This window comes from Salvelinus namaycush, chromosome 3 (assembly GCF_016432855.1).
Source record: "Salvelinus namaycush isolate Seneca chromosome 3, SaNama_1.0, whole genome shotgun sequence".
Lineage (NCBI taxonomy): Eukaryota > Metazoa > Chordata > Actinopteri > Salmoniformes > Salmonidae > Salvelinus > Salvelinus namaycush.
The window spans coordinates 57,074,475-57,218,653 of record NC_052309.1 but is presented as its reverse complement, the minus strand read 5'-3'; the positions used below and the strand labels follow the sequence as shown (position 1 = coordinate 57,218,653).

At 42.7% G+C, this 144,179-nt stretch overlaps 3 protein-coding genes and 2 long non-coding RNA genes across 5 annotated transcripts; 2 read left to right on the top strand and 3 right to left on the bottom strand.

The window, feature by feature from the left end:
* Positions 1–38,106: 38,106 nt before the first annotated feature.
* LOC120033376 lies at positions 38,107–38,522 on the bottom strand. The gene is made up of 3 exons (XR_005473953.1): positions 38,502–38,522; positions 38,310–38,408; positions 38,107–38,187 (listed from the first exon to the last, which is right to left on the bottom strand). It is a non-coding gene; the product is annotated as an uncharacterized LOC120033376 (long non-coding RNA).
* Positions 38,523–67,396: 28,874 nt separating this feature from the next.
* On the top strand, positions 67,397–81,375 carry LOC120043936 (axin interactor, dorsalization-associated protein-like). Its single transcript, XM_038988536.1, has 8 exons — positions 67,397–67,417; positions 78,268–78,322; positions 78,432–78,495; positions 78,739–78,842; positions 79,876–79,998; positions 80,206–80,326; positions 80,482–80,601; positions 80,808–81,375. Exons 1-8 carry the CDS (start codon positions 67,397–67,399, stop codon positions 80,902–80,904), a joined length of 705 nt encoding a protein of 234 aa, XP_038844464.1. The 3' UTR covers positions 80,905–81,375.
* A 2,358-nt stretch (positions 81,376–83,733) lies between these two features.
* LOC120043935 (transport and Golgi organization protein 1 homolog) lies at positions 83,734–101,626 on the bottom strand. Its single transcript, XM_038988535.1, has 23 exons — positions 101,610–101,626; positions 100,046–101,358; positions 99,699–99,764; positions 99,475–99,608; positions 94,413–94,538; positions 94,263–94,284; positions 94,049–94,125; positions 93,866–93,943; positions 93,627–93,737; positions 93,100–93,171; positions 92,879–92,983; positions 92,639–92,761; positions 92,381–92,462; positions 91,256–91,308; positions 91,042–91,132; positions 90,826–90,964; positions 90,453–90,645; positions 90,197–90,264; positions 89,795–89,883; positions 86,059–86,133; positions 85,907–85,953; positions 84,539–84,887; positions 83,734–84,382 (listed from the first exon to the last, which is right to left on the bottom strand). Exons 1-23 carry the CDS (start codon positions 101,624–101,626, stop codon positions 84,123–84,125), a joined length of 3,690 nt encoding a protein of 1,229 aa, XP_038844463.1. The 3' UTR covers positions 83,734–84,122.
* A 337-nt stretch (positions 101,627–101,963) lies between these two features.
* On the bottom strand, positions 101,964–104,088 carry LOC120033369. Its single transcript, XR_005473951.1, has 3 exons — positions 103,960–104,088; positions 102,352–102,408; positions 101,964–102,218 (listed from the first exon to the last, which is right to left on the bottom strand). It is a non-coding gene; the product is annotated as an uncharacterized LOC120033369 (long non-coding RNA).
* Positions 104,089–110,503: 6,415 nt separating this feature from the next.
* Positions 110,504–111,487, top strand: LOC120033334 (eukaryotic translation initiation factor 2 subunit 1-like). The gene is made up of 2 exons (XM_038979635.1): positions 110,504–110,641; positions 110,898–111,487. Exons 1-2 carry the CDS (start codon positions 110,528–110,530, stop codon positions 111,021–111,023), a joined length of 240 nt encoding a protein of 79 aa, XP_038835563.1. The 5' UTR covers positions 110,504–110,527; the 3' UTR covers positions 111,024–111,487.
* The last annotated feature ends 32,692 nt before the right edge of the window (positions 111,488–144,179 follow it).

Sequence of the window (144,179 nt, the reverse complement as noted above, 5' to 3'; positions counted from 1 at the left end):
AATGGAGGTTAGACGGGCCAGGAAACACAGATAAAAAAATATATATATCACTTCCGGGTTACTTTTTCTCAGGTTTTTGCTTGCAGTATAAGTATTATTTTTCTCATAGACAATATTTTGACAGTTTTGGAAACTTTGGAGTGTTTTCTATCCTAATCTGTAAATTATATGCATATTCTACGATCTGGGCCAGAGAAATTGTCCGTTTACTCTGGGCATGTTATTTAAAAAATAAAAATCTGACCCCTAGCGCAAAGAAGTTAACTGACCCTCTCTGCCCATTCATCGCCATTTTACCTGTTGTTGTTGTCTTAGCTGATTAGCTGTTGTTGTCTTAGCTAGCTCTCCCAATCAACACCTGTGATTGCTTTATGCCTCGCTTTAAGTCTCTCTCAAATGTCAATATGCCTTGTATACTGTTGTTTAGGATCGTTATCATTGTTTTAGTTTACTGCGGAGCCCCTAGTCCCACTCAAAATGCCTCAGATACCTCCTTTGTCCCACCTCCCACACATGCGGTGACCTCACCCAGCATAACTAGTACGTCCAGAGATGCAACCTCTCTTATCGTCACAAAATCCCTGGTTTTACCTCCACTGTACCCGCACCCCACCAAACCCCTGTCTGTACATTATGCCCTGAATCTATTCTACCACGCCCAGAAATCTGCTCCTTTTATTCTCTGTCCCCAGCGCATTAGACGACCAGTTTTGATAGCCTTTAGCCGTACCCTCATCCTACTCCTCCTCTGTTCCTCGGCTGATGTGGAGGTTAACCCAGGCCCTGCGTGTCCCCAGGCACTCTCATTTGTTGACTTCTGTAACCGAAAAGCCTTGGTTTCATGCATGTTAACATCAGAAGCCTCCTCCCTAAGTTTGTTTTACTCACTGCTTTAGCACACTCTGCCAACCCTGATGTCCTTGCCGTGTCTGAATCCTGGTTTAGGAAGGCCACCAAAAATTCTGAGATTTCCATCCCGAACTACAACATTTTCCGTCAAGATAGAACTGCCAAAGGGGGAGGAGTTGCAGTCTACTGCAGAGATAGCTTGCAAAGTTCTGTCATACTTTCCTGGTCCATGCCCAAACAGTTCGAGCTTCTAATTTTAAAAATGTATCTCTCCAGACATAAGCCTCTCACTGTTGCTGCCTGTTATAGACCCCCCTCAGCTCCCAGCTGTGCCCTGGACACCATATGTGAATTGATTGCCCCTCATCTATCTTCAGAGTTTGTTCTGTTAGGGGACCTAAACTGGGATATGCTTAACACCCCGGTAGTCCTACAATCTAAGCTAGATGCCCTCAATCTCACACAAATTATCAAGGAACCCACCAGGTACAACCGAAAATCTGTAAACATGGGCACCCTCATAGATATTATCCTGACCAACTTGCCCTCCAAATACACCTCTGCTCACAAAAACATTCTGTGGCGGACTGCAATGGCATCGAATAGTCCCCGAGTTTTGCAACTGTTCAGGGAAGTCAGGAACCAATACACGCAGTCAGTCAGGAAAGCAAAGGCTAGCTTTTCAAACAAAAATTTGCATCCTGTAGCTCAAACTCCAAAAAGTTTTGGGACACTGTAAAGTCCATGGAGAACAAGAGCATCTCCTGTCAGCTGCCAGCTGCACTGAGGCTAGGTAACACTGTCACCACCAATAATTCCATGATAATCGAGAATTTCAATAAGCATTTCTCTACGGCTGGCCGTGCTTTCCTCCTGGCTACCTCAACCCCGGTCAACAGCCGCGCACCCCCCGCAGCTACTTTCCCAAGCCTCCGCAGCTACTCCTTCACCCAAATCCAGATAGCAGATGTTCTGAAAGAGCTGCAAAACCTGGACCCGTACAAATCAGCTGGGCTAGATAATCTGGACCCTCTCTTTCTAAAATGATCTGCCGCCATTGTTGCAACCACTATTAACCGCCTGTTCAGCCTCTCTTTCGTATCATCCGAGATCCCTAAAGATTGGAAAGATGCTGCGGTCATCCCCCTCTTCAAAGGGGGTGACACTCTAGACCCAAACTGTTATAGACCTATATCCATCCTGCCCTGCCTTTCTAAAGTCTTCGAAAGCCAAGTTAATAAACAGATCACTGACCATTTCTAATCCCACCGTACCTTCTCCGCTGTGTAATCCGGGTGGTCACGGGTATCATAACCGCCATCGATAAAAGATTGTACTGTGCAGCCGTCTTCATCGACCTGGCCAAGGCTTTCGACTCTGTCAATCACCGTATTCTTATCGGCAGACTCAACAGCCTTGGAATCTCAAATGACTGCCTCACCTGGTTCACCTACTACTTCTCAGAGTTCAGTGTGTCAAATCGGAGGGCCTGTTGTCCGGACCTCTGGCAGTCTCTATGGGGGTGCCACAGGGTTAAATTCTCGGGCCGACTCTTTTCTCTGGATATATCAACGATGTCGCTCTTGCTGCGGGTTATTCCCTGATCCACCTCTACGCAGACGACACCATTCTGTATACATCTGGCCCTTTTTTGGACACTGTGTTAACTAACCTCCAAACGAGATCAATGTCATACAACACTCCTTCCGTGGCCTCCAACTGCTCTTAAACGCTAGTAAAACCAAATGCATGCTTTTCAACCGTTCGTGCGCCCGCACCCGCCCCCCGGACTATTATCACTACTCTGGACGGTTCTGACTTAGAATATGTGGACAACTACAAATACCTAGGTGTCTGGCTAGACTGTAAACTCACCTTCCAGACTCATATTAAACATCTCCAATCCAAAATTAAATTGGCTTTCTATTCTGCAACAAAGCCTCCTTCACTAATGCCGCCAAACATTCCCTAGTAAAACTGACTATCCTACCGATCCTCGACTTTGTCGATGTCATTTACAAAATAGCCTCCAACACTCTACTCAGCAAACTGGATGCAGTCTATCACAGTGCCATCCGTTTTGTCACCTAAGCTCCATATTCCACCCACCACTGCAACCTGTATGCTCTAATCGGCTGGCCCTCGCTACATATTCGTCGCCAGACCCACTGGCTCCAGGTCATCTATAAGTGTTTGCTAGGTAAAGTTCCGCCTTATACTTCCAGGGCCGACAGAGATGGCCGCCTCGCTTCGCGTTCCTAGGAAACTATGCAGTATTTCGTTTTTTTACGTGTTATTTTTTACATTGGTACCCCAGGTAATCTTAGGTTTCATTACATACAGTCGGGAGGAACTACTGAATATAAGAGCAACGTCAACTCACCATCATTACGACCAGGAATATGACTCTCCCGATGCGGATCCTGTGTTTTGCCTTCCACCCAGGACAATGGATCGGATCCCAGCCGGCGACCCTAAACAACGACGCCGTAAAAGGGGCAAACGAAGCGGTCTTCTGGTCAGGCTCCGGAGACGGGCACATCGCGCACCACTCCCTAGCATACTACTCGCCAATGTCCAGTCTCTTGACAACAAGGTTGATGAAATCCGAGCAAGGGTAGCATTCCAGAGAGACATCAGAGACTGTAACGTTCTTTGCTTCACGGAAACATGGCTCACTCGAGAGACGCTAACGGAGTCGGTGCAGCCAGCTGGTTTCTTCACGCATCACGCCGACAGAAACAAGCATCTTTCTGGTAAGAAGAGGGGCGGGGGGGTATGCCTTATGATTAACGAGACGTGGTGTGATCATAACAACATACAGGAACTTAAGTCCTTCTGTTCACCTGACTTCCTGAATTCCTCACAATCAAATGTCGACCGCATTATCTACCAAGGGAATTCTCTTCGATTATAATCACAGCCGTATATATTCCCCCCCACGCAGACACATCGATGGCCCTGAACAAACTTTGTTTAACTCTATGTAAACTGGAAACCACATATCCTGAGGCTGCATTCATTGTAGCTGGGGATTTTAACAAGGCTAATCTGAAAACAAGACTCCCTAAATTCTATCAGCATATCGATTGTGCTACCAGGGCTGGTAAAACCCTGGATCATTGTTATTCTAACTTCCGCAACGCATATAAGGCCCTCCCCCGCCCTCCTTTCGGAAAAGCTGACCACGACTCCATTTTGTTGCTTCCAGCCTACAGACAGAAACTAAAACAAGAAGCTCCCACGCTCAGGTCTGTTCAACGCTGGTCCGACCAATCTGATTCCACGCTTCAAGACTGCTTCGATCACATGGATTGGGATATATTCCGCATTGCGTCCAACAACAACAAGGACGAATACGCTGATTCGGTGAGCGAGTTCATTAGAAAGTGCATCGGCGACGTTACACCCACAGCAACGATTAAAACATTCCCAAACCAGAAACCGTGGATTGATGGCAGCATTCGCGCGAAACTGAAAGCGCGAACCACTGCTTTTAACCAGGGCAAGGTGACCAGAAACATGACCGAATACAAACAGTGTAGCTATTCCCTCCGCAAGGCAATCAAACAAGCTAAGTGTCAGTATAGAGACAAAGTAGAGTCACAATTCAACGGCTCAGACACAAGAGGTTTGTGGCAGGGTCTACAGTCAATCATGGATTACAAAAAGAAAACCAGCCCCGTCGCGGACCAGGATGTCTTGCTCCCAGACAGACTAAATAACTTTTTTGCTCGCTTTGAGGACAATGCAGTGCCACTGACACGGCCCGCTACCAAAACCTGCAGGCTCTCCTTCAATGCAGCCGAGGTGAGTAAAACATTTAAACGTGTTAACCCTCGCAAGGCTGCAGGCCCAGACGGCATTCCCAGCCGCGTCCTCAGAGCATGCGCAGACCAGATGGCTGGTGTGTTTACGGACATATTCAATCAATCCTTATCCCAGTCTGCTGTTCCCACATGCTTCAAGAGGGCCACCATTGTTCCTGTTCCCAAGAAAGCTAAGGTAACTGAGCTAAACGACTACCGCCCCGTAGCACTCACTTCCGTCATCATGAAGTGGTTTGAGAGACTAGTCAAGGACCATATCAGCTCCACCCTACCTGACACCCTAGACCCACTCCAATTTGCTTACCGCCCCAATAGGTCCACAGACGACGCAATCGCAACCACACTGCACATTGCCTTAACCCATCTGGACAAGAGGAATACCTATGTGAGAATGCTGTTCATCTACTACAGCTCAGCATTTAACACCATAGTACCCTCCAAACTCGTCATCAAGCTCGAGACCCTGGGTCTCGACCCCGCCCTGTGCAACTGGATACTGGACTTCCTGACGGGCCGCTCCCAGGTGGTGAGGGTAGGTAACAACAGTACTGGACAGTACTGGAGAGGGTAGTAAGTTTTAAGTTCCTCTGCGTACACATCACGGACAAACTGAAATGGTCCACCCACACAGACAGCGTTGTGAAGAAGGCGCAGCAGCGCTACCTCAGGAGGCTGAAGAAATTCGGCTTGTCACCAAAAGCACTCACAAACTTCTACAGATGCACAATCGAGAGCATCCTGTCAGGCTGTATCACCGCCTGGTACGGCAACTGCTCCGCCCACAACCGGAAGGCTCTCCAGAGGGTAGTGAGGTCTGCACAACGCATCACCGGGGGCAAACTACCTGCCCTCCAGGACCCCTACACCACCCGATGTCACAGGAAGGCCATAAAGATCATCAAGGACAACAACCACCCGAGACACTGCCTGTTCACCCCGCTATCATCCAGAAGGCGAGGTCAGTACAGGTGCATCAAAGCAGGGACCGAGAGACTGAAAAACAGTTTCTATCTCAAGGCCGTCAGACTGTTAAACAGCCACCACTAACATTGAGTGGCTGCTGCCAACATACTGACTCAACTCCAGCCACTTTAATAATGGAAATAATAATGGAAAATATACTGTACTCTATATCATCTACTGCATCTTGCCATCTTTATGTAATACATGTATCACTAGCCACTTTAAACTATGCCGCTTTATGTTTATATACCCTACATTACTCATCTCATATGTATATACTGTACTCTATACCATCTACTGCATCTTGCCCATGCCGTTCTGTACCATCACTCATTCATATATCTTTATGTACATATTCTTTATCCCTTTACACTTGTGTGTATAAGGTAGTAGTTGTGGAATTGTTAGGTTAGATTACTCGTTGGTTATTACTGCATTGTCGGAACTAGACGCACAAGCATTGCTAACCATGTGTATGTGACAAATAAAATTTGATTTGATTTATATTGGAGCTGATAGTGCATGGTGAGCTGCATAAAGTGGTCTTCCTACTATTGCACACCACCTCAGGGCTAACAGTGTAACTGTGGTTTATAGGCTTGTGATTACTGCATACAATAGCTGTATGATAAACATATGTATTAAGTGCAATTAGGGTACATAAATTAAATAACTTACATTGTGTTTACCAATGCCTCTACGATCATGTACATTTGATGCATCATTATGACGACTCATTGTCACAATGGTAGGGATTAACTGAGCTGGTCTTGGATCATTTACCAGTCATTGTTTCAACGCAGCCTTGAAATGCATGGACAGGAGCCAAGAGGATTTGGATGGACTCCGTCATTCCTGTAGAGTATCTTCTATTTCCAGAAGGTGTAAAAAGTTATCAATAAAAGTGACTCCAGCAGAGCTACAGTAGTATTTTATCCAGATGTGTAATGCCAGCAGTCTGCTGAATCTTTCACACCCATGGCCGAACGATGATACTGGACCTGAAATTGCCATTTTTTGGAGTCTTTTAATGCTAAAATCAGTTTTTTAAAATCCATTTTCAAATGTTCTGAGCTAGCCCTCCTGATTTTGTTTGACTCCACATGGATTACGACAGTGTCAGCTCCTGGGATCTGTGGTAGAACAGTCAGAAGCAGCCTTGCTATGACCTGTACTCGTGCTCCTGGGTAGCACAGGGTTTTTGCCTTGGGGACCGAGATGTTTCTCACTATAGAGCTGCCTATGATGACAGCTGGTGATGTTGAATGGGCCGGTCTCTCAGGCAGCCTCACGGTCTGGTGAGGCTGGGAGCTCCGAGGATCTGAACCCGAGGTAGAAGCCACCGGAGAGGGAGACAGAGCCGAGGATGAAGACGCAGGTACCTCCGAATCTGATCTTGATTGGGAAGCCACCAAGGACGAAGGCGCCGGAACCTCTGGATCCAGGGCGGCAAAGCTGTTTCTTGTCAGTGTCAGTTTCGGCCTCAACATCTCCATGGAGACCCCCATTGCCAGACGGCGCCTTCTTCAACTTCCAGTGTGACGTACCTCCATGTGACGTACTTCCATGGCTGGTTGGTTGGGTCGAGATCAGCTCTGTTCTCCAGGGAAGGGGGAGACCCCTTCGGGGATGGAACCCTGCCTAGCACCGGCCAGTTGGCTGTGGAGAGCCGACACGGCGGGGAAACTTCCACCAGACCAGAGCGGCGTCCGGCTACTGGGGTGGAAGGAAAATAAAAAGTAGGTAGGCGTGGGTTCCCCAGTAGCTTATGTAGGTTTGCTACTTTCTTGCTAAGAGTAGCTACTTCGCTCCTGTAGTCCTCCGCAAGCATGCAGTTGCTACATTGAAAGTCAGCGCGGTCCACATTGTTCCGGAACAAAGCAAAGTAAATACAGCTCCTGCAACGCTGGAAACGTTCAATAGCGGCTTCCATTTGAGACCACCGTGCCAGCTAGGCTAGCTGGGCTTTCGCGTCTCTCCCCCTATATGGAATCTGGCAGGATCCCGGGACAGATAGCAGCGCTCACAGCAAGTTAGCACAACAGAGCCGCAGGATTCAAAATAAAATGTATATTGATCCTCGGCTCTCAGCGTCTGGGCATCAGAGATATAATACAAATTAAGATTAAGTTTCTTTAAGGATGAGAATGATATAGATAGCATTTTACTTTCTTTTGAATACATTCAAACATTTCCATCCTGTCAGCTCAGTGGATACTGTACAACACAATAACAACCCAGCAGGCAAAATTTGGCACATGATGTCTGAATGTAATTTTCTGGTTGTAAACGTTTTTTTGTGGTTGAGTAGATTACAATTAGATTACAACTGCTCTCTGTTATTACCAGGTAAATGCATTTTTCATGAAGAGATCAGGACGTCATGGGAAAGACATCATATTTGGCTTATCTGGTCAGTTAGCCAAATTACAACAAGATAAAGTCTTTAAAGCTACAGTCTGCAATTGGTACATACAGTTGAAGTCAGAAGTTTACATACACCTAAGCAAAATAGATTTCAACTCAGCTTTTCACAATTCCTGACATTTAATCCTAGTAAAAATTCCCTCTCTTAGGTCAGTTAGGATCACCACTTTATTTTAAGAATGTGAAATATCAGAATAATAGTTGAGAGAATGATTTATTTAATATTTATTTCTGGGTCAGAAGTTTACAGACACTCAATTAGTATTTGGTAGCATTGCCTTTAAATTGTTTAACTTGGGTCAAACGTTTCGGGTAGCCTTCCACTAGCTTCCCACAATTTTGGCCTATTTCTTCTGACAGAGCTGGTGTAACTGAGTCAGGTTTGTAGGCCTCCTTGCTCGCACACGCTTTTTCACACGCTTTTTCAGTTCTGCCCACAAATGTTCTATAGGATTGAGGTCAGGGCTTCGTAATTGCCGCTCCAATACCTTGACTTTGTTGTCCTTAAGCCATTTTGCCACAACTTTGGAAGTCCGCTTGTCCAATTGGAAGACCCATTTGCGACCAAGCTTTAATATGGATCCCTTCATGCGCCAATCCCTTTAGCGGGATCGATTTGACAACATCCAGTGAAATGGCAGCGCGCCAAATTCAAACTACAGGAATATCAATATTCAACATTCATGAAAATATATTTGTAATACATCAAAATAAAGCTTAACTTCTTGTTAATCCAGCCGCTGTGTCAGATTTCAAAAAGGCTTTACGGCGAAAGCAGACCATGCAATTATCTGAGGACAGCGCCCCGCATACAAACACATGAAAATAATTTTTCAACCAGGCAGGTGCGACACAAAAGTCAGAAATAGCCATATAATAAATGCCTTACCTTTGAAGATCTTCTTTTTGCAATTCCAAATGTCTCATTGACACAATGAATGGTCGTTTTGTTCGATAAATTCCTTATTTATATCCCCAAAATGTCCATTTATTTGGCGCGTTTGATTCAGAAATGGACCGGTTCCAACTCGCCCAATATGACTACAAAGTATCGAATAAGTTACCTGTAAACTTGGTCCAAACATTTCAAACAACGTTCCTAATCCAACCTCAGGTGTCCTAAAATGTAAATAATCAATCAAATTTAAGACGGAATAAACTGTTTCTAATACCAGATAAAAACAATGTGAAGCACGTTCCTGTTCACGCGCACCAAAATAGTAAGGACCTTCAGAGTGACACATGGAACGAATAGCCCTACTTCTTCATTTCTCAAAAGAAAAACATCGAACAATTTCTAAAGACTGTTGACGTCTAGTGGAAGCCGTAGGAACTGCAACCAGGTTCCTCATAAATAGGGCTTCCCATAGAAACCTATTGGGAAATCCTATGACCTCAATTTTTCCCCCCCTGGATTTTTATTTATTATTAAACCTTTATTTAACCAGGAAGGGCTCATTGAGATTTAAAATCTCTTTGTCAAGAGCGTCCTGGCCAAGATAGGCAGCATCAAGTAATTACAAAAATTACAGACAAACAACATGAAAAACTACAAGTAATCTAGTAAATACCATAGAATTCACAAGAGTATAACAAAATCAAAAACAGCAAATTAAAAACATTGACAGGTCAGGGTATCAGTCTCAAGATCAGTCATCAGTGATTTAAAAATACCAATTGGGACAAGTTCTTCCAGTTTAAAAGTATTTTGTAAGGCGTTCCAAGACGATGGCGCAGAGTACATACGTATTTACCAAATTCAGTTCGGACATTTGAAACAGTTAGCAGAATAAAGTCCATGGTTTGTCCTCGGGGTTTTGCCTCCCAAATCAGTTCTGTTATACTCACAGACATTATTTATTATTTTCTATCCAAATCTACCAATCATATGCATATCCTAGCTTCTGGGCCTGAGTAACAGGCAGTTTACTTTGGGCACGCTTTTCATCCAGACGTCAAAATACTGCCCCCTAGCCTTAAGAAGTTTTAACTTCCTGACTGATGTCTTGAGATGTTGCTTCAATATATCCACATAATTTTCCTTCCTCATACAGCCATTTATTTTGTGAAGTGCACCAGTCCCTCCTGCAGCAAAGCACCCCCACAACATGATGCTGCCACCCCCGTGCTTTATGTTTGGAATGGTGTTCTTCAGCTTGCAAGCACCCCCTTTCCTCCAAACATATCGATGGTCATTATGGCCAAACAGTTCTATTTTTATTTCATCAGACCAGAGGACATTTCTCCAAAAGGTACAATGTTTGTCCCCATGTGCAGTTGCAAAACGTAGTCTTGCTTTTTGGGGGAGGTTTTGGAGCAGTGGCTTCTTCCTTGCTGAGCGGCCTTTCAGGTTATGTCAATATAGGACTTGTTTTACTGTGGATATAGATACTTTTGTATCTGTTTCCTCCAGCATCTTCACAAGGTCCTTTGCTGTTGTTCCGGGATTGATTTGCACTTTTCGCACCAAAGTACGTTCATCTCTAGGAGACAGAATGCATCTCCTTCCTGAGCGGTATGACGGCTGCATAGTCCCATGGTGTTTATACTTGCGGATTATTGTTTGTACAGATGAACGTGGTATTTTCAGGCCTTTGGAAATTGCTCTCAAGGATGAACCAGACTTGTGGAGGTCTACAATTGTTTTCTGAGGTCTTGGCTGATTTATTTTGATTTTCCCATGATCTCAGGCAAAAGAATCACTGAATTTGAAAGTAGGCCTTGAAGTACATCCACAGGTACACCTCCAATTGACTCAAATTATGTCAATTAGCCTATCAGAAGATTCTAAAGCCATGACATCATTTTATGGAATTTTCCAAGCTGGTTAAAGGCACAGTCAACTTAGTGTTTGTAAACTTCTGACCCACTGGAATTGTGATACAGTGATTTATAAGTGAAATAATCTGTCTGTAAACAATTGTTGGAAAAATGCACAAAGTAGATGTCCTAACCAACTTGCCAAAACTAGTTTGTTGACAAGAAATTTGTGGAGTGGTTGAAAAACGAGTTTTAACGACTCCAACCTAAGTGTATGTAAACTTCCAACTTCAACTGTACATAGACGGACTCACAGGTCACTTTAATAATGTTTACATACTGTTTTACTAATTTCATATGTAAATAGTGTATTCTATTGTATTATATTCAATGCCACTCCGACATTGCTCGTCCTAATATATATTTCTCAATTCCATTCTTTTACTTTTAGATTTGTGTGTATTTTTGTGGATTGTTAGATATGAATGCACTGTTGGAGCTAGGAACACAAGTGTTTGCCTACACCTGCAATAACATCTGCTAAATATGTGTATGAGACCAATAAAATATGTTATTTGATTTGAATATATCATAGAATTATGTAGATATTAAATGGATCTCTACCAGTAGAGTCTGATAGCAGAATGTAGGAAATAGTTGGAATGGCTTTGTCCTAGCAGGTGGAACTTGGAACCTGTGAACTGTCAGTGCTCTCTGAGTGGAGAGAGGTCGTGAAGGGGGTGCAATGGATCTCTCATGTCTTTGAGGAGTAAAAGTGTGGCTTCCTATCTACATTCTGTTAAAGTCACCAACCATGGCCAAAAAGTTGAGGGTAGAGCTGGGGAGCAAGGGAGCAAAATATAGCCACCTGCATTGTACTCGGTCAAGCTCCTTCTCTAAATCTTTGGTACAACTGACAAGCTGGACCTTACCATACTCCAGCACAACTTGAATACAGGAGCCCTTGTAATATTGTTATAATCCATATTCTGTATATCAACACCATGTTTCCAGGTCAAATTCCTGGTATATGTAAATGTTCTTGGTGAATAAAGTTTGTTGTGATTTTGCGGCCCACTGTTACAAAGTTATTTACAAAGAGAAGCAAAATCACAATGTCAATAGCAACACAACACTGTAGCATTACCAAGTTTATTCTGAAACATGACTTATTGCATCATACCTACGGCTGGATGTGAATAATGTGAACTCAGTATCATCGATGGGACAGTAGTGGAGAAGGTGGTCAATTTTAAGTTCCTTAGCGTACACATCAGGGACAAACTGAAATGGTCCACCCACACAGACAGTGTGGTGAAGAAGGCACAACTGCTCTCACTAATGGTCAAGGGTGAGCTTTGCTATATATGGCCATCCATCGCTTGTTATTGTTTTTTTCTGGGAAAATGTGTCTGCTGATTATGAAATGATGGAGCAATTTTTGTATTTTAGAATATCTGTTTGCAGCTGGGGGTGGTGCTGGGCTTGAGCTGTAACAGGGCCTGTAGTTGGTGCTGGGCCTGGGCCTTTAACTGGAGGTTGGCCTGAGACTGGAGCTGGTTGGGTTGAGGATAGAGCTGGAGGTTAGGCTGAGGTTAGAGCTGGAGGTTGGGCTGAGGCTGGAGGTTGGACTGAGGCTGGAGGTTGGGCTGAAAAACAACAAAACGAACCGTGAAGCCAACGTAGTGCTCACAGGCAACTAAACAAGGACAACTACCCACAAAACCAACTTGGAAAACGGCAACCTAAATAGGCTCGCCAATCAGAGACAACGATAAACAGCTGTCTCTGATTGGGAACCCATCCAGGCCACCATCAACCTAATTACCCCTAGACAATACAAAATCCCCATAGATAACAAAAACCCTAGACAAGACAAAAACCCATAGACAATACAAAAACTAAACAAACCACCCTTGTCACACCCTGAACTAACCAAATAATAAAGAAACCAAATATAACTAAAGTCAGGGCGTGACAATTGTAAATAAGAATTTGATCTTAACGGACTTGCCTAGTTAAATAAAGGGGAAAAAACACAAAAATCCACTTCAATCAGTGTAGATGAAGGGGAGGAGACAGGTTAAAGAAGGATTTTTAAGCCTTGAGATGATTGAGACATGGATTGTGTATGTGTGCCATTCAGAGGGTGAATAGGCAAGACAAAAGATTTAAGTGCCTTTGAATGGGGCATGATAGTAGGTGCCAGGCGCACCGGTTTGTGTCAAGAACTTCAACGCTGCTGGGTTTTTCACACTCAACAGTTTCCTGTGTGTATCAAGAATGGTCCACCACCCAAAGGACATCAAGCCAACTTGGCACAACTGGGAAGCATTGGAGTCATCATGGGCCAGCATCCCTGTGCAACGCTTTCGACACCTTGTAGAGTCCATGCCCTGATGAACTGAGGCTGTTCTGAGGGCAAAAGGGTGGGTGTTCTTAATTTTTTTTTTACTCAGTGTATTTGTATGTTATGTAGCAACAGTATGTATGTTTTGTATGATATGAATGATGCTTGGCTTAGTTCAATACTCAATTCCAGACAAACAACAGTGCACTGCATCTTACTTTGCACATTGTAATTGTAGTAATTGTAGTCAATGACCAGAATCTTTGCTGGTGTAGAAAGAGTCAGTTCAGAATAAGACATATGGTAAATGTGTGTAAACTCCAATGTGTGTAAACTAATTTACCACACTACATAATAGATGAGTTGTTTCAGTGCAGACACTATACTATATTGGATCTTATTTTTTCAAAGTGTACTATGAATGTAGCCATCAAGTCAACCTGTATTTTGTCTTGGATTATGAGGAACATACTTTATTACCTTACAATTTATAACTTTGTAATTGTGTGTCTGTATTTTTTTCTTCCAGTTATACACAGACATCCTTGCAGATGCAATGAACTCCATTATTACTTAGCCACAATGAATTGATTTTTAACAAAAAATGTACTGAACATTATGTTGGTTGTAATTACATTAACAGATCTAGTGAACATTGGATAAGCAACACTGAGCTGCTGTCACGCTCGCTATCCTCAAACTCCCTGTCATAAAACAACCAAGGCACAGCGTTCATGTCGTTCCACATCGTTTAATCGGAGTGAAAAACTTAACCAACAAAACAAACAGGTAAACAGCAAAGAACGTGACGCAACCGCGGTGCACACAAACACACACAGAAAAATAATAATTACCCACACATTAGGTGGGAAAAAAGGCTGCCTAAGTATGATTCTCAATCAGAGACAACGATAGACAGCTGTCCCTGATTGAGAACCATACCCGGCCCAAACATAGAAATACAGAAACCTAGAAAACAAAACATAGAATGCCCACCCCACATCACACCCTGACCTAACCAAATAGAGAAATAAAACGTCTCTCTAAGGTCAGGGCGTGACAGCTGCATTGGTTTGGGTGTGACGGATTGAAGTAGTCACTACAAGCCCTCCATTAAAGTTGCCTGAAGCTGAATGGAAAGTGCTATGCCCTGACCCGTTATTCAGAAAAAATGATTGTGTCTAATTTACATAAGGTTGGTTAAGTTACCGGCCTGGACCAAAAACAAACACATTCTACACATTTATAAACTATCTTTCATTGCAACCATGGTGTTATTTTTTACTGAAGTGTAAACAGTATATCAAATAATGTGACAATGATCCACATTGTTGGGTTCTAGCTTGAAATATACTTATTCATGTTACCATACTAGAACTTATTGATTACTTTACATGTATAATGAATGTATATGTTGTGGTCAATGGAGGGTGGATAGGAACTAGGTGTATGGAAAGTTACTGAGTGAGGAAGAGGGAGTGCAAGAAAGTTTACATTCTGTCAAAACATGGTATTGTCAACTCTCATGTATCCTATGGAGAGAGGCAAAGGGCAACAGTCTGGTTTCAGTCACTGATAAGATAGGACAGTCAGAGATTAGGGAGGAACAGTGGCGACCCGTCATTCAAGCAGGTGGGGCTTAGAACCCTACACTTTTAGCAGGGCTCTCCTGCTTTGCATGTTATTTTGGCATTAGTACGTGACACATATCAGTTTATTTATCAGAAAATATATCATTGAGTTATAATGCCGCATACAAACATGGTCTCTTTTTTTGTTTTCTTGACTAAGGCAGCTCCAGAATGCAAACGGTGTTTCAGCCTAAGTGCTTTCTGTGGTGGTGGGGCAAGCCAGCAGAAAATACGGAGCGTTGCGCCGTGATTGGCTCAGTGTTCTGGGACTCATGGGGACACTACGTGACCGCCAAGTCTAAGGGCAGAGCTAGAAAATTCAAGCCCCTTGGGTGCTACCATAGAGTTACATTAGAAGTGCCCATCCAAGAAGGCTCAAGGTCATTGGCACAGATAAAATGATGTCAAATCACATTATATCTACAGTAGCTTTGATTGGACTGTTGGAAATCGCAAATTCCACATGAGTGGTTTGGAAGGAATCAGTGGCTAACTGCAAGCATTGCAAAGCTATCATTAGCCTGCTATTCAGTGGAGTGGCTGTGTGGTCCCAAAGTCTAAGATTAAGGGTCTCTTTTCCTAGTTTAAAATTATAAACATTAAACATTGGCCATGCTGTCAATGAAGCATGATTTGTCCCGCGCTCAAAACAAATGTTAACTCGGGAACTGCAAAATCTGACTTTAGTGAGTTCATGACAACTGGGAACTCGGGAAAAACGAGCTACGACACGGAAAATACGTTTTGAACTTTCATCCAACTCGGAATTGTAAATTTGGAACTCGGGCCTCTTTCTAGAGCTACGATCTGAAGATCACTGACGTCATCATGATTCAAATTTTTTCTTTGAGTTCCCAGTTGTCTTGAAAGCACCATAAATCCAGAGAATGTCAGACTTTGATGACAAAGTTTGATGACAAAATTTGCCCACGAAAGACCGCCGTGCCACCTTCCTTTTCAAGTGAACACAGCACAACAAGGTGAGTCCAAAAATGTATTGTATGCTGTTACATGAATTATATAATATGCCAGGGAGATATGTAAACTGTAGCTAAGAAAGTAATACTAAGTGTATGTTGTGTAGTTAGCTGTTAGTAGCCCACGTGCCTCACCTTAATAATTTGATCTATTTTCACCTCTTTCGCTTACTCCTTCTGACTTGGTGGTGCACATGTAGCCTATAACCTGTTTTTGAGAAATGTATCGAATATAGTAAGAGCTTTCATGTAACGATGTGCGCTGAGAGTCGGGAAGCAAGTACAGGGAGTGAATATTGAATAAAAAAGTTAACATAATACAAAACAAGAAACACTAACAGCACACATACAGAAACAACAACGCCTGGGGAAGGAACCAAAGGGAGTGACATATATAGGGAAGGTAATCAGGGAGGTGATGGAGTCCAGGTGAGTCTGATGACGCGCTAGTGTGTGTAACAATGGTAACAGGTGTGCGCCATCATGAGCAGCCTGGTGACCTAGAGCGCCGGAGAGGGAGTGTACGTGACAGTACCCTCTCCATGACATGCCGCTCCAGCCGCAGTACGCCGACCAAAGGGACGATCCAGAGCGGACTGGTCGCCTCTGCTGAGGCACGGAAACGTGACAAACCGGCCGAGGCGTAGGAGCCCTACGAACCGGCTGAGGCGTGTCCGGTGTACGCTGTCAGATCCCTACTGGACTCCCGACGTCATAGGGGCCGGCTCCAGTATCTGGTGGACTGGGAGGGGTATGGCCCATCCGCTCCTCGTCCTTGGGGTCGTCCTGTGGCTGGGAGGGAGGGGGGGGAGGGGGGGGGGGGCGTACGACATTGCCAGAATACTAACCACCGGTCCTGGGATTCATAATTATGCACACCTGGCACTCATCATTACGTGCACCTGTTAGTCATTATGATTCACACCTGGATGCACTCATTACGATGGCCATCCGCCTGGATAACCTTCTCTAGGAGTGTCGGCCTTCTCAGCGCTTCTCTCCCTCCTTCGGCAAGTACTCGGGGTCAGAGCCTGAACCCATGGAGGTAGGGGTCACACGCCTTTCCGCGGCAGAACGACGCAGACGGATACAGCTGGGGCTATGTCTGTATTGTGGGCAAGGAGGGCACCAGCTCCAGCGGTGTCCGGTACTTCAGAATCCAGGATCCACTAGAGCAGAGGGATGGTCACGTGAAGTTCCATCCCTTGGACCAGGACTGAGTATTCCAGATTCAGATTTTCTTGCTAGACTCTTTGGATGTACTGTGTCTACAGCTTTAGTGGATTCCGGCGCCGTGGGAAACTTTATAGATTAGACAGCAGGGGAATCAGACGGCTGCTGAGTATGCTACAGCAGGGGAATCAGACGGCTGCTGAGTATGCGCTCACCTTCCGGACAGGAGCAGCCTGGTGACCTAGAGTGCCAGAGAGGGAGTATACTTGACATTTCATTGTCTGCTTATAAGCCCCATTTATTTATCCTACGGTTCTGACTTGGTGTACAGGGAGAACACTGTAAGAACGACCCATGTTCTGAATTCTATCGCTATACATTTCAAAAGTGCTGAACAAATAGTTGACCACGTCCGTCCTAGCTTGCTCATAAATGTCTTAAACGGAATTACATATTGCCTCTTATCCGCTTGTCATCCTCTTATGCCATAGTTTGTGCATCTCAATTGTCAGTAACAACCACCACATTTGTTTAAGCAAGTCAGCCGTATCAGCCATATATATTTTTAAAAGGCAGTAAATGAGGAACTGTTTCGCTGCCAGATGAGGCTCCGCCAGGTGTAGCAGTGATAAGGTGTTAGAACTGCTGTTGGGGCAGCTTTATGTAGACCCTAACAGTTTGTGGGCACCGGTTGTCACCGTTATAGTGCAATTAATGTATTGTTTAGTGTTGTGTTGTGTAGTGGCTTTGCTGGCATGCATCCCAAATATTGTTTTGGCCCCACCAAGATTTACTTGCTAAAATCACCACTGGGGAGGTGCGAGGAATTCGGCCGAGGTCAGGTCAGATGAAGTGGGAAGGAACAGTCCTATCCCACACATATATACTTCCATAACCACAAAGGTTCTAGCATGTATGACCCAGTGGGTGAATAAACTTGTTTTCAATGTTTTACTTTGTTTGTTCAGAACCTAACGGTTGGCTTTGTCGGCAGGATTCACAACGATTTATAGTCGAACTGGAGAATCTGAATCAGTGGAACAGGAGCCGGCACATAAAAACAAGGTAGGCAAAGTTCTTACACCTGTTACTACTCATTCTGACATCTTGGGGAGACTAGAGTCGTAAAGTGAATACAAATTAAAGGATAGGGGGGTTTAGCCACCTGAAAGTTAGACTAGGCTCCTGCAGGCACTGCGTGCCTAGGAAGGTTTAGCCCCCTAACAGGTTAAACTGTGGCACTGCGGGCACTGTGTGCCTACAGTGGTTCCTCCTTTAAAAGTTGCAAGATTGCACTGCGTGACTTGGAGGTACCTAGCGTCATGGCTTCATTGCTCCAGACCAGCACAAGTGGGAGTTAGAGCACTCATTATGCATTTGGGTCACAAGGTTTTTATATGACCAATCATATCGAGTGGTTCCAATGACGGATTTTGACGCTAGCCACCCTTGCCTTGTGGCGTTCTTCAACAAAGATGGCTGACAAAACATTACAGTAGAACCAGGTGTAAGTTGTTATAACGTCATAACGAGTCAAGCAAAACATTTACAATTGAGAGGAATGTAGAGACAAATGTTTGTGCATATTTTTTTGTCATAAAGTTAATTTACAAAAATCGCTATTTAGCAAGTTATCTGACTAGCTAACATTAGCCAGCTAGCTAGTGTTAGGAGAATGAATTTGTAATTTATGTTGTTTAATGTTTTAGGGTCTCATGAGAAAACAAGCAAACCAGGCTGTCATCTTGTGAAACAGTGGATGTAAAGAATCAGGCTAGCTGAAGTATTTACTGCAAATTGAATGTACAAATGTGTAAGCTTGCCTTACAATGCAGCTGAAGTAACATAGCTAGCTAACTATTGACTTGCTTATTGTGTAGTGGAGGATAAAAATAACTGTATGCCTATGGATGTGTAGCTAGCTACAGTATGTAGCCGATCTGTGTATGGACCCTAAAACGTTAGCTTCTGAACTAATATTCATACCAATCTATGAACCTCAGCTATCATAGTTGTTGTATCTACTTCAAGTCTGAATGGCATTAATGAAGCCTTTGGATAGAGTAGAATATAATAACTTTATGCAAGTCCTATATACACATGTACTGTAGTTATTACCATGCATGAGATTCCCACATTGTAGCCTGTACATTGAATATATGTCATGTTCTGACCTTTATTTCCTTTGTTTTGTCTTTATTTAGTATGGTCAGGGTGTGAGTTGGGGTGGGCAGTCTATGTTTGTATTTCTATGTTTTGCTATTTCTGTGTTTGGCCTGATATGGTTCTCAATCAGAGGCAGCTGTCAATCGTTGTCCCTGATTGGGAACCATATTTAGGTAGCCTGTTTTGTGTTGGGTTTTGTGGGTGGTTGTCTTCAGTCTTCGTGTGTCTGCACCAGATAGAACTGTTTCGGTTTCGTTTATGTTCACCTTTATTGTTTTGTATTTCTTAGTGTTCAGTTTATGTTTGATAATAAACGTGATGGACACTTACCACGCTGCGCATTGGTCCTCTGATCCTTCTAACTTCTCCTCCTCAGACGAGGAGGAAGACGACAGCCGTTACAATATATTCACTGATCATGTACTCTTCCTTGGCAAATAAAGGTGTGGTTCAGGTATGACTCTCTAAGACATTCTTTTTCAGTCATATCAAACTCCATTATTTGAATGATTCTGTGTCTGCATGTATGTATTACAATGATACACTTCAACAGTGTTTACCAGTCCTGGTCCTGGGACATCAATGATTACACATTTTAACTATGCAATAGATTAGAAACATGATTGATTTGTAATTCATATACGGGTGATTATGCAACTTCGGGCACTTTGGCCGTGCAAACTTTCAGAAATTAAAACGTATTCAAACACCATTTTACCAGTATTGTACTTGTCTTTGATTTGTCTAGAAACTATATCTGATAATGGCTGCGATCGTACTATTCAGGAATTTATATATTTTTGTAAATTTTCCCAGACAGCCATACACAAATGTCATTTCCATCACGTCATTAAACATACATTTATGTTGAAAATGAAATATCATACAATTGATTTATAACGGATTTCTTATACATTTGTACATGAACTTGTATTGAATATTATTTAAAGTGATTTTTAAGGTTTTCCTAATATTAATAATTCAACAAGACGCCTGAATGTAATAACTTGCCTTGGTGAAAGCTGAAAACATTTATTTATCATTAAAAATTTCCATCCAACCTTTTTATGAGATTATGATAACAACCATATGATTTCCATATCTAAAACAAATAAATGTATGTAAATTATACATAATATACTAATTTACCTCAAAATATGGGTTGTGATGGAAGGTGTGGTGGAAATGACATCTATGTAAAAAAAAACGTATGAAAACAATATTTTATTGCAAACATTTTGAACAACAACTATTGTTAAACATTTCAGACCTATCCTGGGTTGTAGGCCCATCACTCACAAAGTGTACAGCAGTAGCCGATGGGCAGAGCTCAAGGAAGTAGGCCAGTGTTTTTGAGAGATGGGCCCATAGAAGAGCTCAGTGAGCAAAGTGAAACTGTATCATTTGTGGTATATCCAACACAGGTGTGGAGGGTCACCTGCTTGTGAGAATCACCAAAGTGAACTGCCTGGATTTCACAGGTAGTTCTCTGCAAAGTCAATATGCACAATGATCTCCTCTTTCCCCAGATTCTCTTAATTCTCTCAGTTGAGCATTGGTGTCGAACATGTTGTACACGTGGTTCCCCAACTTTTCTTTCAATCCTTTGGAGAAGTCCTCCAATAGAATTTGCAATGTGCCACATAACCTTTCTTTTACTGTCAAATGTACAGTGAATTTCTCCATGTTTTCCTCTTTGTTTTCCTTCTCTCTCTCTTCAGCTTTGTTTTTCCACTCAAACCACCATGTCTGCTCACCAGCATCAAAGTCAGATGTTTTAAGCTCTTTTGCTTGACAAAGGGAGCACTCTCTATACATGCACTCTTTCTTCAGGTTCTCACAGCACAAAGACTCAAAAACGTTCTCATTGTTGCTGCAGCTGATCACTTTGTGATACTGTAGTTTGTCCGCCACGAACTGGAGGTTGGCGTGGGTTTTGCAGAGACATGTGTCCCTATCCTGAACTGTTGGCTTGACAACCCAAAAAGGACATATTTTGCAGAATTCACAGTAGGAAATTTTAATTTCTGAATATTCCCTCTTAAACTTCTGATAAAGGTTCTGAATTGTGCCATTCAAGAAGTGCTTCTGCTTTTTCTTCTTGTTCCTCGTTAGTGTGTCCTTTTTCCCTGTTGTTGCTCTGCTGTTGTCATCACGTTCATAGAATCTAGTAATTTTCTCTTCTGTGGCAGTGCTAATTCTGTTACACTGATTTTTCCTGGAGTATTGAAGACTTGCGGGCCTGTTTTCATTTGCCCTCATTGCTGTTGCTGAAAATCCAAATTCTCTGTTTGCGGCTTTAACCAGGCCATACTTTCTCAGGATGTTGCCTCTGAGAATTTTTGAAGCCACTTGTTTGTCTTTGGCACTGCACATTTTTTTATACTTTTATTTTAACTGATGGCATTTTGAAACAATAAAATCCTTCTCAAGTTCTTCGGAGTTCCCTTCATTTAGTGTTCTGTCTTTGTCTTTGGGGAATCTTGTCTCTTCATTTTGTTCATCGGTCGATCATACCTTTTTTTGTATTTTTCAGCTTTCCGTAAAGCATTTCCAAGTTTGACATTGGTCATACTAGGATCTCTGTATGCTTTTGAGCGACCTCTTCCAACCTTTTTCCTTCCAGCAAGTATTCGACCTCTCATTCATGTTGCAGACGATGAGGAAGGGGTACCAGGGTGTGCATCAGGGGTAGGTAAGTTAGGGGCAGGTATGTTAGCCTCATGTTCTGGCTGCAAGTCATCTGGTGACTGAGGTGGTGTGTTGGCTGATAGGTAGGTCTCCATTGCAACTGTTCTCTTTAACTTCTCTAGGGTAGGTGAGACGCTAACGTCCCACCAGGCCAACATCCGGTGAAACTGCAGAGCGCTAACATTTTAAATACACCATTCGTTATATTAAACATTCTTGTAAATACATGTATCTTACATCATTTAAAAGATGAACGTCTTATTAATCCAGCCGTTGTGTCAGATTTCAAAAAGGTTTACTGCAAAATGCGATTTTCTGAGGACGGCGCCCCACACACACAAGTATTACTAGCATTTTCCAACCAAGCATTAGCGTCACGAAAGTCAGAAATAACGATAAAATGAATCGCTTACCATTGAAGATCTTCCTCTGGTGGCAATGCCAAGTGTCCTAACTACACAGTGAATGTTTTTTGGTTTGTTGATAAAATCCATTTTTATAGCCTAACACGAAACATTTGTAAACTGTTTGCTTCGTGATTTCCGTCTCATTCAACTTTGGACGAAGCGTTCGTGGTAATTACACACACTAAACAAACGTTTATCCAGTCATGGTTGGTTTCATTGCAATCCTCTGGTTGTTACTAACACAACCATACATGATGGCTCTTTTCCCGGGACGTATTGACCGAAACAAACCGATTGGAAGACACCAATCAATGACCTCATTGCGCACCAATGGTAGGACCGGTCTTTCGTTGATTGACTGTATTTTGGCCCAATGACCACTGATCATCTTGAAATCTAGCTTGGAAGATAGCCAATGAGCTGAGGTAAACGGCAATATGTAATGGTTATACGTTTGAAGACCAACCTTTGTCGTAAACTCTGGCGTAAAAGAGGTTCATTCGCCATTGCAAATCCTACTTGACGGAGCCACGAGTGTAACGCATAGCAGTACATATTCAATAGCATTTTCAACAAGTTTATATATTTAAATTATGGCGAATAAATCAGGAAAAGCTAAAACAAAGTCTAGAGTCTGTGAACACCACAACCAGTGGTGTTCACCTGCCCAGATTCATCTCTGCAGGCATGAATGTGCCTCAGGGCAAAAAGGGCACAGTAGGGAGACGTCGTTGTGCGCTTTGTCACAGGAAATGCCCCATCACCTGCACCACCTGTTCAGTAAGCCTCTGCTTCACAGCAGAAAAAGACTGCTATGGGCTATGGCACCAGCAGCACAATATTGTGTAGAGGACTGAGGGTCTTCACAATATTGTAAATAGAAAATGTGTAAATACAACCAAAGGAGACTTAAGGGATTAAAAACATCTCAAACACACATATATACTGTATATGCATTTGATCATAATCTGTAACTGGAGCATTGTTAGAAAACCCTTGTTATTTGTTTGTTTATTATTATTTATTTTTTTTAATTATTTTTTTCATATATATATATTTTTTTGGGGGGTGTGTTAAAATAGCATTTATGTATTTTGTTTATAGTTCTTTCCTTCAAAATGTATCACTGTACCAATTCAGCCACTTTGGTACATTTGGGTACATTTGTGTGGGACACCTGGGTGACTTCATGCTCAATGTCATGTAGCTTGCTCATTTTTGAAGTTATCTGTCTAAAACTTTGCTCAGCTATTGTTGCCATCTTATGTTCTTCATTCAAATCATCCACAGCATCCTATCTGTATGTTTGGCTGTTCTTGGTCATTTGAAAGATGATGCAGCAACAATAAAAAACAGAAAACGTATGTTTAATTCCTTGTATTTTCTTCTACCAGATCTATTGTGTTATATTCTCCTACATTCAATTCACATTTCCACAAAATTCAGTGTTTTCTTTCAAATGATACCAAGAATATGCATATCCTTGCTTCTGAGCCTGAGCTACAGGCAGTTAGATTAGGGTATGTCTTTAGGCGGAAATTGAGAAGAAGGGGGGGGTTCCCCCAAAGAAGTTAAAGCCTGTCTTCTATTCCGTTGGTTACATTTTCATTGCATTCTCTTGTTTCTCTGTTCTCGCTTTGTAAGCTCAGAGATAGATTTCACTTCTCCCTTCTCTTTTTTTCTTCCAGTATCTCTCCCTGTCTTTTTGCAGATGTTCCTGGTATCGTATGGGATTTTTAAAATGTTGTTTCTATATGTCTGTGACCTCTGTGCTGTTTTATGTGGCATCTTCTAAAAATAAAGACAAATACTACTTAGTTTTTAACTTGGAGCATTTTCTAGATTCAATTAATTTAAAACATGATTAAATAAGCCTAAAGTTTTACAAAAAGTTAAGTAAAAACGAATAAGATAATGGATTTGTGTCATTTCCACCACTTTGTCATTTCCACTACACTTAAGTTTGTGATGGAAATGACTGTGATGGAAATGACATTTCTACAGTTTCTGGAGAAAATTTACAGACAGCTTAGCATGCTTTGATTAGTATTACAGCTAGTATATCGTTTACCTTAAATACATAACATATTTTTAAAAATCAAAAGTTCTACTCCAAATTAAAGAAATTATAGTTTGGAAATGACTGACAATTAAAATATTCTCTACACAAGCAATACAGTATTTACCTCGACTTTTCTTAAACTTCTGCACATCACATCTGGAACAATTGTCCACTGCAGCCATGTACATAACATTAATGTACATAACATTATATAATGCGTAATTATTAATGTTTTCTCAAAGACAAACATAGTAGAAGCTTAAAAGTCTGGGTCAGGGACAAGGGCAAAATTGTGAAATTGAGGTATAAAAGGCATCTAAAAAGTAGCTAAAATACTTGATAGAGAGGTGTTTAAAAACGTATGGGGTGATTCCAGTGTGAACTTAACATACAAATATTTGTATTTGTTTTATTTTGGATAAAATCCCCAAAATTGACCCGAGGACATGGAAGTGCCCGTAGCTGCATAATCACCCCTATACAGAAAAAAAACGATGCATATCTAACTTCTTTCATCTGCATTAATCTGAGGACACAGGATAGTATTTCAATGAGATACTTAATTTCAACCAGTGGAATGTGAAACGCTTTATTGAAAGAAGTTAATTATCCAAGTGTTATAAATACATAAATGCATTATAATTAAGATAATTGTAATATTATAAATACAAGTTCAATCTCTACTTCAATGCACATATGGTGTGCATTATAAAACGAGGAAGAAAGACCAAGTGGAGAGAGGTGTAGAAGACAGAAAGGGAAAGAGGTAAGAACAGCGGCAGACAGCATATGATTCATGAATTACAGTGCTACCCTAATATTCTCTCAATTCATCACAATTGCGGTGTCTCCTAATCAGCCTTGGACCCCCAGTTGGCAGGCGAGAGCGGGTGAGGTGGCGATGACGGGACTGGCTTCCTCTGACATCAAAACATACCTGCAGACGAGTGACAGATGGATAGAGAGAGAGCATGATTAAGCCTTGTTTTTTTTATTCTAACACGGTCAGTCATCTTAAATCAGGAGGTGAAATGCAAAACTGACCTTGGATCATTAACTATGGGACTACTACATCTCTGTCTGTATTTCAATGTAAAGCATCTCTGTAATAATACTTCCTGTTGACCCGACCAAGTGACCTCTCACCTATGCTCATGCTGTGCCCTCTGTGTCAGCCAGTTCAGATGCGGGAGGGGTTCACCAATACAGCTGATAAATCCTAGAGGATTTAGGGAGAAGGGGGAGAGGGATGAAGTGAAGAAGAGAGACTTATTGTGTGTGTGTGGTCTCACCTGCTATCCACACTAAGTGGCTACAGAATACTTTATGCTGAAAAACAGACACATGAGGACAAACAATAGAAGATAGTGTCAATAGAAGATACTGTATGTGACGCAGACACCTATCGGAGTGTACCTGAAACATTTAAATATAGAGGGCTATGTGTCTCACCACTTGGTTATTGCAAGGCTAACCCCCAGGGAAATCATGACTTGGCAACAGGTAGCATAAGATAGTGCAGTGAAAATGACTGTGTTGATGTGGTGTAAATCTGAAAATTAGCAGCTGACATCTTAAGTTTTTTTTAATTAATGCATGTGAGACAGGTTCCATGTACAAGACAGGCAGAGATGGAGCAAAAGAATACAGAACAGTTTAATTACCTCTGGTTATGGACACTTTTACAAGCAATAAAGCTTCCATGGCCTGTTCCTCACACAGTGAACATCTGGCAATATCTATTTATAAAGTTAGTGAGGGAAATGTAAGTCTCCAGTTTCAGCGATTTTTGCAATTAGTTTCAGTCACTGGTAACAGAGAACTGGAAGGAAAGGCGGCCAAAGGGGGTGTTGGCTTTGGGGATGACCAGTGAGATATACCTGCTGGAGCGCGTGCTACGGGTGGGTGTTGTTATCGTGACCAGTGGGCTGAGATAGGGCGGAGCTTTACCTAGCATAGACTTATAGATGACCTGGAGTCAGTGGGTCTGGCGACGAATATGTAGCGAGGGCCAGCCAACTAGAGCATACAGGTCGCAGTGGTGGGTGGTAAAAGGGGCTTTGGTAACAAAACGGATGGAACTGTGATAGACTGCATCCAGTTTGCTGAGTAGAGTATTGGAAGCGATTTTGTAGATGACATCGCCGGAGTCGAGGATCGGTAGGATAGTCAGTTTTACTAGGGTAAGTTTGGCAGCGTTAGTGATGGAGGCTTTGTTGTGAAATAGAAAGCCGATTCTAGATTTGATTTTGGATTTGAAACGTTTGATATGAGTCTGGAAGGAGAGTTTACAGTCTAGCCAGACACCTAGGTATTTGTAGTTGTCCACGTATTCTATGGTCAGAACCATCTAGAGTAGTGATGCTAGTCAAGTGATGCTAGTCAGGCTGGCGGGTGCGGGCAGTGAATGGTTGAAAAGCATGCATTTGGTTTTACTAGCGTTTAAGAGCAGTTGGAGGCCACGGAAGGAGTGATGTATGGCATTGAAGCTCATTTGGAGGTTAGTTAACACAGTGTCCAAAGAAGGGCCAGATGTATATAGAATGTTGTCGTCTGCGTAGAGGTGGATCAGGGAATCCCCCGCAGCAAGAGCGACATCGTTGATATATACAGAGAAAAGAGTCGGCCCGAGAATTGAACCCTGTGGTACCCCCATAGAGACTGCCAGAGGTCCGGACAACAGGCCCTCCGATTTGACACACTGAACTCTGTCTGCGAAGTAGTTGGTGAACCAGGCGAGGCAGTCATTTGAGAAACCAAGGCTATTGAGTCTGCCGATAAGAATACGGTGATTGACAGAGTCGAAAGCCTTGGCCAGGTCGATGAAGGCGGCTGCACAGTACTGTCTTTTATCGATGGCGGTTATGATATCGTTTAGTACCTTGAGAGTGGCTGAGGTGCACCCATGACCAGCTCGGAAACCGGATTGCACAGAGGAGAAGGTACGGTGGGATTCGAAATGGTCAGCGATCTGTTTATTAACTTGGCTTTCAAAGACTTTAGAAAGGCAGGGCAGGATGGATATAGGTCTATAACAGTTTGGGTCTAGAGTGTCACTCCCTTTGAAAAGGGGGATGACCGCGGCAGCGATCCAATCTTTAGGGATCTCGGACGATACGAAAGAGAGGTTGAACAGACTGGTAATAGGGATTGCAACAATGGAGGCGGATAATTTTAGAAAGAGAGGGTCCAGGTTGTGTAGCCCAGCTGATTTGTACAGGTCCAGGTTTTGCAGCTCTTTCAGAACATCGGCTATCTGGATTTGGGTGAAGGAGAAACTGGGGAGGCTCGGGCAAGTAGCTGCGGGGGGTGCAGAGCTGTTGGCCAGGGTTGGGATAGCCAGGAGGAAAGCATGGCCAGCCACGGCCATCCGTAGAGAAATGCTAATTTAAATTTTTGATTATCATGGATTTATCGGTGGTGACAGTGTTGCCTTGCCTCAGTGCAGTGGGCAGCTGGGAGGAGGTGCTCTTGTTCTCCATGGACTTTACAGTGTCCCAAAACTTTTTGGAGTTTGAGCTACAGGATGCAAAGTTCTGTTTGAAAAAGCTAGCCTTAGCTTTCCTGACTGACTGTGTGTATTGGTTCCTGACTTCCCTGAACAATTGCAAAACGCAGGGACTATTCGATGCCATTGCAGTCCGCCACAGGATGTTTTTTGCTGGCCAAGGGCAGTCAGGCCTGGAGTGAACCAGGGGCTATATCTGTTCTTAGTTCTAAATTATTTGAAAGGGGCATGCTTATTTAAGATGGTGAGGAAATGACTTTTAAAGAACGACCAGGCATCCTCGACTGACGGGATGAGGTCAACATCCTTCCAGGATACCCGGGTTAGATCGATTAGAAAGGCCTGCTCGCAGAAGTGTTTTAGGAAGCGTTTGACAGTGATGAGGGGTGGTCGTTTGACCGCAGACCCATTACGGATGCAGGCAATGTGGCAGTGATCGCTGAGATCTTGGTTGAAGACAGCAGAGGTGTATTTGGAGGGCAAGTTTGTTAGGATGATATCTATGAGGGTGCCCGTGTTTACGGATTTGGGGTTGTACCTGGTAGCTTCATTGATCATTTGTGTGAGATTGAGGGCATCAAGCTTAGATTGTAGGATGGCCGGGGTGTTAAGCATGTCCCAGTTTAGGTCACCTAGCAGCACTAGCTCTGAAGATAGCTGGGGGGGCGATCAATTCATATATGGTGTCCAGGGCACAGCTGGGGGCAGAGGGTGGTCTATAGCAAGTGGCAACAGTGAGAGACTTGTTTCTGGAAAGGTGGATTTTTTAAAGTAGAATTGTTTGGGTACAGACCTAGATAGTAAGACAGAACTCTGCAGGCTATCTCTGCAGTAGATTGCAACTCCGCCCCTTTTGGCAGTTCTATCTTGTCCGAAAGTGTTATACTGTAGTTAGGGATGGAAATTTCAGGGTTTTTGGTGGTCTTCCTAAGCCAGGATTCAGACATGGCTAGGACATCCGGGTTGGCAGAGTGTGCTAAAGCAGTGAATAAAACAAACTTAGGGAGGAGGCTTCTAATGTTAACATACATGAAACCTAAATCTGTAAATCCTCACCTCGGATGTATCCCTCCGCTGCGGAGTGATACCATTATATTGGAGTGATCCATATAGTGAAGCATAACCTAGTTTAGTTTTAACCTTAGCCCTAGGTATAACCTATTTTAGCCCTAACCCCTAACAATAGGTATAATCTATTTTAGCCGTAACCCTAAATCCTAACCCTAATTCTAGGGTAGGGTAGCCTAGAACACTTTTGGAAGCAATTTTAGTAATAATATCATGTTAGTATATACCATTATAGTACTAGAAGGTAAATAGTACTAAACAAGAGTAAATAGTACTAAATAGTACAAAAAATGTATTTAAATTTTTTACATCAAAATTACACCTATGTAAGCATTTTTGTTATTCGTTTTTTTATTATATTTATTATTGCCAAATGTTATGTTTTATTTTTCAAATGGGGTTTAAACTGGGTGTGACCTAGTAACCTCCATGTGAAAGTCTAGCAATTGGTGTGGAATAGGTGTGGTAGGTTTGAGACTGATCTGAGGAATTAATAAGAGAAATACACTTTATTTCTCAGATGCCTCACCAATGTCTTTATGTGAATTAAAAACGTTTAATTGCTAAATATTTCCAATAGATGGCAGCATGGTTGATGAATTAGACAATGAATGTACTAGGAAAATACGTTTACTGACCAGAGGTGACTGAATTAATGTTCAGGCTTATTGATCTTCGTTATTGAAATAGTATTCAAGTATAATTGTAAAACATGAGCATGAAAATATGTAATAATAAACATGAATCATCATTATAGTAATTCACAGTTATCTGTTAAAAATTATGTGTTGGTCCTTCCTCTTGCGTTAACAGTGTGGAAAGGGACAGAAAAAAGTGCACTCAGGAGTTTTTCTGTGAGGGGGAGGGGGAGAGAGTGGTATCCAGAGTGAAAACGGATCTTCTGAGATTTCATTCATGGTCTTAGGCTGTCATCTATTGGAATTATTTAGCAATTGCAATACATTTTTTTGAATCCATGTGTTGAACTGACCATCAGTTTCTATACCTAAGGTCACTGAATAAAGTGTATATCCTTACTGAAGTAGTAATTACTCCGAATTGCAAAATATACAATATTTGTTAGTTCATTTTGTCGCAACCATTAAAAATCAATTGACAGCATAACAATGAACAATGCAACAATTGTCCATATACCTTAAACACCATACATTTTGTTAATTATAAAAATTCACTTTCGTATGATGGGTAGCAATATCTTCCAAAGTAACAACCCCTTAATGAGGCGTTGAAACAATAACATAGTGCTCTCCCGACACTGTTTTGGTAAAAATCTGTCATGGGGCTGGAGAAATGTAACCACTAAAATGTTTAGACAGAGTTACAGATGCAAGGACTGACCGTCCATGGTACAACAATTATAGTTTTAACCATGTTTTGAGCATTTACAGTCTTTTAAAAACAATAATTACAAACATTGGAGTTAAACAAGCTTGTATTTTGGGTTCTGAAAGAGAATGACAGTTGAACTAAGTTCATGAGGCATTTATAAATTATATAATTTTCTGAATCAGTGGGTAGATATCATTCATTTCTAAGTTCAAAAATTAATGTGGATCCAAAAATGCACCTTTAACATAAACACAGACACTAGACACAGACACTGGAAATTAGATGTATATACAGTACCAGTCAGACATTTCCACCGGTCTAATGTGCAATACTCATTTCTTGGCCCAAGTAAGTCGCTTCTTCTTATTTGTAACGTTCGTCTTTCGGGGAGAGAGTGGACCAAGACGCAGCGGGTGATAAATACATGATGATTTAATTAGACAAGACGAACACTGACACGAAAGACACTTGATAATTTACAAAACAACAAACGACGTTAAACAGACCTGAACTTGTGAACTACATATAACGAAGAACGCACGAACAGGAAAAAACGAAACAGTACCGTGTGGTGTAACAAACACAGACACAGCAACAATCACCCACAAACAAACAGTGAGAACAGCCTACCTTAATATGGTTCTCAATCAGAGGAAACGTCAAACACCTGCCTCTAATTGAGAACCATATCAGGCAACACATTTGACCCAACATAGAAACACATAACATAGAATGCCCACCCCAACTCACGCCCTGACCAACTAAACACATACAAAAACAACAGAAAACAGGTCAGGAACGTGACAGAACCCCCCCCTCAAGGTGCGAACTCCGGGCGCACCCCTAAAACTCAAGGGGAGGGTCTGGGTGGGCATCTGTCCGCGGTGGCGGCTCCGGCGGTGGATGAGGACACCACTCCACCACTGTCTTTGTCCCCCTCCTTAGCGTCCTTTGAGTGGCGACCCTCGCCCACAACCTTGGCCTAAGAATCCTCCCCAAGGCCCCCACATGATTTAGGAGGTAGCTCAGGACAGAGAGGTAGCTCAGGACAGAGAGGTAGCTCAGGACAGAGAGGTAGCTCAGGACAGAGAGGTAGCTCAGGACAGAGGGGCAACTCCAGACAGAGAGGCAGCTCTGGACTAATGGCAGCTCCGGACTGAATGGCAGCTCCGGACTGAATGGCAGCTCCGGACTGAATGGCAGCTCCGGACTGAGTGGCAGCTCCGGACTGAGTGGCAGCTCATGACTGTAGGGCAGCTCATGACTGTAGGGCGGCTCATGACTGGAGGGCGGCTCATGACTGGAGGGCGGCTCATGACTGGAGGGCGGCTCATGACTGGAGGGCGGCTCATGACTGGCGGGCGGCTCTGGCAGCTCCTGAATGGCTGGCGGCTCTGGCAGCTCCTGACTGGCTGGCGGCTCTGGCAGCTCCTGACTGGCTGGCGGCTCTGGCAGCTCCTGACTGGCTGGCGGCTCTGGCAGCTCCAGACTGACGGACGGCTCTGGCAGCTCCAGACTGACGGACGGCTCTAGCGGCTCGGGACAGACGGGCGGCTCTGAAGGCTCGTGGCAGACGGATGGCTCAGATGGCGCTGGGCAGACGGATGGCTCAGATGGCGCTGGGCAGACGGATGGCTCAGATGGCGCTGGGCAGACGGATGGCTCAGATGGCGCTGGGCAGACGGATGGCTCAGATGGCGCTGGGCAGACAGATGGCTCAGATGGCGCTGGGCAGACGGATGGCTCTGACCTGCTGAGGCGCACAGTAGGCCTGGTGCGTGGTGCCGGAACTGGTGGTACCGGACTGGAGACACGCACCTCAAGGCTAGTGCGGGGAGCAGGAACAGGGCACACTGGACTCTCAAAGCGCACTATAGGCCTTGTGCGTGGTACCGGCACTGGTGGTACCGGGCTGAGGGCACGCACCTCAGGGCGAGTACGGGGAGAAGGAACAGTGCGTACAGGGCTCTGGAGACGCACAGGAGGCTTGGTGCGTGGTGCCGGAACTAGAGGTACTGGGCTGGAGACACGCACCACAGGGAGAGTGCGTGGAGGAGGAACAGGGCTCTGGAGACGCACTGGAAGCCTGGTGCGTGGTGTAGGCACTGGTGGTACTGGGCTGGGGCGGGAAGGTGGCGCCGGATATACCGGACCGTGCAGGCGTACTGGCTCCCTTGAGCACTGAGCCTGCCCAACCATACCTGGTTGAATGCTCCCCATAGCCCGTCCAGTGCGGGGAGGTGGAATAACCCGCACTGGGCTGTGTTGGCGAACCGGGGACACCATTCGTAAGGCTGGTGCCATGTACACCGGCCCGAGGAGACATACTGGAGGCCAGATATGTTGAGCCGGCTTCATGGCACTTGGCTCAATGCTCACTCTAGCCCGGCTAGTGCGGGGAGGTGGAATAACCCGCACCGGGCTAAGCACACGTACAGGAGACTCCGTGCGCTCTTCCGCACAACACGGTGTCTGCCCGTACTCTCGCTCTCCACGGTAAGCCCGGGAAGTTGGCGCAGGTCTCCTACCTGACTTCGCCACACTCCCCTTTAGCCCCCCCCCCCCCCCCCCCCCCCCAAGACATTTTTGGGTGAGCCTCTCGGGCTTCCAGCCGCTCTGCCTTGCTAGCGCCTCATAATGCCGCCTCTCCGCTTTTGATGCCTCCAGCTCCGCTTTGGGGCGGCGACACTCCTCTGGCTCTGCCCAGGGTCCTTCTCCGTCTAGAATCTCCTCCCATGTCCATTCCTCCTTGTACCACTGCTGCTGTCGCTGCTGCCCGTCTCCACGCTGCTTGGTCCGGGTTTGGTGGGTGATTCTGTAACGTTCGTCTTTCGGGGAGAGAGTGGACCAAGACGCAGCGGGTGATAAATACATGATGATTTAATTAGACAAGACGAACACTGACACGAAAGACACTTGATAATTTACAAAACAACAAACGACGTTAAACAGACCTGAACTTGTGAACTACATATAACGAAGAACGCACGAACAGGAAAAAACGAAACAGTACCGTGTGGTGTAACAAACACAGACACAGCAACAATCACCCACAAACAAACAGTGAGAACAGCCTACCTTAATATGGTTCTCAATCAGAGGAAACGTCAAACACCTGCCTCTAATTGAGAACCATATCAGGCAACACATTTGACCCAACATAGAAACACATAACATAGAATGCCCACCCCAACTCACGCCCTGACCAACTAAACACATACAAAAACAACAGAAAACAGGTCAGGAACGTGACATTATTGGTGTCCTTTAGTAGTGGTTTCTTTGCAACAAGTTGACCATGAAGGCCTGATTAACGCAGTCTCCTCTGAACAGTTGATGATGAGATGTGTCTGTTACTTGAACTATGTGAAGCATTTATTTAGGCTGCAATCTGAGGCTGGTACTGTAACTCTAATGACGTTAGAGGTTCTTCCTTTCCTGTGGCGGTCCTCATGACAGCCAGTTTCATCATAGCGCTTGATGGTTTTTGCGACTGCACTTGAAGAAACTTGACATTTTCCGTATTGACTGACCTTCATGTCTTAAAGTAATGTTGGACTGTCATTTCTCTTTGCATATTTGAACTGTTCTTGCCATAATATGGACTTGGTATTTTACCAAATAGGGCTATCTTCTGTATACCACTCCTACCTTGTCACAAAACAACTGATTGGCTCAAACGCATTAAGAAGGAAAGAAATGCCACAAATTAACTTTTAGCAAGGCACACCGGTTCATTTAAATGAAGCTGGTTGAGAGAATGCCAAGTGTGTGCAAAGCTGTCATCAAGGCAAAGGGTGGCTCCTTTGAAGAATCTCACATATAAAATATATTTGGATTTTTTTTAACCCTTTTGGATTACAACATGTTTCCATTTGTGTTATTACATAGTTTTGATGTCTTCACTATCATTCTACAATGTAGAAAATAGTACAAATAAAGAAAAACACTGGAATGGTTAGGTGTGACCAAACTTTTGACTGGTACTGTATATATTTACAAAAATATATATGGGGATTGGAAACAATTACATTAATGGAAGATACAGATTATGACCTTGTGATAGCTATTATTGAATCTGATGCAGTGGAGAAGAAACTAAACACTAGTTTAGTTTAGTGTAGTTATTGCTATTGCAAACCACAAATGTAGAACACAAAGAAGACAAACGGTAGCAGATAAATAGTAAGCTGGTTAAATAAAAGACTGCGCTTTTTAGACATCCCTATTTCCCCAACATAATGGCAATGTCTGTATTTCACCAAATAGCTCAAAATGTATATATTTTTATGTTTTAAGTTCTACACCATTTCAATAAGGATAATATATTATATCTAATGATGTAATAGTATGCTGTGATCAATTGCTGGTAGTTAAAATAAAAGTATTTTTTATTAAAAGCCAACTGACATTTACTCCTGAGGTGCTGACTTGCTACACCCTCGATAACTTCTGTGATTATTATTATTTGACCATGCTGGTCATTTATGAACATTTGAACATCTTGGCCATGTTCTGTTATAATCTCCACCCGGCACAGCCAGAAGAGAACTGGCCACCCCTCATAGCCTGGTTCCTCTCTAGGTTTCTTCCTAGGTTTTGGCCTTTCTAGGGAGTTTTTCCTAGCCACCGTGCTTCTACACCTGCATTGCTTGCTGTTTGGGGTTTTAGGCTGGGTTTCTGTACAGCGCTTCGAGATATTAGCTGATGTACGAAGGGCTATATAAAATAAATTTGATTTGATTTGATTTGATTATGGAACTCTTGAGGTCGTCCCATTGTTTCCTATAGGGGAAATAGGGGTATGACTGTCTTCTTCACCAAATATCTCACAATGTCACATCCTGACCTTAGTTCCGTTTTTGTGTCTCTATTTCAGTTTGGTCAGGGCGTGAGTTAGGGTGGGCAGTCTATGTTCTTTTTTCTAGGTTGTTGTTTTTCTATGTGTTTGGCCTGGTGTGGTTCCCAATCAGAGGCAGCTGTTTATCGTTGTCTCTGATTGGGAGCCAAATTTAGGTAGCCTGTTTTCCATTGTGTGTGGTGGGTGATTGTTTTCCGTTTTAGTGTTTTCACCATTCGGGACTGTTTCGGTTTTCATTTTTGTCACGACTTCGACCGAGGCAGGCTCTCCTTCCCGTTCGGGTGGCGCTCGGCGGTCGTCGTCACCGGCCTATTAGCTGCCACTGATTCTTTTCTCCCCCTCCTTATGTGTTTATTGGTTACACCTGTTTGGTGTTTGTTCTAATTAGTTGGGCTTTATTAGTCAGCCGGCCCGCCCGTTTCTTTGTGCGGGATTGTTTATTGTAAGCTTGATGTTTGTTCAGACGTTACGTGTTTGTTCGAGTTTAATACTGGACTGTTTTCGTTCCCCGTGTCTGGGGCAGTTTATGTTGAGCACCCAGTGTCGAGTGGGGTGGCCGAGGTTCTCCGTGTTGCATTAAATTAACATTATTATTGAATCCTCTGTTTTCCTGTGCCTGACTTCGCACTCCGACACCCAGTCCTTACAATTTTGATTTGCTTGTTCTTTTTTGTATTTTGTATTCATTCTCATTAAAAGTTATTATGGATACGTACCACGCTGCACATTGGTCCGATATTTCCTACTCCTCCTCAGACGAAGAGGACGAAAGCTGTTACACACAATGTGTATATTTTTATTTTTTCAAGCTCGACACCATTTTAACTTGGCATTATTGAGTAGCTTGGATGAATAAGGTACCCAGAGGTGCCCAGAGTAAACTGCCTGCTACTCAGTCCCAGATGCTAATATATGCATAGTATTAGTATATTTGGATAGAAAACACTCTGAAGTTTCTAAAACTGTTTGAATGATGTATATGAGTATGAGTATAACAGAACTCATATGGCAGGCAAAAAAACGGAGAAAAAATCCAACCAGGAAGTGGGAAATCTGAGGTTGATCGTTTTTCAACTCATTCAATATTGAAGATACAGTGGGATATTGGTCATGTTGCTCTTCCTACGGCTTCCACTGGATGTCAACAGTCTATAGAACCTTGTTTGATGCTTCTACTGTGAAGTGGGGCCGAATGAGAGGCGATTAAGTAAGGTCTGCCATGAGCTCAACATGAGCTGACCATGCGCGTTCACGTGAGAGTGAGCTCTGTTCCATTGCATTTCTGAAGACAAAGGAATTCTCCGGTTGGAACATTATTGACGATTTATGTTCAAAACATCCTAAAGATTGATTGTATAGTTCGTTTGACATGTTTCTATGAACTGTAATATAACTTTTCATCTGAACTTTTGCCTGGACCTGCCCAAACTGGGATTTGCCTGGACCTGTGGAACTGGGATTCCTGGGAGTGCATTCTGATGAAGATCATTAAAGGTAAGTGAATGTTTATAATGTTATTTCTGACTTCTGTTGACTGCACAATATGGCGGATATCTTTTTGTCTTGTTTGGGCTCTGAGCGCCGTACTCAGATTATTGCATGGTTTGCTTTTTCCGTAAAGCTTTTCTGAAGTCTGACACAGCGGTTGCATTAAGGAGAAGTGTATCTAAAGTTCCATGCATAACACTTGTATTTTCATCAACATTTATAATGAGTATTTCTGTAAATTGATGTGGCTCTCTGCAAAATCACCGGATGTTTTTGGAACTACTGAACATAACGCGCCAATGTATACTGAGATTTTTTGATATAAATATGAACTTTATCGAACAAAACATACATGTATTGTGTAACATGAAGTCCTATGAGTGTCATCTGATGAAGATCATCAAAGGTTAGTGATTTATTCTATCTCTATTTCTGCTTTTTGTGACTCCTCTCTTTGGCTGGAAAAATGGCTGTGTTTTTCTGTGACTTGGCTCTGACCTAACATAATTGTTTGTGGTGCTTTCGCCGAAAAGCCTATTTGAAATCGCACACTGTGGTGGGATTAACAAGAAGTGTATCTTTAAAATGGTGTGAAATGCTTGTATGCTTGAGGAATTGTAATTATGAGATTTCTGTTGTTTGAATTTGGCGCCCTGCACTTTCACTGGCTGTTGGCATATCGATCCCGTTAGCGGGATCTCAGCCATAAGAAGTCAGGAGAATCTCCTCTTTGTAGTGATGTACGGTTGGGCGTCAAGCTCGGTTGTCATCAAACACCAGCCTTTCAAATGACAGAAATGACACATTACTGTTGGAACTCTGAGGATTCCCCATTGTTTCCCTATGTGGAAATTCTACGTGGATATGTCTATCTATTTCTCCAAATATCTCACAATATGTATATTTCAATTATTTTTTAAGTCGGACAGCATTTTAATCTAGAGAATCTCCTATTTGTAATTATGTAAGTATGGGCAACGAGCTCTGCTGTTATCGATCACTAGACCAGAAATGTACTATTTACACAGATGCAAGCACAGTTAACACCATCGAGGTGCAGCTGTTTACTTTCTACATGAGTTGTTCTTTTTCCGTTTTGTCCTAAGAACAAACTGTAATGGTAAAATAAAAAGGGATACATTTTTTGTGCCATTTAGGGGAACGTTCTAAGCATCACTCCAGTCAAAAGAGGCTCTGCAAAGGTTAGTTTCAGTTCATTTGCTATGGCCTCGCACTAGTGTTCCAGCTCAGCCAACGTTCTTTGGCCATTTTTCAACCTTGGGTGAAATTTGACTCGTTCTATTGTCCAGCCTAATACCGGTACATACTGCTGTAATGCTATGCGGTATCTGTCAGCCTCTGGCTCCATGTTGGCAGCAGTGGGTAGGAAGGAGTACAGGAGAGCGTACAGATGCTCCACAAACCCACCTGCGTGCTAAAGGAAACAAAGGAGGAGAAAAGAGGAGAGAATAGAAGAGAAGAGGAATTTAAGTGAAACTGCTAATAGAGAGATATCAAAACATGTACCAGTGAGATGCTATTTACCACCATCAGGGACTTCTGAGCTGTCATCATCCCAAACAGCACCAGCTCAAAGAGGACATCTATCATGTTCACATGATGGATCTAGGACAAGAAAACACGTTTGGAGAAAATAGGAATGATTTCATATAGATCAGCTACTGTGATGTATAAAAGACATGCATGTGGAAGAACTCAGTGAGACTTGAAAGAGTTAATGAACTCACCTTTGCCTCAGCCAGCTCCCTCTCAATGTCATTCCGCTTGGAGGGGTCACTCAGGTAGTCCACAAAGTCGTTATAAGTACGGATGAACTTGGCCTCGTCCTATGACAAAGAAAAGAGCATCTTAGTGAACAGAACACATTTCCCCTCAGGGACGCTCTCTTCCCCTTGAAAGAGAATCAGTTAGTGAGTTACCATGTGGTTGGCCTGAACCAGGAGGACCTTTCCCGCCACAATCAGATGGTTCCTGCTCAGGGTGGAACCAAGCAGGGTCTAGGGGAGAGGGAAGAGTTAGGGTGAGACATCTTCCTCTAGGAGAGAACAAGAAGTCACAGAGAGAAAAAGAAAAGTGGGTCCACTCACAGTGAAGGCCTGGCGCAGGGAGACAAGCCTCAGGGCGATGTCCTCCACTCTCTTGGTGGTAAGGTAGAGGCTGTGAAAGGGAGGGAATGGAGCATGTCAACCATTAGAGTCAATGGGGGATAACAGCATTATGACCACTATCCTTCAGCATCTGACAAGCCCAGACTACACAGACATTTAAAGGAACTCACTTTACCAGAGGAACCTCCCTCTCCTCAGGCAGCATGTCCTCCTCCCAACCCTACGACAACAAAACAAGCATTCAAAATCAGTGACCAATGAGCATACATTTAGTTTTACTTGTATTTAAGAGCAATTGAAGGCCACGGAAGGAGAGTTGTATGCCATTGAAGCTCGTCTGGAGGGTAGTTAACACAGTGTCCAAAGAAGGGCCAGAAGTATACAGAATGGTGTCATCTGCGTAGAGGTGGATCAGAGACTCACCAGCAGCAAGAGCGACATCATTGATGTATACAGAGAAGAGTCGGCCCAAGAATTGAACCCTATGGCACCCCCATAGAGACTGCCAGAGGCCCGGGCTACAGGAAGCCGATTTTACACACTGAACTCTATCGGAGAAGTAGTTAATGAACCAGGCGAGGCAATCATTTGAGAAACCAAGGCTGTTGAGTCTGTTGGTAAGGATGTGGTGATTGACAGAGTCAAAAACCTTGGCCAGGTCAATGAATACGGCTGCACAGTATTGTTTTTTATCGATGGCGGTTAAGATATCGTTTAGGACCTTGAGCGTGGCTGAGGTGCACCCATGACCATAATAGAGCATGACGCTTGCAACGCCAGGGTAGTGGGTTCGATTCCCGTCACCACCCATACATAAACGACAGCAGGTTTTATTGTAAGTCGCTTTGGATAAAAGTGTCTGATGAATGACATATATTATTTTTATATATTCACTTACTTGCTATACAATGTAGAGAGAAAAAGGGTCAATTCAAGAGGGAGCTACGAAATTCATGTCCAAACATCGTTTTCTTTGCCTGATGTCATTAGAAATTACATATAATTAATCATTAGCTTGTTCTCAACAATATTATAACATTAATATACTTGTACTTGACAGTGTTGATGAAATAATAATGATCATTTGCTGTGACCATTACTAGTTTAGACTGCACCGCACTTGGTTGTATGTGTTCCATATTTGGTGTTGTGAGGTTAAATCTCAGAGTAAATCGTCGGTAACTTTTCAACCACATTTGATAGAGACATTGGGTTTAGATTATTATTTTCTGACAATGTTCTATTGATAACCTTGAATTAATTACTAATTTTATGTTTTTGGCTGTTTTGCTACCAGATGCTTTCCTATATCGTTGGTATAATATAACATACAAATACCAAATATTGTGTTTTATAAAGTCACTAGCTAGATTGGAAGAATGAGACAAACAAGGTGATTGTTTTTATTGTGTTGTTTAACTCCTGAAAGTATAGTCTTTGCCACAGTGGGCTATAAAGTCTTTTGGAGGACATATTGACCAAATTCAGACAAGGGGGGGCCACAGCCCACGGGAAAAAAGCACTGAAGGCTCTACACTACCGGTCAAAAGTTTTAGAACACCTACTCATTCAAGGGTTTTTCTTTATTTTTACTATTTTCTACATTGAAGAAAAATTGTGAAGACATCAAAACAATGAAATAACACATATGGAATCATGTAGTAACCAAAAAAGTGTTAAACAAAACCAAATATATTTTAGATTCTTCAAAGTAGCCACCCTTTGCCTTGATGACAGCTTTGCACACTCTTGGCATTCTCTCAACCAGCTTCATGAGAAAGTCACCTGGAATGCATTTCAATTAACAGGTCAGGTGTGCCTTCTTAAAAGTGGAATTTCTTTCCTTTTTAATGCGTTTGACACAATCAATTGTGTTGTGACAAGGTGGGGGGGTATACAGAAGATAGCCCTATTTGGTAAAATACCAAGTCCATATTATGGCAAGAACAGCTCAAATAAGCAAAGAGAAATCATTACTTTATGACATGAAGGTCAGTCAATACGGAATATTTCAAGTGTAGTTGTAAAAAACTAAAAACAAATTGCAACTGCAGTCTAAAACTATAAACTTTGTGAGAAAACCCCAAAATTGTTCCTCAGCTAGAAATGTTACACCCTCTCATGTCCCAATCTTTACCATATCACTGATTTCATGGAGCTCTCCTGCTCATCATTTACTTCACAAAATCCCGCAAACGTGAAAGCGCCAGAAAAAAACATTGCGAGATTGTACATATGTGTGAGTCAGAGATTTGAAAACAGACGCTTTCATCCAAAACGATGTACAGTAATCCGTACATACATTTTACGTTTGGTTGGCCCAGGGAAATTAGAGTTTTTCGAGCTTTTTTTCTTTCTTTCTTTGTAGTACTGTATGTATTCAATCATTTCGAATTGATCACTTCCCACTGGGTACATACATCAATTCAATGTTTATTCCACGTTGGTTCAACGTAATTTAATTGGAATTACATTGATATTGTGTCACAGTGAATTTTATAATCTGCAGTTAATTTAATTATGTTTTCATGTGCCATGATTCTGACATTTTACATATGATCCTCATAGGATTAGGCTACATAATTACAGTGGTGCAGTAAATGTAATCTCAATTCAATACGATGTGCATATACTGTACATATAGCCAATATAGCTATTAAACCCATGTTCAGTGACTGTAATCTGTGACGCAAGTGGCCTAATATGTTTGTGACGTTCCATGGAAACCACGGTATTGTTTAAAACTCGATTCTGATTGGCTTGCAGGTCATTCTACAGTGTAAATTATAAATGAAAACGTGCTTTTATAGCAGTGTTACAGATTCACAATACCGAGCGTGTCTCAACCCGTACCGCGCTTTTATCTACCTAAAGGTATCTTCACGCACAACTGGATAGGCCTTTTGGATACGCTTGTCCAAGGTAAGGATATGCGTCAAGCTATAGCCTACTTTTAATGTTTTAGTTCCGAACTTAAGTTACTCCAGTCAAGTGATTCATCGTAAAAGTTTGTTGTTTTGACTGAGCAGTCCAATGGCCAATAACATACATAGATTATGCATTAGGCAATGCACAAATCAGTGTTTAGGTCAGAATATAAAGTTGCTACTTCCGTCAACTCAAGTTACTCAATTCAAGTGATTAATCGTAAAATTTAGTTGTTTTGACTGTCAAAACAAATAACTTTGATGGAATATTCAAAATTATAATGGAAATTATGAATCACAAATTCACAACATTACTTGCATTTCAATGATTCATCCAGGCCCAAGACATAAAGTTGCCTGAAAGCTGTGTAACAATCATTCCATTGCTGACCCATAGGATGGTAATCACGTACATGATTGGCTTAATCTAGAATCATGGATACCTTTCATGTGAGTACACACACCATATTTCTTTTTACATATCTCAGAAGGAAGATACCTCAATATCTGGAAGCACTGTCTCATGTACAATTGTTAATGCTATCTCTGAAATGTCTAACAAAATGTTGACTTGATCATTTCATCAAGACCCTCTCATCACAAGTTGGAACTAGTGGTCAACATTGGGACAATGCAGCCATAAATAACATGGACCAATATTTTAATGGAGGTGAGCACTACACTTCTGATGGGTTTAAAGATTGTATTACATTATCTAAAAGTGAGAAAGTAAACCCCAGCTGTTATTCTTTTCACAGGGAAGGACAATCCCCATTATGCCATGAATGTTTCATTGCTGAACAACCATAGATATGTTTCCTCTAATTTGGCTCCCGTTCCTCCAACAGTGAGCAAGACCTGCCAGCAGAGCTCACTGGAGCAGGGAGACATCCCGTCAACCTTTTGGCACCTGACAAAGTACACTTTTTTTCTTCTAAATAACACTATAGTAACATCTTCTTCACAAAGTTACATTCCTAATAAGATTGGTGTTAAGTGAGAAAGAATCCTAAAGATGGTCCAATGGGCATGGTCTGAAGCCTCTCGTCATCTCAGTATGTTGAACCACGTGATTTCTTGCAGGCTTGAGATTCAGATCCTGCTGAACGATGTTAAGCATTCGATTAACCACATGCAGGGGACGCTGAACACCATGCAGGGGCAGTGTATTGAGTTGCAGACTGCCTTGTCTAAGGTAGTGTCAGATGAGTCTCAGATACAGAAGAATAAGTCTATGATGGTATGGTGATAATGATTGAGATGGTGATTATAATAATGATGACTAGCGGTACCCCACCCTACGGGCAGTAAATCATTGGATCTGATTAATTCAATTCAATGCAATTCAATCTTTGAGGACTGCAACCATAGAAATACAATTTATTTACACTAATAATAAGCTATTGTCAACTTCCCGTCTATGCTTATCTTGCTCATTGCTCACTGTCAATTGCTCACTGTTACCCTATGTGTGCAACTATTATTGATTTCTCACAGAAAAATAATTTGGTTTCAAATGTACCTGGGGCCATGTAAATAATTGTTAGGCTACTCATTTTGAATCCACCGGTGGCAACTTGTGTGACCATAAAAGTCTGTGTGCGATTGGGCACAGTAAAATTATTTGGTTACTGACCGGCCCTACATTATAGAAGGCCCTTCAAGTCGGAACTAGGAAATTCTGACATTTCTGACTCGCAAACTCGTTATGGAATGATGATTTCAAGTTTCCCACTTGTGAAGTATCAGAATCAACCAGTAGGAAGCTTTACACTGACAACTTACATTCATTTTAACTCTGAGGTTCCAAGTTTCCGATGGCATGTTAATGCATCAATAATTGCAATGGTAATTTTGAATGTCCAGTCAGTGAGCATTATGGGTAATTATCCTACATACTTACATCAAATACTTTATGATAGCATCATCTCCTGTAGTAACAGTGCCATTCCAAACACAATAAATGTGAAATATAACAAAGATACAAAATATTGCTAAATTGAAGAAAATCAGCTCAAAAATGTAGGAGGAAATGCCCCTGCAGCAGGGAGACTTACGGTATTATAATATATTGTAGATAACATTAATATAATTTGTGTATTTACAGTATCGTACACATACAAATGAAAGTATATGCTAGGGATTGATCTACACTGAGTGAACAAAACATTAAGAACACCTTCCTATTGAGTTGCCCTCCCCCTTGGTGGTGGACCATTGTTGATACTCAGGGAAAACTGTTGAGCGGGAAAAACCCAACAGCATGGCAGTTCTTGACACAAACCGGTGCGCCTGGCACCTACTACCATACTCTGTTCAAAGGGACTTAAATCTTTGGTCTTGCCCATTCACCCTCTGAATGATACACAATCCATGTCTCAATTGTCTAAAAATCAATCTTTAACCTGCCTCCCCCCCTTCATCTACACTGAGAAGAAGATTTAACAATTAACATCAATAAGGGATTATAGCTTTCACCTGATTAGTCTATGTCACGGAAAGAGAAGGTGTTCTTAATGTTTAATACACTCAGTGTATGTGTCAATGATGTTATAGATTCCAAGTGGTTGATTTTTTAGGGAATGACTATATTCTCTATATTATACCTGCAGATCATCACAGCAGCCGAAGTTGCTGTGCAGAGGGAGGAGATCCCACGAGCATCAGGCCTCATCCCGTCACAGAGGGACGGTATCCTCCAAACAGCCAGTGTCCCTGCACAGACGGAGGGTATCCTCCAAACAGCCAGTGTCCCTGCACAGAGGGAGGGGATCCTCCAAACAGCCAGTGTCCCTGTACAGAGGGAGGGGATTCTCTCAGCAGCTAGCATCACTGCACAGAGGGAGGAGATCCTCCGAGCATCAGGTCTCATCCCGTCACAGAGGGAGGGTATCCTCCAAACAACCAGTGTCCCTGCACAGAGGGAGGGGATTGTCCCAATGGTCAGCGTCCCTGCGCACAGGGAGGGGATTGTCCCAAAGGCTAGTGTCTCTGCTGAGAGGAATGGGATCCTCCAAACAGCCAGTGTACCTGCACAGAGGGAGGGGGTTCTCCCAGCAGCTAGCATCACTGTGCAGAGGGAGGAGATCCTCCGAGCATCAGGCCTCATCCCTGCACAGAGGGAGAGGATCCTCCAAAAATCAAGTGTCCCTGCACAGAGGGAGGGGATCCTCCAAACAGCCAGTGTCCCTGTACAGAGGGAGGGGATTCTCTCAGCAGCTAGCATCACTGCGCAGAGGGAGGAGATCCTCCGAGCATCAGGCCTCATCCCTGCACAGAGGGAGTTGATCCTCCTGAAGGCCAGCGTCCCTGCACACAGGGAGTGGATTGTCCCAAAGGCTAGTGTCCCTGCAGAGAGGGAGGAGATCTTCCTCGCAACCAGTTTCCCTGTGAAGAATGGACACAATCATCCACAACCACCTCCCATCATCCCCATGGTGGCACCACTGTGGAAATGGGATGGTGGAGCGTGTACTCCACCTGTGGATTTCTATTCCAAGAGAAGAGGTCACTTAAACTTACCTAATTAGTAAAGAATTTACCATTGTGATAGCGTGAGAATTAGCGGTGATAGGTTAAATGTATGGCTCATGTGAGTATATATCTGTAATACTTTCATGCATTTTCTACATAAAACAGGTTTAGCTCCATTTTACTTTGACATTTTAGTCATTTAGCAGACTCTCTTATCCAGAGCGACTTACAGTAGTGAGTGTATACATTTTCATACTCCAGTGAATCTCTCCAGGATTTCGCATGGATTTTTTTTATATTTGCGGATAAATATGCTAGATTTTGCAGCAACAATTATGACATTTTGCATAGCAATATGCAATTGTTTTGTCCAATTTGTTGCAAAAATGCGCTGACAAGGGAAAAAACTGTGTTGATGTGTGGCTTGATTGAACCATATTATGCAGTAAATGTGCGGTGATTGGTTGAAATTGCGAGCCCTCTTTTTGTACTGTGGTAATGGGTCAGTTCTATGCGATAATATTGTGATGATGTGACTATTTTATGCAGAAATAGTTTGGCGATTGGTCAAATTTGTAAGCCCTCTCATAATATGCAGGGAATTGTTGATTTTGCAACCAAAACAATGCGATCGCAGAGTCCTGGAGTAACCTCCCTGCGTGTAGGTTAAGATTGGGTTGTAACAGAGTATCAGAGCCAGACGTTTCTACCTGTCAGCTAGTAATTGTTCTGTATGGTGACATGAGCAGAGTGGCCTGACTTCTCCCACTTATTACAGATGTCCAACTTAGATATGTTGAGCATCCTGCTATGATGTCCATCACCAAGCCGGAACACTCCGAGGCCAACCCTCAGTGCCAGACTGGCAGCCGGCCGGTGGCTGAGCCCGAGACCCCTGCTGTTCACAATAACAGTGGAGGCTGGCTCAGCTGGGTTTTGGGAGTGGAAGAGTTAATAAGAAGGAGGTTCATCTACCTGAGGACAAAGACAGATCTGTAAGGAACTGGTTCTTAACATTATATTCTATGTAGAGACAATTGAGTGGATTTTGTTTTATTTTTTTTGTGGCTTGCTTCACATTGCTAACATCTTCTTCCTCAGATTGTCTGGGATCCAACTCTGCACAGATGGGTTAACAAAACTGAGCCCAAGGCTGAGGTACATACTTAAATTCAATGAAATTAAAAACAGTGAACAACCATTGTATTTCAACTGTGATAATATTACTAACAATTTGGAAAATGTGTTGATGTGTTTTACAGAACCAGTGTGTACCACCACCTCCACCGATGGGGACATATGGATATCAGGGGAACACTGGCAGTGTCCCCAAAGGAGTGAATCCTTACTCTATGAAAGCAGGTGAATATTGCTTTAGAATACATGTGGTTTAACCAAGACTGTGTTTGCCAATCATAGATGTCCCTGGTGGTCTCCTGCTAACAGCTTTCCCACTACCAGCAGGTCTATGGGGCAGCAGATACCCTACAATGAATTACAATGATGGGACCAACTCAAAGCCTCCAAGCCATGGGCCTGGACTGCTTCCTAGACAGCTCTCTGGCTTGCTCCCTCCTTCACACTTTGACCTCATGGCACCAGTGGTTGTGGCACCTGACACTCTACCCTACTGAGGTATGACTCTGAAAAATCCTTCCAAATTTTATCCATTCATCATTAACTGAGATTTTACTTTAACATAGCAAATGGCTGAAGTAGCAAGAATGTTAACTATTTTTTATTTTTGACCAACAGGCCATTTGCCCAGAGTGGATTTGCCATACATAGATTTTTTCAGCATTAAAAATATATTAAAAGATGATCTTTTAATTAAATCTCTCCTTTGTGTCCTCATGTTCACATTAATTTGATGTGTTCTATCATCGTTTACAATGCTTATTGCTTCTGCATTGCTTTACTTTACTGACAAGTATATGTTATACACATATATTTTATTTTAGACATTACAAAAAAATATGTTTGTGCATTTTGGATTTCCTGCATTTACTTACTGTACAGACAAGTATATTTTATACACATATTTAAGATTTAAAAAAAATTACATGTTTTTTTTATGTATTCCATAGACAGAACAAAATATATTTAGGTGCATTTTGAATTCCTAAATGTCAATATTTTTATTTTCTATGTCATGTGTTTATTCCCATTTATGTACATCCTGTTTACACCTCACACACATGGTCAATGGCTTAAATAAGAAGACAACAGTAACATGTCAGATGTAGTTTAAATGTATTCATTGTTGAGTTTGCACCCCAATATGACACTTTAAATATTTCACAGAAGACTGAAATGTAACAAAACACCTATTGTGTTTATTGAGATGTACACTGAGATGCTCAGTTGGTCAATATTCCCCTCCAGTGATTCCCCAACATCTTGTCAACATGGGCCTCAATGATCTCAAATATATTGTCCATGTAAAAAAACATGTCTGATTATAATGAATAATGTCCGACAATACCTTTTAATTCTATGCGCTATACATTTTGCTAGCATTTTTGCATCACAACACTGAAGTGTAAGGGGCCTCCAGTTTTTTTATAGACTGGATCTTTATATTTACCACTTTGAATCCTGTTTCAGTAATAATGAAGGAGTGGTTAAAACATGCTAATAACGGTCCTCTGAGTATATCAAAAAAGGTTTATCAGAGTTATTGACCTCACAAGAAGTCAGATTCGAGTAACTTACATTGTGATGCTGAAACTTGAAGCAGCAGCCACGGCACAATCAATCGGAAATGGACAGCTCATGGTGCTGAAAGTATGCAAATTTGAGTAAACATTATTCATTTTAAACGTCTTCATTTTAATTAGGGATATGTGTTGCAGCCTATTTCTTCCTATTTAAGAAATAAGAGGTAGGTCTACCTGTTTGACAGATGAAAAGAGGCTATAGGCTGCTATATCCATAGATATGTTAGTCAATTCCTCCACCCGCCATGCACTCTTTAAATAGCCCACCTCTGTATCTGTTAAGACTTACAGCTATTATGAATGAGAGGGTATACCATAGGCCTACCTTTTCTTAAAGAAAAGGGCAAAAAGTACACTGTTAGTTTAAGATTTTGAAGAAAATGAAACGGATGTGATTATATACAGTTATCTATAACAGCGCTTTGGTCCGCGATACTTAATGCTAGAAACAAGCTGTAAAATAGGAATACCCGGGAAAGTATTGATGATGCATATTGGGATTGTTGTTTAATTTGGAAATAATCTAATTCTGTCACTATCAATTGATTAAGCTATTCACGTTCTGAACAATAAAATAAATTTAAACCCAGACAGCTTTTTGGAAAACACTTTTGACCTCTCGTTGGGTTAAGCCAAGGAAGAAGATTAGCCAGCAGTTGAAGCTTACATTTTTCTGCGTCAGTAGGCCTACTCGGTCTGGGGTGGAAAAGTAGGCCTAATTTGAAAGTACCATGCTCAGATCCCTATTGACGTCTCAGAGTTAATTATTTGCAAACGGGTTCAGTTTCGTTGCAAATAATACACTTGACATTGTAGAAATATAATAATATGAACACATAGGACTATCTGTCTATACTGTAATTTCAGTCATTTGTGATTTATAAAAAAAGTTTCTACTAATACTGTATGGTAACTCTATTGAAGTCCACTCTTGTACAGCACACTAAAGGTGAATCTCTTTCTCTACAATTTAGGAGATTTTAAGATATTTTGTTGTTTGTGATGGTACTCTAGGTGCGAGGGCCATCCTGTGCCACCAGTCAATTGATGGTGGATGACCTTCTGACCCCGTGCTCGCCAGGTGACCCGGCTGCCATAGAATTGACCTGGATGGATGTGCCTAGCGACAAGCTGCTGTAGCCCATCTGCATGGTAAGAAACACACATTCACAGCACAGACATACTCACATTCACTGTTCACAAACATACTGGAACATGCTGTTTCAACATACACATCCAGGCATTGCAAACTGACTCTCACATTTGTGTAATTGCTGAACCATGCTCATGATTTTGTTTGTCTTCTGTGTGTGTCCCTCTGCCCTCCAGTCCGACATGCTGCCCTCACTATATACCACGCAACCCACAGTCAACATGGAGGTCTTGTTCAAGGTCAGGAAGTTCACAGAGGACTTAGAACAGGAGGGTTGAGAGCTCCTGGTTGGCAGGGGCTTTACTACTTCTTACTCAGTCTCTCCTATCAAGACCCAACTCCAGTCAAAGAGTAGCTACAGTATTACAACACTACGAACCTGCATTGGCAAGAATGATGGAGCATTTTAATTTACACACAATTGTGCAATGGTAAAAAAAAAAATTGCATATCCCAACTCCCCCTGAGACACCCACAAGTGCCTTGCTCAAGGGCACAGCGACATCATTATTTATTTTCCCACTTTGTCGGCTACGGAATTTGAGCCAGCAACCTTTCGGTAACTGGCCCAATGATCTAACCTTGAGGCTACGTGCCGCCCCTTAGAATGTAGGGTGACTCCCCTAGTGGGTCCTGAACCCAGGTCAGCAGCACTACATTGCTGTGTGTCTGTATAGTTCAGGGTATATTGGTTTAGTAATACTCATTCCAGTTCTGGTCCCAGAGGGGATCTCAATACTGTTACACGTAGCCATGATCACCAAGCTACCCTTACTTAATAAAACCTGAATTCAAAAAGAACAAGATGTGCTTGTCATTATTTTAACTTGTATTATAGTATACCCACATTTCTGTCCACAACTTTTGAATCAGGTACCATTTAAATGTAAGGTGCTTAATACAGTTCCATGGGAAATAAATAAATATAGTTTAAGTGAATTGGGAAGAGTAAGAATGAAAACTAAAGAAAGACTGTAAACGGTTGTTACCTGTGCTGACATGATAAAAAGTGGAGTAAACCGTACTTTTCGCGTTGTAGTTTATATGATACGCTCATTGGAAGGGTAACAAATTTGGAGGCACCGCTGAGATGTATTTTCATGTGAGCACCGGCCCATATTCCTGGAACGGACAACGAGTGAGAGACATTGGGAGAGTAGCTAGCTAGCTAACGTTAGCAGGCTAACCACCTAACGGAGTGTAGCTATCTTGCCATTGCCTGCATTGTCGTTGTTGCCACGTGAGTAGGACAATATGAGTCGAGAGAGGGAAACGTTGGATGAAATCGAACAGAGTTTATGGACTTTAACTGAGGACAATTTACGGCACCTGTGTGTAGTTGTGGAATAGGAGGTGTAGATGACTGAAGTAAAAGGAAAGAGACATCGCGCTTTGCGGCGCAAATTGATGGAAGATTACTGTGAGAAGGAAGATTTAATGGAATCAGAGGATGAGGGAATGTCTTGCCTGCTTCAACTGAAAGACGAAATCAAAGGAATATCGGACTCTGAGGATACTGTGAAAGTCTGCCTTACAAATCCCAACCAGTCGGCGCCACGAGGCAAGTGGACAGCAATATGGAACGCCGTTTGAGTCTTTGCGTGTCAAAAAGATACACGTCAAATAACACTATTTGACACGTCAAATAAGCTTCTTTAGCAATCAGGACCTGAATATGACTCCAGGTCACACAATAATTTAACACGTTCATTAATTTTGTACGTAGTTATTGCACATTGATTACATTCTCACTCGTATTTCATATGCCACAAAGATTCACCGATACATATGCTATGAGTCAAAGATTTTGTCACTGATGATCACATTTGCTTAAAGGTCGTTTGGACTCCGCCCAGGTCTCAGGTACTGATGAAAGACTTTCACTCAACTTCTGTTCTTCCGAGGTAAAATTAGCTAGCTAGTTAACAATAGCAGCCCAATTTCTTGAAAATTGTAAATCTACCATCTCTGATTGCACACCAGACTGCTGCTCACGGACAGAAGAGATGGACTTCAACCATCAATAGCCAGGTAACGGTAACTTAATGTTAGCTAACGTTAGCTATCTAACGTAGGTGTTGAGAGTGAGTGGTGTAACGGCTGCAAAAAAAGTAACTACATAATATAACACTAACGTTACCTAACTACCAACCGCGTTAGCTAGCTAACGTTAAATACGTTAAATCTGCCTGCCATTGATATTTAACTGTACTCAAGATAGATTATGAACAATTAACTTTATCTAACTAACGTTAATTATGGAATTGTCACGCCCTGGCCTTAGTTATCTTTGTTTTCTTTATTATTTTAGTTAGGTCAGGGTGTGACATGGGGGATGTTTGTGTGTTTTTGTCTAGTCTAGGGTGTTTGTATTGTCTAGGGGGTTTTGTAGAGTTCATGGGGTTGTGTTCAGTGTAGGTGTTTATGTAAGTCTATGGTTGCCTGGATTGGTTCTCAATTAGAGACAGCTGTCTGTTGTTGTCTCTGATTGAGAGCCATATTTAGGCAGCCATAGGCATTAGGTAGGTTGTGGGTAATTGTCTATGTTTTGACGTTAGTTGCTTGTGTCTGCACTTTCGTTTGATAGCTTCACGGTCGTTTGTTGTTTTGTCTAGTTTGTATTAGTGTTTGTTTCTTCTTCTATTAAAAAGATGTATTTATATCACGCTGCGCCTTGGTCCTCTCTTTCATCTAAAGACGAGCGTGACAGGAATCTATAAAACGTTAACTAGTTACTGCTGTACAGTAACGTCAGCTAGCTAGCGATGTTGAATGAAGATACTTTTTTTAGCTAGTTTGTAGCTAAAGTACGTTAGTTAAAACTGCATCGCCTGTCAATGCACGGTTGTCTTCATAGGTCGGAGGCTCAGAGTTGGCACAGTTTAGACAAGAGAACACTTTAGGGGAACTACATACAGATAAAATGTCACTGGACCCGTCGGGTCTGCGGTCTATTTTTCAGGCTAGAGACCATATTGCGGAGCCTTCGGTGGGCAAGTGGTCATTTGATTGATGAAGAGATGGCCAGCAATCTAATTGCTGTTGCAGAGGAGTTCCTACAAGAAGCAAATGACATCCAACAACGGGAACCTTACGAAAATGCCAAGTTATATTTATATCATTTTTTTTGTACGGCATGTGTGGCAAAGGCTGAGATTGTATCATTTTACTTGTCAAATCAAGTTTATTTTATATAGCCCTTCGTACATCAGCTAATATCTCGAAGTGCTGTACAGAAACTCAGCCTAAAACCCCAAACAGCAAGCAATGCAGGTGTAGAAGCACCTGTCCTGTGTTAAGTCTCCTGTGTCAAGTCAATCAATGAAAAAACATTTGGTTGGCCTATAATGTTGTTCCTATATTCTATATGGTGATCTTATAGTCTTTTAACCTAAAGTTTTTAGGAGTGTATTTTGTAATTATCTATTGTATTTTTTATTTCAGTGTCCTGTCAAGCGCCTTTGGAGGGGAGGCGGTATCACATCACCAAGGAGCAGCTTGAGTTCCTCATAGATTGTCATATGACCATCAGACAAATGGCAGATGTTCTCAATGTGTCGCACTCTGTGGTCAAGTTGCGCATGAGGTAAATTACTGTAATCTAATAAAGCAATTGTAACACAAGAGGGAGATCTCTACATCCCCTCTAGATTTGATCACATTCCTGATTGATGTATCTTTTTGTGTTATTTTTGTATTTAGTCATTTTCAGCTTTTCAGGTCCTACTCACTGTTGTCAGATGCTCAGCTGGATGAGAGGATCAAAGAGCTGATATCAATAAAAACAGAAAGACAAAAAATGGTTTTGTAAAACAAATGCATCTTGTTTTTTAGGTGTAGCATTGTTATCCATGGTGCTGTGGATGGTAACAGCAGACTTGTTGTGTTTCTGAAGGCCTCTGACAACAACAGGACCGCCACAGTCATGGAGTCATTCAAAGCAGCCATCACCAGCTACGGAGTACCATCCCAGGTGAGATGTGACCGGGTGGTGAAAACAACCGCATCTGTGCCTTCATGGAGCAGTTCAGGTGTGCTGAGAGGGGAAGTGCCCTCAGAGGAAGGAGCACTCACAACCAGAGGATAGAGCGGCTGTGGGGGGACGTCTGGCATGGAGTCTCCGACGTTTACCATGACCTGTTCACCTTCTTGGAGACGGAGCAGATCATTGACATCAACAATGAGGTCACCCGTGGGCACGGCACTTTGTGTTCCTGCCACGGGTGAACAGAGATCTTGCTGTGTTTGCCAGTCAGTGGAACCACCATGGGCTGAGGACTGAACAACGGCAGTTGTTCGTCTCGGGTTCCCTGGCAATGCAGAGGGCCAATCTGACAGCAGTAAGGGATTTCTTCGCCCCAAATTCAACCACCATCAGCTCTCAAGCCACCACCTCAGCTCCTCCAACCAGCACCTCAGCTCCTCCAACCACCACCTCAGCTCCTCCAACCACCACCTCAGCTCCCCCAACCACTGGTGCCACAGCTCTTTATTGGTCGTAATGGGTGCCACAAATCCAGTTCACCATCATCACACACAGATGGAACTGTTGCGGACAATAATTCCATTGGAAGGCCCCAGAGGCAGCCTGGGAGTTGGCAGTTGGCAGTTATATCTTCAGCGCCACTCGTTCCTACTTCAACCTGACTTACTACATACACCCCTGATACTCCCCTACTGGGATGGGGGATTGGACGCTATATATTCAGCACCGCTCATTCCTTTTAATCAGTTCATTTTTATAATACTATTATACATTTTATAATACTAACATTCCCCCTCTTTCACACACTGTATGATTTGGTCTGTAGAAACGTACGATAGACATCTTCAACTCTAAACGGATGGGGACCAGAGTTTAGACACAGGTGGCCTTAACAAAAGTTAAGTACTTCCCCATTCCAGTACGATTCTGTTTGGTTATATTTGGAGAGAGTCAGGTACTGTTAAGATATACGGCCGATGGTTATTGTATTTTGCTCTATTGCGCTTTAGCACAGCATTCCATCTGCTGACACATTATTTGTCTTCCACTCAGTACAACACGACCCAGGAGAGGCCTACTGCAAGCACTGGTTTGGAACCTTCAGAGCGTGCCTGCTGTGGGAGGACAGCAGAACATTCCGAATGGACATTATTAAAACAGAACTTACATTTTTGTAATGCCCAATCGGGACTTTTATAACTTGTTAAAATAAATAATTGTGTGGAGAACGCCCTATAGTTAAAAAAATTAACTATGAAGATAGTGGTTTGAACTCGTTACATTTTATATAATATTACAGTTAGTAACATAACATTGTTGACACATTGTGACAGCTCAAATGATGTGGTTGAAGATGGACTAGTGCAGGGCTCCTAACCTTGTTCCTGGAGAGCTACTGTCTTGTTGGTTCACTTCGACCCTAATCTAGTGCACCTGATTTGAATAATTACCTGCTTAATAAGTTAATGAGGTTAGTTAAAACTGAGGTTGGATTGAAAACCTACAGGAGGGTAGCTCTCCAGGAACAGGTTTGGAGAGCCTTGGACTAATGAATCTAGTTCTTAGATCAATGCATTTGAAATTCGATAAGTCACTACGAAGGTGCAGTTCCCAGAAGTGGAGATGTCACTTAATGCAGTGGATGGGAAGCCTTATTTCATGTAGTTCTAATTAAATGATAATGGTTGAACTTCATTTGTTCTTAATGTAGGACATCAAATTATCAGATTTGTATGAGTTGGCTGCAATATGGCAGCAGTACTTCAGTCAATATCAGTAAAGGATATTGGTTATTAGTGAAGTGTCAGTAAAGTGTTTCTAAAAGAACGAAACCTTAAAAACACCAAAACCAACAATATGGAGTGTATAATTTAATATTAATGATCATTAAGTTAACAATAACATCTAATATGGAGTGTATAATTGTCACGAACGTCGTAAGAAGCGGACCAAAGCGCAGCGTGGTTTGAATACATTCTTCTATATTTAATGAAGAACGCTTAAACAAAAAAACAACAAAACGAATAAGACAAACGTGACCGCTATATAAACACTGTGCTAACATGCAACATAACATAGACAATAACCCACAACCCACAATACAAAACAGGCTACCTAAATATGGTTCCCAATCAGAGACAACGCAAAACACCTGTCTGATTGAGAACCATATCAGGCCAAACACATAGAAATAGACAAACCAGACATACAACATAGAATGCCCGGACTGAGGGGCAGCTCAGTACTGAGGGGTAGCTCAGGACTGAAAAGAAGCTCCGGACTGAAGGGCAGCTCAGGACTGAGGGGTAGCTCAGGACTGAAAAGCAGCTCATGACTGAAGGGAAGCTCATGACTGAAGCGCAGCTCATGACTGACGGGCGGCTCTGGCGGCTCCTGACTGGCGGGCGGCTCTGGCGGCTCCTGACTGGTGGGCGGCTCTGGTGTTTACTGACTGGCGGGCGGCTCTGGCGGCTCCTGACTGGCGGGCGGCTCCTGACTGGCGGGCGGCTCCTGACTGGCGAGCGGCTCCTGACTGGCGGGCGGCTCTGGCGGCTCCTGACTGACGGGCGGCTCTAGCGGCTCAGGACAGACGGGCGGCTCTGACGGCTCAGGACAGACGGGCGGCTCTGACGGCGCTGGACAGACGGGCGGCTCAGGCGGCGCTGGACAGACGGGCAGCTCAGGCGGCGCTGGACAGACGGGCAGCTCAGGCGGCGCTGGACAGACGGGCAGCTCAGGCTTGCCGAGGCGCACTGTAGGCCTGGTGCGTGGTGCCGGAACTGGTGGTACCGGGCTGGGGACACGCACCTCAAGGCTAATGCGGGGAGCAGGAACAGGGCATACTGGACCCTGGAGCCGCACAGTAGGCCTGGTGCGTGGTGCCGGAACTGGTGGTACCGGGCTGGGGACACGCACCTCAAGGCTAGTGCGGGGAGCAAGAACAGGGCATACTGGACCCTAGATGCGCACAGTAGGCCTGGTGCGTGGTGTTGGCACTGGTGGTACTGGATAGACCGGACCGTGAAGACGCACTGGAGGTCTCGAGCTAATGGCCTGCACAACCCGTCCTGGCTGGATGGTAACTCTAGCTCGGCACGTGCGGGGGCGCAGGCACAGGACGCACTGGGCTGTGCAGACATACAGGAGACACAGTGCGCAACGCCGGCGCAGGATATCCTGGCCCGAGGAGACCCACTGGCTGTCTGGAGAGCAGGGCTGGCACCATCTTCCCTGGCTGGATCCTCACCCTAGCTCGGCAGATGCGGGGAGCTGGGATGTAGCGCACCGGGCTAAGCACGCGTACTGGAGACACCGTGCGTTCTACCGCATAACACGGTGCCTGACCAGTACGACGCTCTCTCTCTCCATAGTAAGCACGGGGAGTTGGCGCAGGTCTCTTACCTGGCTTCGCCACACTCCCCGTGTTCCACCCCCCAAGACATTTTTGGGGCTGCCTCTCGGGCTTCCTACCGCGCCGCCGTGCTCGTTTCACCAACTCCATTCTCCTGTAACCCTCCTCACACTGCTCCAGAGAATCCCAGGCGGGCTCCTGCACTCTCCCTGGGTCGACCGCCCACCTGTCTATCTCTTCCCAAGTTGTATAGTCCAGATTCTGCTCCCATGTCCAGAAATCCTGACATCGCTGCCTCTCCTGCTCCTGCCCGTTACCACGCTGCTTGGTCCTGTTTTGGTGGGTTATTCTGTCACGAACGTCGTAAGAAGCGGACCAAAGCGCAGGGTGGTTTGAATACATTCTTCTATATTTAATGAAGAACACTTAAACAAAAAAACAACAAAACGAATAAGACAAACGTGACCGCTATATAAACACTGTGCTAACATGCAACATAACATAGACAATAACCCACAACCCACAATACAAAACAGGCTACCTAAATATGGTTCCCAATCAGAGACAACGCAAAACACCTGTCTCTGATTGAGAACCATATCAGGCCAAACACATAGAAATAGACAAACCAGACATACAACATAGAATGCCCACTCAGATCACACCCTGACTAACCAAAACATAAAACATACAAAACAAACTATGGTCAGGGCGTGACAATAATGTAATATTAATGATCATTAAGTGAACAATAACAGCCAATATGGAGTGTATAATTTAATATTCATTAAGTTAACAATAACATCTAATATGGACTGTATAATGTAATATTAATGATCATTAAGTTAACAATAACATCCAATATGGACTGTATAATGTAATATTAATGATCATTTAGTTAACAATAACATCCCATATGGAGTGTATAATTTAATATTCATTAAGTTAACAATAACATCCAATATGGACTGTATAATGTAATATTAATGATCATTTAGTTAACAATAACATCCCATATGGACTGTATAATGTAATATTAATGATCATTAAGTTAATGACCAGCTCTGACACCAGATTGCATAGCGGAGAAGGTATGGTGGGATTCGAAATGGTCGGTAATCTGTTTGTTGACTTGGCTTTCGAAGACCTTAGAAAGGCAGGGTAGGATAGATATAGGTCTGTAGCAGTTTGGGTCAAGAGTGTCCCCCCCTTTGAAGAGGGGGATGATCGCAGCTGCTTTCCAATCTTTGGGAATCTCAGACGACACGAAAGAGAGGTTGAACAGGCTAGTAATAGGGGTGGCAACAATTTCAGCAGATAATTTTAGAAAGAAAGGGTCCAGATTATCTAGCCCGGCTGATTTGTAGGGGTCCAGATTTTGCAGCTCTTTCAGAACATCAGCTGACTGGATTTGGGAGAAGGTGAAATGGGGAAGGCTTGGGCGAGTAGCTGTGGGGGGTGCAGTGCTGTTGACCGGGGTAGGGGTAGCCAGGTGGAAAGCATGGCCAGCCGTAGAAAAATGCTTATTGAAATTCTCAATTATAGTGGATTTATCGGTGGTGACAGTGTTTCCTATCTTCAGTGCAGTGGGCAGCTGGGAGGAGGTGTTCTTATTCTCCATGGACTTTACAGTGTCCCAGAACTTTTTTGAGTTTGTGTTGCAGGAAGCAAATTTCTGCTTGAAAAAGCTAGCCTTGGCTTTTCTAACTGCCTGTGTATATTGGTTTCTAGCTTCCCTGAAAAGTTGCATATCACGGGGGCTGTTCGATGCTAATGCAGAACGCCATAGGATGTTTTTGTGTTGGTTAAGGGCAGTCAGGTCTGGAGAGAACCAAGGGCTATATCTGTTCCTGGTTCTACATTTCTTGAATGGGGCATGCTTATTTAAGATGGTGAGGACGGAATTTAAAAAAATAAATAACCAGGCATCCTCTACTGACGGGATGAGATCAATATCCTTCCAGGATACACCGGCCAGGTCGATTAGAAAGGCCTGCTCGCTGAAGTGTTTCAGGGAGCGTTTGACAGTGATGAGTGGAGGTCGTTTGACCGCTGACCCATTACGGATGCAGGCAATGAGGCAGTGATCGCTGAGATCTTGGTTGAAAACAGCAGAGGTGTATTTAGAGGGCAAGTTGGTTAGGATGATATCTATGAGGGTGCCCGTGTTTACGGCTTTGGGGTTGTACCTGGTAGGTTCATTGATAATTTGTGTGAGTTTGAGGGCATCAAGCTTAGATTGTAGGATGGCCGAGGTGTTAAGTATGTTCCAGTTTAGGTCGCCTAGCAGCACGAGCTCTGAAGATAGATGGGGGGCAATCAGTTCACATATGGTGTCCAGAGCACAGCTGGGGGCAGAGAGTGGTCTATAGCAGGCGGCAACGGTGAGAGACTTGTTTTTAGAGAGGTGGATTTTTAAAAGTAGAAGTTCAAATTGTTTGGGTACAGACCTGGATAGTAGGACAGAACTCTGCAGGCTGTCTTTACAGTAGATTGCAACACCGCCCCCTTTGGCCGTTCTATCTTGTCTGAAAATGTTGTAGTTAGGGATGAAAATGTCAGAATGTTTGGTGGTCTTCCTAAGCCAGGATTCAGACACGGCTAGAACATCCGGGTTGGCAGAGTGTGCTAAAGCAGTGAATATAACAAACTTAGGGAGGAGGCTTCTAATGTTAACATGCATGAAACCAAGGCTATTACGGTTACAGAAGTCATCAAAAGAGAGCGCCTGGGGAATAGGAGTGGAGCTAGGCACTGCAGGGCCTGGATTCACCTCTACATCACCAGAGGAACAGAGGAGGAGTAGGATAAGGGTACGGCTAAAAGCTATGAGAATTGGTCGTCTAGAACGTCTGGAACAGAGAGTAAAAGGAGGTTTCTGGGGGCGATAAAATAGATTCAAGGTATAATGTAAAGACAAAGGTATGGTAGGATGTGAATAAAGTGGAGGTAAACCTAGGTATTGAGTGATGAGAGAGATATTGTCTCTAGAAACATCATTGAAACCAGGTGATGTCATCGCATGCGTGGGTGGTGGAACTGAAAGGTTGGATAAGGTATAGTGAGCAGGGCTGGAGGCTCTACAGTGAAATAAGCCAATAAACACTAACTAGAACAGCAATGGACAAGGCATATTGACATTAAGGAGAGGCATGCTTAGTCGAGTGATCATAAGGGTCCAGTGAGTAGAGGTTGGTTGGGGTCACGGCGATTCAGACAGCTAGCCGGGCCATCGATAGCAAGCTAGCATAGGATGGAGGTCTGTTTTTAGCCACCTCGTGCGTTTCCGTCGGTAGATTTGTGGGGTTCCGTGTGGTAGAGGGGATCAATCCAATTGGCAAAATAGATATAGTTATAGTGACCCAAGAAAAATTGTCCGATAGACTTATTCAGATAGCAACCGATAAGACAGCTAACGATTAGCGGGCCGTAGATGGGCGTTCAGGTAATGTCGTGACGGAGGGGCCAGTTGGATAACTCCCTCGGGCAGATAACGTCGGTAGTCCAGTCGTGATGGCCCGGTGGGGCTCCGCATTGGCAGTAAAATGGGTCCGGATAGGGGATTGTAGCCCAAGAGTGGCTGATGGAAATCTTCAGCTGGCTAGCTCCGGAATAATTTATGTTTGCTCCGGGATCGACGTAAGCCAATAGTCACACGGATAGCAGCTAGCTAGCAGCAAAATCCAGGTGTAAATGTCCAGAGCTGAAATCCGGGGATATTGAAATCCGGGGATATGGAGAGAAAAATAGATCCGGTATGTTCTGGTCTGAGTTGCGTTGTACAAAACTGGTGATAGATTTTCGAGCTAAAGGAATAGCTGATGACCACCAACCGTGGTTGCTGAATACTAACGTTAGCCAGTAAACTGGCTAGCTTCTGGTTAGCTTCTGGCTAGCTTCTATTGTGGATTTCAGATTTGAGGTAAATAATACTTTTTTTTTTTTTAATTGGTGAGGCGGGTTGCAGGAGAGTGTTTTGAAGTTGAGTTTTTGGAAAATAATATATATAAAAGATATGCGGAGAAAGGTGTAAATATATATATATATATACGGGACACGACAAGACGAGGACAAAGGACCTCTGACTGCTATGCCATCTTGGGACAAGATGTATACAGTAAAGATGCTTAGAAATGCACTTAAGCTAGGACAGGGAAAGGCAAAGACTCTACTCAATCTGCTTCAGCACTCAGAGTACACGGAGGAATGCTTGCTTACAGCAGGCAGACATGACGTTGTCATTCCAGGTGGACAAACAAAATGGATTCATCCCTGTATCCCAAGAGGGGCTCCCTTCAATGATGAAATGGTGTTATTTGAACCGGGCGTGAGAGTGATCTGGGGCCTGGACCTAGAAAGTCAGGTCGTGAAAACATCAAAACGGCCATCTCGAAAAGTTGACATTGCAGTAGTGAATACTACCAAACATGACATTACCTTACCAAGACAAACAGTGATAGGGACATTACAGAGATTAGTAGCGTGTCACCCGGTTCCTGTGCCCAGTGGAGAAAAGGTTACTGTAGCACAGGTTCAGGACAGATCCCCACCGGAGCCTGGCCCTGACAACGGTCAAATAGAGTGGTGGGACCCACCTGTAGAGGTTCAGCACTTGAGCCAAGAACAACAAGAATTAGTCAAACGGATGCTCAGAGAGGAATCAGCTGTTTTCGCAAAAGATGTCATGGACATAGGGTGTATTGAAAATCTCAGAATGGAGATAACATTGACTGATAACATACCAGTGTCAAAGAGATACAACGGTGTGCAACGCCCCTTTGTATGCTGAGGTGAAAAGCCACCTTCAGAGGCTCCTGAACAAAAACCGCACCCTGACTCAAGCAGAGAGAAACTATCACCTTCGCTCAGGGAAACTGGAATTCTTGGCCCTCAAATGGGCAGTGACTGAACGGTTCCGAGATGACCTATTTTATGCTCCCTCTGTGACAGTGTACAGTGATAATAACCCCTTGACAGATGTACTAACTACAGCAAGACTGAATGCCACCAGTCATCGCTGGGTGGCAGAGCTGTCTGACTTTAATCTCACACTGAAGTATCGTCCTGGAAAGGTAAACACTGACGCAGACTTTCTGTCTCGCTCTCCTTTGCATGCTGAACATTACATGGAAGAATGCACAGAGAAACACTCACTTGAAATGGTAAAAGCAACACTCAATAATGTTCAGACACAACAGAATGACTGTGTAATGTGGATATCCACGGTCACACTAAGGCCATCAGTGCAAGATGAGCTGTCATGGTGGGGTGGAACAGTTACAGACCGACTGTCTCCACACGATATCATGCAGGCTCAGTTAAAGGATGCGGCTGTATCGAGAATCTTGGAACTGAAAAGTCAAAGGACTAAGCCTAAACCAACAGAATGTCAACAAGAGTCATACAAAGTCAAACAGTTACTGCAAGAGTGGAACAGGCTCCATGTTTCACCAGATGGATTATTACAAAGGAAAACAGCAAAAAGGACACAAGTTGTGGTACCAAGTCAGTATAGAACACTGATTAACAAGTACTTACACACTGAAATGGCCCATCTAGGAACAGAAAGAGTGTTGAACTTAGCACGAGAACGCTTTTATTGGCCGCGCATGCAACATGACATTGAACACTTTATCACCAAAGTGTGTAAGTGTATCAAACAAAATAAACCCTGTGTAATAACTTGGGCCCCAATGCAACATGTACGAGCTACAGCTCCTTTCCAGATGATTTCAATTGACTATGTGCATTTGTAGAAAAGCAGAGGGGGCTACGAGTACATTTGAGTTATTTTAGATAACTTTACAAAATTTGCATAAACCTTCCCCACCAGAAATAAGTCAGGGAAAACTGCAGCAAAAAAGCTTTTCGATGATTTTTCCCCAAAGTTTGGCTTTGTGTCAAAAATCCATCATGATCAGGGAAGAGAGTTTGAAAATCAGTTATTCAGAGCCTTGCAGAACTGTACGGGAATAGCCAATTCCAGAACCTCTCCATATCATCCACAGGGGAATCCGGTGGAGAGATTTAACCGTACACTGTTGTCAATGTTGCGCACACTAGATGAAGAGAAAAAGGCCAACTGGGGTGATTATCTGAACAAGGTCATTCATGCATATAATTGTACCAGCAGTGATGCTACTGGGTTCTCACCGTATTTCCTGCTATTTGGAAGGGCTCCACTGCTACCTGTTGACCTTATCTTTGGGTTACAGATAAAGGAACAGGAGAAATCATACCAGGATTATGCTAAGAAGTGGAAGCAACAGATGGCTGAAGCCTATGACATCGCCAGTAGAAACATGGAGAAATCAACAGCAAAGGGAAAAGTCTACTACGATCGGAAGAAAATTAGTTTGGTTCTGGTCTCAGGGGATCGTATACTGGTGAGGAACATGTCAGAACGTGGGGGGACGGGAAAGATAAGATCACACTGGGAGGACCAAATACATGTGGTGGCAACTGTATGAAACACACACTCAAATACAAACTACAACACAGAAACTGGGGAACGTAACAGTAACCAGGAAAGGTGATGACAGCCCTGTCTATGAGGTCAAACCCGAGAGCGGTACAGGCAGGGCCCGGGTTCTGCATCGCAATATGCTCATGTCATGTAATTCCCTACCATTTGAGGAACCTATTGAAACTCCCAGTAGAGGTCTGTGGAGAAGGGATCCACCCCAGCAAAATCAGCAAAATGGGGAGTGCGCTGAGTCTGAGAGCTCAGATGAGGATTCTTATCCAGTATTCATCAATAGGTCACGTAGGGATAAAGAGAGCAGACAGAGTAGCACACAACTAGTATCAGATAATAGTGAGGAACGGGGTCAGACTGATAGAAACTTCACTGTGAAGGAGTGCCAGCCAGTCCTCAGAGAGAGACCGGAAGGACGGGTAAATATGGAAACAGCTGAGGGCTCAGAGACTCAATCATCTCATGATGAAGTGGACACTGATTCATTGGGGTCACCCATGATCTTTCCCCGCCGTTCAGCCCGGCAGAGGAGGCCCAGAGACATTCGAACCTATAACACTTTAGGGCTGCCAAGCTCTTATCAGGATACCAACTAGAGATGTTCTGATGTGTATATATTTTCTTGTTTACCTTTACTAATCACAGTGTGATAATATTTAGTGGGGGTTCCGTCTGCCCATAAAGGCAGACTGGACATGTCTAGATAGTTATATGGCTGTTAGGCCAGTTTTTTCTGTTGTTCTCATGACCAGTACTTACATCTTCTGTTTGTTTTGAGGCTGGTGAAATGTTTGGGACAACATTTCGTTTTTGCAGGGGGGTGTTGTAAGGGGTCTTAGTACAGTTGTATTCCAGCCACTAGGGGGTACTCTGGTGAAGCCCATGGGAAATAAAGAAATATAGTTTAAGTGAATTGGGAAGAGTAAGAATGAAAAACTAAAGAAAGTCTGTAAACGGCTGTTACCTGTGCTGACATGATTAAAAGTGAAGTAAACTGTACTTTTCGCGTTGTAGTTTATATGATAAGCTCATTGGAAGGGTAACATAAACAGATACATGTGCTGCCTTTCCAACTGATGTGAAGTTCCAACACAAATATTCATTTGAAAAAGCAATAGACTTTCACATTGTAGGTCTGTTGTATAAATAATATAATCATAATATATGCCATTTAGCAGATGCTTTCATCCAAAGCGACTTACAGTCATTTGCACATAAATTTTACGCATGGGTTGCACTGGGAATCGAACCCACAACCCTGGTGGTGGGATCGGCATTCTCTACACAGGATCATCATTTATAATGTAATATGTGTTTATAACAGTGAATGACATTGATAATAAAAGTCTATAGCAGTGTAATAAGTGTTTATAACAATGTACAGCACATCTACCAACGCACCGATGCGTTTCAAGAGCCTAAACTATTTCAGAACCCTCAGACCCCTGACAGGGAGTAGCATAGGGGATAGTGCCATCTAGTGGAATGGAAATTAAACTATTATTCCAGATATTATTTCATAAAGAATATTGAAAACCTAAATTACTTTTCAGAGATCAGAGAAACGAAACAGAACGCATCTTGAAACAGGGAAATATACTACAATTTGTGATGTGTTCAAGTAAACGATGGACTTATAATTTGAAGCTTTTTGCTCGATTTGGACCCGTTAATGTCACTGATTTCATGTAGCTCTAATGCGCATCATCTACTAAACAAAATCCCGCAAACGTAAAAGCGCCAGAATTAAACATTGCGAGATTGTAAATATGTGTGAGAGTCAGAGATTTGAAAGCAGACGCTTTCATCCAAAACGATTTACAGTAATGCGTACATACATTTTACGTATGGGTGGCCCAGGGAAATTAGACTTTTTCGAAGCAATTTTTTTACCTCTTTCTTTGTAATACTGTATGTATTCAATCATTTCGAATTGATCACTTCCCAATGGGCACATACATCAATTCAATTTTTATTCCATGTTAGTTCACATGGAAACAACATTGATGCAAAGTGGGTTTATTGTGTCACAGTGAATTTTATAATCTGCAGTCAATTTAATTATGTTTTCATGTGCCATGATTCTGACATTTTACATATGATCCTCATAGGATTAGGCTAAATAGTTTCTGTGGTGCAGTAAATGTAATCTCAATTCAATACGATGTGCATATGTAACAGTAGTCTGCTTGCGTTGTGTACAATCAATCATCGACACGAACTCCAACGTGTAGCACCAGTCATGGAGATTTATTCTGATAGGAACAGCACAAAATTGCACGTCATGCAATGCACGGCTCACCATCCAACTGCACTCACGCACGCTGGTTTGGTGCTTGTTCACTGGGGATGTAGTTACCAAAATAATACAATTACAATATACAATATAATATCTTTAACAATGTACCTGATAGGAACAGCACAAAATTGCACGTCATGCAATGCACGGCTCACCATCCAACTCTGCACTCACGCACTGTACAAAATATATGAACCCCCCCACCAGACACAGTAAGTTGCTAGCTAGTACTGGCGGGAATTCTTTACAACAAAATGCACAACCAATATTCTCAAAAAAAACACTGCATCTTGTGTGATGTTCGAATAACATTTACAAACAAATTGATATCAATTGTACATTTAAATCATCACTTGGTAGTATAAAAATCACTTTTGACGTACAGTGCTTTGCAACCAACAACTTACCGTTGGTTTGGTGCTTGTTCACTGGGACGATTCTAACTGAAACATCCCCCCTCGTAAGCAAGCTACGCAAACCAGCCAATAAGATGCCATGTTGAGTAGGTGAAGGCAAGACAAAACTAAAACCAAAAACCCATTGGCTTAACAATAAAGTGGCAAGGGGAATCACCAATATAACCCTGTTACACTCCCCCCTACTGAATTCCACTTGCAAAGAAAAATAATAAAAATTAATAAGAGAAAGAAAATTATAGATATATTTTTATACTACCTAATAGAGAAAACTAAAAGGTAAAGCTGTGTATATCAAGGATGCAGACCCTGCTTTAAATCAGTCACTAAATATTCCAGTCATTAGACTCTTCTCCTCGAGAATTAGAGTGAAAAGCGGTTGATCAATCCCCTTAGCCCTCATAGGTAAACATGCCTGTTACATGTTAAGTACACTCAGCGACTTTAAAACATCCAAGTAATAAAATAAACTACCATAAGAGAGTTGATCATATCTGTCACATTACCATCCTGCAACCTCTAATCATGGTCACACTGATGTAAAAACAAAACAAATAAAAGATGTCAATACCATTGACCCTCTATTCACATATTTAACCTTCAAGAGCTAACTTTCTGCTGATTCATAATCTCAATCAGTCTTGACACTGGTTTAAATAGTCTTCCTGCCCTTGACCTAATACGACCCCGACTACCTTCAACTGCATAAGGGGTAACAGTGTTGTGTACTGTTGCAATAGTGGGTCTGTCAACACAGTCCGTCCGTAACTGATCAGGTAAGGAATAGTCCGAGTTTGGTAGGTCAGTACGGATATCGTAAGTAGACTGGTCAATTAGCTCACTCACTACACTGTTACGGTCTCGGTCAGATTCTTGAAGACTCTCTGATCGAGGCAGACCTTCTAGCTGCAGTATATCTTCCACAGAATCCAAAGGTGGAATATCCTGAGCATCCAAGGATCACACATCACCCTCCAGGCTTGTGTCACCTGTTCCTTCAGAAGGCAATTCTGACACCCACACTCTTGTTCTGTACTCAGCATCATCATCCACTGCAGTGTCCATGGCAGCTGAGACCACAAGGCTGTCATTCATGCCCTCAGACTCTGTTAATCCAGACATGTCTGTTCCCTCATCAACGGCAGCATGGGGAAGAGGAAGAAAGTTGACTGGCATTTTTAGGTTGCGATGTACCGTCTTCTCCCGTCCAGTGGAGCTGTTCTGAATCTTAAAAGTGTGACTGTCAGCATTCAACCCAGTGACAAGGTAGACAGTATCCTCCCAACGGTCAGCGAGCTTCCGCTTTCCCCGCTCCCCCTTGTTAGCCAGCAATACTCGATCCCCAATCTCCACTGGTGCTCCTCTGACTCTTCTGTCATAAAGGTCAGCGTGCCTCTTCAACTGCTTCGCTGCAGATGCCTGTGCTGCATTCATGGCTTCTTTCAGATCTCTCCTCAAAGACTGAACAAACTGGTCATAGTCGACAACTTCTGGGTTCTCTACGACAGAGCCAAAGACTATGTCAACAGGCAGTCTTGGCGTCCTCCCAAACATTAGCAGGAAAGGGGCAAAGCCTGTGGTCTCGTGGATTGTACAATTGTACGCAAACGTGAGGGACTTCAGCGCCTGAGGCCATCTGTGCTTTGCTCTCGTTGGCAGGGCCCGGATCATGTTTCCCAACGTCCTATTCATCCTTTCGCAGGACCCGTTCCCCATTGGATGGTACGGCGTGGTGTGAGACTTCTGAACACCTGCAACACTCAACAGTTCGGCTATTAAAGCACTCTCAAAGTTGGCTCCCTGGTCTGAGTGTATACGGCGAGGCATCCCGTAGACACAGAAATAGTTGTTCCACAACTGATGAGCTACTGACTTAGCAGACTGGTTCGGACACAAGAAGGCATGAGCCAATTTGGTAAAGTGGTCAGTAACAACGAGCACATCCAAGGACTTGTTTGAAGAATCTTCTGCAGACCAGAAGTCTATGCACACTAGTTCAAGAGGCTCAGTTGTTATTATGCTCTCAAGAGGAGCTCTTTTCCGGATCAGGAGTCTTGCTCACAACGCATCTCCTGCAGCACTTCACATATGCTTTTACCTCTCTCTCCAGGCCATGCCAGAAGAACCTCTGTCTTGTCAGGTAGACTGTTCTCTGTTGGCCCTGGTGACCAGCTTCATCATGGACACCCTTCAACACCATTGCTTTCATGGAGGCTGGAACCAAATACAAATACGTTTTCCTCTTTGTAACCACATTCTTTGAAACACGATACAGTACACCCATCTTCATGGTCAACTTGTCCCAACTTCTGAGAAGACACAAAACCTCAACACTCTCATGGGCACGCTCTCTCCGGGATGGTCTTCTCCCCCTCTCCACAAAGATCACTCTGCTGAACACGTTGTCATCACGCTGCTTACTCATCAGTAGGTCGTGTGGCAGAACATCGACATCGGTCTGCTCTGATGGCATAACAGCCTGTGGAAGCTGTGGCAACAGCAGTGCATGTGAGCCCACTTCACCCCCCCAGCACCTGTGTGAATGAAGAACAGCTGCAACTTCATGTCTTGATAAAGCACCAGATGGGGGGTCAACAGTAGCCTGACAGCTAATGACCACTTCGTTGGAGTCAGAGGCTTTGTCAAAGGGGTGGCTGGACCAGCGAAACACATCTTGCACTCTGTCTGTACGCACAGCATCGGCTTCAGCTAGTAAGGTCTCGTACGGGACCCTTGTCAAGCGATGGAGTGCACTGGGTCGTACGAAGGGCTCTCTGCTCAAAGCATCTGCAACAACATTTATTTTTCCAGGGATGTACTTGATGTCAAACTCGTACGGTGCCAGCTTGGCGACCCATCTCTGTTCACAAGCATCAAGCTTTGCTTTGGTCAGAATGTATGTCAAGGGATTATTATCCGTCCATACCGTGAACTGCTGTCCCCGTAGCCAGTGGTGGAACTTGTCACAGATAGCCCACTTCATGGCAAAGAACTCGAGCCTGTGCGCAGGATACCTCGACTGCGCATAACTGAGGGACTTGCTCGCGAAGGCTATAGGTCTCGCTGTAGCTCCCTGTTCCTGCACCTGGGACAGCACAGCACCTAAGCCATTGCTGGACGCATCCACCGAGAGTAGGAAGTTTTTTCGAATTTGGGGTGGGCCAACAAAACCTGGTCCAGTAAGGCTTGCTTTAGCTGGAATAAGGCCTGTCTGCATTCTGCTGTCCAGTCGGCAGCCGTCAACTTCCTGACAGGTGAGCGTCGCTTCTTTTTCCAGCGTGGAGCCTTGTGTCCAGTAGTCAATCCAAAGAGAGGCTTTGCAATGGTCGAGCAACCTTCAATGAACTGTTGATAATACACCACCATCCCAAGGAATGACCTCAATTTCTTCTGAGATGGAATGTCAGTGCCATCTTCCATCAGATCAGCTTCTGTTACTCCTGTAATGGCCTTCACCTTCTCAGGGTCTGTAGCGACACCATCCGCACTAATGATATGCCGCAGAAACTTCACAGACCTCTGCAGAAAGTTACACTTTTTTGGTGCCAACTTTAGGTTGTGAGCCTTGAGACGCTCAAAAACCATTTCCAGGCGCTGTATAGCCAGATCTTCAGTGGGCGCATAGACCAAGACATCGTCAAGGTAACACAGCAGGCTAAGAAAGTTCTGATCGCCAAAGATGTTTAGCATCATCCTCATAAAGGTTGCAGGACTATTACATAACCCCTGTGGCATACGATTGTATTCGTACAATCCAAATGGCGACGCAAAAGCTGTGAATCTCCGGTCATCCTCATGCACTTCCACATTGTAGTAGCCAGAGGTAAGGTCCATTGTCGAGAAGAAGGCATTTCCACCTAAAGCAGCCAGCGCGTCAGCCTGGTGAGGGAGTGGGTGGGCGTCTTTGATGGTGCGAGCATTGAGCAAACGAAAATCAGTACAGAGTCTCAGGTCTCCAGACTTCTTCCATACAAAGACAAGGAGAGAGGCGAACTCACTACTAGACTTCCTTATGATTTCACGTTCTTCCATCTCATTCAATGTTTGTTTGAGCTTCTCATAATGATTTGGTGAAAGGCGTCGGTAGGGCATCCGAAAGGGTTTCTCATCACTCAGTTGAATGCGGTGAAGACATCCGGAAGCTTTTCCACAATCCAACTTGTGCCTGGAAAAAATAGACTGGTACTCAGCTACGAGCTGAATGAGTTTCTTCTTACCAGCAGGAGACGCTTGACAGGAGTCGACATCAATATCAGTCAAACCTAAGTCACGTAAGACCTCAGGATCGCTTGAACTGTCAGGTCCGTCAGTATCGTGAAGTTGGCTGGAACCGTCATAGGTCAGTGTCAAGTCATCTTGGCAGTCAGTGAGTATATCAGCCGTTCTCTGCACTTGCTGCTGATGAATCATCATTCACACACGAACAGTCAAAGTCCTCTAGAGCCATGCAAGGAAAGACATCGGCTAGAGTGATGACCTCATCTTGGGCAGCAATCTCCTAAAGCACTTGATTCGCCACCTGAAGACGGATGGAGATCTCTGGAAGAGGGTTTATACTCCTGTGTGTGACGGGGGTGAGAAGAGCAAGCTAATCAATATGATGGCTAATGTGGAGAGATGGAGAGACAGTGAAGTACCTGACAAAGTTGGAACTGTAACAGTACTCTGCTTGCGTTGTGTACAATCAATCCTCGACACGAACTCCAACGTGTAGCACCAGTCATGGAGATTTATTCTGATAGGAACAGCACAAAATTGCACGTCATGCAATGCACGGCTCACCATCCAACTCTGCACTCACGCTGGTTTGGTGCTTGTTCACTGGGGCATGTAGTTACCAAAATAATACAATTACAATATACAATATAATATCTTTAACAATGTACCTGATAGGAACAGCACAAAATTGCACGTCATGCAATGCACGGCTCACCATCCAACTCTGCACTCACGCACTGTACAAAATATATGAACCCCCCCACCAGACACAGTAAGTTGCTAGCTAGTACTGGCGGGAATTCTTTACAACAAAATGCACTACCAATATTCTCCAAAAAACACGGCATCTTGTGTGATGTTCGAATAACATTTACAAACAAATTGATATAAATTGTACATTTAAATCATCACTTGGGAGTATAAAAATCACTTTTGACGTACAGTGCTTTGCAACCAACAACTTACCGTTGGTTTGGTGCTTGTTCACTGGGACGATTCTAACTGAAACATCCCCCCTCGTAAGCAAGCTACGCAAACCAGCCAATAAGATGCCATGTTGAGTAGGTGAAGGCAAGACAAAACTAAAACCAAAAACCCATTGGCTTAACAATAAAGTGGCAAGGGGAATCACCAATATAACCCTGTTACATGTAGTCAGTAATCAGTAGTGTGAGTGTTTGTGTGCATAAATGTGATAATGAGGGGCGTTGAAAGGTGCCAAAGCAACCAAACGGCTACAAAAATGCCACAACCAAAAATCTATAAGTGTGTCTGCATGGAGAGAGTCTCCCCAATGAATGGGGAATTGGTGCATTTATCCGGGGACACACCCGGGCCCAGGTGTGTCCCTGTCACGATCGTCTTCGGGTGAAAGAGAGGAACAAGGCGCAGCGTGGTATAAATACATCTTCTTTTTAATAGAAGAAGAAACGAACACGAACACTAATACTAATACTAATACAAACTAGACAAAACAACAAACGACCGTGAAGCTACAAAACGAAAGTGCAGACACAAGCAACTAACGTCAAGACATAGACAATTACCCACAACCTACCTAATGCCTATGGCTGCCTAAATATGGCTCTCAATCAGAGACAACGATAGACAGCTGTCTCTAATTGAGAACCAATCCAGGCAACCATAGACTTACATAAACACCTACACTGAACACAACCCCATGAACTCTACAAAAAAAAACTAGACAATACACACACCCTAGACTAGACAAAAAACACACAAACATCCCCCATGTCACACCCTGACCTAACTAAAATAATAAAGAAAACAAAGATAACTAAGGCCAGGGCGTGACAGTCCCATGTCGCTGACGACCCTCCCAGCCCTGCCCGCCAACATCCTAATAAGGAAAACAAGAGCAAAGCGAAAGAATACGGCAGACAGAGCAGGAGGGTCGTCACAATATGTATAAACTGCACTCCACACTATTCTACGGTATCGTAGTCACTTTAATTGTGTTTACATACTGCATCACCCATCTCATATGTATATACTGTATTCTATACTATGCCACTGTATCTTCGTCCAATGCCGCTCTGACATACACTGCCGTTCAAAAGTTTGGGGTCACTTAGTAATGTCTTTGTTTTTGAAAGTAAAGCACATTTTTTGTCCATCAAAATAACATAAAAATGATCAGAAATACAGTGTAGAAATTGTTAATGTTGTAAATGACCATTGTAGCTGGAAACGGCAGATTTTTTTTTAACCATCATTTTCAGCAACCATCATAATACCCGAACAGGGAAATGGTTCTAATCGTTTTCCCACCATTTTTTCCCCACCCCTTAAGGAATTTTAGAAACACTTAAGGGCTGTGTTTTGTATAGGCTTACCCTGGCATTACGTTTTGATAACCATTTAAATCACTCTTGGACAAGGTGACTTTCATCAATATATTCGGGTCTATTTACTCTCAGATTCTTAAATGCTAATTAGCGTCAAAGTAGACATGCAAGACTACAAATCCCTGCAAGCTCCTGCACGTCATCTCTAGCTGACCTTTGCAAACAGGTATATTGTGTCAATTTAAAACTTGCACAAAACAGTTCACAGAATTGTCAATTTAAAGAAATGTATTCATTACTACATTTTGCTAACATTAGATATAGTTAATCAAGAGATTCTTACCTTTGTCTCGATTCGACAGTCTCATCCAGATCATTCATGGCATTTTTAGTTCTTTATGATAGCCACATTAGCAGCTAATTAGCATTTAATTTTTAGGGGTAAATACAAGCGAATATATTGATAAGTCAGCTTGTCCTGGACCTAGAGAGATTTACACAGTTATCAAAACGTCACTCAAAGGTAAGCCTACACAAAACACAGACCTTATTTTAAGTGTTTCTATAATCCAGTAAGGGAAAAACGATTGGAACAATTTATATTATGCGTATTATGACTCATACTGTGGTACTCTATAGTGTATTGTACTGGGGGCTATGGACTGGGTGGAGTAGAAAGTGTTGCCATAGACCTCAGTCCCCCATAAAATAACATCATATATAGATTCTACAGACCCTAGTGAGTAATCCCAACACCAGTAATCCCAACACCACCACCCAACACCACCGTACATACCTACACGTACGCTACGGTCACAAGACGCAGGCCTCCTAATTGTCCCTAGAATTTCTAAGCAAACAGCTGGAGGCAGGGCTTTCTCCTATAGATCTCCATTTTTATGGAATGGTCTGCCTACCCATGTGAGAGACGCAGACTCGGTCTCAACCTTTAAGTCTTTACTGAAGACTTATCTCTTCAGTAGGTCATATGATTGAGTGTAGTCTGGCCCAGGGGTGTGAAGGTGAACGGAAAGGCTCTGGAGCAACGAACCGCCCTTGCTGTCTCTGCCTGGCCGGTTCCCCTCTCTCCACTGGGATTCTCTGCCTCTAACCCTATTACACGGGCTGAGTCACTGGCTTACTGGTGCTCTTTCATGCCGTCCCTAGGAGGGGTGCGTCACTTGAGTGGGTTGAGTTACTGACGTGATCTTCCTGTCTGGGTTGGTGCCCCCCCTTGGTTTGTGCTGTGGTGGAGATCTTTGTGGGCTATACTCAGCCGTGTCTCAGGATTGTAAATTGGTGGTTGAAGATATCCCTCTAGTGGTGCGGGGGCTGTGCTTTGGCAAAGTGGGTGGGGTTATATCCTTCCTGTTTGGCCCTGTCCGGGGGTATCACCGGATGGGGCCACAGTGTCTCCTGACCCCTCCTGTCTCAGCCTCCAGTATTTATGCTGCAGTAGTTTATGTGTCGGGGGGCTGGGGTCAGTTGGTTATATCTGGAGTACTTCTCCTGTCTTATCCAGTGTCCTGTGTGAATTTAAGTATGCTCTCTCTAATTCTCTCCTTCTCTCTTTCTTTCTCTCTCTCTCTCTCTCGGAGGACCTGAGCCCTAGGACCATGCGTCAGGACTACCGGGCATGATGACTCCTTGCTGTCCCCAGTCCACCTGGCCTTGCTGCTGGTCCAGTTTCAACTGTTCTGCCTATGGAACCCTGACCTGTCCACCGGACGTGCTACCTGTCCCAGACCTGCTGTTTTCAACTCTCTAGAGACCGCAGGAGCGGTATAGATACTCTTAATGATCGGCTATGAAAAGCCAACTGACATTTACTCCTGATTATTATTTGACCATGCTGGTCATTTATGAACATTTGAACATCTTGGCCATGTTCTGTTATAATCTCCACCCGGCACAGCCAGAAGAGGACTGGCCACCCCTCATAGCCTGGTTCCTCTCTAGGTTTCTTCCTAGGTTTTGGCCTTTCTAGGGAGTTTTTCCTAGCCACCGTGCTTCTACACCTGCATTGCTTGCTGTTTGGCGTTTTAGGCTGGGTTTCTGTACAGCACTTCGAGATATTAGCTGATGTACGAAGGGCTATCTAAAATAAACTTGATTTGATTTGATGATTTTACTTTGGCACCTAGAATAGTTTTCTCCCTATAAACCAATATGTATTTCATATACAGTGTATTGCATTGGAGGCATTTATTTGACCTTGGAACATGTGTTGAACCCCAAATTGAATGCAAATATTACTTAAATATGAAGAAATTTTAATCATTGTTAATTTTAAGACAATTATTTTTGTCATGAATAATTAATGCCACTTTCTACTATTACGTGGGCGAAAGTACTTTTTTTGTGTTGCTGATAAGACGCTGGTATCGTGCATGGTGTTTGGCGCAAATTCACACTTTTTGCTAAACAACCTACATCAAATATATGTGTGGCCTTTCACGTGATCGTTAATGAAAATAGGTCGAACTTTGAACGGTGAGTCATGGATGATCTGGAGTCAGAACTGAGGGCGCCTGGAGAAGAACAGTGAGTCTTCAGATGACGATGAATCAATCAACAGAAAACGAATCAAGAAGCCAAACCTTCCCCTGGAGCCTCCTTTATTTAAAGGTCATTTATAAAATGGAGTGTGTAGAAGAATATGTGAACCCTTGAGTAAGCTAAACCAGCTAGTTAGCTAGCTGCTGTTTACTGACAAGTACTACATACACCACATATGTCAGAGTCAAGGCCCGCGGGCCACATCCGGCCCGCGAGAAGGTTTTTTACGGCCCCTGGGATGATCTTGATTTATTATTAGAACCGGCCCGCAGACCGCAGCAAGCCGGCAGCCCGCAGATCTTTTACACGCACCAATACTACATTTCCCACAATGCAACGGTGACGCACCGAGCAGTAGGCTGCTTCATTTCAATATTTATTGGCACAGCAGTCGTCAGCATCACAGTAAAATTAACTTTCAGATACCCATCAAAAATGGCAAAACGGAAGGTGGACACTGAGAACCGGGGGTTTCAAACAAGGTGGGAGTCGGAGTATATGTTCACGGAGGTAGCTGGAAAACCTGTGTGTCTTCTGTGTGGAGAAAGTGTGGCGGTACTGAAAGAGTATAATCTGAGACGACATTATGAAACGAAACACGCGGACAAAAACAAGAATATGGACATGGAACAAAGGCTACAAAAGGCTAGATTTTTGCACTTTATTTTATTGTATTTCAATCCAATTATATTTTAAAAATATTTCAGTTGAGTGGATGATAGAAAATTGCTATTATTGTTTTTTTCTTTGAAGTAAATTTAGCCCACTTTTGCTAAAATAGAAAATATAGGCTACTGATGGTGCCTTGAATACCGGTTTCTTTCATTTAATGTTCATGTTATGGGGATTTTTATATAAAGGAAATTTGTCTTTTGTGTCTGTTGAAAATTAAAGATTACTGACAGAGCCATAAGAAAATATTGCTTTATTTATCTGATCATATTGGAATATATTTGTTAGGTTTTCAGTAGGTTCAATTAGGTTCACTAGACTATATGCGTCATTTAAAAATTTTTCAATGAACATTCGAACAGTCCGGCCCTCGGCTTGTAGCTAAATTTTTTATTTGGCCCTCCGTCCATTTGACTTTGACACCCCTGACATACACTATATTTACACAAAAGTATGTTGACACACCTTCAAATTAGGAGATTCGGCTATTTCAGCCACACCTGTTGATGACAGGTGTATAAAATCGAGTACACAGCCATGCAATCTCCATAGACAACCATTGGCAGTAGAATGGCCTTACTGAAGAGCTCAGTGACTTTCAACGTGGCACCACCATAGGATGCCACCTTTCCAACAAGTCAGTTTGTCAAGTTTCTGCCCTGCTAGAGCTGCCAACTGTAAGTGCTGTTATTGTGAAGTGGAAACATATTGGAGCAACAACGGCTCAGCTGCGAAGTGGTAGCCCACAAGCTCACAGACAACTGCCGAGTGCTGAAGCGCATAGCTCGTAGAAATCATCCTCAGTTGCAACACTCACTACCGAGTTCCAAATGGCCTCTGAAAGCAACTTCAGCACAAGAACTGTTCGTCGGAAGCTTCATGAAATGGGTTTCCATGGCTGAGCAGCCACACACAAGCCTAAGATCTCCGAGCGGGGTTCCAAGCGTCGGCTGGAGTAGTGTAAAGCTCGCTGTCATTGAGCTCTGGAGCAGTGGAAATGCATTCTCGGGAGTGATGAATCACGCTTTAACCATCTAACAGTCCGACGAACTAATCTGGGTTTGGCGAATGCCAGGAGAACACTACCTGCCCGAATGCATAGTGTCAACTGTAAAGTGGAGGCGGAATAATGGTCTGGGGCTGTTTTTCATGGTTGGAGGTAGGCCCCTTTGTTCCAGTGAAGAGATCTTAGCGCTACAGCATACAATCATGTTCTAGACAATTCTGTGCTTGCAACTTTGTGGCAACAGTTCTGGGGGAAGGCTCTTTTCTGTTTCAGCATGTCAATGCCCCTGTGCACAAAGTCCATACAGAAATGGTTTGTTGAGATCGATGTGGACGAACTTGACTGGCTAGCACAGAGCCCTGACCTCGACTCCATCGGGATGAATTGGACCGCCGACTGCCAGCCAGGCCTAATCGCCCAACATCAGTGCCCGACCTCACGAATGCTCTTGTGGCTGAATGGAAGCAAGTCCCGCAGCAATGTTTCAACATCAAGTGGAAAGCCTTCCCAGAAGAGTGGAGGCTGTTATGTCAGCAAAGGGGTGTACAACTCCATATTAATGCCCATGATTTTGGAATGAGATGTTTGACGAGCAGGTGTCCACATACCTTTGGTCATGTAGTGTATGTTAATGCCCGATTTATTGTTTTCATCTATACATGAGATGCTCTTATTAAGCAGTAGCAATGTCTGTTGTTTCATTAGAGACACCCCGTGAGACTGGCTTTCACAAGACCACAAGGAACTGGACTCCTGATCCATCCCTGTAGTACAATTGATAACTATTGCTATAAATGCTAAAAATCCAATCTTACTGAAACTTATATCACTTTTTGGCCTATCCCTCTGTACTGGTATGTCTCTACTACTTTCACCACTCCTCCCCTTAACCCATCTTCCTCTACTTTCTTCACTGCCTCAGCATATGACAATATCTGCACTACCCTGGAAACCTCAACCTACCTATCCTGCATGGGACAATTCTGATCCCCAGCTCCATGGGCACCCGCACAATTAACACATTCCACTACTTTCCCCAATACTCCACATTCCTTCGTCTAATGCCCTTCTGCACGTCCCACTCAGGTAACATACACATAAACATTTATAATATTTTATATGGACATCTCTCAACTTTTTTTTCTCCCTACCTCTCTCTCGCTCTTCCTCTGTGTCTGTGAATATCTCCCTCTCTGTGTCTGTCTGGTTGGTCTCTGGGGAGGAGGCTTTCAAGTTTGTACGTCTGGACGGCTCTATAAGAAAGAAGAGAAAGGTACCCCAGAATGACCCACCCGTCAGCCTGTTGAACAAGCAGCTTTCATTAAAAACTGGAGGGAAGCTTGGCCTTACGCAACTTTGTGGCAACTTACGCACTACCCTCTGTAGTGCCTTGCGGTCGGAGGCCGAGCTGTAAGGCAGTGATGCAACCAGTCAGGATGCTCTCGATGGTGCAGCTGTCAAAACTTTTCAGGATCTGAGGACCCATGCCAAATCTTTTCAGTCTCCTGAGGGGGAATAGGTTTTGTCGTGCCCTCTTCGCGACTATCTTGGTGTGCTTGGACCATGTTAGTTTGTTGGTGATGTGAACACCAAGGAGCTTGAAGCTCTCAACCTGCACCACTACAGCCCCGTCGATGAGAATGGGGGTGTGTTCGGTCCTCCTTTTCCTGTAGTCCACATTCATCTCCTTTGTCTTGAGTATTCATCTAATTAAGTGTGTATGTGAACATGTTCCTGCTCGCCAGCCAATTATCATATTGATGAAAATCCAGTGTCTGTGTTATGACTAACGTATGATGTTACACTCATTCTGTTTTTTTATGATTTCTAATTCTTAACCTTCTATGATATGCATTTAACTCTGTAACACAACCGTGTCAGTGAATCACAGGAAGATTTTGTCAGAGTTGTCAGATGTTCCAAGGCTGTGACAATTGGCTCAAATCTATTCATGTCTTCAGCAAATTCTTGAACATTTCAATATTTTCCATCTTCTTTTGATCCTTTAGTGCACACAATCTCAGGAGGAGTTCAAGTTGGAAGATCTGAAGAAACTGGAAATCAGTATGTATACTAGGAAGAATATGATTTCGTCAACATCTGAATGCTTTATTCATCAGTAGTTGAATGTTTTTGGCAATGTAATGTGTTAATTGTGCTTTTCTCTCAACAGTTATCAAGAGTATTTTGACATATAACAAAGATTTTGCTTTTGATGTGCAGCCAGTGCCCTTGAGGTAAATGAAGATCGATGAACCATCACAATGCAGGCCACTTATTGTCGTACCCAATGTGAATACAGAGTTTTTTGTTTAAGTACACAATAATCAGAACAAATCAGAGCAAATTATGGAGTAAAGCAAACGGTATTACTAAAAATTCAACAATGGCTTCCCCATCTGAATGACCTAATCTCCTAACATCATGCTGAGCCTGTAAATATTCAACAAGTAATCTAATGAATGAAATCTTACATTCAGGAGAATCCTTGCCCCAGGGGAGGAGGAGAACTTGGAGGTGGAAGAAGAGGAGGATGCTGCTACAGGAGCAGGCTCCCCAGAGTCCTTTCCCAACAGAGTACCAGGTAAGAACTCAACAAGTACTGTGTTTTATTTGTAATCTATGGTGTATATAGAGCATTCATAATCATTGGTCTTTATTCTGAATCTGACTGTGTAATTTTGCCATGGTTATTTTTTTTGGCTTTGTGGCCCTGTTTTGAGTGCCTTTGTGATTGCTGTCTCCTCTGCTCCCTGTCTCTCTGCATGGCTTCGTCACTCTGTCCTCACTGCCTGCTCCATTCACAGTTTTGCAAGGTATGGTTTGGTTGAGAAGTAAGGGGCTGGCATGGGTTTGAATGGGTCTGTCTTTTTATAGTTTTGTCGTAGCATGAATATGATTGCCTACTAATGGACAGTTTGTTATTATCAAAAACCCTATCCTACTACTACTAGATAGCTTTAGTTGTTGAATCTACTTTACAATGTATTTTTTTATAAGCATTCACCAAAACGTGTATGTCATCTTAGCCTTATCTGTTAGTCAGTCTACAACTTCTTCTGCTGCCTATTATTGTATAAGTAAAATACTGCTGACAGTAATGACTTGAACAAGGATCAGTAAGTATAAACACTGGTTACGTCCCAAATGACACCCGATTCCCTATGCAGTGCAATATGGGCCCTGGTCAAAGTAGTGCACTATAGTAGTGAACTTGTCCCCCTTGCCCATTTTAAACATGTATTGAAGAATTTTTATTTTTGTATTGCTTGTAACTGCTTCGGGTAATGCAAGTTCTTGTGCTGTTAGGGGAATAACCTATGTGTAAATGTAACAATCTGCTGCTGTATTTTTTTGTGTGATCGTTTTGTGTAGTTTCTTAATCATTGTACATAAACTGTATGTGTAAACATGTATACGCAGGGCCCAGCTGTAAAAGAGACCTTGGTCTCAGTCTGTGTTCCTTGTTGAAATCAAGGTATAATAATATAGGGAGTAGGGTTCCATTTGGGACGGTACCATTATCTTGATTTCAGCTGCATTAGTTCTGGGAACGTGGGAATGTTTTCTGCAATTATTGTATCTTTAGAAAGTTACAGTTTTCATGTCTCCAACAGGTACATTGTTGCCACGGTTACCCTCAGAGCCCAGGATGTCGCTGCTCACAATAAAGATTGACAAGATTGGGCTGAAAGACGCTGGGCAATGCATTGATCCCTACATGACAGTTAGTGTGAAAGGTACTAAATGTAGGCTACATTGTTTACATTGCTGAGATGAGTTGCTTACCTTCACATCTGAAATGGTAAGGTCTGAAACAGTGATAATCTAGAAAAATGTTAAAATAATTATCTCTGTTGAGTTGACACTTGACAGTACATTTTTATAAATATCATTTATTCCTGCAGAATAGCCCAAGTGAATCTGAACGTTTTGTTTCCCAACAGATTTGAGTGGCATTGATTTGAACCCAGTGCAAGACACACCTGTGGCAACCCGAAAGGAGGACACATACATTCACTTCAGCGTAGACATTGAGATCCAGAGACATATCGAGAGACTACCAAAAGGTAGTCAAACGTTCTATTTCTACTGAATTAGTAGTGGGGCCTCTATTTAGCCAGTATCATGTAATATTAAGCTAATACAGGGTCAGTTTATGTTCAAATCCTTGCAGAGGGATTGGGCAGACAATCGTTAATCCTGAATTTTGTTCATGTTCCGGGGGCAGCTATTTTCTTTGAGTTCAAGCACTATAAACCCAAGAAGGGGTTTACAAGCACAAAATGTTTTGCCTTCATGGAAATGGATGAGATCAAACCTGGTCCCATTGTGATCGAGTTGTGAGTGACACATTTTGTGTTTTCCAGATTAACTTTCTTTAAATGTACTCACTATTTTATTTTAAGATGAAAATAAATTAAATTTGATAACTATTTATTTTGAGAATCTCAGATTTTAGCTATTTTTCTGGGGGGGGGTTCTGGTTCAGTCTGCCCTTTGAATATACCGTTTGAATTAATCACTTATTTATGCTATCGGATGTCAGGTACAAGAAGCCTATTGACTTCAAGAGGAAGAAGCTCCAGCTCCTGACCAAGAAGCCACTCTATCTCCACCTCCACCAGACGTTGCACAAAGATTAATAACCGAGGTCACAGAGTAGAGCACATCAAGAAAGCAGAAGCGCCACAGAATTCCACTGTAGTCATCAGACATCCAGCAAAGTTTGGTGTACCGACTCCCTATCCGCCTCCACTCACATCAGCAATACTAAACCCAGCAGGCCCAAATGCCACAACCTCAACTCTGTGATAGGACGGCCCTGGATGACACATATTAACTACAGCGGTGACAACACACTACTGTATAATGCTGCTTCGTAACCAAGTGGGAGGTGGGAATTTACCAGTTGTGAAGTCGTAAATACCAGTTGGATGCATTCACGTGATTTGAACTTGTTGAGAAAAGATCATTTGGCTAATGGCCAACAAGCTGCCTAAACCTTAAACTAAAAGCTATCATGCTGGTAAACAAATGAGTGTTAAAAAACATATTAATAGATTGCTTTTTATAAATAATGTTTTGTTGCATTTAATTGCAGAAAAATGCTGTTATCCAGGTCTTTTCCTAAATAGGTGACATCAGAGGTTAGCATGTGGGAGAAGTGGGAGCTCAGGATGATGTATGAGTTTCCCACTAGTAATTACCAGTTGGAGGGCCTTTCAAATGGTAAATTCCCACTTGGTTACAAAACGCAGCATTTGACCCCTCTGGTGCCAATTAGCGATCACTTTTTTTCTCCTCTCTGCATGACGCTCAATGGAAAAGTTGAGTTAGCAATTGGTACTGTATGTCAAACAACCAGCCTCGTCTTTAGTCTTCCTCTGCCTTTCCCTTTGGGGATGAAAGAGGATCAACATGGTCATAGGTGCTCAAGCGGTCTATTGATGATGTCATATCCTGGTGCTGACACTGCCACAGTGAAAATATATAACTGCCCTGTTCATTTACTTACATCCTTATCACTGATCTGGCATTATTTAATAGGTAAAAGTAATATATTGGGATATTTGCTTTAATCTATCACATTAGATGTGTGATTACTTCAAGGATGGGAGGAAGGATGCATTTTTTTAGCATTCAAAAAGGATTCTGAGATGCTATGATGTCATCCTGTTATAAAGGGAGTTGAAAAGGATGCTGCATGTAACTGAAGTTGACTTTTACCTTTGTTTTGAATGCTGTTCCCATCAAGGCCACACTGGCTAACCACTATTAAAACATTGTCTCCATTTTATTAATATTTTTTTTTGTAATGGCACTAACTGAATACACTTATGGTGCTTTCAAGACAACTGGGAACTCTGAAAAAATTTTGGTCAAATCATGACGTCAGTGATCATCGGGTCGAAAAGTCAGAGCTCTAGAAAGGTGCCAGAGTTCCCGACTTGGAATTCCGAGTTGGATGACTTAAAAGATTTCTCCCAGTCGGAGCTTGTTTTTTTCAGAGTTCCCGGTTGTCTTGAACACACTGAAGTCGGAGATTTCTGAGTTCCCAGTTGTTTTGAACACGGCATTAAGAGACACTAATCAGTGACAATTTACACTGCTTTCATTTTTAATAAACAAAATGCTGTTTGAATAGTGGTCCTTCTTTACACTTAATAAAGGAGCGAAACCTAACATGTCAAATTTTCACTGGGCTTGTTTGACATTGCAGGTGACTGCTGACTGATATACAACGACTCATTATTCGTAGATCAGTTAGTCATAATGAATCACATATTTGATTCTCACTAACATAGCCACTGCCACGTAAGACTAGTGAAGGCTTTGCAGGAGTGCCCATAGTAATTACCAGAATTACCCACTTAAATCAGGAATAAACAGATGGGTATTACTGTAGCAGTTATTGTTAGCATGTACAAAGAGAGCAAATTCAAGTGTTGGGTGTCGACAGAAAATCCACTTAGTCGTCATGATTAACCTTCAGTAACTCCATTTATGGTGTCACATACTGTAGAAATGTACAATGTCAATTCAGACCTGGAACAATGTGAAAAACGTGATGACAAACCCTGTTCCTTCTACCTGCACTGTTACTGTAGACTAGAGCAGGGTTTCGCAAACTCGCCCCCCCCCCCCGGTGCACATTTTGGTTTTTGCCCTAGCACAACACAGCTGATTCAAATAATCTAAACTTGATGAGTTGATTAATAGAATCAACTGTAGTGCTAGGGCAAAAGGACGGAGTTTGGGAAATCCTGGACTATAGCATAAGACTCATCAATCCCTTGTATGCCCTTACTTTTCCCTGTGTCATTCACTCAGCACCACTTTCAGTGTACAGTATGTTGGTGACAGGCAGAGCAGAGCCCCACTACACAGTCATTTGACAGCCTCGATAACAGTGTACATCATAACATTACAGATATGCCAATAATCACTCAAGTGTTTTGGTAGCGCTAAATATTGTCGGTGGCTACAAAGAAACGTTCTGGGACCTACAGAGAGTAAAACATTTCTAACCAAAGCATGCAATGATATACATTTAATGCAAATAGTCTTTAGTCACGTGCAATTTTTTGTTGTTATTTTCTTTTTATTGAAAATAAATAGAAAAATGTGATGCATCCCTGATGTAACATAAGAACAAAAAAAGAAACAAATGTGAAGGTCATATGACAGGTGTTCAGTTAGTGGGTGATTACCTGCTTTTCACATGTAATACAGCTACCCATACAAAACAAAATGCACTGTCAGACATTTCCTTTCAAACTAAAATGGATCACAAAAGTTGTCATATGCTTCATATGAACAATAGATAACTGCAGTACCTTTTACCAGTTTTATTAATAAAATATCCTTAGAACAGCAAATACATCTTTGACTTTCAACTTACACAACTTTCCTTTTCAGTTCATTCTGAAGAGAGTTTGGGGAAGAGTTAAGATAATATGGTACTTCTGAAATGATCGATCAAGCAACCCAAAAGCTTGGGGTCCATTTATTTTGAATAATTTCCACAGGAAACCATGATAACATTGTGAAATTAATACAAAATCAACATAATACCCTTTCAAAAACGTAAAATCCTCAGTCATTCAATAGAAATGTTATTGCACAATAGGACTTGCAGAGTAACAAGCCTCAGTTCTACTCCTCTTCAAGTCATTACACGAAACATAAGACATTGATTTTCTGATGCTTTAACAGGAACACTAACTTTTTAGATACTTCTGTTGTTTCCAAGTATATCATATGATATTTATTTTCAGCCAATTAAAAACAAAAAGGAAAAAATAAAGAGATGAATCGTGGTTGATTAAATGTAGCCAGGTCGTTAACGGTTGGTAGGTGTCTAAGGCTCTGCCATGGCAGAGCTGACTGAGTCCTGGGGGGCAGCTGTTGCCTGCTGGGAGCTGTAGTCTTGCCCCTGGCCCTGGGGGCCAGCGCCGGGCTGGGGGCCCACTGAAGAGTCATGGCCATGTGGGACCTGTGGCTGCACAGGGAAGTCTTTGGGGCCGACATGAGGAGGGAATGGGGCCACCCCAGGGGGCAGGTGTCGGAGTGGGATGGAGTGATCAAGTGGTCCATAGTGCACGTAGGTATGTGGGGGTCCTATGGGTCGGGCCATAGGAGGGTAGAAGGAAAAATGAACATACAAATATAACACTGTAGTACCAACATAACAATAGCATTGCTAATCACAACTGAAATACTAATAGCAAAGACTCAACTTGAGATAAAAGCTGGCGGCCAGAATTCACCACCTACCGAATGGAGGAGGCACCGGTCCATAGTGAGAAGGTGGAGGAAGGTACCGGTTGTGTGGGGAAGAGGGACCGTAAGCACCAGGAGGTGGAGGCCGATGTCCGGGTGGTATCGTTGGACCAGGCGGGTGTCCGTTAGGCGTTGGGGGTCCAGGAGGCATCATGCCTGAGTGTCCGTTGTCTGGTCGGTACACGGGAGGCATGAAGGGTGGGGGAGGAGGGATGTGGTGGGGTCCGGGAAGAGGACGGTGGCAGAGTCCGGAGGGATGGCTGATGACTGGTCTGAGGCTTGAGTCGAGGGGGGAGCTGATGGGAGAGACCAGCAGGGAGCCAGGACCCTGAGGTCGAGAGTTCTGGAGGAACACAAAAAAATATTAAAACAAAGAATAGCAATAGGTCCATTGTGCTTGTAGCCCTGCTGCTGGCACCAACAATGAGAGACCCTTTCATCTGATTCAAACAGTTTGGTTAGGTTAGAACAAAACAAACAATTATGCACTGGTGAGAAAGACAACAATATCCCACAATAATAAGTTACACAGTCCCACAAGAATCACACGACCAAGTTCCACACACTGATTCAGAATCAGGACCGTTTCCACAAAGCATTAACCTCAAACACACACAGCTTTAAATGATAACACATTTGAGATATCCATCATGTAGTTGTGCTGAAGTTATGGCTTTGTAGAACAGTGTCACCAATTCATTCAGTGGGGGTCAGAGGGAGGGTGTTGTAATATAGGGAAAATATAAAAGGAGCTTACAGATGGGTCACGGGAAGCGGCAAAGGTCTTCAGACTTCAATGGGAGTAGGGCGGCAAAACGCAAGCAGTTTCGCAAGTGGCGCCATTCGTGGTACTCACTCCAGTGAGCGGCGGTGCTGGCTCTACGCTCAAGGCTTCAAAATATGCATGGTTGACCAATGAGCAGAGTTCTTCTCGCCAACCAACCAACCAACCAATGTTTTAATCACAACCGCCGAGCTGACAACAACCGGGACCGCTGGCATCTACACACGGTAGGCAGAAATGTTCAGTTTACCGCAGCCCGACTGTAAGCGCCTTAAAACAAGCAACCACGCATGTCAGAATCCAGCCAGCAATGTTAAGTCTGACAACCCTGTGACGCCACTACCCAGCTGACTGCCACTCCAGCCACTGATCCACGGCTGGGGTAAGCATGCTCACACACACATCCGCATCCCTGCCACCGCTGCCTCGAACATAATACTCACTGCCTCTGGGTTCTCTGTGGAGGCCTGGGCCTCAGCCTGTGACTCTAGTCAAGCGGTCTGTTTAGTGCAAACACACCCACATGATGGAGGAACGGGGGGAGAGATGCACATTGTCTCAAATTGACTGCAACTTACCGAGCTGCCCAGATTGCTTGGTGAGGATGTACGTGGGGCCATGGTGTCTGTGGAGGAACAAAGGGAAGAATGATTAGAGGAGATATAGGATAAGGGCTCGATTAGGGAATAATACCACATCAATCCTCATTGACAAAAAATACAATCCCTACCAGGTCTAGCAGCCACTGGGTGTTTGTGGTACGGAGAGTAACGGCGGCCGTGAGGGTCAGAGTGAGGTCGTGGTCCTGTCGGACAATAAATACACGGTGATACATCAACGTAAAACACTGCAATATTCTCAAATCTTCTAGAATGCTAACCTTGGCTCTCCTGGTTGTCATTAGGCACATGACTCTAGACCACGTTACTGGTTCATGCTACCATCTATTTATAGCAAAGTCTGGTCTATTTGCAGTCCGAGGAAAATGTTTGGTCATGTCATGGTAGGATATTATTCTTCCAGAACTAGAAGTACCAGTATCAGAATATTTGAGATTCTTCAAAGAAGCCACCCTTTGCCTTGATGACAGCTTTGCACACTTTTGGCATTCTCTCAACCAGCTTCATGAGGTAGTCACCTGGAATGCATTTCAATTAACCTTGTTAAAAGTTAAATTTGTGGAATTTCTTTGCTTCTTAATGCATTTGAGCCAATCAGTTGTGTTGTGACAAGGTAGGGGTGGTATAAAGAAGATGGTCTTTTACCAAATAGGGCTAAGTCCATATTATGGCAAGAACAGCTCAAAGACGCAAAAAGAAACGACAGTCCATTACTTAAAGACATGAAGATCAGTCAATCTGGAAAATTTCAAGAACTTTTAAAGTTTCTTTAAGTGCAGTCGCAAAAACCATCAAGCTCTATGATGAAACTGGCTCTCATGAGAAACGCCACAGGAAAGACCAAGAGTTACCTCTGCTGCAGAGGACAAGTTCATTAGAGTTACCAGCCCAAATAAATGCTTCAGAGTTCAAGTAACAGACACATCTCAACATCAACTGTTCAGAGGAGACCACGTGAATCAGGCCTTCATGGTTGAATTGCTGCAAAGAAACCACTACTAAAAGGACCCCCATAAGAAGAGACTTGCATGGGCCAATAAACAAGAGCAATGGAGATGAGACTGACGGAAATCTGTCCTTTGGTCTGAAGAGTACAAATTTGAGAGTTTTGGTTCCAAGCTTCGTGTCTTTCTGAGACGCAGAGTAGGTGAATGAATGATCTCCATATGTGTGGTTCCCACCGTGGAGCATGGAGGTGGTGTGGTGTGATGGTGCTTTGCTGGTGATACTGTCTGTGATTTATTTAGAATTCAAGGGACACTTAACCAGCATGGCTACCACAGCATTCTGCAGTGATACGCCATCCCATCTGGTTTGCGCTTAGTGGGACTATCATTTGTTTTTCAACAGGACAATGACCCAACACACATCCAGGCTGTGTGAGGGTTATTTGACCAAGGAGAGTGATGAGTGCTGCATCAGATGGCCTGGCCTCCACAATCACCCGACCTCAACCCAATTGAGATGGTTTGGGATGAGTTGGACCCCAGAGTGTAGGAAAAGCAGCAAACAAGAGCACAGCATGTGGGAACTCCTTCAAGACTGTTGGAAAAGCATTTCAGGTGAAGCTGGTTGAGAGAATGCCAAGAGTGTGCAAAGCTGTCATCAAGTCAAAGGGAGGCTACTTTAAAGAATCTCAAATATATTTAGATTTTTTAACACTTTTGGTTATTACATGATTCAATATGTGTTGTTTCATAGTTTTGATGTCTTCACTATGATTCTACAATGTAGAAAATAGTAAATATAAAGAAAAACCCTAGAATGAGTGGGTGTGTCCAAACTTCTGACTGGTACTGTGTGTATGTGTATATACAGTTGAAGTCGGAAGTTTACATACAGTTAGGTTGGAGTCATTAAAACTCGTTTTTCAACCACTCCACAAATTTCTTGTTTACAAACTATAGTTTTGGCAAGTCGGTTAGGATTACGTTCATCTCTAGGAGACAGAACGTGTCTCCTTTCTGAGCAGTATAACGGCTGCGTGGTTCGATTACAGGCTCAAAATGGCCAGAAACAAAGACTTTTCTTCTGAAAGGCCAGCATCCCGGAGTCGCCTCTTCACTGTTGACGTTGAGACTGGTGTTTTGCGGGTACTATTTAATGAAGTTGCCAGTTCCTCAACGTGTGAGGCGTCTGTTTCTCAAACTAGACACTAATGTACTTGTCCTCTTGCTCAGTTGTGAACCGCGGCCTCCCACTCCTCTTTCTATTCTGGTTAGAGCCAGTTTGCGCTGTTTTGTGAAGAGAGTAGTACACAGCGTTGTGCGAGATATTCAGTGTCTTGACAAGGAATAGCCTTCATTTCTCAGAACAAGAATAGACTGACGAGATTCAGAAGAAAGTGCTTTGTTTCTGGCCATTTTGAGCCTGTAATCAAACCCACAAATGCTGATACTCCAGATACTCAACTAGTCTAAAAGGAGGCAAATTTTATTGCTTCTTTAAATCAGGACAGTTTTCAACTGTGCTAACATACTTGCAAAAGGGTTTTCTAAAGATCAATTAGCCTTTTAAAATTATACACTTGGATTAGCTAACACAACGTGCCATTGGAACACAGGAGTGATGGTTGCTGATAATGGGCCTCTGTACGCCCATGTAGATATTCCATTTAAAAAATACAATTTAAAAATAAAAGCCGTTTCCAGCTACAATAGTCATTTACACATTAATGTATACACTGTATTTCTGATCAATTTGAAAAATAAATGCTTTTCTTTCAAAAACAAGGACATTTCTAAGTGACTCCAAACTTTTGAACGGTAGTGTATATTTTAAATATATATATATATACAAATGTATGGAATGCAGTAATCCCACAAGGGAAAGCAAAGGCTGAAGCTTTAGTAACCTAACGAGTTGCCACACACATATGATCTCACAACAGCTGAACACAACAAAAACACCACCATAGTACTGAAATAGCAAGAGGGATGCAAGAGCGGTTATTCCAAATTGTGAACGCAAACGAAGGCATGGGAACATTCTGGATCGTCTGGACACGCAAACACAGGTGAGAAAGATGGGTATGGCAGTAGAGGGAGAAAAGATGGCAGTGAAAGAGACAGGAAAGAATGTCTTCGAAAATCAGAGAGGACGTAATTCGAAGACAAACATTAGGAAGAGGAAAAGGTCAAATGGGTACCAACTAGGAGCAGGATGAGAGCAGTAGGAAGAAAAATAAGGGAAATTATTGAAACACCACAGCGGAGGTAAAGACAGGGAAAAAGGAAAGGTGAAAAAGAAGCGGGGAGTCAGGGCATACAAGGGTGAACAAGGGGGGGATGGTTGATTGGCTGAGGGATGGTACTGCTCGGCCAATCAGGGCCAAGGCTGTCCGGGGCGTGGGTTCAGGAGACTCACGGTAGGGCTTGTTCCTTCGCCCCACGGGGGGGGGGGGGCACCCGTGAACTTCTCACAGGTGAGGGCCTGTACAAATCACCTGTTTAGCAAAACCATTTAACAACAAAACACTCAGCCAAATACCACTCTCAGTCTCTCCACATTGGACCAGCTACAAGGAATTCAAATCAAAACCCCAGGAAAACATACATTTCAGAGGGTGGACGTCAAACAGCAGATGAGGTATCAGACAGTCAAAAAGTCCAAGATCTAATTTGAAACGGAGTCACAGATGATATCCAACCGACAAGACAATAGAAATGGTCAGGAACGTTACAGAACGTTCAGATAGAAATATGATTCTCTGTCCTCAAGAATAGAGTCATATCAGCCCTATTCATTTCATTTCTACCTGCAAGTTATGTTCTGACGATTTTGCCTTACTGAATGCACCCCAGACGTGCCAGTACTAAATAACGTGAACTGAGGATTGGTTCTTACCTCGTCGGAGAGGCATGGGAGCCATCCCAGGGGTGGGCTTGAACAGAGGCCTACAGAGCTCCTTCAGCTTGATGGACATGTCAGTCAGTCTAGGGTGAAAAAGAGAACAGGCATTTAGATTCTCAATACTGTACCTCCAAATCTAGACTAATACAGCTTACTGCATTGCAAAACTGTGACCAAAACACTTGCATTTGTGGCCCTTCGACTTGGCAGTGCAACCTTTGGTTCACAATGTGCCTCTTTTTACTTTACTATTATGACTAATTCAAAAAGTAAATGTGAGATTGACCAAAAATAAACCAAATGAAAGGATCTGCCTGTCTCCATTTTGAGTGAGCAATAGGTGAGCCCTGCTTTGGTATAGCCCAATTGAGTCTGTTGTATTAGTGTTGCACTCACAAGTTACGAATGTTAGTTGTTTCCTTCTTCTCGTCGAACAGAGCTCGCTCTGCGGCGCGTGCAATCACCTAGAGAGAAAGAAGAGACATTTAAAATCTCCTGTTTTGGACTAAACTCACCTTACAAATGACTGGCCAAACAGAAGACTTAAAAAAAAAAGTCCTGATCCTATTGTATGTGCCATCGATGGGGGTTGAGATATGAGACATTTGTTGTTTCTTTAACAAATGGACTAATAAAGTCGTATTGTACAAACCCAGTTCACGTGAGATTTCTGCTCCTGCTCAATGACCTGAGCTTTGTAGAACTTCTCGGTCCATTTCAGCTCGTCCTGGATCTCCTTAACGCGCTGCCTACACACCTTGACCTCCTCCTCTAGGGCCTTGCCGTCCATCTCCGTCAGCCGGTCTTCCTTGTTGGGGCGCTCAAACTCCTCCTTGGTCAGCTTCCTGTAAGGCGACACAAATTAAATCAAACTATTTAAAGACCATTTGAAAACCTCAAACCTCACAGTAAAAGAATACAGTAAAAGACAATGATTTTTTTTTTTTTACATGCTGTGGAACCATGGAGAACAAACCCTACTATGGTATTAACACATGAACTGCACTGCTTCTGATTCCACTTACTGCTGCAAAGCGTTCTCCTTCTGCTGGTACATCTCTGTCATGATGTCATTCTTCTGCTGCAGGGTCTTGTACTGGTTCTCCAGGTGGTTCTTGTCACTTTTCACCAACAAGATGTCATGCTCCAGCTTCTGAAATTGCTCTGTGGTGAAAACAAGTTGATAGTGTTGAGAGAGAAAAGGCAGTGATGCATATCAAATTCTAGTTGCTGGGACATACCTTCCAGCTCTTTCCTGGACTTCTCTTCGTTCAGCAGCTTGGTCATGAAGCGATCGCGCTCTTCCTCCACAACAGACAGAGTGGTCTGGACCTGTGGAAAGTTCTTCCAACAGTTAGTGGAAGAGTTGACACACTTCTTGGTTCTGAGCACAAGTTTTACCTGCCTTCAGGTACACAGAAATCTGGGTCCGTTCAAGAAAGAACTCAGTCTTACCCGAGAGACATCCATCATTTGCTTATGGCGGTTTTGGATGATGGTCTGCTTGTCTGAAACAAATAATTGTAAACACAGTGACACGTTTCAGGAAAGTAGGCGTATGTCGCGCATCAATACTTCACAGGAGAGGCATTTGAATGTATAACTATCAAAATGCGTTTTTGGGGGCAAAATGCCTTCTGGTACGTGAACTTCCATGTGCCTTAATAACAAACTTGTATGCCATCCGTAAATACGAATAAAAATGGTAAACTATGAGCAGAGTTAGTTTAGCCACGGAAAAAGGAAGGAACCTTCCCTCTAGCCATGATTGGCTGAGATAATGGATGAGCTGGACGCGCCATGAAACGAGTTCGGATTGGTCTGCCATGTAGCACGCTTCTGTCTATAACATGAGCTTCTCAGTATGTGTAAGTAACCCTTTCTAACGCAGCTTTTTTGAAAGATGCTCTCCACTTTTAGGAGACCCAAGTTTTGAAATCAGTAGACTGTCCGGTGGAAGCAGAGTATGATAGCTAAGGAGATGGAGAAAATTCTGTGGTTTGATTGCAAATATGCAGAGGCAGTCGAAAATAGAACACATAGAAGGCTGTTGTATAAAACACCTGTCTCCAGAATACATCTTCAAACTAAGGGAAACCATTTTCAGATATAAGTTTCTAATTTTGTCAGAAAGTCATTTTCTCATTGCAAAATAAAGCATATTGTTAGCTAGCTAACAATATGTGTGAACAATGCTGAATGGGTATAGACAAAGAAGAGCTCTCCAGTATGGGTTACAAGTTTATCAACTTTCAAAGCAGAATTACTTTCCCATTGTTCCTCAACTGTAGTGTATGATATACCATTTTGATGCTCCGAGTCTCTACTTTAATCCAATGTAAAAAAACACAATTTCAAATTTTGCTACATAAGACCAAATCACATGACAGTATCCTAATCAGAGAAGGCTGGTGGGAGGAGCTATAGAAGGACTGGCTCACTATAAAGGCATAAATGGAACGGAGTCAAGCACACTGTTTCCATGTATTTGGTTCCATTCCAGCCATTACAAGGAGCCCGTCCTCCTATAGCTCCTCCCACCAGCCTCCTCTGATTAGGACACCGTGTCAGGTGACTTACCGTTAGAGGCTACCCCGTTAGCAACAACTCCACCTTTCAGGTCATCGCAGGCCTCCAGGTCTCCTAGCAGGTCAGATAGAACCTGCCAGAGAGATTGAGAACCACCAATTGATACATTACACTTTTCCCCTGGAATCAGTCAAGAAGTATTTTTTTGGAACATAATACAGGTGACATGTTTCTTTGTCATCAGGGTGCATTTGAGAAGGTGTGAACAGGAATTGATGTGTGTAACAATATCGTAACGTGTAAAAAAACCTCAACGTTGTGGTCCTTCTGAAGGAGGGAATCCTCCAGGTCTTTCTGGGACTTCTGGTAGACTTTGATCTGCTCGCTTGTCTCCCTGTGCTTCTCCTCCCACAACTTGGCAGCATGGTGCAGCTGTAACAAGGAAATTAGGTCATCAGGACGGTGCAATGCAGGCCCTGCATGGCCAATGAGTCCTACACAATGTCATGAGGCTTAAAGTGTGAATCGTTGTTCCATATTGGTACTCACCGAGAGGTTCTCCTCCTTCAGGGTGGCAATATCCTTCTCCAGAACCTGGACCTGGACATTCCGGGCATCTTCGCGGAGTTTGGCTTCATCCATCAGAATGGTAGACTACAGATTCAATGATAAGGATAATTAAAAGGAAATAAACACTTTACATTTGATTGTTGCAATGTTAATATAGTTGACATATTTTCATTGGGCATGTTCACTTATATGACCTATACCTTCGACAGTGCATCCTGGGTCTTCTTCTTGCTGCGCTTCAACTTCTCAATGGTTTTGTCCATTTCGGACATCTATGGGCAAAGATAATGATAAGCATAATGACAACCATCTTTCTCTGTCCTCATCAACGAGCCATCCTATTTAGGATAGTAGCTGGCTAATAGTAGCTGCCTATGCTGTCTACATCACGAAAGCAACTGCTCTCTAGGGTGTCTCTCTCTCATTTGCAGGCTGTCCCTTTCTCTCTGTCTGCCCGCGCAAGTCCATGCAGCTGTAGGTGCAATGGATTGTGGTCATTTTAGTCAATTACCACATTTTCTGCACTAAACTATGTTGAATATTTATTTTCCTGTTGAAAACTACAACGTCCCGAAGTATGTGCTTGATTTGATTTCTCTCTAGAGAAACGGCACATTGAGCTCACATAATAAACTAATTTAATGGAATTCAAATAATTGAACCGACGTCAGAGAATTGGTTGTTCTGAAACATTTTAATTACAGCTAAATCGCTCAATACTACTCACCATATCTTCATGTTTCGCAGTATTGGCCCGCTCTTTGTCAAAGGATATGGCGTGTAAGTTATTTTCCTCGTCCAGGCGCTCATTTTGTCTCTCCATGTCTTGCACAATATTCTATTGGACAGAAAAAGAAAATGCGTAGTCAATTTAAACACTATGGAGAAGAAAAAAATAATAAAAGATCTAATAATTGTCAGCATGACAATGACATGTGATCAAGATAATATTTCTTAGAGACTCACCTCCAATTCCTGGATCTTTTCCAGAGATAAAGTGGCAGATTTTTCAGACAGCTTTTGCTTTTCTTTAAGTTCTTCGCCCTGAGGGGAACCCAGTAGAAATATACTGTCAAAACATTATGTACCTTAATTCACATTGAACTCAAAAGTCTGGATCTTAGTCAGTGAAAAGTCTCTGCAACTTACCTGTTGCTGCAGTTTAGCGACCTTTTGGAGTATCTCCTTCTTCTCTTGTTCAAGCTTTTTCATCCTGTCCACCATTTCTTTTTCAGTAGCGAAATAAAAACCATGACAAGAGTATGAAATCAGACATGGTTTACACATGACAAGAACACCAGCCTGTAAGCAATATGAATGAGGATTCACTATGCACCCTAAATAGCCAGAGAGAAGAACTTACTTAGATATGACTTGCTTTTGACCTGTGAGAAGGAAACGAAAAGTGGCAGCAAACAGCCTCCTCAACGGTAGCATACAATACATCATAGAATAACATAAAGCAATCAGATTATGAAATTATGAAAGCAGTAACTGTGCAACAATGACTTACAGATAGAATGCTCCTCCAGAAGAGGAAGCCGATGACCCCGGCACCTGCAGTGATCAGCACGGGTTCACAGGACACGCCGTAGAAGTCTGGACCTGGCTTCCAGTGCTCTGGCAGGCTGGTGACCATCTGGGGAGAGACAGGTCCAATCAGTGTTACTACAGCACCATGTCAGGCTTAGCAAATAAGTTGGGTAATAGCTGGGCTGAGATGACAGAAGAAAATAAGTGATGTTAAAAACATTGAACTAAACCATCAGGCATTCCAGTGTTCTGTTTACAAGCATGGCTAATGGTTATCCCACTGAGCACCCTCTCAGTCAATGCAGAGGCATATCTTCAGATCAAATCAAGGTGGGTTTAGAAATAGACGTAGCCTATAACCTAGTTGTTGATCAAAATCAATAGAGAGAGGATTTGCCTTGACCTTATGTAATTAATGGGGATTGGATTGGACTGGGGCCCTACCACTGTCCAACCATGGTGACCTTTGCACAATACAGAACTTCCATCGCAGTCGCTCAGTGAAATTCAGGGATTGGCTAAATTAATCACCACAGAGTGGATCTAACTAACAAGCCTTAGGCCTATGTGGATTTAGAGTGCAAAAGATTGCATCATGTAGCCTTTCACCCTGTAAAATGGCCAATAAACAAAACAGATGATTACATAACATATCACTAGACATGAGCCACATGTAGATTTTAATGGCATGTAACCTCAAGTGATAGTTATGTAAGGGGAAGCTGTCAAAGCAAAATTCAACAACTTGAAGGCACCTCTCGATCTGAGACCCAGATATAGGAAGAACGGATACTGCTAGTCTGGAAAGTGAGCCATATTTTTAATGAGGAAGAGGACAGGCAAATGAAGTTGCCAACAAGATTCAGTTTCAATGTAGCTAGCTAGCCAGCCATGTGGCGGCCTAAGACTTGACTAGCCAGCTAGCTATATTGTAGCCAACTACTTACATATCGAAGTACAAGACAGTACAAGACAGGCAGTTGATCAGATTCTGTCATCAGGGGCAAAGTGGGTAAAGATGTTGTTTCTTCCGAATCCATCGCTACTGTACGTTACTTTGACAGTTGAGCTGGCTATCTAGTTAGTTTGGCTTGTGACTTGCAATGCAACTCGTTTGCGTAAACCCGAAAATCCTCATTTCACCAACTGATCAACGTAGTCGACTACTGGAGAGGATCCTTCATCGTGGTTCTCTTTACCCAGGAGAGGACAATATGTACCTATCTTTCTAGCTACTATAACCTAAGCTTGAAGGTTAGCTTGCCAATGCTGGCTCTGCTTCGCCAACAACATGTCTACTAGCCTCCTTTTAGAGTTCTGAACGTGATTACTTTCTAAGCAAAACGCACAAAGCCTGGTAAAACGAGCGGGGGTATCATTTATATCCCACTCAATAAGCAAAACACCGGCTGTGGACACTTAACTTCAGTCTACACTTCACTAGAACAAGTCAACAAAAAAATGGGAAAGGATCACTTAACCTGGGCTGCATTCAGTACGTTTTTATGTTCTGGAACGTTTAATTTAACGGAAACGGTGCTGTACTCAACTACCAGTTGAAAACAGGGGAAGGGTTGGGTAACGCTGTCAGCATGGCAAATGCCGCCCCCCAAATAAAAATAATACATGCATTGTCCCAGCAATAATAAAATAAGTATGAATACTTGAGTCCTAACTTAACTTACTTTATTTTATTGTCCCCATGGGGAAATTTTGTTGCAGTGTCATGTACACATTTAAAGTGGCGTTAAATACAAAACAAGATTGACAATACAACTTTCAATAACAGTCACGCACCAATAAAAAAAAAATTATAGTAAGAAATAAGAAATTTAAAAAAAAATAAAACATTTAAAACATTTAAAACATTTAAAACAAAGACTAGCCTGCTGGCCTTAAAGGTCAATGGGAACATTTGCCCAAGCTATTTAAGAGGGATATCACACCTGGCACAAATGATTGTCTCGTTCTATTTTTCCTGCTGAGGGGTGCCCTATACCTGCGCCCAGAGGGGAGTAATTCAAAGTCCAGGTACAGGGGGTGACTTGGGTCTAAAATGATTTTGTGAGCCTTACGGAGGGCCCTGACCTTAAAGATCTCATCCAGGCCTGTCTGTTTGACTCCAAGTACCTTACTTGCTGTGGTAATAATCCTTCTCAGCATGTTTCTCTGACTGACAGTGGCATTGCCAAACCAACAAACAATACAAAAAGTTAAAATACTCTCAATAAAGGATTTGTAAAACAGAGTCAATATAGTACAGTCTATATTAAAAGAACCCAACTTTTTTAGAAAGTACAGTCTCTGTTGGCTCTTTTTGTAGATCTGGTCTGTACATTTACTCCACTGAAGCTTACTGTCCAAAAAGACACCCAGATATTTATATTCCTCTACAATTTCTATATTCTGGCCTCTGATAGATGTTGCAGAGGTAGGTGTTGTACGCTTCCTGAAGTCTATGCACATCTCTTTGGTCTTGTTAGTATTGAGGACCAAGTGTGATTCCTCACACCACTCTACAAAGTCATCTAGGACCGGGCCATGATGTTCCTCGTCATCATGCAACAGGCTGATCAAGGCAGTGTCATCAGCGAACTTAACGAGGTGTCTGTCAGTATGGGAACTAGTACAACTATTAGTGTACAAGATGTACAGAAGTGGGGACAAAACACATCCCTGAGGAGAGCCTGTGTTGGTATTGCGTATATCCGACACATGGGGACCTATTTTGACTCGCTGTGAGCGTTGGCTCAGGAAGTCCAACAGCCACAAAACCAGCCCCCCATCTAAGGAAAAGTCCCGAATGAGTCTCTGTGCCAGAATGTAGGGCTGGATTGTGTTGAAGGCAGAAGAAAAGTCAACAAACAGAACCCTGACATGGGATTTGGCACCTTCTAGATGTCTATAGACCATGTTAAGGAGGGTAAGAATGGCATCATCAACTCCTCTGCTGGTCTGATAGGCAAACTGAAATGGGTCGAGGAGCTTCTGGGTGACACTGAGAATATGACTTTTCACAATTTTCTCAAGGCATTTCATAACTAAGGATGTCAAAGCGACAGGGCGATAGTCATTCAGCACAGAGGGATTCGATACTTTAGGAATTGGTATAATTATTGATTTTTTCCACAATACTGGAACGTGTTGCTGGTTGAGTGAGGATTGGAAAATGTCTGTAAAAACACCAGCCAGTTGTTCAGCACAGTGCTTTAACACATGCCCACTTATTTTGTCTGGGCCTGGGCTTTTGTATGTGTTACATCCCCTGAACAACTTTAGAACATCAGACTGTTGAACAACAACTCTCTCAAACATTTGTAATGATGCTTCCATTTGTTTTACCTCCGACACGAAGTTGTCTGATTCAAATCTTGAGAAGAAAACATTCAGTTCATTAGCCATGTTCTGGCCCTCATATCCCCCAAGGTCAGCACTGGTTTTTCCCCTGCCTATATGGGGGGCGCTAGCCATGGATTTAATCCCTTGCCAGGCCACCCTTGCGTTTCCTGAGGAGAGGGTCCTCTCCACCCTTTGCTTGTATGCCTCCTTGTCCACCAGTATCTGTCTTTTTATCTCACGTTGTACATCTCTTAAAGCCTGTCTATCACCCCCAGCATAAACTGCCTTCTTCCTGTCAAGTAGTGATTTTAGATGTTTTGATACCCAAGGCTTGTTGTTAGGGAAGATTTTACAGGTCTTAGTAGGCACAACTGACTCAACACAGAAGTTTACATAGTCTGAAATAACCTCTGTGAGTTCATCCAGATCAGAGCTGCTATCCTCAAATACCTCCCACATTGTACAGTCAAAACACCCCTGGAGACAAGTGATACTGTTGTCATTCCAGATCTGGACAGTTTTAACTGTGGGTTTCTCCCTCTCCAGGAGGCGACAGTAAGTTGGCCTGAGGTAGACCACATTGTGGTCTGATGTCCCCAGAGGAGGTCTGGTGGTGGCAGAGAACGCCTTTGGTATTGTCCCATAGCACAAATCAAGAGTCCTATTTTTCCTAGTGTGACATTTCACATACTGATGGTATGTGCGCAAGACTTTGCGCAAGGTACAGTTGTTAAAATCCCCTAAAATAAATTTGGGTGCGTCGGGGGAGATGGATTCCAGTTTCTGTGACAGATTATAAATAATCTCTGATGCCTTTGTTATATTAGCTTTTGGTTGAATGTACACAACGGTAACAAACAATTGGGGGAACTCACGGGGCAGATAGTAAGGTCGCAGTGACACAGAAAGCAGTTCAATGTCGGGGGTACAGAGTCGCTCTCTTACCAGGATCGATTTACACCACTGGTCCCTGACAAGCAGGCAGACGCCCCCGCCGTGAAGTTTCCCTGTGACTGTCAGATCGCGGTCCGCTCTGACCAGGGTGAAGCCGGCCGGCTCCACTTCTCTGTCCGGGACTCTGTCATCCAGCCAAGTCTCAGTAATTGCCAGCAAACAGGCCTCCCGATATTCGTGTTGGAAGCGCAGATTCGCTGACAACTCATCCGCTTTCCCCCTCAGTGACTGGGCATTAATCAGCAAGGTGGTGGGTAAGGGAAGTTTGTTCTTAATTTTTTTAAGTCGTTGTCTGATTCCCCCGCGTTTTCCACGTTTGCATTTGGGTTTGTAATCCACTCGCAGACAATCAGGTATTAGATGGGCCATTGGGATATCCATCGCGTTCGTATTTGAGTTGCATTGTAGTAAAAACTCCCTGCTGTATTGGATTCCGCTGCCAGCAGCGTTTTCATTATTTAGTCCGTTCGTAGCGGGTATGTACACGATCAACAAGATCAGTCCAACACCCCACCACTGGAAATCCATGGTTGGCAGAATGTTTGTAAACTAAGTGTACAAATTAAAAACATAAAATAACGCCACTAAGTGTACAAATTAAAAACATAAGATAACGCCACACCAAACGTCACACACACTGCAGGTCGCAACAGAGCCGCGCCCCTCCTAAGCACTACATGCAGGCAATTAGTCAATTACAATAGGAAGGAAAGCCCATTCACAAGAGAGAAATACATGAAGTAACTTACCATAACACCATATATTCCAAGATACTCATAAAACAGGGTGACGAGACGACCAGATAAAATTAGCACTGATACGAATGATGAACCACTCTGCTCATCTTCATGGAAATCAGTGACAGCAGGTGACTCCAGAGATCCTGGAAATACAGCACAAGCAAATTAGGTTAATGCATACAGTTTACATCTCACCACAATTTCAAAAGTAGGGAAGTATAATGAACACCTACCTGAGGGAGGGTGATCCATGTCTACGCTAAGTCCCATGTCCAAGGTATTTTCAGACATATTCCCATCTTTTGAAACATTCAGAGAGGTTCAAACAGTGAGTAAATGTTCATGCATTGCAATCTAACTGGCATTGTCAGGAAGTGTATTTGTTCTGTCAACAGATTACTATTTACTTTGTTGTACTTCTTGGGCATTTCTTAAATACAGCTTATTCTGCAAACCAAATCTCCAGGCATTATTATCATGTCATTAGCAATGTATGAGACTTTCCAAATATTTATTTAACAAAAGGTTTTAATCCTCCTATACTCTGACATGAACATAAACTGAAAAAAAGCATTATTACCTGTGTCAGGGTGTAGTTGACTGCCCACTGCCATGGGAGCACTGTTTCTGGCCGTTGAGTACTTCTGACGCAGGGTGAACACCAATTTCTGGAAGTCGTCCAAGATGGAAGCTTCCTCAAGAAACTCACCAGCCTCCTGCTGCAGGTCAGCGTTCTCATGGGCATCCAGCATCCTCTCAATCTCATCCAGGATTGGGGTTTCAGAGCCTTCCAAAATGGCTTCCAGCACCGTTTCAATGTCCTCACTGACGTTTGTCTGGGACCGCCGGGCAGCCTTCAGCTCCAGGTCAAAAAAAAGGAACTCCAACCTAAAGAGGTTCTGAGGACCTAGAATCTTTTGGAGGCGCTCCATATCTTCCTCCTTGCAGCGGTCTCGCAATAGTCTCAGCCTCAACACATTGTTACTGTATTCCGCCTCTTTGTTTGGAAGGGGATCCAGAACTTTATCTTTAAGTGAGGGCGTGTGGCTTTCAGCATCATTTTCAGTCTCATGCACCTCAGGTTCTATGTCAATAGCCTCGTCGTGTTGGACCACATCCAACACATCACTGGATACAACATCGGTTTGTGTATAATTATTGGGTTGCTCTGACCCAAATTCAGATAGACTTTCTGTGTCATTTTCATCAGTGTGCTCAGTTTTGGATGAAGACAATACTGCATTTTCATCCTCTAGCAACTCTTCCTCAATCTCTTCCCCCTCTAGGTGTATTGAATCCTCCTCCTCTATGGGGAGTTCTTGATGGCTCTCTTTCACCATTGTGTTTTTACTTGGATCTGGGACCTTCTGGTATGGTTCTCGAAATAGTCTGAAAAGCTCTGTACCACCCTGTTTAAATGTATTCTCTACTTGTGAGAAATCTATTGACTCCTCTTTTTGTATGGGGAGTTCTTCAACAGCTTGTTTCTGCTCTGATTCGTTAATTTTACTATCAAAGTCTGAGAGCATGTCTGTCTGTGAGAGCTGTTTAGGGACTGGGCTGTCATCTTCTGTAAGATTCTCTGCTAAAGCCTCAGTGTGTTCAAAGGGACTCGCATCATCAGCAGGAGGTGTTGAAGGTTCGATGTCACCTTCTTCAGATTCATCCTCAAACTGCAACGTCTGAGAATCCTCATCAGGTACTTTGACAGCATCCTCACTGAAATTAGAGTCCGCAGGTTCCTCAAAGATTAGCTCAGAGGAAGTAGAACAGCCAAATGACTCCTTGGGTTCTTCAATTTTGGGAGGCTTCTCTGGTGTAATCTCACCTTCGTCATCATCCTCCTCGTCATCTTCCTCTGAACCGGCAACATAAGCTATTCTTTCCCCACCACTGACAATGTTAAAAACGGTATCACCAAATGCAGACCACAGGTTATTGTCCTTGGAGTCCTGTTTCTGTGTATGAGGTACCTCTGATAGACTGTCTTCCTCATCTGTCTGATCAGATTCCGGAATGTTTTCGTGTTCCAAATTAGAACTTTCTTCAGAAAAAGCCAGCAATGGAGTTTCCCTGAGATGATGATCACTTTCCTCATCCTGCTGATATTCAGTCTTGTCACTTTCCTCGTCATATGGAGTCACCTTCCAAGTGTCCTCATCATTGGAAGTGACAGCATCAAAAGTTATTCCAAGTGTGGTGTTTAACTCAGGAATAGGTCTGCCTTCTGAAAAACCATCAGGTGCATTTTCTAACTCAGGATCATCTTTGGATTCAGGTTCTGAGGGGGTTTCTTTGATCTCACCTTCCTCTGGTTCAACAACACTGTACGGCACAGAGTCCTCTGTCCTCTGCTGATCTTTCTGAAGGTAATCTTTGATCCTCTCAGCTGTGGTCTCAAGTACAGTGTTAGATTCCACTCCCTTTGTGTCAAGAGTTTCAGGCTGAGGCAGAGAGGACTCTAAAGCCTCAAAATGTCTCAGATGATCATTATCTGGAACCTCTACAACCTTATCAATGTCCTCAGGTACATCCCTATCAATCTCATCATTTTCTAACAGTGTCACTTCAGGTGGAGGCTCATCCACTTCCACCGTGGTGCTCTCAGCACTTTTGTTTAGGTACAAAGTCTCTGTGGTTACTTGCACAGATTCCTCCTTGTCTGTTAACAATAAAGAGGAACCTAACAGTGAATCAATGGCATAACTGTCAAACTTATCGTGTCCAGTGTCAAAGCAAACAATGTCGGTTTCCTGAAAAGAAAAAGAAAACATTGTTTGAGTCATACTACCTATTTCAGAAAGAAGTTCAGTCATTCCAGACAATGTTTTAAGCGATGATGCATTGGCAGTAGTGAACTAGGCCTACATCTATTTATTGACTTACCTCAGCAGGAATCTCCAATTCTTTTTCAGTGTATATGTGATTGATTACGAGTTGGTCCTTATTGAAGTAACCAAAACGGTTACCAACCCATTGTAAGAAATGGAAACAAAACAGAGAATGAAACATGTTAACAAAACAGAAAAAGCTTCAACATTCCTTCTAGACTGCAATGTTATCATATACAGTACCAGTAAAAAGTTTGGACACACCGACTCATTCAAGGGTTTTTCTTTATTTTCTACATTGTAGAATAATAGTGAAGACATCAGAACTATGAAATAACACATATGGAATCATGTAGTAACCCAAAAAAAGTGTACAAAAAAATATCTAAATATATTTGAGATTCTTCAAAGAAGCCCAAATCAAATCCAATTTTATTGGTCACATACACGTGTTTAGCAGATGTAATTGCGGGTGTAGCAAAATGCTTGTTGTGTTGTTGAAACAGGAATGCTTTTACAACAGTCTTGAAGGAGTTCCCACATATGTTGAGCTCTTGTTGACTGCTTTTCCTTCACTCTGTGGTCCAATTCATCCCAAACCATCTCAATTGGGTTGAGGTCGGGTGAATGTGGTGAAAAAGCCCTTACACAGCCTGGAGGTGTGTTGGGTCATTGTCCTGCTGAAAAACAAATAATTGTCCCACTAAGCACAAACCACATGGGATGGCATATCACTGCAGAATGCCGGTTAAGTGAGCCTTGAATTCTAAATAAATCACAGACAGTGTCACCAGCAAAGCACCCCCACACCTCTTCCATGCTTCACGGTGGGAACCACCCATGCGGAGATAATTTGTTCACCTACTCTGCATCTCATAAAGACACGAAGGTTGGAACCAAAACTCTCAAATTTGTACTCATCAGACCAAAGGACAGATTTCCACCAGTCTAATGTCCATTGCTCGTGTGTCTAGGCCCAAGCAAGTCTCTTCTTCTTATTAGGGTCCTTCAGTAGTGGTTTCTTTGCAGCAATTCAACAATTAAGGCCGGATTCACGCAGTCTCCTCTGATCAGTTGATGTTGGGCTATGTCTGTTACTTGAACTCTGTGAAGCATTTACTTGGGCTTCAATATGAGGTGCAGTTAACTCGCAGCAGAGGTAGCGCTGGGTCTTCCTTTCGTGTGGCAGTCCTCATAAGAGCCAGTTTCATCATAGCGCTTGATGGTTTTTGCGACTGCACTGTTCTTGCCATAATATGGACTTGGTCTTTTACCAAATCTTCTGTGTACCACCCCAACCTTGTCACAACACAACTGGCTCAAACGCATTAAGAAGGAAATAAATTCCACAAATAACATTTTAATAAGGCACACTTGTTAATTGAAATGCATTCCAGGTGACTACCTCATGAAGCTGGTTGACAGAATGCCAAGTCTGTGCAAAGCAGTCATCAAGACAAGGGGGGGCTACTTTGAAGAATCTAAAATATATTTGATTTGTTTAACATTTTTTTGGTTGCTACATGATTCCATGTGTTTTCCAAAGTGTTGATGTCTTTACTATTTTCTACATTGTAGAATAATAGTGAAGTAAAACCCTTGAATGAGTAGGTGTGTCCAAACTTTTGACAGGTACTGTAATTTAATATTAACGCATACTTACACTCCCTGCACATATATTTGTCCTTTGGCCTGAGAGTTTATAGTAGACATATATAGTCTCTCCTTTTTTAAATGACAGAAACCGACAGTCTGGTCCGGTGAAATCGCTGAAAGCTTTGCCCCGGCACAGGAGCACTGTGGAGAGGAATGATTCAAAGATCAGTTGTTTCACGCATACCAAAGATTCCAGCCCATTACCTCAGCGTCCACCCTACACATCACTAAAGTAAGCCTTGTTTTATCTGCTTCTCTTTTTACAGAGTCAGAGTATCCAAAAGGAAAGCCAAGCATTAAGGGTAAATATAATATTGTTTTTGTCTTGATAAGGTAGATGTAAAAAGAGAAGAACTTGCAAGCAGAGGGGTTAATGACATGCCAGTATTTTATGTCAACAATAGCTAACTTTATAGCTAACCAGGCCTATACACCATCTTGCAATTTGCTTCCTAAGCCAACACAGAAGTATGATATATTTATGGTCAGTTTAGTAAGTAACTATAGTAGTTGATTACAATTAAGCTCACATCTCTATTATTGTGTGTAGCTAGCTAGTTAGTTAACTAAGAAGACTGTCAGATCAATTGGCAAGTTGTCATGTAGTTAGTTAGTCAACGTTCACAAGTTTGGATTAGCTATGGGCCCTTGTGTGGCTTTGCCTTTGGGTTCAAGAAAATATATAGGCCGAAAGCTTGTGCAAGCTACTAACGTAGTTACTACAAAAACACAGTTAATATAGTTTCAGAATTTGGCAACTAGTCAGGCAGTAGCCAACACAGGCCGAGACTTCGCTTCGGCTACAACTAAGCAAGCTTAGGTTATTATGCATTGGTAGTGTAACGACCCTGGGTTTATAAGCGCGGAAATCGACTCTGCCGCACGAGCCCTCGCGCTAGCTTGCGACTCTACGTCTTACAGGAAAGCGCTCACCGGCCAAGCACACACACTGTCGTGGATGCAAGGTCCGATCACTTCTGACACCAATGTAATGAAACAGTGGGGAGCAGGTCTCGAACCCTCGAACTCCTAGCCCGAGGTCCGGCGCGCTATCGACTGTGCACCGGACCCTGGGGTTATAAGCGCGGAAATCGACTCTGCCGCACGAGCATGCTTTTGCGACACAGTCGATAGCGCGCTGGACTTCGGGCTAGAAGGTCGAGGGTTCGAGACCTGCTCCCTAACTGTTCCATTACAGTATTTACAACTAACGTTAACGACAGTTGCGCTAGGTTAGCCGAGTTTATCCCTTTGAAATGACAACGCCGGTCAAGCTAGCTAGCTATGGAAAGATGGAAGCATCCTGAAAGTTCGCTTGAGTTTAGCGCCAAGTACTTACCACTGCATTCCTCGTCTGCACATCTTTTGAAGTCGGAGAAGCTCCTTTCGACTGCGGCTTTGGGTATGAAATGATGAATACATAAAATAAAAATGTATACATAATAAACATTTACAGCCATGTTGGCAATTGGGCTGGCTGGTTCTGCTCGACTATGAGCAGATGAAGCCTAAACGTCAGCAAATCCAAGGCTGGAACAATTCGCAGGATGTTGATCGTAGAGGCAAATATCAAAATCTGGGCAGACAATGTCAAAAATAAGAGCAAGGACATGAAACCAGAACGCATAATAAAACCGTCTTATTGCGTCACAATATACGTTCTGATTCGGGTTTATCACGTCTTTGTTGGATAGAACTAAACAGTCCACAAGTTAACTGACAAGTGAGCGCAATATCCCATTCGATTTCTCCATTCAATTGGACTTTCTGACTACCGCAGATTTATTATGATACATCAAAAGCACATGTTCATTGTTTTTCAGGCACTGGGTACCAAAACAAACAGAGAGGATAGATAGGACTCACATTTCCAGGATAGGCTATAAACTACGTTTATATTAACCTGTAAAAGTCAGAATTGATCAAATAAATGTTAATACAAATGCGTAGTTGCTGGACGAAGCTAAGGGTAGGCGATACAGTTGTTTTTGTTTCACCTGTTATCAAAATAGTAGCCACTCCCACCCGAATAGACTACAATCACCCCATTAAACAGAGGACATCATTTTACTCACATTTGGGAGGACCCTCAATGACGGTAATGATCCAAGTCACATGTCATTGCCAATAAAATGACAAAAAAGCATTGCAACAAATTACAGACCTATAACAAAGACAATTTATTTAATTACATGTTTTGATTTGACCTTTATCTAGGCAAGTCAGTTAAAAATAATTTCTTATATACAATGACGTTCTAAACCCTAAACCCAGACAACGCTGGGACAATTGTGCGCTTCCCTATGGGACTCCCAATCACAGCTGGTTGTGATACAGCCTGGAATCGAACCAGGGTCTGTAGACAGAAGCTGCTTTTCAGTCTCTCGATCTCAAGGCCATCAGACTGCGAAACATCACTAGCACATCAGAGGCGGCTGCCTATAGACAAAGATTTGGAATCACTGCCAATTTTAGAAATGGATCACTAGCCACTTTAATAATGTTTCCATATCTAGCATTACTCATCACAAACCAGCTCGTGGAGATAACAAAAATATATTTTGTTATTCCTTAACTGAAGTAAACTAAATACAATTAACAATGGTGTGTGTAGTCAGTAATCAGTAGTGTGAGTGTTTGTGTGCATAAATGTGATAATGAGGGGTGTTGAAAGGTGCCAAAGCAACCAAACGGCCACAAAAATGCCACAACCAAAAATCTATAAATGTGTCTGCATGGAGAGTCTCCCCAATGAATGGGGAATTGGTGCATTTATCCGGGAACACACCCTGGCCCAGGTGTGTCCCATGTCGCTGACGACCCTCCCAGCCCTGCCCGCCAACATCCTAATAAGGAAAACAAGAGCAAAGCGAAAGAATACGGCAGACAGAGCAGGAGGGTCGTCACAATATGTATAAACTGCACCCCACACTATTCTACGGTATCGTAGTCACTTTAATTGTGTTTACATACTGCATCACCCATCTCATATGTATATACTGTATTCTATACTATGCCACTGTATCTTCGCTCTGACATACACTGCCGTTCAAAAGTTTGGGGTCACTTAGTAATGTCTTTGTTTTTGAAAGTAAAGCACATTTTTTGTCCATCAAAATAACATAAAATTGATCAGAAATACAGTGTAGAAATTGTTAATGTTGTAAATGACCATTGTAGCTGGAAACGGCAGATTTTTTATGGAATATCTACATAGGCGTACAGAGGCCCATTATCTACAACCATCACTCCTGTGTTCCAATGGCACGTTGTTAGCTAATCCAAGTTTATCATTTTAAAAGGCTAATTGATCATTAGAAAACCCTTTTGCAATTATGTTAGCACAGCTGAAAACTGTTGTTCTGATTAAAGAAGCAATAAAACGGGCCGCCTTTAGACTAGTTGAGTATCTGGAGCATCAGCATTTGTGGGTTCGATTACAGGTTCAAAATGGCCAGAAACAAAGAACTTTCTTCTGAAACTCGGCAGTCTATTCTTGTTCTGAGAAATGAAGGCTATTCCATGCGAGAAATTGCCAAGAAACTGAAGATCTCGTACAACGCTGTGTACTACTCCCTTCACAGAACAGCGCAAACTGTCTCTAACCAGAATAGAAAGAGGAGTAGGAGGCCCCGGTGCACAACTGAGCAAGAGGACAAGTACATTAGAATCCATAGGCCTAATGGACACATGCTCAAACTCGCACACATTTGATAGAATAAAAAATAAAAAAAGGGGTAGGTGCTACATCCATTTTTGGACACACATTGTTTTAACCATGTTATGAGGCTATACAGTGTTTGTTTACATTTACAATGTTTACAAACACTGGAGGAAAACAAGTTCACACACACACTACCGTTCAAAAGTTTGGGGTCACTTAGAAATGTTCTTGTATTTGAAAGAAAAGCACATTTTTTTGTCCATTAAAATAACATCAAATTGATCAGAAATACAGTGTAGACATTGTTAATGTTGTAAATGACTATTGTATTTGGAAATGGCTGATTTGGAATGGAATATCTACGTAGGCGTACAGAGGTCCATTATCAGCATCCATCAGCGCAAACTGGCTCTAACCAGAATAGAAAGTGTGGGAGGCCCCGGTGCACAACTGAGCAAGAGCTCAAGTATATTGAAGTGTCTAGTTTGAGAAACAGACGCCTCACAAGTCCTCAACTGGCAGCTTCATTAAATAGTACCCGCAAAACACCAGTCTCAACGTTACCAGCGAAGAGGCGACTCCGGGATGCTGGCCTTCTAGGCAGAGTTGCTAAGAAAAATCCATATCTCAGACTGGCCAGTAAAAAGAAAAGATTAATATGGGCAAAAGAACACAGACACTGAACAGGGGAAGATTGGAAAAAAGTGTTATGGACAGCCTAATCTAAGTTTGAGGTGTTCGGATCCCAAAGAAGAACATCCGTGAGACGCAGAAAAAATGAAAAGATGCTGGAGGAGTGCTTGACGCCATCTGTCAAGCATGGTGGAGGCAATGTGATGGTCTGGGGGTGCTTTGGTGGTGGTAAAGTGGTAGATTTGTACAGGGTAAAAGGGATCTTGAAGAAGGAAGGCTATCGCTCAATTTTGCAACGCTATGCCATACCCTCCTACAACAGGACAATGAGCCAAAGCACAGCTCCAAACTATGCAAGAACTATTTAGAGAAGAAGCAGTCAGCTGGTATTCTGTCTATAATGGTGTGGCCAGCACAGTCACCGGATCTCAACCCTATTGAGCTATGGGAGCAGCTTGACCGTATGGTACCTAAGAACGGCCCATCAAGCCAATCCAACTTGTGGGAGGTGCTTCAGGAAGCACGGGGTGAAATCTCTTCAGATTACCTCAACAAATTGACAACTAGAATGCCAAAGGTGTGCAAGGCTGTAATTGCTGCAAATGGAGGATTCTTTGACGAAAGCAATTATTTCAGTTAAAAATGATTATTTATAACCTTGTCAACATCTTGACTATATTTCCTGTTAATTTTGCAACTAATTTCATGTATGTTTTCATAGAAAACAAGGACATTTCTAAGTGACCCCAAACTTTTGAACGGTAGTGTGTGTGTATACAGTTGAAGTCGGAAGTTTACATACACTTAGGTTGGAGTCATTAAAACTCGTTTTTCAACCACTCCACAAATTTCTTGTTAACAAACTATAATTTTGGCAAGTCGGTTAGGACATCTACTTTGTGCATGACACAAGTCAATTTTTCAACAATTGTTTACAGACAGATTATTTCACTTATAATTCACTGTATCACAATTCCAGTGGGTCAGAAGTTTACATACACTAAGTTGACTGTGCCTTTAAACAGCTTGGAAAATTCCAGAAAATGATGTCATGGCTTTAGAAGCTTCTGATAGGCTTCTAATCTACACACAATACCCCATAATGAAAAAGCAAAAACAGGTTTTTAGACATTTTAGCAAATGTATATTTAAAAAAAAAACTATAATATCACATTTACATAAGTATTCAGACCCTGTACTCCTCAATGCTTCACGGTGGAAACCACACATGTGGAGATCATCCGTTCACCTACTCTGTGTCTTACAAAGACACTGCGGTTGGAACCAAAAATCTCGAATTTGGACTCATCAGACCAAAGCACAGATTTCCACTGGTCTAATGTCCATTGCTTGTGTTTCTTGGCCCAAACAAGTCTCTTCTTCTTATTGATGTCCTTTAGTAGTGGATTCTTTGCAGCACTTCGACCATGAAGGCCTGATTCAGACAGTCTCCTCTGAACAGTTGATGTTGAGATGTCTGTTACTTGAACTCTGTGAAGCATTTATTTGGGCTGCAATTTCTGAGGCTGGTAACTCTAATGAATTTATCCTCTGCAGCAGAGGTAACTCTGGGACATTCCTGTGGCGGTCCTCATGAGAGCTAGTTTCATAGCGCTTGATGGTTTTTGCGGCTGCACTTGAAGAAACTTTCAAAGTTCTTGAAATTTTCCGCATTGACTGAACTTCATGTCTGAAAGTAATGATGGACTGTCGTTTCTCATTGCTTATTTGAGGTGTTCTTGCCATAATATGGACTTGGTCTTTTACCAAATAGTGCTGTCTTCTGTATACCAACCCTACCTTGTCACAACACATTAAAAGAAGGAAAGAAATTGCACAAATTAACTTTTAACAAGGCACACCTGTTAATTGAAATGCATTCCAGGTGACAACCTCATGAAGCTGGTTGAGAGAATGCCAATGGTGTGCGAAGCTGTCATCAAGGCAAAGGATGGCTACTTTGAAGAGTCTCAAATATAAAATATATTTTTTGGTTAGCTGATTCCATATTGGTTATTTCATAGTTTTGATATCTTCACTATTATTCTACAATGTAGAAAATGTTAAAAATAAAGAAAAACCCTTGAATGAGTAGGTGTGTCCAAACTCTTGACTGGTACTGTATATACATACATTTTTTTATTAAAAAAGACAAAAGCATCCACTGAAAGTGACTTTTAGTCCAAGATCTGTGTCAGGGAAAAGGCTATATGCATCACAACATTGTGTCTCTTTGGGTCTCTGACAGATTAATCTGATAGCGCCGCCGCGCTACGTCATGACCACCACCACACTGGAGCGCACAGAGGGTCTCTCTGTCCTCAACCAAGCCATGGCTGCCATCAAAGAGAAGATTGAGGAGAAGCGAGGAGTGTTTAACATCCAGATGGAGGATTTTACATAAAAATCATGTTTGCTGTATTTTAATACACTAGGAAGAGGGGGACAATGGAAAGTCCAAGGTGGGGTGGTAGAAGTTTCATGTAAAACAGAAAATTGTAACTCCTGCCATATGTAATACATGCTTTGGAAGTCTTACTCGCCAGAGATCTCACATTAAAACAGTATTAAAAACAGCAACAATGTTCAGGACATTGCGCTTTCAATGTCCATGTGTTAATTGTCTTATATGTTTTCCTCCCCTCCAGGCGAAGGTTGTGACCGACATAGATGAGACAGAGCTGGCCCGCCAGCTGGAGCAACTGGAGAGAGAGAACGCTGAGGTGGACGGAGATGACGAGGATGGAGAGATGGAGGCCAAGGCAGAGGACTAAACTAGATGAAGAACTGAGGGATTGGATACGACGACGAGACCAATTATACATATGCAGTCCAGAGCATGTATTCATAAAGCATCTCAGAGTAGGAGTGCTGGTCTAGGATCAGCCCACCCCCCCATATGTAATCTTATGCATAATGATCTAAAAGGCTAAACTTATCCTAGATCAGAACTCCTATTTTGAGATATTTCATGAATACAGGCCTTGTCTGATGAGATGACGAACTTCATATCAAATCAAGCATTCTAGAACGTCTCTCCAACTGAACCCTTTGGATCAGTAGCAGGGACCCTCTCAGGGAGACTGATAGAGAGATGGCTACAGGCACTGACTGTCATACTGCCAAACAGGGCTGGGAAAGGCCTCTGTGATTATACCAATGGACACAATAACAACTGAATATGATCACTGAACCCTAGCTGTTTGAATTGCATAAGAACGGGTGGGTTGGGGTAGGATTAGCCTTTTTGTGCTGTAGCCAACTCCTCTCTGTGGAAGAGTTGGCTACAGCACATATAATACAAAATGGGACAAGGCTTGGGTTGGTGGGGTGGTAGCCTGGTCCCGTGCTGAATGTTCTTTAACCAACTCTTTGTGACACGTGCAGTATAGGACCAGGCTAGAGTGAGTAGGGGTTTAGATAGATTCTGAGAATATAATAAGACAAGTGTTTTATATATAGCAAGGACATATTTTAGAAATGAGTACTTTTGAAAGTGGTTTTGACTATCTCCCCAACTCCATGAAAGGACAATAGCGTTCTTGTTGTTTTCCTGCTCAATATGGTTCAAGTGAAATGTCGGGCGGAAGAGAATAATGCTCACCTAACCAACTCACACAGATCTTTATAACTTAGGGTGCATTCTGGATATATTTCTATTTTGTCAGGACTACATTCTTAACATTACATTAAACAAATAGAAAAGTAAATATGTGTTATCAGGTTAGAAGTGATTGAAAGTGAAACATGCACTTAAATTAAATGTGGGATGCAGTTATAGCAGAAGCTGTTGGAGAAAGGTCCATGTGGGTACTCTAGCCTTTATCAAAGATTTTAAATAAGATGTTTAATTGTTGTCACGTGCACAGGATATGTACAGTGAAATGTGGTGCTTTATAGGGTCTGCCATGGCAGTACAGAGCAAATTAAGCAAATTGGAGCAAATTAAGGTTAAGTGCCTTGCTCAAGGGCAAATCAACCTTGTCGGCTGGGTTACTAGTCCAACACTAACAGCTAGGTGACCTTCTTCCACCCATTCACAAAATAAGCAAATTAATCATATTCGGCAGGACAAGCACGAGATAGTGAGATCCTATTGGGGCGTTTTTGAATACATTTGCGTTTTTCCGTTATGGAACGCTTACTCTGAAATGCGCATCTAAACAACGCACTTTTACCAAAGTTTCTAAAAAGGTAAAGTCTACATAACTTAATCTACTCTGTTCGTAACATATTCTATTTTTGGGAACAGAAAACTGTATTGAGATTACATTTTTAATCGATGAGTAAATTACCACTGCCGGTCCCTGAGCTTCCTGTAGAAACTGAATCTGGCTCATTATTCTATTTTTGCTATTATCTCTGGTTGTAGTTTGTCTGCACTACAAATCCCAGAATTCCGTGTTAGCAGTCGGTAGCTCGTAACAACCCTGAAGGCTTACTAGTCAATCATCTAGTGTCGCAAAATATATATACGACTCTGCAAAATTGCTAGCTCTGTAGGGCGACAAACTATGTGTAATATTTGTGTTGTGGAGAAATGACCAGGCAGGAGACGGGAGTACAGTTAGTTTTCGTTTAGTCAAAACCTCTCGTGCTCTACAGTTCCCGGGCACACTAGTGCGCATGTGCATTTCCTATTAGGTGTAGTAACGTAACACTGTCGTACTACATCACTGCTTAGTAACAGCATAGTATACTACACTATGAAGATGAATCGACCTTCAATCAAGGTAAATATCGTGCTAGCTACGTAGTTAGCTTGCATAGCGGTTTGATTTTTGCTTGCTTAACGTTAGTTTGGGACACAACATCGCGAGTCTGTGTAGCAGGGTTTATGTTAGGAAAATGCGGCCAAATCTTACCAAATTCTGATGTGCACTTTGAACATGTTAGAATAACTGTCGACATTTACTTTTCCTCAGCCAACAAAATGAGTAAGTTAATGAACAGCAAAATCACTATCCTATGTGAATCTACTATAGTAGAAAAGTTTAGGTTACCTATTATATTGGTCAGCTTGTCGAGAAAGATCGTCTATTCCAGAGTCTGGACATTTGTGGTAAGATAGATCCCAAATTCAACCAGTAGGCCAGAAGGCCTAGGCTACATAAAACAAAGACGTTAAAAAGCAATCAGTCTGATGCAACAGATCAGAACATTTAGCTTAGCTTTGATAAACGATTATTTCTTAAGATTATAAGCGCAGTAATGCACACAGGGCAGTAAGTAGGCTACGCAGGAATGTTCGTTCCATAATGCAATTGGCGGGAAAACACCATTGTCGAGAGGGCACTGCACAGTCAAGCGGTTTCATGTGACAGATGAAAATATCCTTTAGAAATGTAGAAAGAGGAGATCTAATAGGCTAATCTGAAGCAAGGTAAAACATGCCTCGTAAAATGTATTAAAACGTTCTGGTTTTAAACAGTTAAGTATGTTTTCAAAATACATGATACATGTTCAAAATAAATGTTTTTAAAAATGAGCCTCCAGCTCGTTGCAAAGTGATGTTTGACGCGTTGATGAAGCCTGCCTGGGAAAAATGTTTTTGAACGTCATCCAACTGGGGCCTGTAGAGCACTGACTTTACGACCTGAAATGATCTCATATTTTTCTGAGTTCCCAGTTGTCTTGAAAGCACAGCAAGATGCTGCAGCAGTAGCTCTTGCAGAGTCTGACATATTTTCCACTCAATGGCTCTGTATGTGTGTGATAAAAAAAAGATACATAAGGAATATAGTGTACACATGCACCAATTTAATTCCACAAAATTATGCAAATTAAGCATGATCAGTCAAATGTATGTACGTAGACTGGTGAATCCATCAATGAATAGGCTAAAAAGCTAATAGGCAAATTTAGAAATTTGATTTTTTCTTCTCCTGGACAATTGGCTTTTTTTTTAAATTATCGGACGAACGCCTGTTATTACTGGCTCAAGGAAGCCCTCTGTGTAGGTACAGACTCCCAATGTGTCCTAAACCTAGATTTTGGCATGTGAAAACACATTTCGTTCTGTAGCTAACTAATAATGAATGACACAAATGACATTTCCTAATCTTTTGTGTAGGTGACCCAGATTATTGTCATCATTTTGTTAGTCAGGGTGCAGTTTGGAACCACCATATCAGGTAAGCTGATCAAATTGTGTCAAAGAAAGTAGCTAGTTTTAAACGGACACTCCAAAATAAAAGTTTGTCAGATGTCCTCAGCCCTCAAAATAAGGGGAGGGGATAAGTCCATGTTTTACCAGGCATGGTGTGTGCTTAGTATTTATTTGGACAGTGAGGCCAAAATGTTTAATTTTGCTCTATAGTATACTCCGGCATTTTGGATTCGGGATCATATGAAGAGACAGTAAATAATGTCACCTTTAAAAAAAAAATAATGTCATACATATGTTTACCCTTTAGAAATGAAAGCACTTTATGTATTTGGTCCCTTAGGGATGTGCTCCGATACAATACAGCAATGAAAGGTTTATTTGAAACACTTTGGTTTGATTAGAGAACGAATTGATGCGATACGTTGCACAACATTTGTTGCATAAACACATACATTTTCCATGAGCTGGGCCGTTCTGTGGGCAAAAACAGCTCGTTGAAGAGAGGTCAAAGGAGAATGGCAAGAAACGTGCAAGCTAACAGGCGGGCCACAAACCCGGCAAATAATGGCAAAGTATAACAGTGGTGTGCAGACAACATCCCGGAACACACAATTCGTCTGTCCTTGTCACGGATGGGGTATTGTAGCAGACTACCACACCGGGTTCTACTCCTATCTACTAAAAACCAGAAGAAGCTGCTCCAGTGGGCACACAATCACCAACACTGGACAATTGAGGAGTGGAAAAACATTGACTGGTTTGACGAATCCCGGTTCCTGAACTCTTTGACTTGAATGCAAATCGCTACGTCTGGAGAAAACGAGACACAGCTCATCACCTGTCTAACATCATCCCTACCGTGAAGCATAGTGGTGGCATCATCCTGCTATGGGGATTAGGGTTTCACATTTTGGGGAATATTCAGAGGTGAAAACTTTCTGTGGGAATATATGGGAATTAATGCAAATATATGCAAATTGATATTACTACTATTTAATGTTTTTTGCATTGGATATATTTACCAAATCATATGAAGACAAACATTAATCTTTTACCTTATCATAAGTAGACATAATTGCAAATTATTAAATCAATAGTTAGTTGAACTTTAATTAAATGAGTTGACTCTTCGCATGGGATGATTTCACTGAACAACAAAATAAAGGGAATATTGAATAATCCCAATGATCCATCGCATCTCCCAAAAACGTTTTCAACATACGTAAAAGGATAGTCTAGAAACTAAATCTTTGATTGTCTTCCTCTCAGCCTTCCATGTCTTCTCCCTGGACCTCCTTAATGTCCACCTCTTGAACATCAGACTCTGAGGCCTCATCTTCACTGTCACTTTCCAACCTTGTTGAGGATGGCTCGTTGTCAGGCTCAAAAAGCTGCAAATTTGCCCGGATGGCCACCAATTTTTCAACCCTTGTATTGGCCAGCCTGTTGTGTGCTTTGGTGTGTGTGTTCCCAAACAAGGACCAGTTGCGCTCTGAGGTGGCTGATGTTGGTGGGATTTGGAGGATGATGGAGGCAACAGGGGAAAGAACCTCAGATCCACAAAGTCCCTTCCACCAGGTGGCTGATGAGATATGTTGGCACGACTGCCATATTGCATCTCCATCCCAAAGCCCCTGCTTGGAAGTGTACTTCGCCAGACTGCCTAGAACCTTGCCCTCATCCAGGCCAAGGTGGCGAGACACGGCAGTGATGACACCATAGGCCTTGTTGATCTCTGCACCAGACAGGATACTCTTGCCAGCATACTTGGGGTTCAACATGTACACTGCGGCATGTATGGGATTCAGGCAGAAGTCTTCACGCTTTTTAATGTATTTCAGAACTGCAGTTTCCTCTGCTTGGAGCAACAGTGAAGTGGGCAGGGCAGTATGGATTTATTATCTTACATCTGCAAGCAGAGTCTGAACATCAGACAGGATGGCACTGTCTCCCCCAATACGTGCAATGGCTACTGCAATAGGTTTCAGGAGTTTCAGGCTGCTTACCACTCTCTCCCAAAATACATAATCCAGGAGGATCCTCTTGATGGGGCTGTCCATATCGGCAGACTGATATGGCCATTTCTTGGATAGACTCCTTCCCCTTCAGGAGACTGGCAAACATGATGACAACACCACCCCAACGGGTGTTGCTGGGCAGCTTCAATGTGGTGCTCTTATTCTTCTCACTTTGCTTGGCGAGGTAGATTGCTGCTATAACTTGATGACCCTTCACATACCTAACCATTTCCTTGGCTCTCTTGTAGAGTGTATCCATTGTTTTCAGTGCCATGATGTCCTTGAGGAGCAGATTCAATGCATGAGCAGCACAGCCAATGGGTGTGATGTGAGGGTAGGACTTCTCCATTTTAGACCAAGCAGCCTTCATGTTCGCAGCATTGTCTGTCAGCAGTGCAAATACCTTCTGTGGTCCAAGGTCATTGATGACTGCCTTCAGCTCATCTGCAATGTCTGTTGTCCCTTGTGTCTGTTCTTGTAGAAAACTGGTTGAGAGGTGGAGATTATGTCATTAATTATTCCTTGCCCACGAACATTCAACCACCCATCAGAGATGATTGCAATACAGTCTGCTTTCTCTATGATTTGCTTGACCTTCACTTGAACTCTGTTGAACTCTGTATCCAGCAAATGAGTAAAGCATGTCTGGCTGGAGGGGTGTATGCTGGGCAAAGAACATTCAGAAATCTCTTTCAATACACATTGCCAGTGAGCATCAGAGGTGAACCAGTTGCATACACAGCTCAGCTACGTTCCTCCATTGAGTCAAACAAACTTCTGCTTCCAGGAGGACCATGAGCTGTTACTATTGATAAGGTGTCTGTCTGATACATCATTTAAATGGCGAATCGAAGTAGAGGGACTTTTGTCAGATGTTGCTTGTTTTGAGCGCTGGGGTAACTTTATGCACTTGGCCAGATGATTCTGCATCTTTGTTACATTCTTTGTTACATTCAAATCAAGCAGGCAGTCCTTTCGAACTTCTGGCTGTAAGTTCTTCACATATGATTTGGCACAGTATTTGCAAATGTACACAGCTTTTCCTTCTACATTAGCTCCAGTGAAATGTCTTCACACATTAGTGTGAAGGAAAAGCAGCCAACAAGTGCTCAGCATATGTGGGAACTCCTTCAAGGCTGTTGGAAAAGCATTCCAGGTGAAGCTGGTTGAGAGAATGCCAAGAGTGCAAAGCTGTAATCAAGTCAAAGTGTGGCTATTTGAAGAATCTCAAATATATAATATATATTGATTTGTTTAACACTCTTTTGGTTACTACATGATTCCATATGTGTTATTTCATAGTTTTGATGTCTTCACTATTATTGTACAATGTAAAAAATTAGTAGGTGTTCTAAAACTTTTGACCGGTAGTGTAAGTCAATAACTGTCAAACGTGTGTGTGTGTGTGTGTGTGTGTGTGTGTGAGAGAGTGTATGGGTGGGTATGTGTCTGTGCATATGAAGGGGAGAGGGAGGGAGGATGAATATGTGTAGGAGGGCAGGAGAGAATGGGTGTGCAGGGGCATGGAGTATATGTTGTGTGTGAATGAAAGAGAATGGATGTGTAGAGAGGTGTGGGTGTGTTTGAGAAAAGGGGACAGGGGAGGTGGAGGTTGGGATAAATTTGGCCTGGCTGGGTAAGGGAAGGAGGGTAGGTGGTGATAAGCTTGGCTTGGGGGGTTAAGGATGGGAGGGGGAACAAGCTTGGCTTGGGGGGGTAAGGTTGGGAGGTGGGGATAAGCTTGACTTGGGTAGGGTTAAATGGGTGAGAGCAGGGAGGGGGTGGTGCAGAGAGATGGATTTGGTTTGGGATGGGGTTTTTTCTTCATTTTATTATGACTTGTAAATCCATTGTAAAATTAATAAGAGATCTGGACAGATAGGAAAGGAAGTCAAAGTTTTATTATTCCTCGTTTGTCTTTTTAACTGCAATTTAATGGTGGATATTGGTGATAATGGAGAGGGACTATATCCAGGGGATTGGGATGGGGTGATTGGGAGGGCATCAGACACTTCTCTGAGGTGTGCTTGGGTCTTCCACTCATCCCATTTCAGTCTCTTGGAGGACCCACTCACCCCAAGTAGACCCTCACCTGCCAATATACTTACATTTACCTTGTAAGGTAATACAAACCAACCACAGTACTTATGTGGTAGTCCTTCTTAAAATGTACAGTATGTACAATGTACGTACAGTGCATTCGGAAAGTATTCAGAACCCTTGACTTTTTCAACATTTTGTTACGTTACAGCCTTGTTCTAAAATTGATTAAATGTTTTTTCCCCCTCGTTAATCTACACACAATACCCCATAATGACAAAGCAAAAACAGGTATCGCATATAAAAAAACTAAAGTATCACAGTTACATAAGTATTCAGCCTGACAGAGCTTGAGAGGCTCTGCAGAGACGAATGGGAGAAACTCCCCAAATACAGGTGTGCCAAGCTTGTAGCATCATACCCAAGAAGACTCAAGGCTGTAATCGCTGCCAATGGTGCTTCAACAAAGTACTGAGTAAAGGGTCTGAATACTTATGGAAATGTTATATTAGAATTTTTTTTATTTGCGATACCTGTTTTTGCTTTGTCATTATGGGGTATTGTGTGTAGATTGATGAGGGGGGGAGAGATGGATTTGGTTTGGGATGGGGTTTTTTCTTCATTTTATTATGACTTGTAGGGGGGGGGAACTATTTTATCCATTTTAGAATAAGGCTGTAGCTTAACAAAATGTGAAGTGGTCTGAATACTTTCCGAATGCACTGTAAAGATAACTTTATTCCATTACTTAACAATATGAAAGCAGATTTAATTAAATAGAATAATCTAACCATAAATCTTACAAGTAGAATAAACCTCTTCAGAATGGCATGGCTCCCAACGTTTTTGTATTTATTTTCAAGTAATACCGATTTGTTCTTAACTAAGACAAAATAATTCAGAATTGACTTTTTCTGCACAACATACAGTACTAGTCAAAAGTTTGGACACACCTACTCCAGGGTTTTTCATTATTTTTACTATTTTATTTTTACATTGTAGAAAACTATGAAATAACACACATGGAATCATGTAGTAACCAAAAAAGTGTAAAACAAATATATATTTGAGATTCTTCAAAGTAGCCAATGTCCTTTGCTCACTCTGACAGCTTCGCACACAATTAATACCTTCTGGGAATGTTGTAAAGTCCTAAAAGTTTTGGGTGGAGTTGGAAAGATGGCTGTCAGAAGTATTACAGTGTAAATGTACTTTTAATTTGTCTGTCTGTATATTTCAAGACATGGCATATGAGGGTGCAGTGAGATACCCGATGGGTTGAACAGTACATTTCGTATCAATCATTTGCAGCTGACTTGCCTAGTTAAATAAAGGTTCAATAACAAACCTCTTAAAAAAACGTATCCTTAAAAACTGGAAATCAACCAATCCTCCGTTGTTCACGCAATGGAAAGGTCAAATGCTTTACTATCTAAAAATGTAAAGTGAGTGGGCGACGGAGAGAAACAAAATTGTGCAGTTTGACGCCATGTGGCAGAAAGTGATACGAGTGCTGGAGATAGGGGTGAGGGTTATTGGGTATGGGCAGTGATGTAGTTGATGTTTGTATGATGTTGTCATTTGTGTGTGTTTGTTTTGTATTGTTGATAAAATATCAAATCAAATCATGTTTAAAAAAAAAAAAAAGACGAAGTAGGCTCTCACTGCTCTAGAATGTATCTCTTCCATGTTTGGCCTTGGGAGGTGGTACCGTTTGGAGGTATTTCTGCGGGTTGGACTCAAAATCAACTTCATACCCTCGTCATCATTACGGAATGTTATTCACTCTCCGCAAGGTCGACAGAAAGAAAAAGGATGCTTCCTTTTTTCAGAGGTTTAGTATTTTCAACCTAACTTCTGTTTCCCCTGAAAAACAGATGTGGGGACTACGCTCAGGCGTCTTTTTACGCCTGCTACTTTAAGTGACGGATTATTGTGGATAATCATGAATGAATTAGGAATAATGATGAGTGAGAAAGAGGCATAAATATCTTACCCCCTCACACAAAAAATGCTAACCTTCCCTATTTTTGGTAATGGCGAGAGGTTAGCATGTCTTGGATAATCTTTCTGCGCACAGAATCTGCCCACAGGACTTTATCATTCATCATTCTTCATGATTCATTCATGGTAATCCGTAATCAAGATACCATCCACATTAATGTAGAAGTATTCAGAAACATATTATTTTCTTATTTACAATAAAAGGCACAATAAATTGTCTACCATTCGTATCTATTGGGCACAACATAATCTGAAAGACAACCAAAACAAACTGCAAATGCGTCCAACAAGTTTGTAGAGTAACAAGTTTGTAGAGTAACAAGTTTGCAGAGTAACAAGCTTGATGTAGTCATTTCTAAACGGTAAAAGATATGTATGAAAATAACCTCAAATAAAAGGTATTGTCGCCTCATATGATTTAAAAACAAAAACTTAAATCCAAAATGCTGGAGTATAGAGACAAATGAAACGTTTTAGCTTCACTGTCCAAATATGTAGTGGCGTGTACATATCCATCAATCCCAAATGAATGGAAAAGATAGGCACCATTTAATTCCACCAATTTTGATGATGCATAGGGTTGTTATTTGCATTGCATGTGAACAGATTACTGTTTTACTAGCTGGCAGACTTCTTTTGATTTATTCTTTACATGACGTTGATGCACTTAGACCCAGATGACCGAGATGAACCAAATGACACAGATGAACCAGATGACCCAGAGCAACAGAGACTATTTCAGTGTGTGTCAGGAAATATGGATAGCAAAAGGATTCGACTGTACCTCGGCCTGGACAATCTGGTATGTTGCTCCAGCAGCTCTCATCAAACATCTGGCGCCCCCTTGTGTTGCCTGGAACAAATGCTGGGTCCCAGTATTATGATGAATCATTTTAGGGACAGTTTCCGTGACCCAGATAAAGCCTCATTCCAGATTTAAAAACCATGTTCAATGGAAAACGTACAAAGTAACTTTTCAGGGGAAAAACACGAACCGTTGTAATTTGTCCGTCCTTGTGATTGCCGTTCTATCTCATTCATTCTAGGTGGTGGATTGCATGCTCCAGAAGAAACCAGGCGTCTCAGCTATACAGTACCAGAACCAACTGAAGCTCTACACATCATCTGGTCTCCTGCCCACCATGGTCATCTATAACAGCACTAACTCAGCCACCTTCCCCTTTAAATTAATTATGGTGAGATGGGCTAAGATTAGGATTAGATACATACAACAAAATCAATGGTCTCAGTAATTACTTGAATTCAATGACTTTCTACTTCTATCTGTTTCTCTTATGTGTGCTTTCCCTCTGCTTGTTAGAATGCATCCACCTGGAGAGTGAACGTCCCCAGATACAACATTACTATCAACACAGGTGTCATTATTTCTTATTAATGAGCCGATCTATTAGTCTGGGTACCAGTCTTTTTAGCTAACATTCCACTCCGTGCCACTCCTGTCATTCGCCTAAGAGACTGACCTTTCGGGAATCTCAACGGTCAATACGCAGCTGGATTACCAGCGGAGTTGCTCATTGGTTGTTGGAAATAACATATTATATATATAATATTTTCCATGACGGCATGTGGAGCCTCAAATAGAATTACAATTACAACAAAGTACAAAAAATAAGACGTTATTTTGATTGTAATTGCAGTATGTATTTAGTTTTAGAATTTAGAAGTGAGCTAGCAACTTTTGACAGACTGCTTTTCATCTGGACAACAAAAAACTGTTGCTCAGCAACCAGACACCAAAAGTGAAAGAGTTCCAAAATGTGCTTTAAAAAAACGATTTCCAATATTTGCATAACATTTGATTGGAGGATAGCTATGACTGTTACCGAATCAGGATCAAATCCTCTGATCTTTAAAAAATAATTATTTCACCTTTATTTAACCAGGTAGGCCAGTTGAGAACAAGTTCTCATTTACAACTGCAACCTGGCCAAGATAAAGCAAATCAGTGCGACAAAAACAACATAGAGTTACACATAGGTTAAACAAATGTTCAGTCAATAACACAATAGAAAAATCTATGTACAGCGTGTGCAAATGTAGTAAGATTAGGGAGATAGGCTATAGAGGCGAAATAATTACAATTTAGCATTAACACTGGAGTGATAGAAACTGGGGTGCAAAAGAGCAAAAAAATAAATAACAATATGGGTATGAGGTAGTTGGGTGTGCTATTTACAGATGGGCTGCTCTGACAGCTGATGCTTAGAAAGGGATATATAAGTCTCCAGCTTCAGTGATTTTTGCAATTCGTTCCAGTCATTGGCAGCAGAGAACTGGAAGGAAAGGCAGCCAAAGCAGGTGTTGGCAGGAGGCTTTGTTGTGAAATAGGAAGCCGTTTCTAGATTTTATTTTTGATTGGAGATGCTTAATGTGAGTCTGGAAGGAGAGTTTACATTCTAACCAGACACTTAGGTATTTGTAGTTGTCCACATATTCTAAGTCAGAACCGTCCAGAGTAGTGATGCTAGTCGGGCGGGCGGGTGCGGGCAGCAATCAGTTGAAGGGCATGCATTTAGTTTTACTAGCATTTAAGAGCAGTTGGAGGCCACGGAAGGAGTGTTGTATGGCATTGAAGCTCGTTTGGAGGTTTGTTAACAGTGTCCAAAGAAGGGCCAGATGTATACAGAATGGTGTCGTTTGCGTAGAGGTGGATCAGAGAATCACCAGCAGCAAGAGCGACATCAGTGATATATACAGAGAAAAGAGTCGGCCTGGGAATTGAACCCTGTGGCACCCCCATAGAGACTGCCAGCGGTCCGGACAACAGGCCCTCCGATTTGACACTGAACTCTATCTGAGAAGTAGTTGGTGAACCAGGCGAGGCAGTCATTTGAAAAACCAAGGCTATTGAGTCTGCCGATAAGAATGCTGTGATTGACAGAGTCAAAAGCCTTGACCAGGTCGATGAAGACTGCTGCACAGTACTGTCTTTTATCAATGGTGGTTATGATATCGTTTAGGACCTTGAGCATGGCTGAGGTGCACTTGTGACTAGCTCGGAAACCAGATTGCATAGTGGAGAATGTACGGTGGGATTCGAAATGGTCGGTGATCTGTTTGTTAACTTGGCTTTCGAAGACTTTAGAAAGGCAGGGCAGGATGAATATAGGTCTATAACAGTTTGGGTCTAGAGTGTCTCCCCCTTTGAAGAGGGGGATGACCGCGGCAGCTTTCCAATCTTTGGGGATCTCAGACGATACGAAAGTGAGGTTGAACAGGCTTGTTGTTGCAACAATTTTGGCAAATAATTTTATCCCAGCTGATTTGTAGGGTTCCAGATTTTGCAGCTCTTTCAGAACGTCAGCTTTCTGGATTTGGGTGAAAGAGAAGCAGAGGGGGTGTAACGCACTTTAGGTGTAGTGGGTGCGGAGTCAGGCGCAGGAAGCAGAAGGTACAGAACAATGTTTTATTCCGGCACAGAGAAAAATGTTCACGCCAATACCGGGCGCATATACAAGACCGGCCCAAAACCAGTCAGGACCCAACCAGTCCGGAGGAAAAATAAAGGGAAACGCACTACCACAAATATACACAGAGGAAAAATAAGCCCACACAAAGCTTTACCGGCTTAAATAGCCCAACTAAAAACCTAAACAAGAAACAGGTGTAACCAATAAGACAAAACCAACAGAAAAGGGAAAATGGATCGGCGGCAGCTAGTAGACCGGTGACGCCGAGCGCCGCCCGAACAGGAAGAGGAGCCACCTTCGGTGGGAGTCGTGACAGGGGGCTTGGGCAAGTTGCTGCGAGGGGTGCAGAGCTATTGGCCAGGGTAGGGGTAGCCAGGTGGAAAGCATGGCCAGCCAGGTGGAAAGCATGGCCAGCCGTAGAAAAATGCTTTATTATCGATGATCGTAGATTTATCGGTGGGGACAGTGTTTCCTAGCCTCAGTGCAGTGGGCAGCTGGGAAGAGATGCTGTTATTCTCCATGGACTTTACAGTCTCCCAAAACTTTTGGGAATTAGTGCTACTGGATGAAAATGTATGTTTGAAAAAGCTAGCCTTATATTAGTTGTGTATATTGGTTCCTGACTTCCCTGAAAAGTTGCGTTTGACAGTGATGAGGGGTGATTGTTTGACCGTGGACCCATTACGGACGCAGGCAATGAGGCAGTGAACGCAGAGATCCTGGTTGAAGACAGCAGAGGTGTATTTAGAGGTTAAATTGGTCAGGATGATATCTATGAGGGTGCCCGTGGTTACAGATTTAGGGTTGTACCTGGTAAATTCCTTGATAATTTGTGTGAGATTGAGGGCATCTAGCTTAGATTGTAGGACGGCCAGAGTTTTAAGCATATCCCATGTCCCAGAGTTCGTGCCTAACAGTAAGAACTCAGAAGATAGATGGGGGGCAATCAATTCACATATGGTGTCCAGGGCACAGCTGGGGGCTGAAGGTGGTCTATAACAAGCGGCAATAGTGAGAGACTTATTTCTGGAAAGGTGGATTTTTAAAAGTAGAAGCTTGAATTCTTTGGGCACAGACCTGGATAGTATGACAGAACTCTGCAGGCTATCTCTGCAGTAGATTGCATCTCCACCCCCTTTGGCAGTTCTATCTTGTCGTAAAATGTTGTAGTTGGGGATGGACATTTCAGAAGAGACATGTCCATCCCCAACTACAACATTTCTGGGTGTGGTAGAATAGATTCAAGGCATAATGTACAGACAAGGGTATGGTAGGATGTGAGTACAGTGGAGGTAAACCTAGTAAACCTAGGCATTGAGTGACGATGAGAGAGGTTGTGTTTCTGGAGGCACCAGTTAAGCCAGGTGAGGTGTCCGCGTGTGTGGGGGTGGGACAAAAGAGCTATCTAAGGCATGTAGGGCGGGGCTGGGGGCTCTACAGTGAAATAAAACAACAATAACTAACCGAAACAGCAGTAGACAAGGCATATTGACATTAGGGAGAGGCATATGTAGCCAAGTGATCATAGGGTCCAATGAGCAGCAATAGGTGAGTTCTGTAGTCGCTACTACGCTAGGCGAGCTGGAGACACGGCGATTCAGAAAGCTAGCGGGCCGGGACTAGCAGATGGGTCTTCGGAAACATCGCAACGGAAAAGCCTGTTGAAACCACCTCGGACAATTACGTCGGCAGACCAGTCGTGATGGATCGGCGGGGCTCCGTGTCGACAATAAAGGGTCCAGTCCAATTGGCAAAAGAGGTATTGTAGCCCAAGAATTCGCTGGTAGACCTCTTCGGCTAGCCGGCAGATGGGCCTAGCTCAAGGCTAACTGGTGCTTGCTTCGGGACAGAGGTGTTAGCCAGTAGTAGCCACTCGGTTGCAGCTAGCTAGCTGTGATGATCCGGTGTAATTGTCCAGAGCTTGCGTCAGGAATCCGGTGATGTGGTAGAGAAAAAGCAGTCCTATATGCTCTGGGTTGATATCGCGCTTGCAGACTGGCAGGTATTGGCCCGAGCTGAAGCTGGCTGGTGTCCGAATTAAGGGTGAAGACCGCAGCAGTGGCTAACTGACTACTAGCTAGTAGCTAGTTATCTGGCTAGCTTCTGATTGGGGTTACGGTTCTAAAGTATAAAAAATAGCAGATCCGTACCACATTGGGTGAGGCGGAATGTAGGAATGTATATTCAGTTCCTAGATGGAAAGTGAAATTAAAATATATACGAAATGTATACGAAAAATACGATGACTATTTACACGGGACAAGACAAACACACGTCCGACTGCTACGCCATCTTGGATTCTGATAGGTGATCTCAAGCTCATTAATGATAGAATGGCCTTTCTTCAAATATGAAAAGTCTCTTTGGCAAATGACAGGAGTGGCAAGGAGTGGAATATTAGCTAGAAAGACTGGTACCCAGGCTACCCAGCTTTTACTTGAAGACCAAGGCTACTTGAAATATTGAAGTACTACTACAATATCTACTTGCAGCAGCCCTTCACAGGCTTGATTGGCCTATTTAAACCACTGTCTTCTCCCTCTCTGCCCTCTTTCTCTGTCTCTCCTCTCTCTCTCTTCCCCCCCCCATTCCCCTAGTGGCAGCACCTGTGGATGAGTGGTATGTGGAGTTCAGTATGTTCCATGGCTTCTCTATGTTCAGCAGCAAGGGATCCATCCTGGACACACTGAAGGGAACACTACTGGATGTGGCCAGAGGTTGGACTAGGGGACGGAAGGGCCTATTGTGAATTTATGACAAAGCCCTGGGTGTTTTGAATTTGGATATTTTTGCCAATGACTAAAGAAAATAGTGTACTCTGATTAATTGCAGTGCCTGTTTACCTCTAGGTGGCAATCTTTTCTTTATGATCATAACGCCGGATAGCTGAGAGGAGATGGGGTTTTCCACAATGATAATATGGTTAAAGGCGTTGATAGTATTTCCTATATTATCTATCTATCCCCTATTAACATTTTACATTATGTTACAGTCATTCAGCAGACGCTTTTATCCAGAGCGACTTACAGTTAGTAAGTCAGTTAGACTTACATTAAAGGGGCATTCTGGGGCCTCCCGAGTGGCGCAGCAGTCTAAGACACTGCATGGCAGTGCATGAGGCATCACTACAGACCCAGGTTTGATTCCAGGCTGTGTCACAGCTGGCCATGACCGGGAGACGCATATGAGGCGGCACACAATTGGCCCAGCGTTGTGCGGGTTAGGGGAGGGTTTGGCCAGCTGGGATTTCCTTGTCCTATCGCGCTAAAGCGACTCCTTGTGGCGAGCCCGGTGCCTGCAAGCTGACCGCGGTCGCCACCTTGACGGTGTTTCCTCCAACACATTGGTGTGGCTAGCTTCCGGGTAAAGCGAGAAGTTTGTCAAGAAGAAGTGTGGCTTGGCAGGGTCGTGTTTCGGAGGACACATGGCTCTTGACCATCGCTTCTCCCGAGTTCATAGGGGAGTTGCAGCGATGGGAGAAGACTTTACCAATTGGGGGGGTAAAAGTAAAAAAATATAAAGGGACAATCTGCAGTTGATACATCCATTTTTAGACTTACAAATTAATGATATATACCCATTGATTCTTGAAGACTATAACTTATAAATGCCTCATGTGCTTAGTTCAACTGTCAAAGCCCATCAGAACCCAAATTATAAGCTTGTTTTACTCAAATGTGTAAACATTGTAAAAATAAAAACACTGTATAGCCTTAAAACATGCTTAAAACTACAATGTTCATATCTTTGATGGGCAGTCCTTGTATACATAGCTCTCTATGAATTTGACAGTGGTTACATTTCTCCAGGCCCATCCCTCAGCTTTTTAACAAAACAGATGCGGGGTGTTCACATTGTTATTGTTTCAACTAATGATTGCCCTTTTAAGGTTGTATCTTAGCAGTATGAGTGTGAATTTCAATAAGTTTGTCAGAATTGCATTGGCCGTGGCATCTCTCCCTTAGAGCCCATCCTGCAGTGGACGATAGGGGAGGAGTTGTCGTCTCGTATCATTGAACCACATCTCCACCGGGTCCTGAAACTACAAGTCAGCCAGAGTCCCTGTGCCGGGGATGTGGCCGTGCTGGCACCTGTCTTCGCTCCAGGAGGACACACAGGTGAGGAAGACATACTGTATACACACACACACAAACATGTTATGACAAACAGAACATACTTTAACTATGGGTAACTAACTGCAGACAAACAGGCCATTGATGTGCCCTGTGTATACACTCACCAGACAGTTTATTAGGTACACCCTAGTACCAGTTCGGATCCACCTTTGCCTTCAGAACAGCCTGAATTCTTCAGGCATTCTACAAGGTGTCAGAAATATTCTACAGGGATGTTGGTCCATGCTGACGCGATGGCATCACACAGTTGCTGCAGATTGGACGGCGGTACATTCATGCTGCGAACAGCCTGTTCCATCTCATCCCAAAGATGCTCTATTCAGTTGAGGTCTGGGGACTGACCAGGACACTCAAGTAAACTGAACTCGCTGTCATGTTCCAGGCAATGTTTTTCCATTCCTCAATTGTCCAGTGTTGGTGATCACGTGCCCACTGGAGCCGCTTCTTCTTGTTTTTAGCTGACGAGTGGAACACAGTGTGGTTGTCTGCTGCAATAGCCCATCCATGACAACGATTGACGAGTTGTCCGTTCCGAGATGCCGTTCTGCACACCACTGTTGTACAGAGCCGTTATTGATCTGTTTGTGGCCTGCCTGTTAGCTTGCACAATTCTTGCCATTCTCGTTCGACCTCTCTCATCAACAAGCGGTTTTCGCCCACAGTACTGCCTGCTGACTTGATGTTTACCAATTCTTGGTAAAGCCTAGACACTGTTGTGCGTGAAAAGCCCAGGAGGGTGGCCGTTTCTGAGATACTGGACCCGGCTCGCCTGGCACTGACGATCATACCATGCTCAAAGTCACTTCGGTCACTCGTTTTGCCCATTGTAACATTCAATCGAACAGTAACTGAATGCCTCGATGCCTGTCTGCCTGGCCACTGATCCATTTTTGGGAACCTAATAAACTGTCCTGTAAGTGTATGTCTGCATACTTGTGCGCAGGGGTGGAATTAGAAGAAAAATCACTGTAACATCACAGGTAATTTAGCTTAAAAGCAAATTACGCTTGTTAAATTAGTTTCACATTGGGAACTCAGTTCTCAAGCATTCCAATTCAATTCTACCCCTGCTTGTACTCATTCATAGGACTTTGTCAGTGATCATTACTGAGGCCTTCTGTCCCCTCCCATTGTAACTGTAGGGGTGATTCTCAGTGTCACCAGATCTGCCTTCACCGCTCAGGCACGATGGTTCAATGCCACGAGATCACTATGTAGCTTGATCAATGAAGGTAGAGCATCTTATCTATCACGTTGCAGCTTTGATACATACTATATTACTTAGAATTGTATTTCAACATCCCTTATTCTGCTGTTTGATACGCAACGATACAGTGAGTGAGTGTGTTGTACAGTAGTTTTCAGTGCATTGTCTTTAGCCGGTCCTGTATTATTTGGTTATTAATGACTCTAATACCATTTTCACACACCCGAGGTGAGCCGAGCTGAGAGATCGCGTGAAAAGGGCCTTATTGGCTGTTCTCATTGTCCTCTACAGTGTGTGTGTCTGGCTGCTGACCAGTCTCTTGAATGTTCCAAAGTGTGTGTGTGTCTGGCTGTGCAGGGATCTAACTTTTTCTGACTTACTGATCCTCCACAGTGTGTTGTGTGTGTGTGTGTGTGTGTAACTGACCTGCTATCTCCACAGTGTGTGTGTCTGGCTGTGCGGGGATCTAACTTTTTCTGACTTACTGATCCTCCACAGTGTGTGTGTTTGTGTGTGTGTGTGTGTGTGTGTGTGTGTGTGTGTGTGTGTGTGTGTGTGTGTGTGTGTGTGTGTGTGTGTGTGTGTGTGTGTGTGTGTGTGTGTGTGTGTGTAACTGACCTGCTATCTCCACAGTGTGTGTGTCTGGCTGTGCGGGGATCTCCATCGTGGACCTGAAGCTGACCAACTGTCACCTGTTCCTGCTGACCAACCGGGGGCTCTTCATCAGCCAGGATCTCCTTTCCCCTGTCACAGGCACTCTCAATGTACTAGATACACACACTCATTTACACCATTAAAGATGGCACCGGGGGGGTGGCTGCTGTTTTATGGGCTCTTAACCAACCGTGCTATTTAGTTCGCTTTTTAGCATTTTTTGGAACATATTTTGTACATAATGTTGCTGCTACCGTCTCTTAGGACCAAAAAGAGCTTCTGGAAATCAGAACAGCGATTACTCACCTTGAACTGGACGAAGAATTTCTCTTTAATGAGCCGGACAAGAGGGATTTACTCCAGACACCCGAACAGGCCCTCATCCCCGTCATTCGCAGGAGAAAAAAACGGAAGAGGCATCCCGGAAAGAGATCGTGGTGTCTTGTGAGGATCCGCCGACGAGTGGCTAATCTGCCTTTGCCATTCGTACTATTGGCCAACGTACAATCGTTGGATAATAAATTGGACGAACTATATCCTACCAAAGGGACATTTAAAAACTGTAATATCTTATGTTTCACCGAGTCGTGGCTGAAAGACAACATGAATAACATACAGCTGGTGGGTTATACGCTGTATCGGCAGGATAGAACAGCAGTCTCTGGTAAGACAAGGGGTGGCGGTCAATGTATATTTGTAAACAACAGCTGGTGCTCGATATCTAAGGAAGTCTTGAGGTTTTGCTCTCCTGATGTAGAGTATCTCATGATAAGCTGTAGACCACACTATCTACCCAGAGAGTTTTCATCTGTATTTTTCGTAGCTGTTTACATACCACCACAGACCGATGCTGGCACTAAGACCGCACTCAATGAGCTGTATACCGCTATAAGCAAACAGGAAAATGCTCATCCAGAGGCGGCGCTCCTAGTGACCGGGGACTTTAATGCAGGGAAACTTAAATCAGTTTTACCTAATTTCTACCAGCATGTTAAATGTTCAACCAGAGGGGGAAAAAACTTTAGACCACCTTTACTCCACACACAGAGAAGCGTACAAAGCTCGCCCTCCATTTGGCAAATCTGACCATAATTCTATCCTCCTGATTCCTGCTTACAAGCAAAAATTAAAGCAGGAAGCACCAGTGACTCGGTCAATAAAAAAGTGGTCAGATGAAGCAGATGCTAAGCTACAGGACTGTTTTGCTAGCACAGATTGGAATATGTTCCGGGATTCTTCCGATGGCATTGAGGAGTATATCACATCAGTCACTGGCTTCATCAATAAGTGCATTGGTGATGTCGTCCCCACAGTGACTGTACGTACATACCCCAACCAGAAACCATGGATTACAGGCAATATCCGCACAGAGCTAAAGGGTAGAGCTGCCGTTCTCAACTGCGTGACTCTAACCCTCGAAGCCTATAAGAAATCCCGCTATGCCCCCGACGAACAATCAAACAGTCAAAGCGTCAATACAGGACTAAGATCGAATCGTACTACACCGGCTCCGACGCTCATTGGATGTGGCAGGGCTTACAAACTATTACAGGCTGCAAAGGGAAGCACAGCTGAGAGCTGCCCAGTGACACAAGCCTACCAGACGAGCTAAATTGCTTCTATGCTCGCTTCAAGGCATGTAACACTGAAACATGCATGAGAATATCAGCTATTCCGGACGACTGTGTGATCACGCTCTCCGCAGCCGATGTGAGTAAGAACTTTAAACAGGTCAACATTCACAATGCCGCAGGGCCAGACAGATTACCAGGACGTGTACTCCGAGCATGCGCTGACCAACTGGCAAGTGTCTTCACTGACATTTTCAACCTCTCCCTGTCTGAGTCTGTAATACCAACATGTTTCAAGCAGGTCAACATAGTCCCTGTGCCCAAGAACACTTAGGTAACCTGCCAAAATGACTACCGCCACGTAGCACTCGCGTCTGTAGCCATGAAGTGCTTTGAAAGGCTGGTCATGGCTCACATCAACACCATTATCCCAGAAACCCGAGACCCACTCCAATTTGCATACCGCCCCTACAGATGAACAGATGATGCAATCTCTATTGCACTTCACACTGCCCATTCACACCTGGACAAAAGGAATGCTATTCATTGACTACAGCTCAGCGTTCAACACCATAGTGCCCTCAAAGCTCATCACTAAGCTAAGGACCCTGGGACTAAACACCTCCCTCTGCAACTGGATCCTGGAATTCCTGACGGGCCGCCCCCAGGTGGTAAGGGTAGGTAACAACACATCCGCCACGCTGATTGTCAACACGGGGGCCCCTCAGGGGTGCGTGCTTAGTCCCCTCCTGTACTCCCTGTTCACTCATAACTGCACGGCCAGGCACGACTCCAACACCATTAAGTTTGCCGATGACACAACAGTGGTAGGCCTGATCACCAACAATGACGAGACAGCATATAGGGAGGAGGTCAGAGACCTGGCCGTGTGGTGCCAGAACAACAACCTCTCCCTCAACGTGATCAAGACTAAGGAGATGATTGTGGACTACAGGAAAATGGAGGACCGAGCACGCCCCCATTTTCATCGACGGGGCTGCAGTACCGCAGGTTGAGAGCTTCAAGTTCCTTGGTGTCCACATCACCAACAAACTAACATGGTCCAAGCACACCAAAGACAGTCTTGAAGAGGGCACGACTAAACCTATTCACGCTCAGGAGACATGGGTCCTCAGATCCTTAAAGGTTTCTACAGCACCATCGAGAGCATCGTGACTGGTTGCGTCACTGCCTGGTATGGCAACTGCTCGGCCTCTGACCACAAGGCACTACAGAGGGTAGTGCGTACGGCCCAGTACATCACTGGGGCCAAGCTTCCTGCCATCCAAGACCTCTATACCAGGCGGTGTCAGAGGAAGGCCCTAAAAATTGTCAGACTCCAGCAACCCTAGTCCTAGACTGTTCTCTCTGCTATTGCACGGCAAGCGGTACCGGAGCGCCAAGTCTAGGTTCAAGAGGCTTCTAAACAGATTCTTCCCCCAAGCCATAAGACTACTGAACATCTAATCAAATGGCTACCCAGACTACTTGCTCACCCCCCTTTACGCTGCTGCTACTCTCTGTTATTATCTATGCATAAGTCACTTTAATAACTCTACCCACATGTATATATTAACTCAATTACCTCGACTAACCGGTGCCCCCGCACATTGACTCTGTACTGGTACCCCCTCTATATAGCCTCGCTATTATTATTTTACTGCTGCTCTTTAATTATTTGTCACTTTTATTTCTTATTTTTGTAGTTTTTTTTCTTAAAACTGCATTGTTGGTTAAGGGCTTGTAAGTAAGCATTTCACTGGCTCTGTTGTATTCGGCGCATGTGACAAATAACATTTTATCTGACTTTGTGCACAGAGCCATTTGATTGGCATGAACATTCTTTATGGTCCTTACTAGTCAATAAATAGTTTTTTCTGAACAGTTTGTGTTGTGGTACTGATCTTTTTCTCTGAATATTACAGTTCACCTTGCTGTTCCTCCCTGCACTGGCTCAGGTCTGTAAACATGTCAGTTGTTCAAGCTATTCTCAGATATAGTAGGGGCAGAGTGCCTCCCAAGAAAACAATTAACAAGTCATTGTGTTTCTCCTTCATAGATGGACTACTCTGCCACCACCTTGTGGTTTTCCTCTCAATGTGTGACAGATCGCATCTATTTCAGTGGTATGGCTTTATCATGACCTCAAATAAATGAACAATACGGATTCATAACATGTTTGTTGTTGTTGTGGAAGACAGTTTCAAACTGTTTTCTCTCTTGTTTAGATGACACACTCAGTTTGATTTCCAATGAAGGAGAAGGTGAAAACCTGGTAGGTGTGATTGAGGAGGTTTGTTTAGAATTGATATTATACAAATGTCTATCCTTGTGTTTCAACCTGAGCTTCTCAATGGCAGCATTCTAGGTGTGTGTACAGTAAGTACCCCTTCACGAGGTGGTTCCTGTGCCAGGCCTCTGCTGCTGACATCGCGAAGAACCCCAAACACCGTTACCTGTCCTTCCTCCATGACCGCCACCAACACACTGGCCTACTGCTCTCACACACTGAGGTACCTTTTCTATATTGTCTATATACAGTACCAGTCAAAAGTTTGGACACACCTACTCATTCCAGGGTTTTTCTATATTTGTACTATTTTCTACATAGTTTCTGTACAATAATAGTGAAGACATCAAAACTATGAAATAACACATATGGAATCATGTAGTAACCAAATAAGTGTTAAACAAATCAATATACACTACCGTTCAAACGTTTGGGGTCACTTAGAAATGTCCTTGTTTTTGAAAGAAAAGCACATTTTTTTGTCCATTAAAATAACATCAAATTGATCAGAAATACAGTGTAGACATTGTTAATATTGTAAATGACTATTGTAGCTGGAAACAGCAGACTTTTAATGGAGTATCTACATAGGCGTGCAGAGGCCCATTATCAGCAACCATCACTCCTGTGTTCCAATGGCACGTTGTGTTAGCTAATCCAAGTTTTTATTTTAAAGGCTAATTGATTATTAGAAAACCCTTTTGCAATTATGTTAGCACAGCTGAAAACTGTTGTTCTAATTAAAGAAGCAATAAAACTGGCCTTCTTTAGACTAGTTGAGTATCTGGAGCATCAGCATTTGTGGGTTCGATTACAGGCTCAAAATGGCCAGAAACAAAGAACTTTCTTCTGAAACTCGGCAGTTGTTCTGAGAAATGAAAGCTATTCCATGCGAGAAATTGCCAAGAGACTGAAGATCTCGTACAACGCTGTGTGCTACTCCCTTCACAGAACAGCGCAAACTGTCTCTAACCAGAATAGAAAGAGGAGTGGGAGGCCCCGGTGCACAACTGAGCAAGAGGACAAGTACATTAGAGTGTCTAGTTTGAGAAACAGACGCCTCACAAGTCCTCAACTGGCAGCTTCATTAAATAGTACCCACAAAACACCAGTCTCAACGTCAACAGTGAAGAGGGGACTCCGGGATGCTGGCCTTCTAGGCAGAGTTCCTCTGTCCAGTGTCTGTGTTCTTTTGCCCATCTTAATCTTTTTATTTGCCAGTCTGAGATATGGCTTTTTCTTTGCAACTCTGCCTAGAAGGCCGAACCTAGAAGGCTGAACTTGAATGATCGGCATACATTGATACCTTTGTATCTAACCCATTAATTTCTATCCCCTTAATTTTATAATTGGTTCTGATTTTTTTTTGCTAACAATTCAATGGCCTTAAGAAACCCGTTCGGTGATAGAGGGAAACCTTGTTTTGCACCTCTTGACAATTCAAAATTCTCAGATAAATAAACATTACAGTGCCTTCAGAAAGTCACACCACTTGACTTTTCCCAAATGTTGTTGTGTTACAGCCTGAATTTAAAATTGATTAAATTGAGATTATTGTTATTTTTTGTCGCTGGCTTACACAAAATACACTATAATGTGTTCTGGAATTTGAAGTTAGGATAGCCGAACATGTAAAAGTTGGTTTAGTGTCTCTAGCTTGAACGGTTCAAGAGTTAATGTTGGTGAGTTATTTATGCTAATGTATGTACATTTATATTGTTATATTTGATTAAAGTTTTTAAGAATTTAAAGACAGGATAGCCTGAACATGTGAAAGATGGTTTGGTGTCTCTATCTTGAATGGTTCAGGACTTACTATGGGTTGGTTATTTTATGCAAATGTATGCACATTTATATAATTATAGTTGATCAAAGTTAAGAATTTAAAGTTAGGATAGCTTGAACATGATACAGTTGGTTTGGTGAGTTATTTCATGCAAATGTATGCAAATTTATATCGTTTTAATTTATACACGTTTTTAAGAATTGGAAGTTAGGATAGCCTGAATGTTTTAAAGTTGATCTTTTAGCTTAATTGGCCAAAAAGTTGCACCGTTTTAAATAGCTACCACTGTATTACTGTGGTCCTAATTCAGTGGCGGTCGGGGCCGTTTAAGATGAGGGAGGACGATTGAGTTTTTTATGAGCATGGCCTTATTTCTATTACAGCATATTGGATGGCTGTTATAATATGTTATTCATATTCCATTCACCCAGATAGGTTTAGTTTACTACATGATACTCACATTTTCTCTATACCCATCATGAGGTTGCTATAACCTGGCCTACGAATGAAGGTTTACGACAGAGGTGCGTGCACAGGTCGAGAGAAAAAGTTGAGTAATGACAGACAGTGACACATTCAATACCGGCTTGCATACTCCTGCCTGCATCTAGCTGATCTAGGGTGTAATCATTAGTCCAACAGTTGCAAACAAGAGTTTATATTGGACAAATTCAGGTATGTTTATCTCCGTTTCATTCCGTTTGCTTCTGTTTAAGAAACGCTTTTCAACAGAATCGGCAGAATAAATATTGAAGTTTCCCACATGAGGTTTCCCATGTGGATTTTCCCATGTGATCACATAACCTTTCACATACGCCACCACATCTGTATCAGTAACTGATTTAATCTGTATTCCTACACTTTGGACTTTAAAGTAAATACACTCAAGATAAACAATTATATTTATCATAGTGATTCAGGAGTAACATGAAAACAGAATAATATGCCCCACCAACATTAGAAAAACTATACAGAAAACTCTCAAATTGCTGAAATAATTATATGAAATCAACGATGAGAGAATATTCTGAATAACTGATAACTAAAATATACTAAAATAGTTTCCAAATGTTTGATGTGTTTGATAACGTTCCATTAATTCCATTCCATCCATTACAATGAGCCTGTCCTCCTTGCTCCTCCCACCAGCCTCCACTGATTAGAACTCATGTCTCAATCTGGTGAATAGAGATTGGTGGAGAACAGCCAATGATGTGTATAAATCCTGGATGACTGACAGGGGGCGATGTCTTGAAGCCACCGCGCAGCCATCTTGGTAAAAAATACAAATATATATATATATATATATATATTTTGTAAGCTATAGAAATGCATTTAAGAATGTCTTCATTTCTTTTTGACACCTTTATTCTATTTCAGACACCTTAATGCATACTTTCAATTATATTATGTGAGCTAAACATAAAAAATATGAAAACATTTCTGCCGTTTGCTAAAAGTTGCCCAGAATCAAGTCAATAATTGTGCGATTGTCTGACAACACCAACTAAAAAGTAAAAGTCCTCAGGGACACTTGACATTAAGGCCTAGATTCAATCAAATCAAAATCAAATTGTATTTGTCACATTTTTTGTAAACAACAGGGGTGGACTAGCAGTGAAGTGCTTACTTAAGGGCCCTTCCCAACAATGCAGAGAGAAAGAAAATAGAGAGATAATAGAAAAGGAAAACACGTAATAATAAAAGTAATAATAGATACACAATGAGTAATGATGACTATATACAAGGGGTACCAGTACTGAGTCCATGTGCAGGGGTACAAAGTAATTGAGGTTGATATGTACATACAACTAGGAATAAAAATTACAGATAGTAAACAGCAGCAGCAGCGTATGTGATGAGTCAAAAAAAAGTTAGTGCAAAAAGGGTCAATTCAGATAATCCGGGTAGCTATTAACTATTTAACTAACTATTTAGCAGTCTTATGGCTTTTGAGTAGAAGCTGTTCAGGGCCCTGTTGGTTCTAGACTTGGTGCTTCGATACTGCTTGCCATGCAGTCTATGAGTTGGGTGGCTGGAGTCGTGGAAATATTAGGGCCTTCCTCTGACACCACCTGGTATAGAGATCCTGGATGGCAGGGAGCTTGGCCCCAGTGATGTACTGGGCCTTACGCACTACCCTCTGTAGCGCCTTGCGATCAGATGCCAAACAGTTGCCATACCAAGTGGTGATGCAGCCAGTCAGGATGCTCTGAATGGTACAGCTGTAGAATGTTTTGAGGACCTGAGGGCCCATGCTGAATCTTTTCAGCCTCCTGAGGGGGGAAGAGGTGTTGTCGTGCCCTCTTCACTACAAGCATGAACAGCATAAGCAAACGATAGCCGACACCCGCATAGCTGGGGTTTTGACAGTGTCAGAGATGTTACTACATTAGAGCTGTCAAATTGGTGAGCAGCTGCTCGTGTGGTCATTGCCACGAAGCCACACCCGTCCTACTCGCGTTAGAAGTTCAGAATAAGAAAGTTAGGCTATATGGAAACAATGACACTAAAATTGAAAATCATTAAAGAAAATCATTATATTTTCATTCATATTTATATCACATTCCAGTGTTCCAACTTGTAAACAACGCTGCATGGGATTTCTCTTAATGCAGCTCTGTGCAGCCAATGGCAATTTCTGCTTCTGGTATAAAGCCAGGAGACGCTTGTGGATTTGCCAGCTGTTCCAGCTCCGTCATCGCCCACCACAACACACTGTGGTTGGACACTAGCGCAGATCTGATAGAATCTAGCCCTAAGTGCGTAAATGCTCTTGGGATTTGAACTTGCAACCTTTTGGTCTGGAGCGCATTAATATCTCAGCAATACCAGCAGATGGTTAATTGTTACCAAGAACATACAATATATCCACACACTCTCAAAACTAAGAGTATGGTTATGGTATATCCCTTCCCTGGTGTACAAAAAGGTCAAAGGCACACATAAGGTACATATAGGAGCTCACATGTTACTGAGCGGTACCTTTTAGGGTACATGTGTGGATATAAAAAAAAATGTAACAAATGTTTTACCTTTATTTATCTAGGCAAGTCAGTTAAGAACAAATTCTTATTTTCAATGACGGCCTAGGAATAGTGTGTTAACTGCCTTGTTCAGGGGCAGAACAACAGATTTGTACCTTGTCAGCTCAGGGAGTTAAACTTGCAACCTTTCGGTTATTAGCCCAATGCTCTGACCACTAGGCTACCCTGCCAGATAATCTAGTATAATGTTACGTTTTCTACCCAATATATTAAATAAGCAGCTGCATTCATAACCATTTGGAAGGTGGGAATTTACAAGTTGTGATGTCGTAAATACCAGTTGAATGCATTCACGCCCTATGAAATGGTTGGGAAATGCCAAGTGGCTAATGGCCAACAAGCAACATCAACCACAAACAGCTATCATGCTTGTAAACAAATTATAGAGTTCAAAAATCATATTAATAGATTGCTTTTTATAATGTTTTGTTGTTACATTTAACTGCCAAGGTCATTTCCTTAGTAGGTGACGTCAGAGGCCAGCATGTGGGAGAAGTCAGAGCTGAGGGATGATAGACGCGTTTCCCACTAGTAATTACCAGTTAGAGGGCCGTTCAAGTGGATTTTTCCCAGGTGCATGTGGTAAATTCCCACTTCCCACTTGGTTACGAACGCAGCATTAGGTGGGAGAGAGTAAAATGACACAAACATTATTTACCATTCATTTTTATTGGGTACAACATAATTCAAATCCAAGATGATGTAACATTGCACTGTTCCTGGACGCGCTCCTCAACTCCTCTGCTCCTGCTGACTCCACGGTGGTGTGAAATTCTGTTAAGGCTGTGTACTGGAGGCGGAGTCAGGTGCAGGAGAGCAGAGTGTAGAGAACAGGGGCCCTTTTTATTTCGGTCCAACGAAAGCACAAAAGTACATAAATATGCCCAAACACGGAACAATAGACAAAAGTATGGCGCGTAACAATACCCACATATCATAAATACAATTTCACACAAAGACATGGAGGGGAACAGAGGACTAAATGCATGCAGTGTGATTAGGGAATGAAAACCAGGTGTGTATGGAACAAGACAAAACAACTGGAAATATGAAAAATGGAGCGGCGATGGCTAGAAAGCCGGTGACGTCGAACGCCGCCCGAACAAGGAGAGGAGCCGACTTCGGCGGAAGTCGTGACATTCACAATCTTGATGTAGTCATTGTGTGCTAGGAATATGGGACCAAATATTAAACTTTTGACTCCTTTAATACACTATAAGTGAATATGACCTCTTCAAATGGAGGGACTAGATACAGGAAATGCTTTCATTTCTAAATGGTAAAATAGATGCATGTACAGTACCAGTCAAAAGTTTGGACACACCTACTCATTCAAGGGTTTTTCTTTATTTTTACTATTTTCTACATTGTAGTGACAGAATGCCGAGAGTGTGCAAAGCTGTCATCAAGGCATAGGGTGGCTACTTTGAAGAATCTGATTTGTTTAACACTTTTTTGGTTACTAAATGATTCCATATGTATTATTTCATAGTTTTGATGTCTTCACTATTATTCTACAATGTAGAAAATAGTAAAAAATTAAGAAAAACCCTGGAATGAGTGTCCAAACGTTTTGACTGCTACTACTGTATATACTGTATGTGTGTATATACACTGGTTGTAGACGCCGTCTCATGCTACCACTAGAGTGAGAGCACCGCCAGCATTCAAAAGTGACCAAAACATCAGCCAGGAAGCATAGGAACTGAGAAGTGGTCTGTGGTCACCACCTGCAGAATCACTCCTTTATTGGGGGTGTCTTGCTAATTGCCTATAATTTCCACCTGTTGTCTATTCCATTTGCACAACAGCATGTGAAATTTATTGTCAATCAGTGTTGCTTCCTAAGTGGACAGTTTGATTTCACAGAAGTGTGATTGACTTGGAGTTACATTGTGTTGTTTAAGTGTTCCCTTTATTTTTTTGAGCAGTGTATATATATATACACATTGAGTGAGTGTACAAATTATTAAGAACACCTTCCTAATATTGAGTTGCACCCCCACCTGTCGCCCTCAGAACAGCCTTAATTCATCAGGGCATGGACTCTACTCGTACCACACCAAATGCTTCCCACAGTTGTGCCAAGATGGCTGGATGTCCTTTGGGTGAACACACGGGAAACTTGACACAAACCTGTGCGCCTGGCACATACTACTGTACCCCGTTCAAAGGCATTTATATATTTTGTCTTGCCCATTCACCCTCTGAATGGCATGTGTACACAATCAATGTATCACGACTCAGGATATGACCCAGATGCAGACATAGGAGGCGGATAGTACAGTTCTCAATAATCGTATAACAAAGGGCAGGTCGAGAACAGACAGGTTCGTAATCAGGTCAGTCAGGCAGGTACAGGACGGCAGGCAGGCTCGGGGTCAGGGCAGGCAGAGGTTCGTAATCAGGTCAGAGTCAGGCAGGTACAGGATGGCAGGCAGGCTCGGGGTCAGGGCAGGCAGAGGTTCGTAATCAGGTCAGTCAGGCAGGTACAGGACGGCAGGCAGGCTCGGGGTCAGGGCAGGCAGAGGTTCGTAATCAGGTCAGAGTCAGGCAGGTACAGGACGGCAGGCAGAATGGTCAGAGCCGGGAAAACTAGGAAACAAACACTTGAGAAACAGGAAAACACGCTGGTAGACCAGACAAAACAATGGGGAAGATGGGCGAAACCTAGAGGGGGGTGGAGACAAGCACAAAGACAGGTGAAACCGATCAGGGTGTGACACAATGTCTCAATTGTCTCAAGGCTTAAAAGTCCTTCTTTATCCTGTCTCCGCCTCTTCATCTACACTGTTTGAAGTTGATTTAACAATTGACATAAATAAGGGATCATAGCTCTCACCTGGATTCACCTGGTCAGTCTATGTCATGGAAAGGTGTTCTTAATGTTTTATACACTCAGTGTATAGCACAATCCATACAAAGTGAGTGCAATCCATTAAGTGTGGATTCCATTTGCTTTGTATGAGATTGATTTGATTGATTCAATTTGAGTCAAGTAAAAATCCACTATCCCCAGATAGTATGATCATGAAATGATATTGTGTGTTTCTCTCTTCCAGCAGAAGGGTGCGATGGTGTCAGTGTTTGGTGTAAAGGTAGAGGATATTTTTCAACGTCACACCAAGTTCCCCCCGGTGATTCTAGACTTCCAGCCCAGAGGGATCTTCCTGTTGGACAACCATGTTATTTTGTACGGCTCAGAGGTGACAGCACACACACACACACATACATCGCACACATGCATACGCACGCACACACACACACAGAGTTCAAATAACTTGACAAAATAAAAAATACCAGAGGTAGGAAAACTCAGGGTCCTATCTAAGTATGATGAATTTGATACCATAATGTATTTCCCTTACCCAACCTTTGTCTGTGTATTATGATGTGTTTAGGTGTGGACATCGTCAGATAGAGGCTCTACCTTCACGTGGGTGTTCTCTCTAGACAATCAGATCGTGATAGACGCGCTGAGCTGTACTGTCAATGGTGTGGTAGTGTTCTTTACTGACCATGGAAACCTCTACATCATGAAGTCAGGTGGGACAACAACAATAGTGACGTTCCAGGTTATCTTTTTTTGCAGTCGTGCTTCCCAAATGATCCAATCTCGCAACGCCTGGAGAAGTTTGTAACTACTCAGGAAGGAACCATGTTTGTTTGTGAACCCTTCTGAGAACAGGGTGACTGCAAAACAGACAACCTGGAACACCACCATCAACTCCTAAAGAATATGCTGCAGGATGTAGGCTTGAACCTAGGGCTGTTGTGGAGACCGTATTACCGCCACATCGGCAGTCATGAGTCATGCCCGCAGTAAAATTCCACGTGACCGTTGAGTCACGGTAATCTCCTCTTATGCACTCAGGACATGTGTTGGTAGTACCCAACTCGCTAACGATCATCAGGTCCATCATGTCCAATCAAATTAATTTACCACAGGTGGACTCCAATCAAGTTGTAGAAATGTCTCAATAATAACCAATGGAAACAGGATACACATGAGCTCAATTTCGAGTCTCATAGCAAATGGACTGAATACTTACAGTACCAGTCAAAAGTTTGGACACCCCTACTCATTCAAGGGTTTTTCTTTATTTGTACTATTTTCTACATTGTACAATAATAGTGAAGACATCAAAACTATGAAATAACACATATGGAATCATGTAGTAACCAAATGAGTGTTAAACATATCTAAATATATTTGGGATTCATCAAAGTGGCCACACTTTGCCTTGATGACATCTTTGCACACTCTTGGCATTCTTTCAACCAGTTTCACCTGGAATGCTTTTCCTACAGTCTTGAAGGAGTTCCCACATATGCTGAGCACTTGTTGGCTGCTTTTCCTTCACTCTGCGGTCCAACTCATCCCAAACCATCTCAATTGTGTTGAGGTCAGGTGATTTTGGAGACCAGGTCATCTGATGCAGCACTCCATCACTCTCCTTGGTCAAAGAGCTCTTACACTGCCTGGAGGTGTGTTGGGTCATTGTCCTGTTGAAAAACAAATGATTGTCCCACTAAGTGCAAACCAGATGAAATGGCATATCGCTGCAGAATGCTGTAGTAGCCGGGCTGGTTAAGTGTGCCTTGAATTCTAAATCAAGGGGTCTGAATACTTTTCGAATGCACTGTTTATGAATTTGTATTTGAAATTCAAATGCCTAGTAATAGGGAATTACCTTTAGCTACAGAATATCTCACCACTATACGTTTCCATATTTTCCTCTCTCCTTCATTCCTTTCTCCAGCACTATTCGAGTGCAAATGGATGACATGTCTTTTTTCCCATGTCTCTGTTTCTGCCCATTTGATAATGGCCCATTCTAAATTAAAACTAATTTGACATAATAGTGAAGACAAGATTACATTTAGAATAGTGAAAATATTATCACTTGATGAGAGAACAGCGTGTGCAGCATGAGGCATGGAACAGACTGCAAGCTTTTCCAAATAACTCTAAATCTATTGTATAGGACCTGTTTCAAATGATCACATTTACACTCAACATAGCCATGTGTACTCGCTCCGGAATGGGAAAAATATCCTTTCCATTTTATTCAGCTAAGTTCAATTATATTCTAGTTACTATAAAATCATATAATAGAAAATAATGCCACGGGACTTATTAGCATATCTAGTCTGCTAAATGAACTAGACCACAGCCTATGGCATGGAGCATAGCCAGATAACATACAGTAGGCCAATTCATATTCTGTTCTTCTAAAATTCATATAATCTTTCTTTAGACCTGCCTAAAATAAATAATGGATTTATTGTGATGGTGTATTTTAAATTGATTTATTCAGCTATTTTAAATGCAGATGTCCCATCAGCGGCTTGTATGCATGGAAACCTGGAGATTTTAATTATGAGACCGGCAGTCTTTTGCATGACAATAACCAGCTGACAAAATTTCATGACCGCCACAGCCCTACTTGAACCTGCCAGAATTCCCATCACATCCCATCTCCCCCATCCCCACCCATTTTTGTCCTCCTGAAGGTCTTGCCAGGTTTGCGTGGTTGAACGAGACCCTGGATGTAACCAGTACTCTACTGTGTGGTCACATGGGCATCCTGATTGCTGTTCAGTTGGACAAAGACAAACCCAGTGGCTTTAGCT

Excerpts from the sequence above, each read along its gene's own strand:
- LOC120043936 (XM_038988536.1), top strand. The coding sequence starts at position 67,397 with ATGAGCCAATTTGGTAAAGTG. Across the intron at positions 80,327-80,481 it reads CATATCGAGAGACTACCAAA|GGGGGCAGCTATTTTCTTTG; the intron begins AGGTAGTCAAAC and ends TGTTCATGTTCC. Across the intron at positions 80,602-80,807 it reads GGTCCCATTGTGATCGAGTT|GTACAAGAAGCCTATTGACT; the intron begins GTGAGTGACACA and ends ATCGGATGTCAG.
- LOC120033334 (XM_038979635.1), top strand. The coding sequence starts at position 110,528 with ATGACCACCACCACACTGGAGCGCACAGAGGGTCTCTCTGTCCTCAAC. Across the intron at positions 110,642-110,897 it reads TGTTTAACATCCAGATGGAG|GCGAAGGTTGTGACCGACAT; the intron begins GATTTTACATAA and ends CCTCCCCTCCAG.
- LOC120043935 (XM_038988535.1), bottom strand. Across the intron at positions 92,762-92,878 it reads TGAAGGAGGAGAACCTCTCG|CTGCACCATGCTGCCAAGTT; the intron begins GTGAGTACCAAT and ends TCCTTGTTACAG. Across the intron at positions 90,646-90,825 it reads AAGGAGAACGCTTTGCAGCA|GAAGCTGACCAAGGAGGAGT; the intron begins GTAAGTGGAATC and ends GTCGCCTTACAG.